This window comes from Panthera pardus, unplaced genomic scaffold, assembly GCF_024362965.1.
Source record: "Panthera pardus isolate Hobbes unplaced genomic scaffold, ASM2436296v1 HiC_scaffold_25, whole genome shotgun sequence".
NCBI classification, from domain to species: Eukaryota; Metazoa; Chordata; class Mammalia; order Carnivora; family Felidae; genus Panthera; species Panthera pardus.
Window position 1 is genome coordinate 6,852,112 of NW_026526821.1, and position 144,179 is coordinate 6,996,290.

At 45.0% G+C, this 144,179-nt stretch overlaps 1 protein-coding gene across 2 annotated transcripts; it reads left to right on the plus strand.

Moving 5' to 3' along the window:
• Positions 1-31,028: 31,028 nt before the first annotated feature.
• CBLN4 (cerebellin 4 precursor) lies at positions 31,029-94,290 on the plus strand. Of its 2 annotated transcripts, XM_019458106.2 has the most exons (4): positions 31,029-32,356; positions 35,403-35,519; positions 37,340-37,475; positions 94,183-94,290. In XM_019458106.2, the coding sequence occupies exons 1-4, from the start codon at positions 32,066-32,068 to the stop codon at positions 94,266-94,268; spliced, it is 630 nt and encodes a 209-aa protein (XP_019313651.1). In that variant the 5' UTR covers positions 31,029-32,065; the 3' UTR covers positions 94,269-94,290. The 2 variants fall into 2 exon arrangements, with proteins under 2 accessions (XP_019313651.1, XP_019313652.1); XM_019458107.2 differs by lacking the exon at positions 94,183-94,290 and having other exon boundaries at positions 31,120-32,356; positions 37,340-38,671.
• Positions 94,291-144,179: the final 49,889 nt, after the last annotated feature.

Below are 144,179 nucleotides of genomic sequence, written 5' to 3' on the forward strand. Positions count from 1 at the left end.
CACAATCAGTCAGCAAGACCATTTGTGAGACATGCCTGGTAAAGTTCCTGCGGGTAGCCGGTGCCTAAAAAAAATGATAGCGGAGAAACAAAACAAAATTGATAAACCACAGATTTAGCATTTAGGTATTTAGGTCGAATGGCCAAATCAATTTCATCATTCAGTCCCTTTGTGTCTGTTCCATATTTAACCGTGTGCAGAGTGCATGTCGCAAACGTAGGCTCGTGGACGCCGTTGTCCTCCAGAAGCGTTCTGTCCAGTGGGGGTGATGGAGGGGCGGGGGGCTTGCCCAGGAAATCGCGATGGAGTCCCACAGGCAAATCTTGCAGATACTGCTGTCGTCAAAGGCAGCTGAAGTTAGGTCCTCACGGGATTTGCATTGGTGGTTTGTTTGATGATTTGATAAATGGCACTTTCCTTTTCCTACCAGCAGGGTGCGGGAGGAGCATCTACCAGGCCTTCCGGTTCCCAGGTTCATCCTGGAATCGGGCAAAAAAGGCAGAGGCATTGTACTAGTCCCCACTGAATAAACGACGGGATGAGTGAGTGATACCCGGGGAGGGGGCCAGCGAAAGAGGTTCTGCACAGCGGTATTTAGTATTCAGGAATTTCATCCGGTGACCGGCTGCTGCTCTTGAAACACAGCACATGCTACTGAGGGTAGGAAATACATCCAATTCTTGAAACTAGCGTTGCCCGGGAACACGCCAGAGATGAGAAATGTGCTTGGAAAAGACACACTCTCAGAAGGTTGACGCACCGAAACCGTGTCACTGCCAAGTGTCTTCCGATGTACAGCTGTCTCAGGACTAAGGTGGAACTGTGGGGCAATGTGGCTGCTTGTGAGCAAACATTCCAAAAGTCACACTTGAAAGAAAGTTGTGCCCGTCGGGACAGTCTTGAGAAAATGGAGTATCTACCCTCTGCCTCCCCCGTGGAGCGGGGACTGCGTTCGGAAAATAGATGGGCTCTCGGCTCACGGTGAATTAAACTGTCGGGTGTAAGTGCATTTTCTGAGAGGATAAGGCTGTAAGTTTTCTAAATCATTAAGGGTACTTTTAAAATAGCAAGAATCACTAATTTAGAAGCTGAATATTGTCAATGGTGGAGTATTTTTTTTTTTTTCTTTGAAAGTGGATTCGATGTTTGGAAAGATCCGGAAGCCATTTGGGGGTCTGCTGACCTGCATGCCTGGTGAACACGCCCTCTCCCATGTGCAGACGGGGCTGTAGCCCTCCCAGCCGAGTTGCACCTTATCTCCGAAAAGGGGGAGCCCTATCCACCTGGTGGTTAAAGCTCAAAGCTGGAAACAGGTGGATAGAGGTTTTAAGGCTTATGTAACCGGAAGACATTTCATCTCAAAAAGTGAGCACAGGTATCTTACTTTTGCAAATATTAACAACAATATGGCCATAGGAACTTTCTGCTAGGACCCTCGCCGAAGCCTTGGGTGGGGTCCTAAGGAACCTGAAGTTTAAGCTCCCTTAAGACAGATCCACCTGTGCCGGGAGTTATCCTGGATTCTCTCTTTTCTACTCCCCACATTCAACATCTCATTCTGCCTTTTTTATTTCAAAAATACCTCTCAAATGCATGTACTTCTCTCTATAGCTCCTAGTGGGATTCCCCTCGTTCAAGTTCAGATGGTTTCTTGCCTGGCTGTCTGTAAGAGGTTCCTTCCTGGTGTCCACACACACACTGGCACATTGTTTATTGGTCCACAGAGCAGCCTGAGTGCCTGTTGGAAAATGTAAATCCAGGTTTGTCACTCCCCAGCTTAAAACACTGAAGTCATTTCCCCTCTGCATTTAAGAGATTCCCGGGGCGCCTGGGTAGCTCAGTCGGTTAAGTGTCTGACTTTGGCTCAGGTCAAGATCGGATGGTTCGTGAGTTTTGAGCCCCATGCTGGGCTGTGTGCCGACAGCTCAGAGCCTGGAGCCTGCTTCAGATTCTGTGTCTCCCTCTTTCTCTGCCCCTCCCCTGCTCACACTCTGTCTCCCTCTCTCTCAAAAATAAATAAACATTAAAAACAAAAAAAAAAGAGATTCCCATTCACTGTGATCTAATAGGAGCTTCCTCTATAATTATTCTCTACTACTGTGTCCTATTCATTTTCTTTTTTTTTTTTTTTTAATGTTTAATTTTGAGAGTGAGTGAGCAGGGGAGAGGGGCAGAGAGAGACGGAGACAGAGGATCCGAAGCAGGCTCTGTGCTGAGCTCTCAGCACAGAGCCTGATGTGGGGCTCGAACTCACGAACTTTGAGATCATGACCTGAACGGAAGTCAGACGCTTAACCGACTGAGCCACCCGGGTGCTCCTTATATTCATTTTCTTTATAGCATTTGTCACCATGTAGAATTACAGTAGTTCCCCCCACCCCCGCCTCTTAGCTGTGGTTTTTCTTTCCATGGTTTCGGCTATGTGCAGTCAACCGCCATCTGGAAGCAGATGACCCTCCTTCTGATGACGTGTCAGATACATCAGTGGTGGCCTAACGCTCTGTCACAACACCTACATCGTTCACCTCCCTTCACCTCATCACGTAGGCTCCGTATCATCTCCCGGCATCAGAGGAGTGAGTGCAGGGCAATAAAATATTTTGAGAGAAAGAGATCACATTCACATGACTTGTATTACAGTAGATTGTTGTAGTTGTTCTAGTTTATTATTCGTTATTTTTGTTCATCCCTTACTGTGCCTAATTTATGAATTAAACTTTGCCATATGTATGTACAGGAAAAGACATAGCATGTGTAGGGTTTGGTATTATCTGCAGTTTTAGGCATCCAGTGGGGGTCTTGGAACATCTCCCCTGTGGATAAGAGAGGACTGCTATATATATTTATTTTATTCGCTTGATTCTTATTTAGTGTTTGTCTCTCTACTATTCTGTAAGCGCCAAGATGCTGGGACCTTATCCGTTTTATTTGAATAAATACTCAGTGGAGCTTAGCTCTCCACACCTAGGAAGTGTTCAGTTAAATATTGAGTAAAGAAGGGATTTAACAAACTGCATGTGGCCATATTGGTCAAAAACAGGGGGTTCCTATAACACAATGAGAGGTTTGTCTGGGTGAAAGTTTGAACTGAAGGCAACCCCCCGAGTAACGTTTCAAGAATGATCTGACAAATGGTTCTGCCATTTGCAGGAAGGGCACAGCCTACCCATGTGACTGCGTGGAAGAAGAAAATAATCCAACAGACAATGCTAGTGGGGAGACCCATTTCCATGTCTCTGTGGAAATCCCAACATTCATCGTTTGATTAATTAAAAAAAATTTTTTTAACATTTATTTATTATTGAGAGACAGAGAGAGCATGAGCAGGGGAGGGGCAGAGAGAGGAGACACAGAATCGGAAGCAGGCTCCAGGCTCCCAGCTGTCAGCACAGAGCACGATGTGGGGCTTGAACCCATGAACCATGAGATCATGACCTGAGCCAAAGTTAGACGCTCAACCGACTGAGCCACCCAGGCACCCCTGTTTGACAAATTTTTAAAATGTTTTTTCACTTTTTGAGAGAGAGAGAGAGAGAGCGCAAACGGGGAAGGGGCAGAGAGAGAGGGAGACACAGAATCTGAGCTGTCAACACAGAGCCCGGTGCAGGGCTCGAACTCACAAACTGCACTATCGTGACCTGAGCCGAAGTCGGACGCTTAACCGACTGAGCCACCCAGGTGCCCCTCGACACTCATCGTTTGAAAAGGGATGTAAAACAGGAAACCTGAGATGGGACACGTGTGGTGGAACAGAAGAGGGTCTATGAGGCCTGGTGAACAGCAGCTGCCATGAGGGTAAAACGCTGGCTGTGTGGTGAGCACTGTATTAGGTGCCCTTTCTGATCTTTCCACCACCCCTGGGAAATAAGTAGTGTTTTCTCTGTTTTATAAATGAGGAAGTTGAGGCTCGGAGACCTTTAGGACTTGGTCTCAAGACCCAGCGCTTGGAAGGGGTGAAGCCAGAATGAGACCGGAAGTCACCAAGGAGACTTCACTTCCTATAAAGACATTTGCACCAGTTAGGTTTCAGAATCTGAACAAATAAAAAGCATGGTTTAGGTCAGTTCCTTTCGCTTTTTTGAAAAGTTCAGACAACTCTCTGTCTCTCTTCCTGGGGAAGATGTTACATGTGACCGATGAGCCTAATTCCTGAAGTCTGAAATTTTCCTGTTACCTTCTTGGCAACTTCTTCCTAAACAAAAATATCAGGCTCACCAAAATACTGCTGCTCTCTTATTTCCAGTGCTGTTAACAAGAAAAATTGCTGCTATTCTGAGTTTTCTTGTAATATTGTCAAGAACTGCTGCCTTCCTCTTCAATATATAATTTTCTCATTATAAACATCCTTTGCGTTTTCTTTTTCAGATGTTCTTTCTTCTGCTCTTGGAATGACACATCATCGATGCCAACGTAATGACGGCATAAGCAGGTTGTGTCATTGCTTCCAAAAAAGGACAAAAGAAGGCTAAAACTAAAGCAGATATCTCCAGTTCTACATTGGCCCCATTAACTTTGTCAGAGAACGGTCATCTTAAGTTTCTCCCAAGTGACCACGTCTGTGTTCATGCCATTGGTCCCAACGATTCTTGGGCTCTGATGCATCTCTTTTAATATTCTCTTAGATACCTGGTAGCATTATGATTTGGATATAGCTTGATTTCTTATTTGGCCATTTGAACGTAAAAACTCAAATGGCCACAAGAAAAAAAAGATAACAAATGAAAGATCTCTGATTATTCTGAAACTTCCCATTGCTAGAGTTCCCTTATCAAAAGAGAGTGAATGTATTACTTTTATTTGACTGGAATGAGTCTCATAATCAAGGAAGCCTCACCTCAGTAGGCTGATTGTAGAAAAGGCATGTCAGGTCAGTTAGCACCTCAAGAGGTTCTCTCAAGTCTTGTTTCTGTGTTTGATTTACTGAGGGCTGTGGCTAAATACTGTGTTTCAGGCCATGGGTTGTGTCTAAGGACATACCGTGAGTTCTGTAGTAAGGCTGACCACAACCTTCTTAGTCATACTAAGAATCGCGTTTGTTCTTATTAAACATTGGTTGAGTCTGTTTATGTGGGTCTATTTCTGGGTAGTCTGTTCTGTTGCATTGATCTATGTATCTGTTCTTCCACCAATACCACACTGTCTTGATTACTGTAGCTTTATAGTAAGTCTTGAAACTGGGTAGAGTTTCTTCCAGATTTGTTCTTCATCTTCAGTAGTGTGATGGTCTTACTTTGATCTTTCCATATCAACTTTAGAATCACTTTGTTTTTATTTATAGAATAGCTTGCTGTGATATTGATTAGAATTACACTGAGTCTATAGATCAGATTGAAGAGAATTAACATCTTAAGAATACTGAATCTTCCAATCCATGAATATGGAATATGTCTCCATTTATGTAGCTTTTCCTTGATTTCTTTCCTCAGAGTTTTTGTTCTTTACATATGGATCCTGCTTATATATGGTTACATTTATCCTCAAGTATTTCACTTATTTTGGGTACTTTTGTAAATGATATTGTTTCATAGTTTTAAATTCCAATTGCTGTTATATAAGACTGAAAGTGGCCATTGTCTATTAATCTTGTATCCTGAAATCTTTCTTTTTCTATACTTGCTTAGTAGTTTCAGTGTCGTTTTTTTGTTTTGTCAATCCTTTCAGATTTTCTACATAGATAATCCTGTCATTTATGAATAAAGACAGTTTTATTTCTTTCTTTCCATCTATATACTGTTTATTTCCTTTTCTTGTCTTATTGCAAGGACTTGTAGTATGGTGTTGAATGGGAGTAGCAAGAGAGGACAAATTGCTTTATTCTCAGTCTTAGGGGGGAATATCTACTTTTTCATCATTAAGTATGATGTTAGCAGTATATATATATATATATATATATACTATAGTTATGCTTTAATTTGATTGAGAAATTGAGAAATTTCCTCTCTATCCTTTCTTTGCTGAGAGTTTTTATCGTGAATGGGTGTTGGACTTTGTTAAGTGCTTTATCTATATCAGTTGATATGATTATGTGAGTTTTCTTCTTTAGCTTACTGATGTAGTGAATTACACTGATTGATTTTCAAATATTAACCAGACTTCTGTATCTGGAATAAATCTCACTCAGTTGTGGCATTCTTTTTATATTTGCATTTGATTTGCTAATATTTGTTGAGGATTTTTGCATCTTTGTGCACGAGAGATGTTGGTCTGTAGTTTTCCTTTCCTATAATTTCTTCACCTAGTTTTTGTATTAGGGAAATTCTGTTTTCATGGAATGAGTTAGTGTTCTTTCTGCTTCTCTTTTCTTGAGTAGATTGTGGAAGCTTGGTGTCATTTCTTTCTTCAGTCTTTGGTTCAATTCACCAGTGAAACCATCTGGGCTTGGTGCTTTCTTTCTTGGAAGGTTATTAGTTTTTGATTCAGTTAATAGATGTAGGTGTGTCCAGTTTATGAATGTCTCCTTCTGAAGTTTACAGTTTCTACCTTTCAAGGATTTGGTCCATTTTATCTCTGTTAGCCAATTGGTGGGCAACTAGTTGTTCATAATAGGAAATCATATTTTTACTATATTTAACTTTATGTTGATGTTCAAACACATTTTCTAGTATACATGCGTACCTTTTGTTCTTAAATTTTTAGTTCAATTAGTCATCATGAAAAGGAAGAGAACTTGAAGAATAAATGCTGATCCAGTAGTGGAGGTGAAAGAAACTACTGAGCAAAGAATTCAAAGTCCAAAGTGATGTGAGCTTGCTAAAGGGGCTCTCTATGAGGATAAAATGCTGTATTTGGAAATTAGTCTGTTTTTGCCCATAACCTTCTCTGACTCTGTTCTCAATTAGGATAGAAGAGTTTCCCTTCATTTAGAATTTTTTTAACTGTTTTTTTTTTTTTTAATTTATTTTTGAGACAGAGAGGATGAGCAGGGGAGGGGCAGAGAGAGAGGGAGACACAGAATCCGAAGCAGGATCCAGGCTCCAAGCCATCAGCACAGAGCCCAACATGGGCTTGAACGCAGGAACTGTGAGATCATGACCTGAGCTGAAGTCCGACGCTTAACTGACTGAGCCACCAAGTGCCCCGAAGAGTTTCCCTTCATTTAGAATATTTTTTAAAGTGCCTGTGCCCTGTTAGTAACCTAGTTGTTCTACAAGCTGGAAATTTAGATTAGGTTAGCTACTGTTCTGTACTAATACAGAATACCAATGAAATATGCAAATAAAGCCAAGTGCAAAAGCAGTGCATTTATTTTCAAATCCATCCAGCTTTTGTTTTTGACATCTTTGTAGCTGCACTTTGAACTCTGTCTTCCCATCTTACATAACCATTTGTGAAGTTTTTATTTTGGCATGAAATAATTGATAGAATTATCTACTCACCAAGAAATAGCTTAGGCCAGAGAGAATTTGGCTTATATTGTCAAGGCATTTATTCCCCAGTTCTGAGCACACTGTCATCTCCCCTTCATCCAGGCCCATCCCCACTCATGGGTCTACAAAGAAAGTGTTAATTTAGGCATGAGGGAGTTTATAAATAATATCAAGAAGAAATAATAGCTAGTATCTCTTGAATATGCTCCAGACGTTGTGATGTTCACTTTATGTGTTGCCTCATTTAGTACTTACAACATTGAGGTAGGGTTTATATTATTATCTATTTTATACCTGAGAAAACAAGGAGCAGGCAGGGTAATTAAATTATTTACAGTCACACAGTTAGCAAGTGGTTAAATAGGAGATAGGCTTTATAGCTGTGATAGATGATAAGGATGACTCTACAAAAATTCTCCTTTCTGTATTCATGCCCCTTGAATTTTGACTTTCCAGTCTGAATAAGGGCTTGCTTTGCCCCTTGTTTTGGCTAGTGGAATGTGATGGACGTGACTCTATGCCAGTTCAAGCTTAGGTTTCAGGAGGGATTAAATACTTCCAACCCAGTCTCTTGGATCCATGCCTCTGCCATGAGAATAAGCCCAGGCTAGCCTCCTAGAAGATAAATATCAATATAGAAGAGTCCAGTGGTTCCAGTGGAGGTCATCCTTGACTAGAAATGTGTGAGAGAGCCCAGCCAAGCAGTACCACCCACTTGATGTTCAGCTGACCTTAGCAGTATGAGTAAGCATGGCAGAGACCAGACAAACTTCTCAGCTGACCCTTAGATGCATGAGCAATAATAAATGCTTGTTCTGTTAAGCTGAGGTTTGGAGTGGTTTGTTACACAGCAGTAGCTAACTGATAACAACAATACCAATACCAATAATAATAGTGTTATCAATTAATGGGGACTAAAGGTAAGACAGATCTTGTTTTTTAAGATAATTTCATAAATCATCACAGGTAATGGTCTTATAGTGACCATATCTCTGATTTGTGCTCTGAAAAAATTTTTGACAATACACAAATCTTGTATTTTTTTTAAGTTTATTTTGTTTATTTTGAGAGAGAGAGAGAGAGAGCAGAGGAGGGGGAGAGAGGGAAAGAGAGAGAATCCCAAGCAGGCTCTTAATTGTCAGTACAGAGCCTGATGTGGGGCTCAAACTCACGAACCACGAGGTCATGACCTGAGCTGAAATCAAGAGTTGGGCACGTAACCAACTGCACCACCCATGTGCCCCTCACATCTTGTATTATATGGTCTTTAGGAAATAAACTGTATGTATGTTATTAGAGCCATGTTTTTGATGAAATAAAGCCCTTAAGTTACTTGAGTTACTTTTGAGGTTGTCTTAATATTTAGTCAGACTCTTGGTTTCATGTGCCCTTTTCAGTTCCTATCTCATGTTATACCGAACTAAAACTAAAAGGACCCTTTAAAAGAACAATGAATGTACTGTGCTCATATTTGAACTGCATTCCCAAACCATGAAGTTTGAATTCCTACTATTTCATCCAAATTACTTCCAGCCAATAGGTATAAAATTCTACAGACACTCATAGAATGTTTAGTGGCAAGGAATAGAAACCCAATGAGGTTAGTTTGTGAAAAAATGAGTATTTTAAAGGCAGGGGATACTTGCAGAAGCCAATTCTAGTCAAGAACTCAGAAAACAGGCAGTGTGTCTGTCTCTCTGATTCTCTCTCTCACTTGAGTGTATGGGCTTCTACCTTTGCCATGCTCTGCCCAGTTCTTCTGTCTGTGCCAACTTCCTTTAGGCAAGGTGGTTTGTCACCAAGGTCCCCCTTTCAAGACTGAACCATTTTCTTCTTTAGTCACTGGAAGTGTTGGTGGTGGATGGCTCTCAGTTGAGTTGCTCTCTGGGTTTCCTTTAGCTGAAGAGAGCTTCTTTGTCCCGGGGGGAAGCCTGTATCCAATGACTGTTGTCAAGGAGGGATAAAGGCTTGGCTCCCTTTTCTCAAGACGGGAAACTGAATGGGCATCATAATTTCAGAGCTTCCAGCTGTGAGTAGGGCCCAGAGCAGAAAAAGGCCCTGCAGAGATCCAGACTTCAGTGTAGTTGTCCCACTGTTTGGGTCAGATGATCTGACAGCCCATATGGCAATGGAAGTATTTGCTGTGAGGAAGGATGCAAAATGGAGTTTATGGAAAACTCCAGTAGGAAAATAATAATGCAGGGCCCTAGGTTTCTGGAGGACAGCCAGGCTATCTTCAGCAGAGCATTATTAACCATTTAAAAAAATAGCTCCTGGCATGCTACTGACCTTGGCAGAGATGAGGTTCCTGATCCTGGGATATGAAGGGACCATGTGGCCAAGGCTACCCATAATGATCTAAGATCTATAAGGCTCAGCAGAAATGCACTGTAAGATTATGCATCGAATATCTGGGATCGGGGAGGAGCGAGGCCAGAGGCAAAGCAAGTAAACTCCATGAGTAGGTGGCCCAGTCCCCCGTGTCATTCGCCAGGGTTATACCGTTGCTCACCAGCTCACACCTGGGCTACTTGGAGGTTCTCCTATGACCAGCTGATAGAGAACAAAAGGGAACAGATTTGTTTCATGGATGAGTTGGCCCATTTTTTGGGAGCAAGCTGTTGCATGCTTTGGGATGTTCCAGAAAACAGTAGTGAAGAGAAATCCTCCTAATGGCAGAGCTTTGGACAGTGCACTCCATTATGCACTTTGTGTTGAAAGGATATAATAGAGACTCTTGGATTGTGAAGATTGGTTTGGATGGTTTGGATGGTTGGTTGGGGGACTGGAAGGAGAAAGATTAGAACAATGGGATTGAGATGATTTGGGAAAATGGCATGTGGCTCAATTATGGGAGTAGGTGCAAAGTATAAAAATCCTTGTATTGCATGTTGATGCCCATCAAGGAGCAGCCACCAGGGAGGAGCACTAAATAATCAAGGAGACAGAATGACTCGGCTAGTTGATGTCAGCCAGTATTTGTCACTGGCCTTCCGTGCTGGCACAAGTGTGTGATGAAGAAGCTAAGGTGGCAGGGATGGAAAGTATGCATGGGCCCAACAACCAGGACTCTTTGATCGACAAGGCTGAACCAGCTCTTGCTACCGCTGGATGTCATATCTTCCAGCATCAGTGCACGCTGAGCCCCTGATAGAGTACCATACCATGAGGAGTCCAATCAGCCACGTGGTGGTAAAATGATTACATTAGTCCCCTTCCTACATGGAAGGCACAACATTTCATCTCGACTGGTTTCAATATCTACTTCAGGATAGCTTTCTTGTCTTTGCTCACAGGGTCTCTCCCAGAAGCGTGTCCCGAGGCTTTACAATATTTGATCCATGAGCACAGAATCTTGCATGACGTGGTGGTGGACCGCTTTCCAGTAATAGAGGTGTGACTGTGGACACATTGCTTTCTGCAGCCACTAAAGCTGCCAGACTGATCAAGGAAAGAATGGACTTTTGAAGATGGCAACTGAAGGATCTGCTCGAGATGATAACCTGAGAGGATGGGATGCCATCATCCAGGGTTCAACATACACCCTAAATCGGATCTACTATTTGATGTTGTGTCCCCAGTGGGCAGAAAACATAGGTTTTGAAAGCCAAGGGTAGAAGGATGGGTGACCCCATTTGCCACGATTCCCGGTGACACACATAGGAGATTCCACCTCCATCCCAGCTCTTCTGGGTTCTTCCTGAGACAGCGCCATATTGGATTTTGTATCCTAGGCACCTCGTTTTCCTCATCCCACCCCCAGCCCTCATTTAGGTAATCACCCAGTTCATATTTTTACTGTTAGTGAAAAGTAACAGTATGTTACTATGAAAACATACTCTGTTTTCAAGTTCTAATTCCCAAGACAGTAGACCTGAGCTGTCGTGGAACCTGGATTCGTGGAACCTGGTTCCAGTCTCAGCTTTCCCACATGCAGACCATCCCATCTTGGACTTGTTACTTAGCCCTCTGGACTGTAGCTCACATTCTCGAAAATGACAGTAATTATCATTCTAATCTTATAGGTTTGCTAAGAGGGGAGTGGGTTACATGAGGTCATGTAGGTAGCAAGCTTATCACCGTGCCAGGCACAGTAATACTCAGAAACTGGCAGGTATAATTTCATTCTGATTTTACCACTACAACAATTATTACGACTACTACTGGTACAAGTACTGTTACTTCTCAGGGTGACTGGGATGATTTGATAAGATTATGTAGGCCTGGTATTCAGTGCATGCTTGGTAAATGGTAGTTACTAAATTAAATATAAAGGCCACCAGAAAGGGCAGCACATTAGGCTTATTGACCACACTGTCTATTTTACAATGTTGCTGCATACAAGACCTTCACACCCAGATCCACTGCTGTTCCTCTGTCACTATTGTCATGATAGTTGACATTCTTTGACATATATAAGTTGTGTCAAGCTTCACGTGTGTTACCTCATTAAATCCTCTGCCAATTCTAAAGGTAGGTACTCTGATTTATCTCCGTTTTGCAGATGAGGAAACTGAGGTCAAGGTTAACACAAAAGCCGTCTTCCTCCTTGCCTATGCACTTGACCGTTGTGTTATGCTGTCTGTGATGTCCCCATTATCATTTATTAGGCATTTGCCTCAGACAAAGAGAACAGAGGACCCCTTAGCGTCGCTAAGGCAATCTGGAAAAAGGATGGATTTTAAACTAGTTCTAGAGGATGACTATGATTTATCTAAATTCTGTATCTTAACAACAGGCAATTAGCTTAGTATTGTATACAAGACCCTTGCCAAGTTTAAATTCATTATAACCTTTTCAGCCTCAATGTAGACCCTCCATCATTCTACCCTTTATACAATTTATTTAACAGCTCAGCCAAATGAACCCTTGTGCACTTTTGGGTGGTTTATTTTGTTCTGAAAGAAGAGTGTGCGATACTAAAGCCATGAAAGTTATTACCAAAAGTAATAAGAAGTAAAAGGTAATTATAAATTGATATTAAATCTCTCTGATCCATATTTTATTAGTTGTCAGGTCGCATAAATCAGAGGGGAAGTGATTACCAGGAGTGTCTCTGCCATTTTGAGGCCCAACATTTTAACTTACAGTCTGAAAAGCTTTCCAGTCCTGGAAAAATATAAACGGTCACCCCTGTGAATTGTTTCAGGGGTCAAAGATGGGTTGTATAGATAGTATGTGCCTTAATGAAGTGGCAGAAATGTGCTCTGATAGAGTTTTAGAGCATATTCGGGTTTTGAGCCGTGAATTCAACATTTAGGCCGTTTTTTGAGATACTTTAGGGAAAGTCATTCTGGTGACAAAGTGGTGTTAAGTAATGTCTAGAACTTTCTACCAAGTGCCACGTGTCTGTAATTCCAACACAGTGCGGAAGCTTCAAGGGACCCACAGACTTTGTAGGTGAAGGAATCAAGGCTTAGAAATGTGCATTGATTTTCTGAAGTCACGTAGTCACACAATCTTATTTTTAAAAATTTTTTAATATAATTTATTGTCAAATTGGCTTACATACAACACCCAGTGCTCATCCTAACAAGTGCCCTCCTTAATGCCCATCACCCACTTTCCCCTTCCCCACCCCCACCCCCCCCCACCCATCAACCCTCAGTTTGTTCTCTGTATTTAAGAGTCTCTTATGGTTTGCCTCCTTCCCTCTCTGTTTGTAACTATTTTTTCCCCCTTCCCTTCCCACTTGGTCTTCTGTTAAGTTTCTCAAGATCCACATATGAGTGAAAACATATGATATGTGTCTTTCTCTGATTGACTTATTTCACTCAGCATAATACCCTCCAGTTCCATCCACGTTGCTGCAAATGGCATGATTTCACTCTTTCTCACTGCCAAGTAGTATTCCATTGTATATATAAACCGAATCTTCTTTATCCATTCATCAGTTGATGGACATTTAGACTCTTTCCATAATTTAGCTATTGTTGAAAGTGCTGCTGTAAACATTGGGGTACCAGTGCCCCTATGCATCAGCACTCCTGTATCCCTTGGGTCAATTCCTAGCAGTGCTATTGCTGGGTCAGAGGGTAGATCTATTTTTAATTTTCTAAGGAACCTCCACACTGTTTTCCAGAGTGGCCGCACCAGTTTGCCTTCCCACCAGCAGTGCAAGAGGGTTCCCGTTTCACTACATCCTCGCCAGCATCTATAGTTTCTTGATGTGTTCATTTTAGCCACTCCGAGCAGTGTGAGGTGGTATCTCAGTGTGGTTTTGATTTGTATTTCCAGGATGATGAGTGACGTTGAGCATCTTTTCATGTGTCTGTTGGCCATCTGGATATCTTCTTTGAAAAAGTGTCTCTTCATATCTTCTGCCCATTTCTTTACTGGATTATTTGTTTTTTGAGTGTGGAGTTTGGTGAGTTCTTTATAGATTTTAGATACTAGCCCTTTATCTGATATGTCATTTGCAAATATATTTTCCCATTCCATTGGTTGCCTTTCAATTTTGTTGATTGTTTCCTTTGCAGTGCAGAATTTTTATCTTGATAAAGTCCCAATAGTTCATTTTTGCTTTTAATTCCCTTTCCAGTTGCTGTGACCGAGGTCAAAGAGGTTGTTGCCTGCTTTCTCTTCAGGGGTTTTGATGGCTTCCTGTCTCACATTTAGGTCTTTCATCCATTTTGAGTTTATTTTTGTGTCTGGTGTAAGAAAGTGGTCCAGTTTCATTCTTCTGCATATTGCTGTCCAGTTCTCCCATCACCATTTGCTAAAGAGACTGTCTTTTTTCCATTGGATACTCTTTCCTGCTTTGTTAAAGATTAGTTGGTCATACATTTGTGGGTCCAATTCTGGGTTCTGTATTCAATTCCATTGGTCTATGTGTCTGTTTTTGTGCCAATACCGTACTATCTTGATGATTACAGCTTTGTAGTAGAGGCTAAAGTCCATAATTGTGATGCCTCCCACTTTGGTTTCCTTTTTCAACATTACTTTGGCTACTGGGGGTCTTTTGTGGTTCCATACAAATTTTAGGGTTGTTTGTTCTAGCTTTGAGAAGAATGCTGGTGAAATTTTGATTGGGATTGCATTGAATGTGTAGATTGCTTTAGGTAATACTGACATTTTAACAATATTTATTCTTCCAGTCCATGAGCATGGAATGTTTTTCCATTTCTTTGTGTCTTCTTCAATTTAACTCCATAAGCTTTCTATAGTTTTCAGAATACAGATCCTTTACATCTTTGGTTAGGTTTATTGCCAGTGTTTTGTGGTTCTTGGTGCAATTGTAAATGGGATCAGTTTCTTTAATTCTCTTTCCGCTGCCTCATTATTGTCGTATAAAAATGCAACCTATTGTTGTACATTGATTTTGTACCCTGCGACTTTGCTGAATTCATGTATCAGTTCTAGCAGGCTTTTGGTGGAGTCTTTCGGGTTTTCCATGTAGAGTATCATGTCATCACAGAATCTTATTGATTGATTGATTGATTGATTGATTGATTCAGTTATTAATTCATTAACTCACAGATTCTATGTCTACTCTGTACCAGGCACTTGTAGTAGACCTCAGGGATCAATATGGAATAAGATGGACCAGACCCTTGACTTCATGGAAATTGTTGAATAGCAGGGGAAATTGAAGATAAACAAATAATCATGCTAACAACGTATGGAATTTCTAGGGCACCTGGGTGGCTCCGTCAGTTAAGCGTCTGGCTTCAGCTCAGGTCATGATCTCATTGTTTGTGGGTTCAAGCTCTGTGTCAAGCTTTGCACTTATAGCTCAGAGCCTGGAGCCTGCTTCATATTCTGCGTCTCCCTCCCTCTCTGCCCTTCCCCCATGTGTGCTCTGTCTCTCCCTCTCTCAAAAAATGAATAAACATTAAAAAAATATATACATATAAACATATGGAATTTCCGTGGTAAATCCTATGGATAAAAAGCACAGAGTTAACACGTATACCTTCCTAAAATTGGAGGGTGAGGAAAGGCAATTTGAACTGAATTCTAGAGCTGCAGTGTCCAGCCACTAGCCAGACACATGTGGCCATTTACATTTAAATTAATTAAAATGAAATAAAATTTAAAATTCAGTTCCTCCATTGCATTACACATATTTCAAGAGCTAATGGCTACCGGTTGCTGTCAGCTGCCATATCGGACATTGCAGATCTAGAACATTCCCATTATCACAGAACATTTTGTTGGACAGCGGTGCTCCGAAATGAATGTGATTTAGACAAGTGAACTTTCGTGTGTGGTTCCAGAGGTGAGGAGCGTGATCCACTTGGGGACCTGAAGGAAGGCTCTGGTATTTCAGCACAAGGATGGAAGGCGGGTGATGGAATCTGCAAAACTTTGCCATAGTGGGGTCGAGGCTTGATCTTTCTTACTCTAAACATGGGAGTATTTGGTTTTTTAAACAATCACTTTGTGTGCAGCAAAGAGAATGGATTGGAGGGAGCAAGAGTGTGCAGCAGGAACCGTACCTGATAGCTGAGAGTAAATTACAGGGTGAATGTTGACTGTCATTGAATGAAAAGCTGATCTAAAATGAATTATGTCATACCCAAACCATTCACAGTGCTGTTTTAATCAGCACTATCAATCAGATTTAATTATGATCAGTATTAATTACAACAATTAGGTAATTATGATCAGAATAATCAGTCGAATTCAATTAGTGAATCCCAGAACTCACTGTTTTCTCTCAGTACTTTGTCCAGAAACATTAGGAGCAACCAACCAATGCCATTATACTCCTTAGTTTTCCGGGAATGTTAGAAAGTGCCAGGGGCGCCTAGGTGACTCAGTCAGGTTGAGTGGCTGACTCTTGATTTCTGCTCAAGTCATGATCCCAGTGTCGTGGGTTTGAGCCCCTTGTTGGGCTTTGCGCCGAGTGTGGAGCCTGCTTGAGATTCTCTCCCTTTGCCCCCTTCCCCACTTGCATGCATGGTCTCTCTCTTTAAAAAAAAAAAAAAGTGTCATATACAGAAGCACTTAGCCCCTTGCTTCCTCTGTGGGAGATGATTGAGCATATTCAGGGCAGATATTTTGCATGTCTCTATAAACAGTTCATGCCACGGTCTGTCTTTCTCTCCTTGCTATTGGAGATAGAGTATTTAGATCTAATCATAATAGAAAGCCAATTCCAGAAACCCTGACACCAACTCAGAAAACTCATCTTTTTTTTTTTTTTTAAAGGAAAGAAATTCTTTTTTTTAATGTTCATTTATTTTTGAGAGAGAGAGAGAGAGACAGACAGACAGACAGAGCATGAGCAGGGGAGGGGCAGAGAGAGAGGGAGACACAGAATCTGAAGCAGGCTCCATCCAGGCTTTGAGCTGTCACCACAGAGCCCGATGCGGGGCTCAAACTCATGGAGGGTGAGATCATGACCTGAGCCGAAGTGGGACGATGCTTAACCAACTGAGCCACCCAGGTGCATACTCATCTTTTTTCTTTTTTTTAACTAATTTATTTTTAATTTATTTTAATTTATTTTTGAGAGAGTGCATGAGTGAGTGGTGGCGGAGGGGGGGGGGGTGGTGGGGAGAGAGAGAGAGGGACAGAGAGAGAGAGACAGTCCACAAGGTGCAGAGAGAGAATTCAGAGCCTGGAGTGGGGCTCTAGCTCACCCGATGTGGGGCTTGAACCCACGAACCGTGAGATCGTGACCTGAGCTGAAGTTGGATGCCGAACCAAGTGTGCCACCCAGGCAGCCCAGGAAACTCATCTTTAAAATTCCATTCCTCTAGAACAACTCCTGATGTGAAAAGCTCTTCTAGTCCGTGTTCTCCTGAGAAACCAAATCAATAGGAATAATGTTTTACCAGCTATCTGGGCATCCCAAAGCCCAGTCAAGTTGACACATGAAGTTAACCCCACAGTGCTCTAAAATGGAAGAGATGGGGATTTCACTTTCTGCGCGTCAAACACGATGCTCCTCCTTGTGATCGGGAGGAAACGCAGATGGGAGCAGGATGGCCTCAGAGCTCTCCGCCAGCTGGAACACCCAAGGGGTGGCTCTGACCTGAGCCAGCGTGTGCTGAGCGCAATGAACAGGTGCACGCAGGCTGCTCTTGGTCTTTGGAGGAGGAGAGATGAAGGAATCAAGAAAACCACAGAGAATGATGTGGTTCCAGCCGGATGTGGGTGGATGCACCCCCAACGCCTGCATGGCCTCAAAGCATGTTTTGGGGATTAAGTGAACACTGCCCCAGTCTGAATCCTCTTCATTGCTGGATTCAGTTCTGAATCGCTGATCGCAAGCTCTTCTCCATTCTCCGCGGGACTCGATGCGCCATCCGTTCTCCCTAAGCATCCCTGACCTCGGGTTGGAGTTCTGCCCTGTGGTCCTTCTGCTATGACCTGGATTGCCTTTGCCAAGGTCGAGTCTGCTGTCTAACTCCAGTGGGCTTCTTCTTGTCTTGATGTGGCTTCTGGAATCTTTTACTCTCGGCTCCTAAGTCCATCTGCAAAGATAACTTATGCTCCTTGTTTATTCCTGTGCCCGCTCTTCCCTGCCTTCATCTTGAGGGCAGAGGTCTGGACAGTCTTTACGTTGGGACTTAACAGATGTGTTTTGGGCAAGTAGAGGTCAGGCTCTGGGTCCTTTATTGTCAGGCACACTGTGCTATACAACACGGCAGGCTGAAACCGAGCCGTAATCCCTTAAGGGTTTTATGGCACAGGTGCCAGTTTTCAGAATCGATTAATTCACCCATTCACTTAACAAAAACTTACTGAATTCCAACTGTGCACTAGGCACCACGTGGGGTGTAGGAATTAATGATTCGGAACAAGACAGAGGTGACAGGTCTTGTAGAGTTTATAAACTATCAGAAAAGAAAACATACTGACTAATGGGAATTGTGACAATCGGCAAGAAAACCCAACCGGGTGGTTATAGGAGGTGAGGGTGTCCGAGACGGGAGTGGGGCTCCACGAGGGGGTAGCATTTAGGCAGCCTTGAGAAAAGGCAGGAGTGACTCAGTAAAAGGGCAGAGGCACGGGGAGAATCGTCTCAGGCAGAGGGACCTGCGCGCATGTAGGAGACAGGAGGGGTCAAAGTAGGCTGTGAAGGGCCACGCTCAACTTCCGTGGCTGCCCTTGGAGGGTGGAGAGCAGAGTCGAGAGAATGTGCCGAGGCAGGTGGGGGTCAGCGGACGTGGTGGGAGAGGTGAGGACTTGGGTTTTATCTGCAGGTAACGGGAAACTGATGGAACATTTTCGTCAGGGGAAAGATACGGTCAGAGTTGAGTTTTTAAAATCCCTCTGGCCTCAGAATGGAAGAGGAGAATCTCCCTGGGATCAGGGTGCCCAGTTGGAAAGCCCTTGATGCCTCAGGTAGGAGATGGTGGTGGCAAACGTCAAGTAATGATGGGGACAGTGCAGTGGGAGTGGAGGCCCATCTTCCAGAAGAAGTTCTAGGGGACCGTTAGAGAAGTGCCCATTTCCACTTCCAAACACCTGATCTTGGTTCCTGCTGACTCTTCATCTAAGAATTATAGAACAATAATAACCGATGCCTTATTTATTCTCAAGAAAGTTACAATTTCAGAACTTTCTGACTGGAAGAGACCTAGAGAAAAGGGGGCTGCAAGCACTTGAGAAGGAGGGGGTATTACGCAAGGTAGTGAAGCGAGTACTGAAAACCGGGGAAGGGAACGAGGAGGGGCGTCTGCAAGAGTGATGGACGCTTCGTGACCCTTTTCTCGTCCACGTTTCATCCGTCGAGCAGGACCCCCTCGGCACCTGACCGAAGCAAAATGACTTCTGTCGATCCCCTTTGTGAAGGTGTCGTCAACCATTTCCTTTTGAAAAAAAAGTTGCATAAATCTGCAGTCCAGGGGCCGAGCATATGCGGGCTTTTTCTAGAATATACGTGGTACGTGTGTGTCACCGCGTGTGCACGCATGCGCACACGCACGCTCACACACGCAGACTCAAGAGTTCGTACAGAACTTGAGAATAACTCCTGTGTGTGGTGTGTGTGTGTGTGTGTGTTCTGTCTGGCATGACGGTGTTTCCATAGCAATGTGAACTCAGAGTTGTCGAGAGGCTGTTCTGATGGAGCTTTGGCAAACCATGTAAAATCATTAATTGCTCTTTTTTGGCAGCAGCTTGTTATTAAGGAAGCTCCGGAGAGACTGGACATCTTTGGGTCCCACGTCCATCTGTGAGGGAAACAACACTCATCTTTTCCTTCGCTGTGTGGCGTCCACGGAACGCTATGTGCCTGTCCGTGCCAGGCCACGGGACGACTGGAGGCACACATGGCAGGTATTGGCTTCTTTAGTCCGAGATCTGAGAAGCAAAGGTTCTTGCTGGACCTGCTACTGATTACGTTTCATCATGTTAATTGTCCTTCTTAAGGACATTCCCCTCCTCCCCCCACCGGCTCACTGGGGCTGAAGTCCTCACTTTATGACCCTCAAAAGCTCCCCTGGAACCACACAGTCCCGTCTTGTCACTGCATCCAGTCAGACTGGCTTCTTTAGTAACACTTTTCTTGTAAACTTAATCACACCAGCTTCTTGGTCGGAGCTAAGAATACGAAAACGCTAGTAGGCAGATGTTCATTTCATGGTAATTTATTTGCCCCTGTATCCTTTTGCTGTTTCCTATTGAAAGCAAACTACAACCCTGTTACTCCAGGGATTTGGGTTGCCGGGAGCAGAAACCCAACTTGACCCACTTGAAATATTAATGGGATGTGGAGCAAGTGGCATCTGTTCCCTGTCACCAGGGGGAGAAGCGCCCTGCACCTTACGATCAGAGTGGCTAAGGAAAACCACAGTGCAGTCAAGGACTGGATGGAGCACGCTTTCCTTGCATAGAGAAGAGACAGCAAGATCAGCGTCGGGCAGGTCCCTGCCAGAGGGCGACACAGGGCTGTTGGCCTGTGCACAGCCCTCTTGTGTTCATCAGAAGGACCCTGTCCTCTCCCTGCAGGGGACAGAGCAGTGGGGTGGGCCACACGCCATGTGACGCACACCAGCAGAACAAAGGATGCTCACTGGGTCTGAAACAGGAAGGTATTCCTGCTCAAGGAGATGAGCCCAGCACGGGCTGTGAGGACTCTTGTGTCTCGGGAAGGAGGTGTTTTGGACCCTTGGCTGGTCCTTGTGAGGTTGAGAGGTCCAAAGACTGCACTAATGAGACTGTGCCTTTCGCAACGGGCTCCCTTTGGCCACGTCCTTGTGTATGAGTGGTATGGAGGGGCTCAGTGGGCAGAGATGTCATAAGAACGTTATCTCCATCTCTCTGTTTCTTGTCCAAGCTTCCTCATCTTGGCATCATGCTCTAACCCTGCTGTGAAAGAAAGCTGCCACTAGTTGGCCATGACTCCTGGCCGCCCAGGTGCCCAACTCTGGAGGCAAAGGCAGGGTCCCTTCTCTTCTCCTTCCACATATAAAATGCTCACGGGGTAACTCTGCTTGGTTGTGCTTGGGTGACGTGGTCATCTCTGGGTCAGGCACGCTGGCCAAGAGCATGGGGTAAGGATGATGGGCTAGGCCAGGGTCACAGATCCATTCCTGGGAACATTCCTGGCAACGATCAGCATTGCCCCTGTCAATTGCAGCATTGACGTGGAGTGGGAGCAGATTTCCCATGGAAGGACATCTGCTTGCATGTAAAAATAAGATGCCCACCATGCTGAGTGACCTCAATTTAATCCAGGTTACCTCCCCCATCTTCAGAATTGAAAGATATCTGCACCAGGTGAATTTAACATTAAACATTAAAATCATTACACATTAATCACTAATTGTCACATTAAAATTGCCAAGGAAGTTTTAAAATACAGATTTCCAGGACCCCATCCTTAGAGTATTTGATACAGTGGGTCTAGACTTACCCTTTGAATCTATAACATTTTTTAAAAGATTTTATTTTTAAGTAATCTCTACACCCAACATGGGGCTCGAACTCATGACCCCGAGATCAAGAGTCACGTGCTCTACTGACTGAGCCAGGCAGACAGGTGCCCCTGAATCTATAACATCTTTAATGCTTTCTTGATTATCCTGATAAAGATCCTACTTTGGGGAAAGTTAGTGAGTATAACCACAGCACAATGACAAAGTGTGGAATCCTAAAAGAAAGCATAAATTTAGCCAAGAGTGCTTACAGAATCCAATATATAATTTCACTGTAATTCTTCAGAAACCATAGTCCATTTTTAGCCCTTGTCTGATTCTTCCTGTGCTCATGGAAGGTGCAGGAGGGGAGTCAGGCTTGTGGGTATTTTTGGCCACCAGCATCTGAACCCATATGCCTGGGGAATTGCACATCTTACGAATCTTGGCAAAAGGAAGGATTACCCGCCCCTCCCCCCCCCCCCCCCCATTTTTGGAGCTGAAAATGCCTGGAACATACATGTCTGCCTCCCTTGCAGCTATGCTTAGATGTAGGTCCCACCATTGCACCACCCTAAGACCTCAGCTTGTGGGGTTGGGACAGTAAACAGACCTTGTTGTTAAGCTGAGACCAAGGCACCAAGTTATGGAAGCAGGGATGTCAGGAGATAACATGGGTGCCTCTCTGAGACAGAAGGCACTATCTGAGGCTGCACATTTTCCAAGGTTCAAACATTTTGATTGGTGGCTTTGACTGTGATGGTGTGAGCCATTGTGGTACTTTGACATTAGCATATGCTATTCGCATTCTCACCATCCTAGTCCTGGACAATGTTCTGCGACTTAACTGAGTTCCTGTAAAATATAGAGCTCAGAGGGGAAATAGGGAGCCTCTCCATTACGGGTATTCTGAATGCTTTGTAGAAGCAAAAAGTTCAAAGTGAAAGTAAAGAAGTTACAAACTGGCAATCCCAGAGCTCTGTGTACAGCCCACAGCCATGCTTTGGGTAACTGACAAACATTTTTGAACCGGTTGCTCACATCCAAAAGTGAGGGTTTCACCAGGATATCTGAATTTATCTTTCTGTTGAAAAAGCATTACTAGGTTCACCTTGTATAGGGTTTACTAGTGGCTGCCTGCTGGAGATGAGGCGCGGGTGCCCCAGCCTTTTCCGGTTATCTCCTGCTGGGGTCACCCATGTACGGTCCCTGGTTAGCTTCAGTATCCAGCATCTAGCTTTTCAAACAACCAACGCTGACTCGTTGACCAATTTCAGTAGGAAGGGAATTTAGTCAAATACATCGAGTGGTTCTTTCAGTAGAGGATTGGAGAGGCGGGTTGGAGGCGACACGGGCAGGAATGACCTTGGCCTGGCTCCTGCTGCAGAACTGTGAACACCCCGACAGGGTGGAGACCCCTGACTGTAGACCCCCTAGCCTGCTCCACGTCACCGCCTGCCCTGGATGGTGATGCTGATGACCGTCCCAGCACCACTGCCTCTGCTGCCACTTTCCCCGGAAGGGGTGCCATGAGGTCCCTGCTCCCTCCCACAGACTTCGAATTCAATGTCTGGGGGTATGTGTGTCTGATTTGCAGTGTGTGGGTCACAACTTGCACCCTCACTGCAGGGGAAGCTGGAAAATGAGGACCTGGCATTTTCAGGTTCTGTGCTGGGCGAGGGGCTCTGCTTCGTCAAGAAGGAAGAGTCTCTAGACGTGGGGAGGGTGTTTCTGACACCGAACAACCCAGAAGAACAGTGTGTATGCACCGCAGCCCCAGAAAGCAGGTCTGCGACCCTCGCCTTGTACACACCAAGCCCTAATTAAATGTTGGTTGAAGGGAGTATAAGACTAGGAACTTCAGGGGGAAAAATTATAGAAAGATGGTTATAGAAAAGCAGAGGAAGTGTGGAAAGGCAAAGGAGGAGAGAATAAGACACAGCCACAAAAGGGGAGAAATTTAAAGTGACTCATGCCTTAGAAAGCTTTGCTCTAAAGCACAGCCCATCTATTTCCTCACTCATTTGGCTTTTCTTATCCGGTTTTGCTTTATAAAGACTCTACAAAGCCCATGTAAAGCTCTGTGAAATTCATTTTGGGTGTGTGTGTGGTCAGGAAATATTGGACCCAGCTCAGTCAATCGCCAAAACACCAGCTGCCTAAGTGATGAGTTGGTCTATCCAAGAGGTGGTTATTTAGCCAACAGACAGATGGCCAAGAAAGTCAAGTTACTTGGTGTACTGTTTGTCATGTGGGACGCTCGCAGCCAGCTGAAATAGGCAGAAGCCAGCGGATTCAGAAGCCATGGCCCATCGCCTTGGGCGTGTTCCTGGAACCCTGCAGGTACCCAATTAGCAGGCAAAGGACAGAGCAGGGGAGAGTTTGCTTCACTGCGCCCATGACCTAGCAAAGGAGGCATCCTCACAACCCCTGTCGTAGGTAAGAAAGAGGCTGAGCTGGGAGTGCGGCCAGAAGGAAGGGACTCCTAGTCCAGCTGGGGGAGTGGGAATCAAGGAACAGCCGTGGGAACGGGCGTCCAGGAAAGGAAGGGCAACTTCATAACACTTTCTCCAGACACCTATTCCATTCCAAGTATGGAAGGAGGGCTCCCTTACACATCACTGATAATTAGTGAGAATCAGAGGGGAAACAGAAGTTGTTTTTGCAGCCCTCTAGGGTTATAATTGGCAGTCCACTCAGGGAAGGTAGCTGAAGTTACAGTCTTTATCCGGGAACTGCAGCGAACATCTAACACACCTGTGCCGTGTGCCAGGGACTGTTCTGGGGGCATCGATGACGAGAAAAGGCAGCCCACCTCTGCTCTCGTGGCGCCTCTGGTGTAGTAGGGGAAGTATATGATACTCGGAGCCCCATAACAAGACCAGTGAATGTAAAACTGTCGTTCCAGTAAGTACTCTAAACGGAAAGTACGGAAAGCTATGAGAAGGTCATAAGATGATCTAATCAGTTATATTCAGTACATATTTAGTGTGTGTGTGTGTGTGTGTGTGTGTGTGTGTGTGTGTACATATACATACATACCACCCCCCACCTTGGGTTTATGGTCAGCAGCTTTTATTAAACATTCTGTGATTTACAGCCTATCTTTTTCCTCTGCTGTAAGTTTCACTCCCACATGCCCTCTACTGACATTAATAATTCTAGGAACATAAGCAATTTCTCTTCTGAATTTGGTGTCATGCAACTGACAAAAAAATGGTTCTGAACCTACTGGAATCCCCTTGCATTTTTAAAAAACGTTGATTTATTTGAAGAGAGAGAGAGAGAGAAAGTGCAAGCAGGGGAGGGGCAGAGGATCCGAAGCAGGCTCTGTGCTGAGAGCAGAGAGCCTGATGCCGGGGCTCAAACTCACAAACCATGAGATCACGACCTGAGCCGAAGTGGGCTGCTCACCAACTGAGCCACCCAGGCACTCCATCCCCCCCTTGCATTTTTGATTCCACCTCTCTCCTGTGATGTAGGGGAAGGAGCTTCGGGCGTGAAGGCAGGTGTCCTGTGATCAAATCCAGCCCGATCATTTACTCTTGCAAAGCACCTGCTGGCAAGACCCTCTATTTCTCCATCTGTGAACTGGGGGTAATTAGATCTATCTTTCAGTTAATTGGGAGACATTATCAGCAATTGAAGTTTCTCCAAACAAAAGGAAAAAAAAAAAACAGTGGAGTCGCATTATATTCGAGTAGATTCTAAAGTTAGTGCACAAGAGAGAGACTGCTTGGAGTCCAGCTTCCCCTTGAGAGCCCTCGGGATTCTCCCCGTGGTGTCTGCGCACCAGCTCCGAGGGAGCGGACACTCCAGCTTTTCCTTCAAAGTGGAAACGGGTTGCTGTTCCTTCAGCTGAGCATCGGATAACGGGGTTGGCTGGCTTTTCGTGGCCATATTGTGGGAAAATACTTCTCCATAGACCCTAGAATCACTCTCTGTGGTGCAAGGTGTTCATATCAGAGGCGGCCGCCTCCGGAGACGCGTGTCTCGCCTCATACTCGCTCCGGCAGGTGCTTATGGTGAAGACAGTCACCTTTTGGAGTGAAACTCTCGCTCTTGCCCCCTTAAGAGAAACTCACACTCTTAAACTCAGGACAGATCAAGTCCAACTTGACCCTCCAACTGCTAGATAAATACTTGGACTGCCAGCTCCATAGGATCCCTCTGTCTGGCTCTAAGGACACCAGGGTATTTGACAACTGCAGTGTCTTTCTGATTCCTTCCTCGCTGTGATGACCATTTCAGGCCAGCTGTTCTTGACTTCCTGTACAGTTTTCCCTTTGGAGCATCTGTTTCTGCTAAATGCTTCTCGCAGATACTTCGAGTTTTGAGACCCAATAATTAAGAGAGCGAGGCAGAAAGAAATAAAAGGAAGATTGAGCTCTTTGTCCCTGGCAGGGAACTCACAAACCTGCCTAGTGCCTTAATGTCACATAAGAGCTTTAGGCATGCATTGTGGTCTCATAGCTGTAGCACTCGGGCACTTATCGTATGGCAGGGCCTGCTCTGAACATGTGGCTGTGATTCCTCTCTCTGCACAGGGTGTCTGAACCTTGAGTCTCTGTCACATGTTGGGCATGCTGTATTCTTCCCCCTTATAATGTCTGTGGGGTTGACTTCTGGCCAGTGCTCGCCAACCACTGATGGGCCTTGGTCCAGAGTGCTGCCGTGTACCTCTCCCCTTTAGTCATTAATAGATTCCGTAAATTCACGGTAGTAATCACTACATGTGATTAAATGCCTCCTGGGTTCCTGATACTGTGCTAGGTGCCCTGTGTACATTTCCCTGTTCAGTCCCCGTGGGGAGCTATGGGCTAGGCATTATTTTTATGATTGCCGTTTTCCTGGCTAAAGGAAGGTTTCTAACTTTCCCCATGGACATGAAGCTAATAGGAGACAAAGATGATTCTAAATACCCTGTTTTCAACCAAAAGGCTAATCAGCCTGACTGCAGATGGACCCTTGGTGGTTGTACCCCACCAGCAGCATCTACAAAGTCAAAGCACCATCTGCTTCACAGCCACCCGGGTGCTAGTTAATAAACGCATTCCCCAGTTCATGGGCAAAACCATCATCTCGGCACAGGGACAGAGAGTCTGCCTTGATGATAAGCCTTCCAGCAGATTCTTACAACCGGGGCCCATTGGTTCGGACTGTACATTCAGACCCTCCTTATGTATGCAGCAGAAACCGACAGTGGCCACGTACAAATCCTGCGTTGAGCTGGGGCTCTCCCTACATGTTACATAAAGAGCCCGGTTGGCTCTAAAATGTGATCAGAGCTTTACTAGTTGCAGTGTAATTTTCTTTCTTAAACATATGCTGCGAGGCCTTCTATGTATGGGCATCTGCCTAGACACTGAGTGAATGATTCCTTAGAGTTGGATCAGTATAACAAAATAAAGAAAATTGCAGTTCAACCAGTGCTGCATGTGAGAAAGAATGTCAGTTCCTTTTCTCTCCAAACTTTAATTAAATTTTAAAAAGTAAAAAAAATATATATTTTAAATGTGAACCACAATATCCTGTATGTTTGCTGTGGCCATTCCAGTAATAAACGTCTGAGCCCCGTGGATAGGGGGTTTCTTTCCTTTGTCATTCCTCCAATGCTGACAGTTTGCTGCCTAACTTTTCATGGTTTTTTTTTTTTCTCTCTGCTTATTCAAACATATCTGTATGTGTAGGGACTTCCAGACCATTAACGTGGAATCGCACAATGCAGGTGAATCCGTATCTTTTCCTTCCCATGCCACCACCTGCTACTTGTACCACTCTTGCGGGAATCGCCCCTTGACCCCTGCTCTGGCAACATACCTGCTTGCCGGGAATCAGTTGTGTGCACTCAAATTCTGCTTCCCGGGCCAAGGGGTGGGCATTTGGTATCAGATGGGGCAGTGGGTCTCTTCCCGGGGATCCTGGGGTGTCCTCTGGGTGGATGGATCTGCTGTGTGTAAAGTTGGGAGTGTCTGTTGCCGTTGTGCGTCAGGTAGGCTCCAGAGGAAGCTAGATGGCAGTGAACGAAAGAGCAACACAAATGTGTGGAGGCAGGGGAGGGAAAGATAAGGATGGAGAGATGGAGAGGAAGTGGGGAGAGAGAGGAGGAGGAGGAGGAGGAGAGGGGGAGAGGGAGGTGGACGGGGAGGGGATGGAGGAGAGGGAGAGGGAGAGGAAGGAAGAGAGAGAGGCAGGCAATGTTTTGGGTAATCTACGAGGCTTCATTTCATTCTCAAGGCTCACTTCTGCCCTTGGACTCTGACATAGGGCCCTTCCGATAAATCCCTTTTGTGCTTCATTGGCCTTCCATTCTTGGTAGTTACAGGTAGACTAAGCATTTCAAGCCTGCCACCCCCCCCCCCCCAATTTTGGAAAGAATTTTACTTTTCTTATCATACTTGTATCACAGAGAATAAGTGGCATCTTATTTCTTCTATGAGAAATGAGTGCAACGATATGTTGCTGTTTTCAATAAACTTTTTAATTTTTTCCCCATTTACGGGCTCTCTGCTAAAGCCTGGGCTCCTGAGGAGTTGACCATGCATGGAAAACACAACAAATAAATCAGCAACTTCAGAAAACTGTGAAAGATACAATGAACGACAGGAGTGTGGGGTATCATGGGAAGGCCAAAGAGAGGCATTGGAATCTGTCTGCACCTGTAACCCAGAAGCCTACTGGCTTGCTGCCACCTTAGACACGGACCTTGTCCAACGTGGCACTTGGAAGGGACTGTAGAGGTGAAGTGTCTCAAGCAATTTTTAAATCATAACATCGGTTAGAAATGGGTTTTAAGTCATCCATCTACTTTTCCCCAGAACACCCTCTTCATGCAAAGCAAGTCGGTAGTCTCCGTGTCTCCAGAGGGGGTCCTGGGGATTTACTCGGCACGGCTCTGAAACTTTCAGGGGTCACGTAGTATAGGTTGTTCACAGAGCCTTTTTATCCGCAAGCTCCTTATCCTCCCTTGAAGAGGAGTGTTTGCATGGGCTGGTCAGTATCACCGAAGAGGGCAAAGGGGAATTCGGTGTCCCAGTGGACCGCAGTCTGGTGATGTGAGTTTCTCCCACCGCGCTCGCTCCCTCCCTCCCTCCCTTCCTCCCGCTCTCTCAACTTCCCACCTTTGGCGTGACTGACCTGGGGTGCTGATGCACAGACTCTTCTTGCATTCAACCACGGGGTTATTTTTCAGATGAGGTCCTTTGAGGTCAATACCATGTGTCCATCGTTGCCTTCTTCAAGACATTTTCTTTGGAAACAAAATCGCTCATGATCCTTATTATCCTGGGCTTGTTTGGAACGTGGTTCCTCTAAGGGATGGTCACACAATGAGTCAATGACATCAGGAGTAGTCTTTCCTAGGCAAGACCAGTTCATATTCTAACATACTTTACTCATATACTTCAAGTTAGGCCAACTGCAGAGACATGAAATCATTAAAGGTCTAAGAACAAAATTCCCGGGCATCAATTATAATCTGGGAATCTCAGAGCAGGGAGACGTTTGAGTCAGAACGAGGTTTTCTAATAGTACACTTTCAAATGAAAAAAAAAAAAAAAAAAGGAAAAGAAACAGATCTGTGTAGTGGCTGAACTTGGACTTGATCCTGCTGCTTTTGTCCTGGGGATGCTGGGGCTGGAGGCGAGGGTGGGGAGCAGGTGATGCTTCCCTTCCCCACATGTGAGGACAACATTTCCCATGGGCAGGGGGTTGGATTGTCATGTCTTCTGGCAGGCGATGTGTGTCCATATGTGGTCTGATTCCTGGGATTTTGTTCTAATGAGGATTCGGGCCAGCAAGGAACAGGAGTAGGTTACTAAAATGAGCTCGCATGAAATGGGTTTTACTGCGAGGACACAGGAGGTTTTCCAGGAACGCAAAGTTAGACGAGAGTGTTGGTGGACTTCTTGTGAGCAGGAATCAGGACTGGAGATTCACTATTCATTCCCGCCCCCCCCCCCCCCCCGCCCCCTCCATCTCTCAGAAGTGCATGGTCTCCAGAACTGGCTTCTGTCTAGAAGTGTGGTCAGTCCTGTTTCTTCCAACACGCTCCTCTGTGTCGACCTGAATGTGGCTCTTCCGTGGCCAGTTCAGGAGATTACAGACCTCTCCTCTGCAGGACCCAGTGCTTACTGGAAGCCATCTCAGCGTCTCATTCAGGTCCCAAAAAGAGAAAGTTTGGTAGCCCCAACTCATGTGCTCAGTCAGGATGTACAAGTCATGGGCTTCTGGTATACAACGGATCCATAGCAGTAGAACCCACAGGCTACCCCTGTTCAGTCCGCTGTGGTGGGAAGGGAGACGGGACCTATGATTCACAATGTCATTTCACTTCTCTTAGTAGGAGTCAACGGAAAATGCAGTGTTCCTCATCTTTACAACGTCCTGAATAGTGGGATGTCTTTTATAGGGAACCAAGATTTTCATCTCCAGTTACCTAGGAGGCTTTGAATTTGAATTTTACTGAGAGAGATTCCTTTATACCAGTTTATACTATTAGGTGAATGAAGAAGAATTACATTCTATTTGGAAGCATCTAGTCATTCGTAGTCAACTGAGTCCCTGCTATGGTCAATCTGCTAGATCTGGTGGCTGTGAATAAATACTCCCGGCAAGGAAAAGAGGTAGGAGGGAAAAAGTTTCTTTCCATCTGAGTTCTTGCAGGAAGGAAGATGCCCAGAGAAGCAAAAGACGCAGAGAGGATATTGGGGTTGGTGGGGAACATAGCTTATTGAGGATTTAACAATTCTGTCGCCAACGGACCTTTTCTTCTCAAACCCTTTCCAGCCTGGAATTGAACAACCCAAGTCCCAGTTCCTAAGCAGATATCCCGGAAAAGGAAGGCACGGTGCCTATCCCTACAGGAGAGAAAGAGGAGCCAGAAACTGGATCCTGCCTCTGCTCTCAAAAGACAGCATCAAATGAGAGGAAATTGCAGCTGCTACCCCAGCCCACTGTGCTAAGAGCCTGAAGAGATTCACCCAGTGTAGCAAGGGTTTATGTGGAAAGCCATGCCAGGCTTCGGGTGGACATCAGTGCTTGGGGAAGTGGTGACATTCTTCAGAAGGCCTTTTAGGTTGGAGCTTAGATTAATACTAACAAACTGCACAGGACCTTACCTAGTGGAGTCCTGCCCTCTCAGATAGGGTAAGTGACTTGGCCAAGTCCTCACAGCCAGACCAAGACAGCCCTTCCTTCCCAGTGGTGGCTGCGGAAAGATAAATCTTGCCAATCAGAGGCCAAGACGGCAGTGGGGTGGCCCAGGAGGGAGGGCGGCGCATCAGGAGGGGAGAAAGGTGCTGTGTTCTCAGCAGTGGAGTTGGCCTTTTTGTGGGGATCCGGTTTCGGAGGACTTACTCTCCCCTTGTTAACTCTCTCACACTCTTTCTCTGGCCTGGCCTGGGGTGGATTCGCGGGGCGGGCGGGAAGGCGCGCGCCCCTACAGCTTCTAAGGCTCCTCTTCCCGGAGCCGAAGGCATCCAGCACCTCCTCCTGGCGCCCCCAGTCTTCCCCCACCCCCTCCCCGCCCCCCGGCTTGGGTCCGCCCCGAGGCTCCCCAGGGCTCGCCCGGCGCCAGGGCGCATTGGGGCCGGCTCTGGGCCAGCCGCGGTCGGGACGCCGGCGGGTCCCCGGGTCCCCGGCAGCGCGCCGCCGCGCACCCGGCTCCGCACCCCGGGCTGGCAGCCCCGCGCTCGGCTCGGAGAGCGCTCGGCGGCGGAGTGCCGCGCCGGGGAGGGGCGAGGAGAGCCGCAGCCCCCTCCGCCCGCCCAGACCGAGGAGGGGCGAGCAGGCGCGGAGCCGGGCGAGCGCGGGGCTGTGCGCGCCTCTCTCCGGGCACACACTCTCCGCGCCGCGCGCTCCCCCGGCTGGGCGGCCTCAGACCTTGGCAGACAGCGGCGGCGTGCGCCGTGCTTGCTCCGGGGTGCGTTCAGCGCCGGGCGAGAGCCGTTCGCTGGGGTCACCCGCCCCCTTCTCCCCCTTTCCCGGGAGCCCGCGGGGTGAGCTGGAGGCCGACCCGGCCGGACGCCGCGCTCCTATAAATAGCGCGCGTGTGCCCGCCTGGCGCCCTCCCGGCTGCGCGAGGACAGACAAAGTTGTGCGCAGGGACTCCGGGCGCGCGGCAGCGGCTGGGAGAGGACCCCGCCGCCGAGCCGCCCTGCGCCCTGGAGCTGATCCCGCGAATTTGTGCTCTCCGAGCCCGGGACCCCCGCTGGCTGCCGCCTACCTGCCGACGTCCGAGAGGCGCCGAGGTGCGGGGAATTTTTGACCAGGCGAAAGTGGGAGTCGCTAGGGTCCTGGTCAGGATCGCAGCCTCGCGTTCTTCTCAGTCCGGGAAACACCTTCTGCCTGTGTAATTCGTCCGTGCCGCAAGCCCGACGCGTCCAGGACCGACATCCGCATCGCTCGGCGCCCACCAACCCCCGAGGCTTTTGTTTTGTTTTGTGTTGTTTTGGAGCCTCCTTTGTTTTTCCTGCTCCGTCGCCCACCTGGGGGTGCTTGGGCTTGGGGTGAGAATTCATTACCGTTTTCCTCCTTGAGGTGTGAGTGTGGGGGGTTGGTGACTTTTAGATGTCCAGGAGCCAGGGTGGGTGCGGGGGCCCCAGGTAGGGCTGATTCTTGGGCGGAGGAGGGTGGGGTAGGGGGTTCTGCATGAGCTCCTTAAAGGACAAAGGTAACGGAGCCAGCGAGAGAGCGCGAGCGGAGCCTTTGACTCCAGACCACAGAATTGGGGGAAGTGTGCGCGCCGCCGCCGCCGCCGCCGTCCCTGCAGCGCTGTGGGTCTAGCCGCGGGCGTCTTCCCGAGCGCCGGGGTCCCGGGGTAGGAGGCGAAGCGCGCGAGCGGAGGCGCCGGCGGGCTGCGGCCGGCTCACGCGGCTCACCATGGGCTCCGGGCGCCGGGCGCTGTCCGTGGTACCGGCCGTGCTGCTCGCCCTCACCCTGCCGGGGCTGCCCGTCTGGGCGCAGAACGACACGGAGCCTATCGTGCTGGAGGGCAAGTGTCTGGTGGTGTGCGACTCGAACCCGGCCACGGACTCCAAGGGCTCCTCTTCCTCGCCTCTGGGGATCTCGGTCCGGGCGGCCAACTCCAAGGTCGCCTTCTCGGCGGTGCGGAGCACCAACCACGAGCCGTCCGAGATGAGCAACAAGACGCGCATCATTTACTTCGATCAGGTCAGACCCCGAGGGAGGCCGGGTGCCGGGTGTGTGTTTGCACGGTGGCGGAGGACGGGGCGGGGCGGGGCGGGGGGCGAGCTCCCGGCAGCCCGGACCGGGGGCTGCCTGCTCAGGCTCAAGTTGATCTGACTGGGATGTGGGAGATCGTTTCGGCACTCGGCTCTCCGGATGCGCCTGGGTCTGAAACTTCTGTCTCTCCCACCACCGCCCCCGCCCGCATTCCCTCCTGGCCTCTGGAGGAGGCGGCTGGGACAGCGGGAGAGAGGCTGGGAGCGCTGAGCCCAGCAAGGAGAGACAGAGCTCAGGACGACTTTTCACAGCAACAGGTCCATAGGAGCCGGCGGGAGCCTGGTCCCCGGACCCCGCAATCTCTTGGCCAGAGCCTGCCGCCCCCCACCCCCACCCCCACCCCCACCCCCCGACCCCCGCTCAGACTCCTCTGCAGGTGCCGCGGAGGCGGTTCCCGCGGCACCCTCGCGGTCTCCGGATGAATGATTGGTTTCCCCGCAGCTGAAGAAGCTTCTCCCCAAAGAGAGCTTCGCGGGTCCACATTCTCTGCAGGGATCTCGCACGTGGCCGGAGAGGGTGGGCAGCGCTGGCGTGGGTCAGATCTCGCCCACCTTTCCGCGGGCAGGATCCCCCCCCCCCCCCCCACACACACAGACGTTGCAGGCGCCTCTGCAGCCGAAAGCCTTCCTGTGGTACTTGGAGAAAAGTTGTGGAGGAAAGGAGAGGAAGGAAGGGCGGCTGCGGGGAGCTCCCGTTGGGAAGCGCTGGGAAACCGCTGCTCCTGCCTCTGCTCCTGTCCTTTCTGAGAATTGCAAATTCGCAGGGAAAGACAGACTGTGGGGTTGAGGGCAGGAGGTGGGGAGGAACTGATGAAATCTGTGGCTTCTGTTTAGCCACCGGGAGCTCTGGGGTTTGGCTGATGAGAACCCCCCCCCCCCCCCCCACCACCACCGGGCATCAGCCTAGGTTCCCTAAGGAATCCTAAAACTGAAAACTGACTCCGGGTTGTAATTTCAACCCTAACAGCACCCAGAGTCTTTTTAGTTCCAGAGGCACTTGTGTGGTTCACAGTTGTATGCGAAGTCGGATGTGTAGGAGCACAGGTTAAATGCTGCTGCAACATGCGTCTGGGAAGGGATGAGGTGACATTTCCATTCCTTACTTAATTGTTCCTAAGTAATGCACTCTCCAGCTGGCCAGACAGAGAATGCTTCTCTGGGGCTTACTCTCAGATAGCTATAATTTTTAAAGAATTAAGCAGTCCCTTAGGGGTTTTGGTGCAGTATTTTCCATCTTGATGGAAATAAAGTCTAGCACAGCCCTGGGTTATATTTCAATGCATTTAATTAAATGTTGGACGATTGCGGACAGGACACCGTATAATACGCTGAACGGTGCATTCTTTTCCGTGACCTTTCCATCAATTAGAAGAGGAGAATGGTTTGTTCTTCTTTTTGGAGAGCCATGCATCGTAGAGACCACAAGACACATTTAGTTATGGATCTCTATGTGCCTGGATGCTCTAATTACAACGTAGAGTCAACATCCAGCCTTATGTGTAGTCAACACTAATCAGCCATTTCCATTACTGCTGATGAATTATGCTACTTGTATCTGATTCAGGAAGTCCCCACTAAGTACCTCAAATTATTTTCAATGTGCTTGAAAAAAATCTTTGCAACATCTCTGTTGGGGAGTGTGGCACAGTGGCGATTGGTTATTGGAAGCTCATTGAGCGTCAGGTCAGAGGAAGAAATCTGATGGTTACTTGGAAGAAAGTGAAATCTCAGAATAAAATTACACACATACATGTGTTTTAAGCCAAGGGTTGAGCCTGGCGCGTCTGCTTGACCTGTTACTATATTCTGGTGCATTGCTTAGAGGGGATGGTATATTTTTCGGGAGTTATGCAGAAGGCTTAATATTGGCAGGAGTATAGCATTGCTGGTGGCCACTGATACAGTAGAAGTGTCTCTTTATAGGGACAACTTCCCAGCCCCAAACGTTCCCACTCGCTTTCCCATAGGAAGGGACTTCCTTATGTGACCTTTGCAAATTTGGTGTACAGAGGTCACTTCTTGAGATTCAGAGTTAATTTCATAACCAGTAGAAACAGGCTGCATGTCTTGGAATACAAAGTGCATTGTTGCTTTCTTAGGAAACAGCGCCTTCTGTTACTTTTCATTTTTGACCCTTGAAGTTTAAGCAGAGACCGGGTGATTGATAAGAGGATAATGGATAACACTGGCAGGAACAGAAGAAGGCCACCTATTTCACAGCCTGTCTTTATTCGTGCCCCACTTTTTGGCAGCCTGCAAAGGCTGAGTCATTGCCAAAATATTGTAATTAAGGCCTAGATGGCACAGCAATGAAAAAATGGCCATGGATCTTGGGAGAGGTTTGGCAGAGGCTCAGGGGAGGGCCAGGCATTCAGATCAGTCTGTGTGCTACTCAGTATCATGGATTCTGTCACATGGTGGAGGGAGTGCCCAGGCCTCTGTGTGATGTGCCCAGGAATGACTGCAGAGAGCCCATGGATGCCGATTGGCTGTCTTGAAAACGTCATCTCTGGACATTGCAAAGGCTTGTAGAGGATGGGAATATAAATACAGGGCAGATGCCTTTTCTCTGACTCTCAAGGTAAAGCTAATATTTATAAGCCCTCACATGTTATCTAGATGTTTCCAGAGCCATCAGGCCTCGCTGGAAATTGAGGCATGAATGCAAAGCAGTTACTTTATTTATTTATTTTTTTTCCTCTACCATTTAAAAGACAGAAGAACTTCCCATTACACAAATCTATTTTCCAAGTCACTAAAGAGGAAAGAAGTAGAACACGGTGTTTTATTCTGTATGGTTTCTTAAGCTAGTTGTGAAAGAAATAAAGAAGGAGAGAGAGAGAGAGAGAGAGAGAGAGAGAGAGGAAGAGGGAGAGAGAAAGGGAGGGAGGAAGGAAGGAAGGAAGGAAGCTTGTCTTAGTTACGGAAGAGAATATTGTAATAATTTACTGTTCTTTATTATTTTTTATTTGTAGATCCTAGTAAATGTGGGTAACTTTTTCACCCTGGAGTCTGTCTTTGTAGCACCAAGAAAAGGAATTTACAGTTTCAGCTTTCACGTAATTAAAGTCTACCAGAGCCAAACAATCCAGGTATGTGTTTTGACCTGTTCCCTCTCTTCCCCCAAGCAACAGTGTTTATTGGCAGTGGTTATGTATTTAAGCGTTTATCTCAAGATGTGTTTTCATTGTAAAAATAAACAACCATCTTTATGGTTTATTTTCAAAACAGTTAATTTCCAGTTTTCTTCTTTATAGCATCCATTAAGGCTATGACAAGAAACATATAGAAAAATAAACAATTGAATTTATTACCGTCCTAACAACCAACCACTTAAAAAACGTGGCTTGGTAAAAACTCAGTGACACAAATCACTTTATAAGATCCCGACTTCAGTTAAACCATATGCAAAAATGAATCTGAAGAAAGTTGTAAGACTAGCGGAGCCTTACAAGCATATATTACATGAAACAAATTCGCTTTTATTGTTAAACTGCATGAGATACAGTTAACCATTGAAAACAAATCTGTGAAGCAGCAAACTACTCAATATACTTTTTACAAAGGGTGTTCTCTGCGTATGTTTTAAAGAGTTTATCCTCAGTTACTCTGATGCTAGGAAATTGTTACAGATTTCACTAGCAACATATTTTGTGTTGTGCTTTCTCAGGATATAGGCTTGACCTTACACTCAAAGCCTAGCCTATGATACCCAAATATACTAACACCCAATGGCACCGATGCATGTCTGTGGAATTCTAGTATTCTTTTTATCATACACTCAATGTTTGTGTTGTATACCGTCGCCAGGTGAATGATAGATTACAAATTCTTCTCCCACTTTTACATATCCTAGTGAATGGATACATTTATCATCCACAGATTTCATTAAAGTGCTTTTTTTTTTTTTTTAACACAAAAGGAATGAATATTTAGTAAACAAATTTACTAGCGTGGAAAAGCTTTTCCCAAGCCCCAAGATTTAGAAATGTATGTAATATTTAAAACAGCATAATAAAAATTGTAGTGGGGAGAAAAGTGAACACATTTTGAGTTTATTATTTGATAATAATGATGAATTTATGAATTATTGATTCTTTGCTAATTACCCATCATTAAAATCTTCAGGGGTAGTGGTGATCACTATCGTTTTTACGTTTATTTATTTATTTTGAGAGAGAGAGCGAGAGCGAGCAGGAGAGGGGCAGAGAGAGGGAGGGAGAGAATCTCAAGCAGGCTCGCTGTTGTCAGCACAGAGCCCAACGTGGGCTTGAACTCAAGAACTGTGAGATCATGACCTGAGCCGAAATCAAGAGTCAGACGCTTAGCCGGCTGAGCCACTCGGGCTCCCCGATCACGATTTTTTAATACACATTATCAGGGCAAACAGAAAAAGAACCCCCCCCCCCCCCACACACACACACATTCCATAATTTTAAATGAACTGTGGCACTGTTCATTTACTAGCTGACTAGTAACTTGAAAGGAGGCTGGTAGAATCTTGCTGTATCTGGGTTCATCAGAGCCAAGGACACTGGGCTTCTTTTTACTAATATACTGGGAAGCCTCAGGCTTGCTTCGTTACCGGAAGGTTCTTATCGAATATGACAAGTAAATAAGACCACAAGCTTAAGTTATGTGTTGAAGGGAGGCCAGTTTCCGCGAGGCTAGGCCGCTCTCCATGGGTGGTATCCTTTTGGAGGCATCTCAGGAAATTTCTATGGGAGAAGTTAAAAGTTATTTTAATTAAAAAAAAAAAAATCAGCTCAGTGTACCTACTAAGTGCGTAGCCACCACAGCCAGGATGAATTTACTGAACATCAGCTATTTTACCAGGTCTTTCATCTTAGGTATTTTTCATTAGCCCCCTGCAGATGTTTTCAGTGATTTGGGTTTTTTTTTCTTCTCGTAGGTTAACCTGATGTTAAATGGAAAGCCGGTAATATCTGCCTTTGCTGGGGACAAAGATGTTACCCGCGAAGCTGCCACTAATGGGGTGCTCCTCTACCTGGATAAGGAGGATAAAGTTTACCTAAAACTGGAGAAAGGTAACTTGGTTGGAGGCTGGCAGTATTCCACGTTCTCTGGCTTTCTGGTGTTTCCCCTATAGGATTTGATCTCTCCGCGATGTTGATCCAGGGGAGGGGAGGCCCACCCTGAGTTGTTGGAAGATCATTTCCTCATCATCGGATTGACGTCTCTTATTGGTTTCTCATGGGTGAATATGGATTCTCTTTAAGGATCCTAGGCCTGTCCGAACTGATACACAGTCTCGCAGATGATTTGTGTGTGTGTGTGTTTCAGTATACTTGGATGGGGACTCACAGCAGACAATACCTATCTGTGCTCAAGTGTTAACAGTTTAAAAGCTGTCTGCAAGGTTCATTCTGAATTTAATTTCCTGGAATCACTGAATTCGTTGCAGATGTGGCGTTTTCTTTCTTTGTTTCTAAAAGACTGGCGAGCGGGTCTTAAGAATGAGAAAACTCTCAAGTTCTGAGTGCAATCAATGGTTAGTATGATACTGCCAAAGAATTGTATGCTGTGTTGATATTGATTACACTTGTTTTTATTCCTTTGGAACTCGTCTCTTTTGTTCTCTTAAGGTAACTGGGAATTGCTTTTTTCAGTGACTGGCTTTGTGTCTTCTCTACCAATAGGGTAACGAATGGCTTGCCCGCAAATTTACCCTGTGAGATCACCAACATGACTTCCCTTAACAAAAAAGAATGCTTCATAGTTGTATTTTAATTATATATGTGAAAGAGTCATATTTTCCAAATTATATTTTCTAATAGGAAGAATAGATCATAAATCTGACAAGGAAAAAAGTTGCTTCCCCGAGTTCTAAGTGCTCAGCCCCCAGAACCTCCACCAGATCGCCCTCCTCCCTGGGAAATCTTATACTTTCTTGCTCAGCTTGAATTACCATGATTGATAATAACCACTTTATTAAAAACCTGAGGGATTTTTTTCCCTTAGACCTGACCACTTTATTAACTGGAGATGGGATGCCCCTGTTTTTAATTATACCTATTTTTCAAGCCTTCTGTTGTGTTTGGAAGTATCATCTGGTTTTGCCTTAATTCCTTAAATTGTATATATTTATCTGTTTAGCTAATATTACATCCAAATATCCCATATCTAAACTTAGTGCAATATCTTATTTTGTCTTTTGTACAGGTCATATGAACTCACAAAATTACTTATGTCTCTGTCATAGAATAAAGGTCAATATACGTTAGCCGAATTGTTTTGTCCTTTTGGCTCGGGAAATATGTATTCTATGTGCTTTACTTCCTCTTTCTCACCAACCCTTCTTTCCTTCCCCCCATCATTTCTTTTTCTGGGAGTTTTTTTTTTTTTTTTTTTTTAACGTTTATTTATTATTGAGAGACAGAGAGACACAAAGCATGAGGAGGGGAGGGGCAGAGAGAGGGAGACACAGAATCCGAAGCAGGCTCCAGGCTCCGAGCTGTCGGCACAGAGCCCGATGCGGGGCTCGAACTCACAGACCATGAGATCATGACCTGAGCCGAAGTCAGACGCTTAACTGACTGAGCCACCCAGGCACCCTTTTCTGGGAGTTTTTAAGAAAAGCTTTCTGAATCTGGGGGGAGTGTCCTCTGAATTGGCATAGGAAATCTTTCCCGGGTTTAATCCATTCAAATCCAGGAGTTGTCAGCCTGCCAAAAGAGAATCGATGGACTTAGTAAACTCTTCTTTCGGAATGGACTTACCATTAGGTAGTCAAGTTGAGAAAATTTGCTAAAATCTCGTCAGAGTGCTCCGTGAGTGAGTGCGTGGTGAGGAGGCTGAAGACCACTCAACGGGAAGACTTGGGGGAAAGTTCCGCCCCTTTCACAACACTAAGAGACAGATGGAATATTACGGTGTCTTTTGCGGAGGGACTATTATTATAGATGTCTCATCTGGAGATCTGGCTCCATTTCCTGGTCTTTTCTCAATTAAAGCAATTAAAAGGGCCCCTTTTGTAGACGGTGGCAGCGAGGAAGGTGTCCGAGGACCCTGTGAGAGAAAACACACGGGCAGGTTTTCCAGCATAATTGTGATTAATCACCAAGTCAAAATATTCATTCATCCCGGGGAGACTCTCCTCCTTCCTCAAGAAGAATTAACTGGAGATGTTGGCATTGGATCCTCGGTGTTTTGCTTGGCAAGTTACTCTTCAGCTGGCTTCCAGTCAGAAGCTTTCCTCCTTTGTGACTGTGCTGTGTAAGAACACAATACTGCACAGGGGACTTCCATCTGGGGACGTGTGGCATCCTCTGAAATACACCTGCTCTAACGTAACCTTCCCCCTGGCTCTCTGTGTTCAGGGCTGCGTCTGTACCTTGCAACGGACTGGTTTATACTTGAATAAATATGCTATTAGTCATTGTTTTGGCAAAATGGCTCAAGGGTATTTGCATTAGTAATAGACGCCTATGATGGACCAGAGAAAAGGTGATGCTTAAACAAAATAGACCAACGTATAAGTGTCTTTATAAACATGCTTGTGGCCATCCTTTGGGGCTTGCTCTGATTTTTCTAGAGTTTTCTGAACAGAAAAGAACATCGGCAAAGGGCTTGACTGTAATTCCTAAGCTCCAGTGTAGATATTTTGGAATGCAAAATCCATTCAAAACCTCCCAGAAAAAATTAATATAAAAAGGCACACAGGGGCACCCGGGTGGCTCAGTTGGTTAAGCATCCCACTTCAGCTGAGGTCATGATCTTGAGGTTCATGGGTTCGAGCCTCGCACTGGGCTGTGTGCTAACAGCTCAGAGCCTGGAGTCTGCTTTGGATTTTGCTCTCTCTCTCTCCACCCCTCCCCCGCTTTTCACAGTCTTTCTCTCTCTCAAAAATAAGTAAACATTAAAAAAATTTAAAAAAAAAGGCACTGAAGCTGTGGCCATCAAGTGTGGGAAGGCACCTGTAACAGGCAGGAGCCCCAGTGGGGAGGTCAGACGTCTGATTAATGTGGTCAGAATGAAAGCCTTAGGTTCTTATTCCAAAGTGGGTCTAGCTAATTAGAGCTACCCAGACATCATGGCTGGAAAGGTAAGATTGAAGTGAGGGAACAGAAGGGACAGAATGATTTAGTCCGGGGAGCGTAGATTTTGGACAGACATTGGATGGAATTCTACAACTTTCACTTACCAGCTGTGTGACCTTGGGCCAGTTTCCTCACCTCTCTGAGCTTTCGTTATTTCATTTGTAAACAACACATTGTTGTGGGAATTTACTGAGACTTGTGCAGTGCCTGGTGCTCTGTAAGGAAGCTCAAGTAAGGGCTGACTGTTACTACTAACGCTTTAAGCCCTAACACAGCCAAGAAGCAAGTAGGCCAGAAGGCGGACGTTACTGTTGGCATGGTGAAGGGTCAAAGATTGAGCACGAGTGGGATGGGTCGAAGGCATCAGAAGTACTTCCAGAAATGGCACCGGATGCTTCCCTGCATATCCTATGACTTGAAAACAGTTTTCAGAAATTGCTCGGTCCACAAAAATGCTAATTGAACACAGGATTTGCATCGGCCCTGTCCACATTCATCAATGCCAGCACCGTTCCTCCCGATCTCCTTTGACTGTTCCTTGATCTATTGATCGACAAACGCAAGCAATTGTCTGCAGCCAGCGTTTTCTCCCTAACAGAATCCCAAGAAAACAAAACTGGAGGAAATAAAGAGCTAGTGTGTAGGGTCTCACTGATTCCAGCTTCTTTTCGGGTACTCCCCGTGACCACAGATTCTGTTGGGACATGATTATGTAATTAAAATCTTTCTTTCTTCCTTTCTTTCTCTGTTTTTGAAGTAAGTCTGTTTTCCCCTTTCCTTTTGGTTTCTGGAAATCAAAATAGCTGCGTTTCTTCTTTTGGCCTCTCCCTTTTAGCAAGTTCCTGCTTTGTATCTTGAAATAAATCTCTTCAACTAATGTTGAGATTATCCTTCTTTTTTTTTATTTAAAAAAATTACTTTAATGTGTATTTACTTTTGAGAGAGAGAAAGAGACAGTGCGAGCGGGGCAGGGGCAGGGACAGAGAGTGGGAGACACAGAATCGGAAGCAGGCTCCAGGCTCTGAGCTGTCAGCTCAGAGCCCGACGTGGGGCTCGAACTTACGAATCGTGAGATCATAACCTGAGCCAAAGTCGGACGCTTAACCGACTGAGGCACCCAGGTGCCCCGAAGTTATCCTTCTAATGCGTCCACGCTTTGGTAGGTGCTGGATTTGAAGTGATGACACCTGCCCTTTTCAGAGCTCCCTAAACATCAGACGCAGAATCCCCACAAGGAGCCACAGTGCTATAAACATGTGGTTCCATCTCACCTTCTGACTGAGGGCACTTGGCTTTGTCAACCCACATTTGTTAAACAACCCACTTTGTTAAACCACCTGTCCCCAGAACAATGGTAATCCACTGGTTATAGCAAGGTCCTCAAGTTGGTTGACCTAATGACCATGGCAAAGTGATGAGCAGAAGAGAAAGGTGACAGCATCTGATAACAGTTCACGTTCAGAGAGGGGGAGCTTAAGTGGAATTCTTGGGCTAAGTGGTTTTCTTTGGGGGGGGGGGCGCGGGATTTAAGAAGTTGCTTTCTAAAAGAGGTTTCTTGGGGGCACTTGGGTGGCTCAGTCGGTTAAGCGTCCGACTTCAGCTCAGGTCACGATCTCGCGGCTTGTGGGTTCGAGCCCCACGTCAGGCTCTGTGCTGCCCGTGCTGCGTCTGGAACCTGCTTTGGATTCTGTGTCTCCCTCCCTCTCTGCCCCTCCCCCACTCACACTCTGTGTGTCTCCCTCTCTATATATCTCAAAGGTAAATAGACATTAAAAAAAAAGAAAAAAAATTTAAAAAAACATTAAAAAAATTAAATAGGTTTCACTGTCCTGTCTATTGCAGGCCTACCTTTAATATGGGTTTCACATGCCTTAGAATAAAAACGATGTGGGTTTTTTTTTGCCCCTCCCCACCCCGACCTCTCCACAGACAACGCCTTTGTGAATTTGATCTTGAAGTTCTTTTAAGTCAGCTTTTCAAACTAATGTACATAAGGATCATCTGGGAATCTTGATAGAAATGTCGATTCCGACACAGTGGGTCTGGGCTGGGGCCTGAAACTGCCTTTCCAGCAAGCTCTCAGATGATGCTGATGGTCCCGGCTCGGGTACCAGACGCCGAATGGCGAGACCTTCCACGGCTGTTTCTTAAAGCCTTGTCACTCAAAGTGTGGTCTGTGGCCCAGGGGCATCCACATCACCTGGGGGCTTGTTAGAAGCCCCAGGTGGGGTTTAGACTCACCCCAGACCTCCTGAGTCGGAATGTGCATTTTTAAAAAGGTCCTTCTTGCCCTGCCCCGTGGCTTTTAGGCGCAGTAGAGTTTATGAAGCTCGATCTTGGAGGAAACCCCAGGGCCACCTGCACCAGACTCTCGTGGGCTGGGCCTCAGGCAGCTGCAGCTGAACGAAGTCCTCAGGTGATTCCCTAACTCGGTGCGTCTTGGGTGCAGGGTAGCTCCTTGCAGTGACCCGGAAGTACAAACGCTCCTGTCATCCTCCTTCTTACAACGCAGTGAGCTGAAGGCAGCTCGTCAGACGCTTTCATGCGGGTGAATATGGGACTCTTGTTCTGGGGTGGGGCAAAGGCTCCCGGGATTGCTGCCCGTTCGTGCAGAGGAAGGACCTACAGGAAGCTTTACCTGGAGCCAAGATGTGGGAGACCCTCGCGCGCAAACGAAGGTAAGTCGCCCACAGAAAGTGGCTGTCTCGTGAAGACGGAAAATCCTTAGTGACATTCCTCATTTTGTGAGCATTTGTCCTGAAATAAAGATGTAGTTACATTGTGCTTTTCGTTGTAATTGAAGTGAGCCTTCTCCAGGGATTGCAATGCCTTTATCTGAGTACAGTTGGCATTTGACTTCAGAGGACACTGCTCAGTTGAGTAAAGGGTGTGTGTATGTGTGTGTCTGTGTGTGTGTGTGTCAGAGAGAGAGAGAGAGGGAGAATGTGCTCAGAAGGCTCAACGACAACAGTAATTTCTAGTAGGCCATTCAGTACACTTAAAATGCATCCAAGGGCAGAAGTCTCCCTTAACAATTTTTAGGACCAATTGGTGGTATTGACGATGAGAAACACATTATACGAACTAAGGAAGTCTTTATTTCCCCCTGGGGTTTCCTGCAGAACATGAAGTTTGACCCTCTGACTTTCCAGGAAACCCGAGAGGGCATCGGTGTGCCTGTTCCTGGGGAAGGTTGAGGGACTCCCAAAGAAGGGCCCTGTGCTGGCAGACTAGAGGTGATAGAGGAACGCCCCACTGCTGTCGTGTTGTGGTTTGTTTTGTTTCATCGTGGTATAGTCTGTAGCCCACTGCTTTGACCGGGCAGTTATCTCATTTGGCCAAGAACGATGGCCAGTCTGCACAATTCAGCGTTCAGGATGGGGCTGGGGGGCTTTGAGCCTTTTCTGTGTTTACACAAATGGACCCAGCTCCCTTTGTAAGCTGTTTTCCTTCCAAGCTCCTTAGCTATTTAGAAATAAACAGTCACGAGTGTTTCTTCCCAAATAGCTCGGCTTTTCCTTTGAGTGTTAGCGATGTTAACATCACAGTGGAAAAAGTGTCATGCCTCCCCCCACATAAAAAAAAAAAAAATGGAACAACTGGCATAAGAAGCATTCCATCAAAGAACTAATACACTGGGATAAAAACCAATTCAATAAAAAGCTAGGAGAAAAGAATGCTAAAAGTTCATTGATATCTAACATGAATGACAGCTGAGTGAGAAGGAGTAAAGTTGGTTCCGGTTTCTGTTCAAGTTTTGTTTTGTTTCTTTTTCTTTTTTTTTAATTTTTTTTAACGTTTATTTATTTTTGAGACAGAGAGAGACAGAGCATGAACGGGGGAGGGGCAGAGAGAGAGGGAGACACAGAATCGGAAGCAGGCTCCAGACTCTGAGCCATCAGCCAGAGCCCGACGCGGGGCTCGAACTCACGGACCGCGAGATCGTGACCTGAGCCGAAGTCGGACGCTCAACCGACTGAGCCACCCGGGCGCCCCTGTTTTGTTTCTTTTTCTTGCTTTTTCTCTCTGAGTGCTGAGGTCAGTTCTCGGCAGGTAAAAGGATGCTGTCTCACCGGCAAAGATACCCGCTTCTCTTCATTAGGGTGACATTGTGATCCGCGGGCTCCGAAAGCATACTAGATTCTGCCCTTCCATTTCTTGGCCAGCCTGATTGGAAGGAAAAAGTGCTGTCGAAGGAGTCTGGTAACTTCTCTCCAGGGAGAGGAACGCCCCACATTTCAGTAATTCAGGGAAGCTGTTTCTGAGCTTGGAAGGAAGCCACATCCATCTCCCTGCCTGAGGACAGAGTCTCAGGACGGGAGGCTTCAAGATTTAGCCGCAGCACCAGAAGCGCCTGGGGTTTGTCTCTGGGGATGTAGGACTTTGCCCGTGTCCCCTCTCCCAAGAAGACAAGACAATATTTTACAAGCATCTGTACAGGGAACTGTGGAGCCCAAAAGCCATTTAAAAAGTCCTGTTTTGCAAGATTTTCTTTTCTTTGGCTGACTTGGTTGTTAAAGATTAAAGGCAAAAATATCAGGTCCTCCTTTACTGTCAGAGATTGGCACAATGTCATGAGTTGAAGTTGGCAAGAATCACAAAGTCATCCGTGACTTTCTGAGAGTGAGAGGCCCCGTCTGTTAGAAAGGAAATAAGGCAAGAACCTTCTCTCAGAGTTTGGACACCTCCATTTAAAAAAAAAAAATTTTTTTTAACATTTATTCATTTTTGAGAGTGAGAGAGAGTGCGAGAGGGGGAGGGGCAGAGCGAGTGGGGGAGGGGCAGAGAGAGAGGGAGACACAGAATCCAAAGCAGGTTCCAGGCTCTGAGCTGTCAGCACAGAGGCCAACGTGGGGCTCGAACTCCCGGCCGAGAGATCATGACCTAAGCTGAAGTCGGATGCTTAGCCAACTGAGCCACCCAAGTGCCCCTCCATTTTTTTTTAAGTTGATTAAACAATCACATACGTATTGGGTACCTACTGTGTGCCCCATATTCTGTAAACTTAGAATCTGCTCTTTCATCGTTCCTACAAGTTCCAAACCTCTTTATAAATGCTTCTTCACTTTCAGGGTGGAAATCCTGCAATCTGGAAATCAGAACGTGGTGCTAGGCTCCATAAACACTAACGATGTGTGTTTTGAAATGATCTGGGTGACCTCATTACTGCTTTCACCATAATGTACTTTCAGAGTCAAACCTTGCTTAAAATGAAGAATGATACAGAGGTGCCCTGTACAGTTGTGGGAGTTGTACACTGCACTATCTCAGGAGTGTGCCACTTCTATCCTGTTATTCTAACAAAATAAGCACATTACAACAATCTTCTGACACATGAAAATATCTTTAACGAGGAGGTCCTTTACCGAATTTGCATGAAAGTACCTGGTTAGTGGTAGCCTGGAGAGAAGGAAGCGGCTTTCTTTCCTAAATCTGTCCATCGTACCTTATTTCTAAAGACTGTCTTTGGTTCTGAGAAGTCAGGGCATCAGGCCTACAAACCACAGCGTCTGGGTTAGATGAGCCGGTACCCGTCCCTGCTTACCTGTCAGTTTGGAACTCAGGTCTCTGGTCCGCTGCAGCCCATGGGAAATCCCCACTGACACCCAGAACCAGCCTTCCTCTTGTGAGCCAATAAGCACAGCTTCCTTGAAAGTGTCGCAGGTTAAATACGAATCTGTAAATTTAGGTTTGCAAGGAAAACAAAAATCTTTGAAAATCTTCTATGACTCAACTTTATTTCTGCCTCCAAGAACTCCCCTCCCCCCAATTTTGAGTGGCTAGTAGAAAATTTCTCATTTTTTTCTTGCTCAGCTCATTGGCCGTGGATTTGGGTAATAGTCCAGGGCCTTACGGATTGTGGGTGGGGAGAGGCCTACTTGGCCCGAGGGCCGTGTTGATTTGGCTGAGGTGGCCCAGAGTCTCCTGGTCTATTTTTTTTTTTTTAATTAAAATTCTTAAAAGAATGTTTATTTTTTGAGAGAGAGAGAGTGTGCATGGGGGAGGGGCAGAGAGAAAGTGAGACACAGAATCGGACACAGGCTCCAGGCTCTGAGCTGTCAGCACAGAGCCCGACGTGGGGCTCGAACTCACGGATCGCGAAATGATGACCTGAGCTGAAGTCGGAGGCTTAACCGACAGAGCCACCCAGGCGCCCCAGTCTATTTGTTTTCTGCCACCTTCTTCTCTTAAGGAGGCGAGGAAACAGTGAACAACCTGCTTGACAGGTGCAGGAGGGAAAGAAGAGAAGAGGAGGGAAGGAGTGTGTTCACATTGTCAAAATCTTCTCCCGCCGCTGGCGTGTGCCCAGCCCGTGGAGCGAGCCTGGGTGTGCAGGCGGTCTGGACACAATTCACGTGACTGTGCGCCCATCTCTCCGACTTCCTGACCCGGTTCTGAGCTTTGGGACTCCCGCTGTGCTTCCTACTATGTGCACACGTGTCTCTTCCTCCTGCCAGAGTCTGGGCTCACAGAACAGAAATGATGAAGTGTTAGTCCCTGTGGAGAGCCCTGCTTTCCGAAATAGTTCCCGGGGTGCAACTAAAAGGCTTTCCAGGGGAACGTAACTTCTAGAAGAGTCTGGCTCATGCTGGGTTAGAGGGAATCCGCTTCCTTACCTCCCTTGGTCGGTGTCTGGTCTTCTGTCCTTTCTGTTACTGATGAAGCTGAAGAGTGCCAGGAAGGTTTTCTGGGACCTGCCTCCAGCCCATCCACGAGGAATTATTTTTCCCTGTGGCTTTGCAGGCTCTTGGAAAGAGGGATGCAGTGACCTTGGGCATGTGACCGGTCCTGTCTGCCTTGCCTACGTAAGAGGGTTAGAATGCCCTTCAGGTGTTTTTGAACCTTGTTGCAAGAGCCCCTTGGGATTCTTTTTAAAAATATTGTGATGTCTTCCCCTATCCTCAAAATTCCTGATTCATTAAGCCTTAGTGAGGAGGGCTCTGGAAATCTGCATTTTTGACCAACGCCACAGGGGATTCTGCTGCTACTTGTTTCTCTAATACCTTTTGAGTAGTTAAATGAAAATACATCCTGGGGCTTTACAAACCACAAAGCACCACGCTAATGTGAAGATTTTTCTTAAGACTGTAATTTAGAAGGTCTGACAGATCATTGCTCATTGTCTTAAAAAAATTTTTTTTAATGTTTACTTATCTTTGAGAGAGAGACAGAGCACAGAGCGTGAGCAAGGGAGGGGCAGAGAGAGAGGGAGACACAGAATCTGAAGCGGGATCCAGGCCCTGAGCTGTCAGCACCGAGCCCGACGCAGGGCTCGAACTCACAAACCGTGAGATCATGACCTGAGCTGAAGCCAGATGCTTAACTGACTGAGCCCCCCAGGCACCCCAGTCATTGTCTTTTATTTTATTATTATTATTATTTTTAATATATGAAATTTATCGTCAAATTAGTTTCCATACAACACCCAGTGCTCATCCCAAAAGATGCCCTCTTCAGTGCCCATCACCCACCCTCCCCTCCCTCCCACCCCCCATCAATCCTCAGTTTGTTCTCAGTTTTTAAGAGTCTCTTCTGCTTTGGCTCTATCCCACTCTAACCTCTTTTTTTTTTTTCCTTCCCCTGCCCCATGGGTTTCTGTTAAGTTTCTCAGGATCCACATAAACATTGTGTTTTAGATGCAGCCACTAAGTTTGCCCCAAATGGGGGAGTCTCAAAGTGAGAAGTTGCTTTTTAAATTCCCAGCCTAAAGAGTCTGCTCTCCGTCATTTTCATGGCAGCTTCATTTTCCCTCGTGTTCCCTGAATTATCCAATTAATGCCTGTTTGCTTAACAAATTTTCAGACGATGCTGCAGGTGATGGGTAAAAACAGAAAGGTCAGGGCACCTGGATGGCTCAGTCGGTTGAGCATCTGCCTCTTGATCTCGGTTCGGGTCTTGACATTAGTGTCGTGAGTTCGAGCTCCGTGTTGGGCTCCATGCTGGGCGTGGAGCCTCCTGAAAAAACAAAAAAATCAAAACCAGCCAAACAAACCCCTAAAAACCCTAGCAAACTATTCTAGGGCTTCCTGCTGACCCCACTAGCGTCTCTGATTTATTGGGGTCTGTGGGATAGGGGTTGGAGCCCACAAATCTGTCCCGTTTTTCAGTTTGTCCAGGTGACTCCAGTGACCCGTTAGATTTTAGAGATGCCCTGGAGTGACGTTTCGAATATTGCCATCATTCAGTGCCAGACAAGAACTCTACTTTCACCCATGTTTTTATTTAAAATTCATAAAAATAGGGGCGCCTGGGTGGCTCACTCGGTTAAGCATCCAACCTCCGCTCAGGTCACGTTCTCACGGTCTGTGGGTTCGAGCCCCGGGTCGGGCTCTGTGCTGACAGCTCGGAGCCTGGAGCCTGCTTCGGATTCCGTGTCTCCCTCTCTCTCTGCCCCTCCCCCCCTTATGCTCTCTCTCTCTCTCTCTCTCTCTCTCTCAAAAATATTAAATTAAAAAAAATAAAAATCATAAAAATATGTGCTCCACATTTTGGGTCAGAATCGTTACAAACTTGCCGAAGCCTCTTGGTGCTGGTGGAGTGTGATGTGTGGGCAGCAGGGTGCAAGGCTGGGGCTGCAGTCTGGGGACAGCAGCCCAATGCCTTTCTCCCCAGGCGTCTCAGGGCGAGCGGTAGGAGGGGAGGGGAAGCTTGTTAGCAGTTCTCCGCCTTCAGCCTTGGGGAACAGGCTGAAGGGAGGCCCCGAGAGAGCACCCAACCTCCTGGCTCCCCAGGCACCGGAGATTCTTGCTGAATGAGTACAAGCCTTCAATTGCTCTGAGGGGAGCCAAGAATGTCGCTCTGGGCTGCCGGGGACTAATGCTGGTGGTGCCCGCAGCATTTTACTAATTGTGAGGTTACGCGTTCAGGGGCTTCCCCTGGGGGGGTACCTGGAGCACTTCCAGATGTGGAGAGTCCCCCTCTGGCCTCCTCCCGCTGCCTGTGCGAAGCCACGAGCTCTGCGAGGCGGTTGCTGAAGAATCGAGGTGCTGGGAGAACCCAGACAAGCACCGAGAACAACCAAGCCCATCGCCTCCTGCAGCACTAGCTCTGCACGGAGGGAACACCTGCTCGTGGTAGCGAATTTCAGGTGGTTCAGAGGAACAACAAGAATTCTAGACCTAATCTTACTGCCCAGAGATGATCACTGTTAACATCGCAGACGTTTGTGCATGCATTCATTTAAAAAAAAAAAAAAATAGGGCCTTACCATTCAGCTCTGCAACTTTCTTGTTCTCTTAATATATATTTCATTAATATCTTTTCTTTTTAGTATCACCTCGAATCTTTTTTGTTCTGTTGAAGCAATAAAAATTTTAGCAAGTTGTACATACAGTGCTGAATTCTTTTTCCTGAGTCATTTGAGAGTATGCCCCCTTATCCCCAAACACGTTAGTGTTTATTTCTTACAAATGAGGAAATTCTTCTGTGTGGCTATCATAGAACCGTAAAAGTCAGGAAATTAATACCGATGCGTTACTGCCGTCCTCAGATCCTGTTCACGTGTCACCAGCGGTCCCCATAATGCCCTCTATAGCAAGAGGTTCCAGGTCAAAAGCCTGTGTTGCATTCTGTCACCGTGTCCCGTCAGACGCCGTTGGTCCCGAATGTCTCTTGAGTCTGTGGCTGGCTCTTTGCAGCCTGCACACTTTTGAGGTCGACAGGCCAATGCTTTATTCTGTCGCGTGTCCCTCACTTTGGGTTTGTCTGATGCCTCCTCACGATTGGATTCAGGTTACACATCTTCACCAGGGTTATTCCAGAAGCGTTTCTGCCCTGCATCACACGATTTAATTTCTTCTTCTCATTGATGATGTCGTTCTGATTGTCACATTACGGTCTGTCTGCCAGACTTGTCCACTGTGGTTGCTTTTTTCCGCTTTGGAAGTAAGAGGGATTTGATGGGGAGGAGCTTTGAGACCATGTAAGTATCCCACTTAGCACCGAACTGTTAGTCTCTACTTGTGTGGACTCCTGGTTTCAATCATCTTCAGTTTGGTCAGAGGGAACTCCTTCAGTTTGGTTTCAGATTCTTTTCTTTTAGAACATGTTTCTATCATTCTTTGAGTACGTTCTTGCACAAAAAGATGGTACAGACTCTTGTACTTTTTCTTCCCCACCACTTTCTCCAAGGCTCTGGTTCCTTTTAGTGGATATTGGTACTTAGAAGCCAAGATCTGGGAGCTGGGTGTGCTTACCGCTGGTGCCTGTGTTCCCACACATTCTCAATGGACAAGCTAGGGAATATGTGTGACACACACAAACACAAATCTATCCGTCCATCCATCATCTGTCCATCTGTCAAAGATGTGAGTGTATCCCAAGAATCTCTGATTCCTGTCCAACACACGGATTTCATTCAGAAATTGGAGGTTCCACATTTGAACATCACTTCTCTGAAAGCGAAGAACCCGGCTCAGGTGGTTCTTAATTTACTTGCTGATCCATCCCTCTGAATGTAACCGATCTCCGTTTTCTACCATTGTCCCTTCCCCTGCGTGGATGCTGTCGTTTCCTCCCTGGGGGATCCAGCATCTCATGCCTCCCCTCCTGGCACCAGCGTGGAAACCTTCCTCACCCCACCTGCACACCTGCCATAGGGTTGCTTCCCCTGTGTGAATTCTCTCCTCATCCACGTGGGCGTACAACATCCCAAAGCAGGTCACCCGTCCATGTGGATGTCTTTTCCACTCTGCTTGGGGATCAGTAATGCCCTGGCCCATCACACACACACACACACACACACACACAAGCACGCCTACAACCTGTCTTGTATATTTGTTTTGCAACACTGTTGTCATATGGTTTATTTGTGTGCTTTTTCTTTGCCTGTCTCCCTGTTTTGAATGTAACTACCATCATTGAGTGACTTTGTTTCTTTTGTCACTTCAAGTCTTGGCGTAGTAGGGACTCTCTATCACTGATTGACGGTATGCTAGAGGTATTTGTCCACTTTCATGGGGTCATGTTCTAATTGTCAGGTGGCCTTTGAGAATGAGGTTGGCCATTCAGCATTGGCAGTAGATTTCTTCCCTGTGGCAATCATTCTTGCCGCACAAAATATTTCTGGTTCTCCCCCCTTCCAGGCACATGGGGAGCCCACATGGTAAGTGTATGGCCAGGCGACATGCCAGTGAAACGAGAGCAGAGTGATGGTGTCACTTCCATGACGACACTTTCAAAGCCCGTGTGCAATGTGCTTTGTTCCTGTCTCTTTCCTCTGGTGACCGTGAGAAGAACATGTGGAACTGTCTTCCTCAGTCCAGGACTTCAGTCGTGATCAACACAGTCCCCCCTACTGACCTGTGTTGGGCATGGAGCTTGAGCAGCAGAAAACACCTGATGTGTACTCGTTTGAGATTCCTGTTTTGTTGCTGTTGCGTGCCCTAGACGATCCCAGCGAAGCAGTGTTTAAACAACAACGAGAAGAAAAACCCACGACGTTTTTCTTCATAATAACACGTTCCGCTTGCAAGAAATAGTTCGCAAATGAGCAGAGCAGAATCTGGATTATGGCCTTTGGAGGAGAGGGGAGCAAAGGAGCAAGCGTGAACTGACCCCCAATTTTCCGTAGCCATGGAACAAGCATGTCAACCGGCAGTGCCACCGAAGTGTCCCGAACATGCGCCAGAGACGCGTTCAGAACAGGCAGGCGATGGGCTGGGTGACCAAGCCTCTCCTTTCCTCCCCGAATTTCTGTGATTATCAAAATGGCAGAGTACAGCCGGCTCACTAAAATCCCTCTTGGAAGGCTGACCCGCGGCTCCCCACACATCTCTGTCTCCATGCTGTGTCCAAGTGAGGACTTCCTAGGTCATCCTTCACCTGCCGTGGGTCACAGGCCGCGTGGCCACACCTCATGCAAGTGGCCTGTTGGGCCAACTCTCTGGCTTTGAATCTTCTCAGGTTTCTTTGATTGATTCGCTTATTTACGTATCTGACGTTTCAAGGGCCTGGACCGGGTGGGGGTGGGGGTGGGGGGAGTACGGATGAATGCGACGAGGCCTGTGTGATGGTAGAGATGCTCCGTTTAGGTGTGAGGGCGGCAAGGTCGCAGCTGAGGGAGAAACTGCTCCGGGAACGCTCCCTCACAGCTGGGTGGTTCCGTCACCTTCATCCTCTGAGGACCCCGTGCCTTTTCTCCAAAATGAAAGATTCCCATTTCCTAACCAGTGGGGTCAGAACCCGGAGACCCCCATCCCCCTCCTCAGCCTTTCTCACCCCACACCTCAGGCAAACTCAGTCAGCAGGACTAGGTCTGCACGTGTCCCATGAGCTCAGGCAGGTGCTAGCAGCTGTGGGCAGGTTCTCTGTTAAGACAACGGCGCTCGTCACCTTCTGTGTGGTCTTCATGTGTCATCTCCTACCCCGTCGGTCCAGGGTGGAGTCTGAGGTTCCACCCTGCGGGTAAGATCTGCTAATTGACAGTTGATGTCGCTGGTCCTTAGGCGGCACTTGGAGTACAAGGCATGGGGGGCAGGGAGACAGTTCCTGCTCTGGTGGAGGTCACCATCTCGAGAAGACAAAGGGAAGCCAGAAAATAGGGGAGAGAACCACACACGCGGAGACAGAAATGGACGTAGATGCGATGCTGGGCTCGTTCACACACTATCCTGAGGGTCAGGTTTTCAGTAGGGTCTCTCACAGTGATGTCACCGCTGGGGTTCACAGGAAGTGGGTGCTGAGACAGAAAATACTGTAGAGAGGTCAACATGGAAAGGAAGGGAGAGGAAGCAGGACCGAGCAGAGGGAGAAGTCAAACTGAGGTGCGGACCCACAAAGCTTTGGGCAGGCCAGGGGGCAGCGTCGGAGCAAACGCTGCCCGTCAGAGTCCCGCACTGGGCCAAACGGCCAGGCCGTCCACACACCCACACGTCCTTGCTCGGAGGGGAAGATGTGTGTGGCCTCAGCAAGGCTACTCTCTGCAGTTGAGGCAGGGCCTGAAGGGGTTGAGAGCGGAAGTCTGTTGCCTGTGCGTCTCCTGAAGCAAACCCTTCCCCGCAGGAGGGGTCTGAATGCTGCTTTCTGAAGAGCTCAGGCAGACCTCCTCTCTCATGATGAGAAACTGAAATATTTAGGGGCTAGCTTTGTACGGCTGCTTTGGAGCTGGTGGGTATAGTGACTGACAAATGAATTTCCCAAATGGGGTTTCCCCACTAGACGTGGCCGCTCAGAACATTAGTTGTGCAGAACTCTTGGAGGACGAAGGCTTCCGCTTATTTGTAGGAAGTGGCGAAGTGATCCAGGCAGCTCGGCCACTTGGAGGTGAGGGTCCATCTGGCAGGGGGAGCCGTGGCCATTGTCACGGCTGCAGCTCCACAGCTACGAAAGGCTAGCGGCTTAAATAAAATCCAGAAAAATCAGGGTGTACCTAAGGCAGTCACAGGAAGATAGTCCAGAGATTGTCACCTTGGTTGCTTAGGGTTTCTTTTTCTTTTTGTTTAACGTTTATTCATTTTTAAGAGACAGCATGAACAAAGGAGGGGCAGAGAGAGAGGGAGACACGGAATCCGAAGCAGCCTCCGGGCTCCGAGCCGTCGGCACAGCGCCCGACGCGAGGCCCGAACCCGTGAACCGGGAGATGATGATCTGATCTGGAGTTGGACGCTTAATCGACTGAGCCACCCGGGTGTTTAGAGTGTCTTAGAGTTTCAGTAAGGTAGTCTAGGCCTGGTGAGCAGTTACCTGTGATTTGTCTCATGGGACTCAACGTCCACCTGTCAGTGGTTCAGACTCTCCACTAGTGGCTTAGAACGACGCACATACTTTATCTGACAGTTTCTGCAGGTCAGGAGGGTGAACACAGCTTCACTAGGTGCCTCTGGCTCAGAGTAGCTCAGCTGGCTGCCCGCGGGTGTCACCTGAGTCCATGGTCACATCTGAAGGCTCCACTGTGGAAGAACCCATGTCTGAACTCATTCATGTGCTTGTTGGAAGGATTCCTTTCCTCGAGGACTGGCGGGCTACAAGCCTCAGTTCCTTGCAGGCGGTTGGCGGAAGGCTGCCTTCCATTCTCTGTTGTGTAGGCCTGCCGATGAGGCAGCGTCATCAAAGTGTGCAATCTGAGATGGGAGCAGAGAGACTGTCCAGAAGAGGAGAGTCACAGGTTTTGAAATCTGATCTCAGGAGTGACATCCCATCATTTTTGCCATTCATCAAAGGCAAGTGATTGATCTGGCCCTCCCTCAAAAGATGGGATGACATGAGAGAATGCCAGCAGGTGGGGTGTTATTGGGAGATACTAATAAAGAAAAATAATTGATTCATAAAGAAAATAAATAACAATCAGCAGAGATTTTAGGAAACTGTCTGCATCCAAGGTACACGAGCAAAAGGGAATTCTGATGGATTCCAGGGTAGTGGTAACTGGCATAATAAAGCTGATCTGAGACTCCAGGTCAACAAAGGGAATCCGAAGCATCCTTACACTTTGCGGGCGTTGAGTTTGAGCATTGAAACTTAAAAGTTACCAATTGATGAAATTTCATTTACGAAATCATCACCCAGGAACAGAATCCTGGATGGTCAGAAGAAATATGTTGATAAGCCACTGGCATGAGGGGTTAGACTCACAGGGTAGTCAATGGTTCATAGCCTCTGGGTCCAGGTTACTTTGGATGAAAGCAGAAATGCAAGTTTGGGTGCAGAGTGGAATTGTTCAGGATAAGAACATGGGGGGGGGGGTCAGCGTGATTGCTTTCTGGAGGGGCAGCCATCTCAGGAGGGCTGTGCTGTGCAAAAGGGGTCTGGGGAGGAGATTTATTTCCAATATCTGTTCCTTTTATAAAATCATCAAGCAGTCTCCACTGATCGCTACAGCTTTGCGGAAGGAATCTTATGGGGGATGTAAAGAGGAGGACAAGGAGGTTGCTTCTGAGGAACGTTAGATACTCGTAAGATGGAAAGTAGAGGAAATTGAGTGTTTTGCTGCTTCTTTACTCATCTACCCTTTAGCCCAACAAATAAAATATTCACCAAACCACTGAGTCCTGGGGATAGAGAAATGAACAAAGACCAATACCGCTGTTGCCCAGGGTTGATAAAAGCGTGAATAGATTTGAGATGAAGCAAATGCCTCCAGATATTCTAAGTCATGACCAGGGGCAAGACACGTGTGCATGTTTGCGTACATGTGTGTGTGCAGATGAGTAAGCGGGAGAATTATTTGGGCTGGAAAATGGCTTATCAGGCACCTGAAGTGGCCTTTTCTGAAATCGTCGTTTGGGGGCCCATGATGAAATCATACGAGGTGTCAGGGCTGTGGAAGTCGACTCTGATCTGCCCCATTCCCTGCCAGCATTTGTGGGTGTTCGTTCCCAAGCCATGGTTGGTAGGGGAGGTAATGAGATTCCTCAGTTCACTTCTGCTGCCTGGAGTGTTTGTACAACCGAGCATTGACTTTTTGCCCCTCCTCTCCAGAAGACCAAAGTCATGCATTTTTAATTGGAGTTTTTCAGCCAAACAGTAAACTGGCGGCTGCCCAACTTGTGGGTGAAAATGTCGAGAGAGAAACCCTCACCTTCTGTCCTGTTGGCAGCAAATGAAAACAAACCACTTTTCTCTCTTTCCCAGCTGCTTTCTCTCCTCCACAGGCAAACTCTATTTAAAGCGCTGACTCTTTCCCAGTTTTAAGCCAAGGGATAGAAATCTACTGGCTTAGCCTTTGTTTTTCTGTGGCCAATTTTGGCTGGCAATGCTTAGAGTACTTACCGTCCGCTCCCCGCCCCTCCGACCCCACCCCGTTTCCCACCTCCTGTCCCTGGCAGATTCAGCTTACAAGTGTGGTGGTGGTGGTGGTGGTGGGGTGTGTGTGTGTGTGTGTGTGTGTGTGTGTGTGTGTGTGTGTGTTGTGTGTGTGGGGTTGTTAAGCCTCCCCAAAGCAATAAGTCAGCGTCACTGAAAACCACAGTTGCTAACATTTATTTCTAATTCTTCAAAGTCGTCTTTAAAAGAAAATAAAGCCTGCAACCTACACAGTACCCCCATAGGGACAATCTTTCTCTGGCTCAGTTTGGTAATTCAGTTGTGATCGGTAAAGTGGTGCAGCCGTAGCAAAAGTGAGGGGGGGGGGGGAGCAAAAATGGAGGGAGAAAAAAGCCTGCCAGCAGCTGTCATCTATCTTGTGAAAAGTAAAAAGTGCTTACCCGTGCCCAGATAGTAAATTCTACCTGCTTTATTAAATAAATGTAATATTTCACTCAGGGAAGGAGACCTTTGGAATATCTGGAAAATCTTGCAGGCTGTGAAATGGAATAAAGATTGATTTGTGTGGAGGTTCTCTTGTAGGTATGTTTTTCTTCCCCCCTGACACAAAAAAACAGTAACCGAGACACAAGATTCATTTTAAGAGACCAAGGGAAAGAGTTGGATATTGGGAATTTGGGTGTTTTTATCTTACTTAAAAAAAGAAGGATCATAGGGTTTATCAGAGAGCTAAAAGTTTTTATGGTATGGGTATTCCAGAGCTGTTTCAAGAAATGATGCCAAGGTGTGTGAAGGGCCTGGCCTAGGGGTTGTCACATAGTAGGTGTTCAAAATGGTAGCTGTTTTGTGTGATTAAGCGTTTACATCAATGTTTTTGACTTTTGTTTTGTTTTGTATACTGCCTGAACCAAAGGTGACTTAAGACTGCCCTATTAGGACCATTTGAATTCCTGGCGATAGAAATCCTAATCAAACTGGTTTAATTTAAAAAAGAAAAAAAAGGGGGAAAAAAGCTACGTTGGGGCCCTGTGTGGCTCAGCCGGTTGAGCGTCCGACTTTGGCTCAGGTTATGATCTCCAGGTTTGTGAGTTTGAGCCTCACATCGGGCTCTGCACTGAGGGCTCAGAGCCTGCTTTGAATTCTCTGTTTCCCCCCTCTTCTCTCTCTCTGTCCCTCTTCCACTTGTGCTCTCTCTTTCAAAACTAAGCCAATAAACATTTAAAGAAAAGCCAGCTCAAAAAAACTTTTAAAAATTTAAAAAGCTTAAAAAGAGAAGCTAAAAAGCTTGTGGGGTGATAGCCTCAGGTAAGGCTGGATCCAGGACTCTTTTCTCCACCTCTTGGTTCTAGCTGCATCTTCTTGCTTTTAGTGTAAGGCTCTCTTATGGTGGCCCCAGTGTTAGGTTCCATCCTCCACCTGTCTGCCACCTCTGGCTCATCTCCAGCAGGGAAAGAGAGTTTCTCTTTTAAAGAACATCCTTGGGCTTTAGGGATTCACTTCATTTGGATTAGCTGAGCTGAGGAATACAGAGTGAGCTAATCATTATGGCCAGTGGGATGGGATTATTCTGACTGGCACGAGCCACCCTTCTCCCAGCTGTGGAGGGGAGGGGTCAGCCCTGCCCGACTCCGTGGGCTGGGAGTGCGGTAGGGGTGGCTCCCCAGGGCGAAGGGGTGTGATTACCCCCAAGAGAGGGACAAAGACAACAGAGGTCAATTTCAGTGGCAGCAGTAAATTCTGGGAATGGAATTTGTTTATTTATTCAGTGACTATCTGAAAGTTCCCATGTTCATACTAGAAATATAACACACTACTTTTGAAGTGGATGTTTTTACTCCCTCAGTTATTTGCTAACTGAATACACGTTTAGAGAGTAGGGGCTCTGCACCCACATGTCCAGTGCTCACCTTTTGGGCTGAGCCCAGGATCAGGCAGGAAGGAAGAGAAGAAGGAGGGGAAAGAATCCCCCAAATTTGGCCCCCGGGGAAGAAAACAGGGATTATGTAACAAATGCCATTTGCATGCTAATTAGAAACCAGACCTGTGCTAAGCGCTTGTGTGTGCTACCTTAATCGTCACGCGGCCCTGGGAAATGGCCACTGTTACTACGCCCATTTCTCAGATGAGGAGGCTGAGGCTCGCGGAGCGTAAGTGACGCCCAGATCTCCCCAGCTGGCAAGTCATAGAGCCCAGGATACGGCTACTCCTAAAAGCCGCTCTGCTATCATTCAAGTGGCTTTTCGTTGTTCTGCTTCAATAATTCTTGCTGAACGAGCAACATTTATGAATTCAACATACATGTGTTACATTGCACCAGATACCAAAATCTGCTGGGCACAGGGACGTGGCGGTGAAAACGAGGGGCATGGTCTTGTCTACTTACTGGCCACTGCTTGTGTGTAAGCACCCAACCAGCCACTCGGGGTCCCCGGAGCAGGGCAGAGCAGTTCAAGATTGAGGGTGGGAGGAGACCCAGCACCCTCCCCTGGAGAAAGACGGCCCCAGGGAGTGACGGACTCGTCTTCGTGAAACGTTGGGCCCGCAGTGAGCCAAGGAAAGGAGGTCGTTCTTAGAGACTTCATCTGAGGGAGCGGTTTTTCCCAGCACTGCCTTGGAGCAGGGATCCTGCAAGTGGTTTGCAACGACCCTGGCTCCCTGGAGCCCAGCTCTGGGGCTGTACGGCCCAGGCGGAGTGGAGGACCCTGAACGGTGTGGCTTCTGGAAAGGAGGGGGGTTGCCGGGGTCAGATCCTAGGAGTGTGAAGAGGTTACCGAGAAGCCGGAGGTCGTCTGAGAGACGTGGTGACATAGTGTGTTCCCGAGGAAGGATGCTGCCCGCGTCGTCTGGGGCTGTCACGACAAAGTAGCACACGCTGGGTGGCTTAAACCATAGACATCGATGTTCTCACAGTCCGGAGGCTGGATGCTGAAGATGTGGGTGCCTGAGGGCTCTCTCCTTACCTTGCAGATGGCTCCCATCTTGCTGTGCCCTCGCAGGGCCTTTTCTCTGCACACGCGCCTCTCCTCCCGGCCATTTCTCTGTGCATGTGCCCCCCCACCCGACCCCCCCGGCCCCTTCCTAGTCTTATAAGGACACCAGTCTTTTTTGGATTAGAGCCCCACGCTCTGACCTCATTTGATCTTAACTACCACCTTAAAGGCCATGTATCCAAATACAGGCACCCTGGGGATATGAATTTCGGGGGAGGGACCTAATTCAGTCTATAACACAGAGCATGCTGGGTGGAGAACCCCTTGACCGGCTTCAGTGGGGTTAGGTTAAGAGGTCACCGTCACATTATGCAGCCTTGATGTTACAGCAGTGAGCAGTCCATCCCTTGCAAAGTGTGGCCCACGGAGTGCCAATCCCAGCAGAACAGACCAAGGCCAATCTGGGGTCCTGGGGCCAGGCAGGTGACACAAATATGGAAGGCAAAGCCTGGACATAAGAAAAATTGGGCTCACTCAGCCTCTTTCATTTTCTGCCCCCTGCTAGGAGCACGGCTGCAGAGAAAAATCTCTCACTATAATAAAAAGCAGCAGAACACGCACAGTGACAAAGGGAAGTGGACCTTTGACTGTGGTTAGCGATGGGGAGCGTTAGGACCGCGGTGGCCCGGCTACCTGGGCCTTCATGCCATCGAAGGGGGAGGCTGCCTTCTAGGAATGTTGAATTTCTGTTCAGATCCTCTGATTTTTCTCAAGAAGTGTTAGACATCTGGATTTATTTATTTAACTTTATTTTATTTAAAACGTTTCTTTGTTTTTGAGAGAGTGACTGCACAAGCAGGGGAGGGGCAGAGAGAGAGAGAGGGAGAGAATCCGAAGCAGGCTCCAGGCTCCGAGCCGTCAGCACAGAGCCGGAATATGGGGCTCGAACCCACAAGTAGTGAGGCGACCTGAGCTGAAGTTGGACACTCAACCAACTGAGCCACCCAGGCGCCCCTGGATTTATTGTTTGATGAAGCCTCTTGATTTGTAAATACCGGTATCCCGTTCACAAGTGTTCAAAGCTCCTGTGGACAGATTTAACACATCGCGTGCAGCTGCCGTTATGAGATTTCTGGACCAGAAACTTCTTAGCGTTCCACAGCCACATAAATTAGGGACACAACGTGTTCCTCCCCCCACCCTCGGCGGATTGACAAAATTCGCTCGCCTGTGAAATGACCTGGAAACTCACCTTTAGTCTGATGTAACTGCATCTCCTACTAAACATTTAAACCACGGGCCCCACCGTACGTCTTCAGCGTCCTATGGGACTTGGGTCGTGTGGAGCGGTGCCTATCGGTGGCCCCAGCGTCAGGCGCTAGAGGGTACATTGAAACCTGGCCTCCTCCTCCCGGTGCCTGACGCCCCCCCCCCCCCTTCCCGCTAGCGGCCCGGGATTTCCTTTGGTCTTAGTGCTGTGGGCCAGGCGTTGCTGGGATGTGGCACTGTGGCACGCGGGAGGGCAGTGCTGTCTGGGAGTGCCCGGCTGCTGAGAATGCTTTCACGTCTCCTGGTTGCAGGCTGGATGGTCAGCTGGGCCCCGCCCGCCCGCCACGCGGTGGTGAGAAGCCGGCCGGCCCGCCAGCTCCCATCACTTCTGTCCCTCGCCGGCCTCTTCGGCGTTTCCTGGTGGCGGCTCCCCCCTTGGACAGGTGTGCTGGTTTCCTCCGCATCTTCTCTCGGCCTCTCTCTGCCGGCGCCACCCTTTTTAAGGTCCACATCAAGGATCCCAGCTCTCTGCGAGGGCTGGAGGGAGTGTGCAGCAAGTGGCCAGGTGCCTGGGGCGCGCACGGAGGTGCTTTGCCTCCCAGAGCAGCCCCCTGCCCTCGCCGAGCCCCGAGGGCAAGTCTCACCTTCCCGCTGCACCCAGGTGCCTGACTCGCCTCGCTTCCCCCAGACCCACACAGTGTCTTCCCTTCTCCCATCATTGTTCTGCGTAGCCGATCGGGGAGGGCATCGGTTATCCGCAATTGTCACCTGGGTTTCAAATCCGTAACTACAAATAGCTTTTTCTGGGAGGGCAGGTAGAGCCCGGTCTTGAGAAACCAGCACGGCTTGATCTCTGGCTTCCCTTTCAGGTTTGGTTCTGTGCCGGGGGGAGGACGGCACCATAGGCTGGAAGAGTTCAGTGCGGTTAAAAAGAGGAAACAACAACAAAAAAGTTTTCCTTAAATCACAACATGTTGTGCATTTATATCCTCCTGTTCTCGTGCTGTGAGTCGCTGGTGAAATGGTTGAACACGTAGGATTTGGAGTCGCACGCTCGATTTGAATCCCAGCCCAGCCATTCATTAGCAGCGCCACTCGCATAAATGTGTCGAACTCCTGGCTCTCAGTTTCTCGGTCTGTTAACTGGTTGTATATCCGCTTCGTGGAGCTGTCGAGGGCATCAGATGGAATTCGGTGGTGTTCATAGAGCATGTCAGATACTACAGTGCCTCGAGGACAAGGCACCAACGAATGGTCGTTCAACACACAGCGCGTACTCGCTGTGTGTCCTTCCACGGCGGGCTTTGTTCCGCGCTCTTGCTTCATAGTTGGTGCAAATGTGCACATAGTCCCTGCCTCTAGTCTGATGGGGGAAGAGGGAGGATTAAGCTAACAAGACTCGGGCTGGATACGTGTTCTGTGAGGGGAAATGTGGATGTCCAGGTGGTCTCAGAAGGGTCCCCAATCTGGCCTGGGGGGTTGGGGACAGCTTCCTGGAGGAAGTGGTGTTTAATCTGCTTCCTAAAGGAAGCGTAGGTCAGCCAGCCAGGAGTAGGGACTTGGGAGGGGAGAGGCAGGAGGCGGGGACGGTCCAGGCAGAAGGGACAAGCTAGATCAGAACCTAGGTGGCAAACCGTCTTGGTTTTTGCCACTCAAATCTGTGGGGACAGAGGGACGGTTCATTTTCGTTTTACTTTAAATAAAACTGCTAATCACAGGTGATTTCCAAGTGTATCTTCTATCAGGGCCTTTTCAATAGCACTATTTGACCTGATGTTTTAGAGAAAGGGAATGACATTAGCATATCTAAGAAATTCCTTTGGGAGGGAGTTTGGAAAAGTCATTAATAGAGCAGGGAGGAAGTAAAAGACATTTCTGAGCAATTTCCAATTTCAGATCCCCATTTCTGCTAGCAGTATTTTGACCTTTCTGTTCTATTTATTTAAAAAATTAAATTTTCGGCTGAATTCAGTCCTTCACAACGGGGAACTCTATTATTGCTGACCTGACTCTAAGCAGAATTCAGTCTTTGCTCCTCATTCTTTGGAAGTTCACGTGGTGGAAACGCAGAGCCTACTTCTGTGGCCGCCGTGGCTACGCCTCAGATGCACCCATCGGCCTCCAAACACCCAAAATCCAAACTGGACAACTGCATTGGTGAGGGGTGGCTCTCCCCACTCTGAAATAACAGTAATGGCTTGAACAAGAACCAGCGTCTATTGAGTCGATAACCCGCTCTCTCGCCTCCAGTATCTTCCAGTCCATTCTCCACACAGCAGCTGGGGTCAGCTTTACAAAATCCCACCTTGGCTCACATCGTCTCCCTGCTTAAAACTTGTCCAAGCTCCCCGTCGCTTCACTGGATCAAGAATAAATTCCTCAACATGGCACAAGAGCATCTGAAGGCAACTTTCCTGTGTCACCTTCACGCATCCCTGTGTTCCAGCCACGCTTGCTCTCAATTAGTTCCTGAAATGGGACTCACTCCGTTCTGACTCAGGGGCTTTCCACCTGCCATTCTGCTGACCCGGAGCCACCAGATGTCTCAGTTTTCTGGGACCGAAGGGTTTCCCAGGCTCTGGGACCCTCAGTGCTAAAAGCAGGAAAGCCCTGGGGAAAGCAGGACAAGTGCACCATGCTTCCCCCTGCTTTCCCATCCCTCTCCACTCAGTTACCTAACTAGTCACCTCCTCCAGGAAGCCTTCTCTGACCACTTGCGCTCGATTAGAATACGCGGTCTGCCACAATGTGAGTGCTTCTCTTCAAAGTATTTATTTGACTTTTTAATCTCATGGTCACACAAATACTTGTAAAATTAAGACTGTCTCCCCCAGTAAGGGGATGCTCCAGGAACACTGGGACTGTCTACATGTGCCACGACACTGAGTGGATAAAACAGCACACTGCTTGGTACATGTGTGGTGCTTAATAAATACGAGGGCAATGAATGAGCCCCAGATGTGAGCCAGGGTCAGTGCTGTGTATCTCACATAAATTCTCTCACTCGAGCCCCATTTTATCCCTGTGAGGTGGATACAGTAATCATCCCTATTTTGTAGATGTGGCAAGTGAGGCTTAGCGAGGTTAATGATGTATTTGTGGCCACCCGATTTGGATTTGAACCGTGCGCCTCTGACTCCAGGGCCCAGAGAACACTTAACAGAAAGCCCTGTGGTTAACGTTGTAATTTAAGTTGTCTGAGAGCTCAGATCACTATGGAGAGAGGCATTATCCATGCATGTTATGTTGCTGCTGTCTACGCGCATGGAATGTGTGTGTGTGGCGGGGGGGGGGGGGGGGGGCAGAACACTCCAGCCACAGTCACTCCCCAGCTTTCATGTAGGTCTGTCAGTGACCTACCCTTAACTCTGCCTAGGAGGAACGTTTTGCAAATTGCCCCACTGATGGTGGAGAAGGCTGCACGGGCTGGGGCAGACAAGCCAGAGGGCCATCAAAGGTCCAAGGTTAATTTCAGCATCTCAGAGACAGGGGAGTTAGTCTGTGCTGGGCCCTGCTAGGTGACAGCCTGGTCTGGAATTCAGAAGGCGAATTGGCCTTAGGTCGGACGCCCAGGTCAGTGCAGGTGAGAGGAATCCTCCACACCGGTTCGAATATGGGGTGCTGTCAGAAGGGCATTGTTCATTGGTTTCTTTGTTCACGCAACGGGTACGTGCCAAGGACCTACTACGTGCAGGGCGGAAATGGTCAAAACAGACAAAAGTTTGTGCCCTCACGCGGCTTCTGTTCAGGTGGGTTGATACGGACATTAAACAAAAACAATGGTTTCCTGAGGCTAAGTGCTATGGAAACAGTGAGGAGGGGAACTGAGTGCCTGTGTGTGTGTGTGTGTGTGTGTGTGTGTGTGTGGGGACAGTCGTAGTGAGTGTGGCTGTCTCAGAAGATCAAGCATGAGCGAATGCTTGAAGGGGGTCACAGAGGGAACCGTGGGTTCTGGTAGAAGGGCTCTCCAGACAGAGGGAAGGCCCCGAGGTAGGAACACGCTTAGCATTGAAGACCAGTAATGATATCAGTATGGCCAGAGTGGAGAAGGGCAGGAGGTGGGCCAGCAGGATTGGCGGGGGAGGGCGTGGAGGGGACCGGCCACATAACCCCCGCGCAGGCCGTTGTTAGGGATGTGGCTCTAACTCTGAGTAAGGCGGGACCCACTGAAGGATGTGGGGCCCTGCAGACACCTGATCAAGTCCACACTGGAAGGCATCATGGCGAGTCTATGCAAGGGATCGCACCATGCAGCTCTAGAGTGAATACAGTGATTTGTGTATCGTGCTCCGGTTGGCTTCCTGGACTGATTCATTCATTTCTTTGAGCAAATATTTGTGTGCTGCCCTGTGAATAAGAGCTTGTGCTGCTCGCTGAGGGGGCCAAGGTAACCGAAGCCCATGAAAGCCCTGATCTCCTGGGGCTTACAGTCTGGTAGGGGAACCACATGTAAGATAAGTAGGCTATAGAAGCAGATAAACAAGGTAATTCCTTTCCTTGGTATAGGCCCCCCAAATAGCTGAAAACGGGATTCATACAAAAACTCGTACGTGAATGTTCCTAGCAGCAGTATTCGCAATAGCCAAAAGGTGGGAGCAACCCAGCCCATCAGCTGATGAATGGCTAAATAAAGCATGGTCTGTCCACACCATGGAATACCACGCTACCACGTGGGTGAACGTTGAAAACGTGATGCTGCGTGAAAGAAGCCAGACACAAAAGGGCCCATGTTGTATGACCCCATTCGTATCCAGAATAGGTAAATGCGCAGGCACATAAAGGAGACCGGGGGTTGCCAGGGGGTGGAGGGGAGAATGGGCAGCGTCTGCTTAATGGGTACAGGGCTTCCTTTTGGGGTGATGAAAATGTTTTGGAACTAGACAGAGCTACATTCACAGCACTGAATGCCCTAAATGCCACTTGTACACTTTAAAATGGCAAATTATGTGTTATGTGAACTTGACCGCAATTAAAAAAAAAAATCTAAGTAAATCATTGTGCCCTCAAGTGTAGATGTTCTTTGCCATGAAGGAAATGAAGAAGACAGAAGAAGACAGTGTGGCAAGAAGGATGGGGAAGCAGGGAGCCTACTGAAATTGGGGTGCCCGGTTTCAGGGAGATGCCTGGTCAGGGAGAAAAGCAAAGGAAGAGCTAAGAGTTAGCTGGTTCCATTTGCAAATGGATATATTCATTTGTATACAAACGGAAATTTCTGGATGAATAGACCAGAAACAACAGGGATTGTTTTGGGAAAAGGAGCTAGGGATCTGATTTGGGGTGAGAGGAGGAGGAGAGTTTACCTTCTTCTTCTATACGTCTCTTTATTTTATTTCAGGAGAATTGTTTAGTATGGAAAAATATTAAACACATGCAAAAAGGACCCTGTAATGAATCCCAATGTAGCCATCGCTCTGCCTCGGCAATATTCGTTCATTACCAATCTTGTCTCATCTCTGTTCCCGCTAAATCTCCCCCACCCATAATCTTCTGAAGCCAATTCCATTTTGTTTATACATATTCTAGGATGGCTTTCTGTAAGGTAAGGATTTGTTTGCAAAATGTAATCTTTTCAGTGTGACAATAGTACAGTTAATAATTTTACTTTTTATCATGTATGTATGTCCTACTATTTGATTAAAACTTGTTTTAGCATGATGAGCACTGAGCCATGTATGGAATTGACAAATCACTGTACTGTACACTTGAAACTAAAATAACAGTGTACATTAATTTTGCTGGAATTAAAACACTTTTTTTAAATATTTAATTGTTTTTTTTTTCTAATTTTTTTTTCAACGTTTTTTATTTATTTTTGGGACAGAGAGAGACAGAGCATGAACGGGGGAGGGGCAGAGAGAGAGGGAGACACGGAATCGGAAGCAGGCTCCAGGCTCTGAGCCATCAGCCCAGAGCCCGACGCGGGGCTCGAACTCACGGACCGCGAGATCGTGACCTGGCTGAAGTCGGACGCTTAACCGACTGCGCCACCCAGGCGCCCCAAAATATTTAATTGTTTTAAAAGGGACACGAGTGCTTGTCGTTTCTTTGGTTCTTTTTTCCGAAAGCAATTTACTAAGACATCAAATGCAGTGATCCAGCCGCCCACCTGCATGTATCCCACCGCCCTCAATACTGCGGTTAAGAACACGGGATTTGGTGTTAGATAATGCTGGGTTCAAATACCTCTCCCACTTGGTCTTGATTATCTGACCTTGGGCAAAATCTCTAACTTCTTTGATTTGTACCTTCTTCCTTCCTGTAAAATGAACAGAATGAGCATCTAACTCATGTGAAAATCAAATGGATTTTGCAGGGAAGGATATTAATCTTTATCCTGGTGGTGAGACAAAATACACGCTCTACGGAGGTTTACTTACTTTACTTTATAACTGGTTGTCCTGCAACGTTCTGGTTGCACGTTTTGGATTCTGGAGGCCCTATCTCTATGCACTAGCTGTGTCATTTTTTTAAGGGGTTAAAAGGTACCTATAATATGTTCAACTCAAAATATGGTAGCTCTAAGTATTACTGTATACTTAATATATAACAGTGTTGTATCCAGAAAGCACAGATGCCCCCTAGTTCAGGATGAAAGATCATTAAGTTCCCCAAAGATGTTGAGGTTCAATTCCCACAAATAGTACTGTCAGATTGAAAAATCAGGATGCACTTGTTCACTCTTGACTGAAATCTGTGCTTGAACTCATAGTGATATGAGAGAGGAGAGGGTCAGCCCCACTCCCACAGCATCCTAACAGGCTCCCCTTTCCTTCAGGGGGAAGGGTCAGCTCAGGCAGTAAATGGAAGAGCCTCATTCTGTGCCTTTGTTGTGCAAAGGATGGAGTGATGCCATCAGGGCTGAACGTTCTAGAATTCTATTGAACAGTAAACTTGAGGGAAAAGTTTCTTTTTCTTTCTTCAAGCATCATCCCTTTTATGTCCAAGTGTGAGGGTTGCTTGGCAATTGGGGGGTAATAACATTACCCATTAGAGGAGTGTCTTTAAGTAAAAAGATGTGTGAAAGCACTCAGCACTGTGCTTAATGTGGACTACTCATGCAGAAAGAATTAGTTGTTGTAATTGTCATTGTCATCATGGCTTGTGTATAGATAACTATAACACAAGGCAGAGGACAGCAAGCATATCATGAAAGTACAAACAAGATGGGATGGGAATTTAGAGAAGATTTCCTTCCAAATTGAACATGGACGGCAAAGGCTTTGAGGCAAGGACATTAAAAATGATTCCAAGAGGATGGGAATTTCAGATGGCCCTTGAATGCTGGGAAGTTTTGGACATGTGATGACAAGAGGAGGGAGGAAGAACCAAGTATGAACAGGGGTTTCATGGGGCCTGTGTCACAAGTTTGGCTTAGCGGGAGCGTGGATTCCATGAAGAGGGAATTGTAAGCATTAAAGTGGGGGTTACTGACCATGGCTGAGCCACGGAGCGCCTTGAATGCAAGGCTGAGAGATACGGGATTTCTGGGTCAGTGGTTCATAAACTTCTTCTGTCCTGACATAGTTGATGGATGATATTCATCTATGCAACTCTTCCCTATGGGAAGAGCCAGGCTTTTGCATGATCTGATGTGACTGCACACCTTTGTCTTCCATTCAAGGGAGCATATCGGAAGGCAAGTGAGTGAGGATGACTTTTCATAGGGATGGACCCATCTGATTTCTTTTGAGCAAATTAATCATTCCCTAACTTCGGGATTCTAATTACAACTTAGAGGTAGTAGATTATACATAGTGGTTGAGAAGATGGTCTCAGGGGCCAGAGTGCTTGGGTTTGGTTCCCAACTCCTCTGTTTACCACCTGGTGACGCTCGGTATATCACTTAGTTCCTCTGAACCTCTCTGTCCTTATCTGACAAATGTGGGGGGGACATTACCTTCATCACAAGGTTGCAGAGAGGATTAAATGAAGTATGGCACATGACATGCAGGGCATACAGTGAGTGCTATGAAAGTGTTGGCTATTACATCTTGTGAGTCCCTGACACCTCGCGGGTGGTGGAAACCATTGCTCTCAGCGGAGGGATTTTGAGCAGGACGATGGCAAGATCAAAAGTACAGAATGGGCAAGAAGCACAGAGCAGATCAAGAGTATGGGCTCTGCATCATTGCAGATCCTGTTTGGATCTGTTTGGATCCTGTTTGGATCCTGACTTCCACTCACTGGCCTTGCGACCTTGGCTGAGTAGAATAAATTCTCTAGTCCTCAGGTCCCTTCCTTATCTATACAACGAATACAGTGATAATAGCACGGGCTCCATAGTCTGCGTGTGAGGACTAATGAGATGATGCATGTGAAGCGTCTACATGGTCTGTGGTGAGTCTGTTAGCTATCTACTGCTGTGTCACAAATCACCTCAAACGTTGTAGCCTAAAACAGCTCACAGTTCTCATCTCACAGTTTCTGTAGGTACTGCCTAGCTAGGTCCTCTGCAAGGCTGCAGTCAAGGTGTCAGGCAGGACTGCATTTTCATCTGAAGGTTTGACCGGGGAAGGATACACCTACAAATTTAGGTTTCGGGTTGTTAGCAGAATTCAGCTTCTTTCTGGCCATCAGCTGGACACTAACCTCAGCTCCCGGCTAGTTGTTGACCGGAGGCCACCCTTACATAGTGCTTTGACACACGGACACCCCTGGAAATGAATGTACGCTTCATGGATGTCAGCAAGGGAGATGGTCTCTTCCCAGAATGGGCATTGCAGTCTTCAACAATGTAATTTTGTCCATGTAATCACGCCATCTTGTCACTATTGTCACATTCTCTTGGTGAAAAGCAATTCACAGATCTTGCCTGCATGCTAAGACAGGGATCACATAAGGATGTGGACGGCAGGTCTGGCTTATGGCACCCACCATAGAGTCTTACCACCACATGCGTAATAAATGCCTTGTACGTTCTTACTTTAAGAAATGAATCTGGCAATCAGAAAGCATCTGGAAGATAGGAGTTAACTCATTTTATCTTTGCACCTCAAAGCACAGTGCTTTGCATACGGGGGGTTCTCATTAACTACCATCTGGCTAAATGTCAAATGTAAATTTCCCGGAATGCTTTCTTCACCCAACAACTAGGGTTGTATGGTTCTAGATGGGGCCATATCAGTCAGATGGGGCCATATCACGCCGTATTAACAAACAACCCCAAAATCTCAGTGGCTTAAATCATACCAGTTTAATAGCTTCTTTTTTAAAAAATTTAAAAATTTCATCTGAGAGAGAAGGAGTGTGAGCAGGGGAGAGGAGCAGAGGGAAAGAGAGAGAGAGAGAATCTTAAGCAGGTCCCACGCTCAGGGTGGTGTCAGTGCAGAGCTTGGTCCCACCACCCTGGGATCATGACCTGAGCCAAAATCAAGAGTTGGATGCTCAACCGACTGAGCCACCCAGGCACCCCTGTACTGGTCTCTTTCTTATTTATTCTACATATCCATTGACGTGTGACTGGATTATCATCTTTCCTGGGGACTCCCTTCTGTGCAACAGCCATTATCTGGAATGTTGTTGGTAACTATAGCAAAGGAAAAGGAGAGTTTTGAAGGGTCTTCACCTAGTAAATAAGTAATTGGTTCCAAAGGGCCTCACGTTACTTCCATCTCTGTTCTGTGGCCAAAGAGTAATCCCTCGGGCCCACTCATATCAGGAGACAAAACAGTGCAATCATGTCATGCACTTACGAGGCAGAAAGCCAGGGATGTTTGGTAACTATCGCTACTGACCACTTCAGATGAATAACGTACAGATAAATCAAAGAACAATGGTTCTATTAGAACTATACATAAATGGCTTGGATATTCTCCGACATTCCAGATTAATCCCCCCCTTCTCCTTTGGCCCTGTGCCCCAGGATGATAACCTCCGCAGAATCCATCACCTGGACTCCCTTTAAGCTCTGGCTTCTGGGTGGGTACGGCTAAAAGATATGCTTGTAGGAGATTGGGGGGTCAAAAAGAAAAGAAAAATGGGACTGTTTCTTTGTTTTCTTTCTCTTCCATCTTTTCATCTTTTTCTTCCAGCTTCTGTCAGGTGGCCTTTCCCCCCACAACTAAAGGTTTTGGTGGGTCTGCTGACAGCTTCCTTTATTTGCACCGTAAGGTGGTACAGCCCCACCCCCCCGGGCCAGCGCCTGCGTGCGATCACTATCTTTTGTCGTTTCTGAAAACTCTGCCCACGGTTTTGTAAATAGCCTCCCTCCTGTTCTGTCTTCCATTACTCCCTTGAATGGGCTGTTCTCTGCTAGAATCCTGATAACTCAGACTTGTTGCTTTCTGGCAACAGCAGAAAGATAACAGACGCTGTGTTTTCTGTGGTTGGATTTCAGGCATGCGATTTGCTGTAAAGTTATACAGAGCTACCAGCAAACGATCACACGATAGACATCCCGGAAAACTGGCTGGAAACCACGGCCCACTCAGTCTCACATCTAGTTTTTCTTGCCGGAAGATTGCTGTTGAGCAACCTCTCACCCGGGAGCTTCTCCGATTGTTTTTAGGAGGCACTATTGCCTTGACAGTAAACTCTAAAATGTTAATATCTGGATTATACGTCTAACTTGTCTGAGCTTGGAGTCAAGTGGAGAGAACTGAGAAGGTTAAGCTGCTGTGGCCAGTTGCACGAAGGGCTCCAATGCTTCATTTCACCCCTGTATTCATGCATTTTGCAACAACCTCACCATCCTTTTCTCTAAAAGGGATAAAATACATTTCTCTGTCCCTGGGCCTTGGGTTGGTTTGTGTTATCTGCTTTGGCTAATAGTGGTCACGGCGTGATCAAAGTCCTAAGAAATGCTTGACTGGCCATTTTGTGCCTCAGCCATCAGCATGAACTTGATGTCCCTGGGCTGGCCTGCTGGTCCAGGTGGAGGAGGAGGCGCATTAGAAGGGAGCCAAGCTGGTCATCGATTCCAATTCATCGATTCCAGTTTTGTTCTGCTGGTTGTACATGTGTGAGTGAGCTCAGCTGAGGTCAGCAGTTGGCAGAGTCACCTTGCAGAGCCCTGACCCACAACCCTGTGAGAATAAATGGTCAGTGGTTTGTTATGCAGAATTGCTGTGGCTGTAGTAAACTGGTCTAAGTGGGAATAAGAGACTAACTGGTATTTCATACTCTATTCTCCTGTTCACTCCACTGATAGGTATTAAATACATGCTCTGTGGAAGGCACTGGGGAGAGAGTCGTGAATTAGTCAAGTCATGGTCCCCAAACCTCCGGTCTGTCCCCTCCGCAGCTGGCTCGCTGCCACTCACATGGAAGAGTTTCACACAGCTGTGGATAAGACCCAGTTTTGTGTTATATGATCTCATTGTTATCCTGCACCATCTCCTGTGGCTCTGTTTAATCAGGGTGGCTTTTTGTTGTTGCTGTTTTGTTTTGTTTTTTTTTTTGTAGAGAGAGAGCTCTAGTAGGGGGGCTGAGAGAGAGAGAGAGAGAGAATCTCAAGCAGGTTCCATGCTCAGTGTGGAGCCCCATGTGGGGCTTGATCTCATGACCTTGAGATCAGGACCTGAGCTGAAATCAAGTGTGGGATGCTCAACCAACTGAGCCACCCAGGCTCCCCAATCAGGGTATGTTTTTATTGCAAGTTCAAGAAACCCAATCAAATTGACTTCAGCAAAAAGAAGGAAAGAAAGAAGGAAAGGAAGGAAAGGAAGGAAGGAAGGAGTGAAGGAATGAAGGAAAGAAAGAAAACAGAAAGAAAGAAGGGAAGACAGAAAGAAAGAGAAAGAAGGGAAGAAAAGAAAGGAAGGAAAGAAAGAAGGAAAGAACAAAAGAAAGAAAGGAAGGAAGAAAGAAAGGAAAGGAAAAAGAAAGAAGAGAAAGAAAAGAAAAGAAAGATGTCTTCTTGACCCACCCAACTGAGGAGATAAGGGAGCATGACAGGCACAGCTGGATTCAGGTGTCGCAAAGGCTCCATCTATGTCCAGTGTCCCAGCTTCTTTCTTCTAGATGTTTATCAGCCTCAGCCTGGTCCAGATTTCAGAGAGGCCTTGAGTGGAGCAGCTCTGCTCCAGTGGTTCCCACAATAGTCTTGTCACTGGACGGACATGTGCCACCTGCTCATTTGGGAACTGACCACAGAGGCTCATGGCAACGCCTAGAATGTGTGTGTCACCCAAGAGCCTGGGCAGGGTGGGCTCAGCCTACCACACCACGTCACCTATGAGGGGGTGGACAGAAGAGGAAGTGCTGCTTTAGCAAAGAGAGAATGGCCACTAGAGATGCAAAACCAGCGGAAATCCAGAGAGCAGAACATTGCAGATTAATTGTGTAACAATTTACGTATTTCCCTTCATTATGATTGTCCCCTCCCACCCCCCCCCCCCCAATAGACCACAGGCTCCAGGAAGGGCAGAACGTGCACCTGTTTTGCTCACCTCTAGATTTCTGGAGTCCTATACCAGCTGGGACATACTAGGAGACAAATAAACATTTCTTGAATGACTACATGAAGCTTCTAGACTGTTGGGACAAAACTAAGGTAGAACATAGTTAAACTCAGTGAGTTAACTCAGGTTCTGAATGGCAAGCAAGGCAGAAAATTATGTTTATGATGATAAAGGTTAGAGCACTATACTAGGATGGGGTTTATATATGGCCATTCAAGAATCTTTTAGCTTTGGCAGGAAGTAGAGCTGTAACCCCCACCCCCACCCCCCACCCCCCACACCTCTGTCTTCATCTTGGTATTACAGTTTTTTTTTTTAAGTTTATTTATTTCTTTTGAGAGACAGAGTGCACACAAGTGGGGAGGGGCAGAGAGAGAGAGAGAGAGAGAGAGGGAGGGAGAGACAGAGAATCCCAAGCAAGCTCCCCACTGTCAGTGAGGAGCCCGATGAGGGGCTTGACCTCACCATGGCTTGAGCCAAAAATAAGAATCGGATGCTTAACCAACTGAGTCACCTAGGCACCCCGGCATGACAGGTCCCAAGACACGCAAAGTGTATGTCCTGAAACCACTGGGATTCGTGGATCTATGCATACACGCTCAGCTATGCCCAAGAAGACACGAGTGATGTGGAGGCTTTTTATAGAACCACCTGGGGGCAAAAAACAGAGTTAGTTGTTCATCTGTTCCTTTCAGCCTGGTCTTGTTTTTTGTTTTGTTTGTTTTTGAGTTTTTTATTCATTTAAGTAATCTCTACACCCCACGTGGGGTTTGAACTCACAACCCTGAGATCCCGACCGAGCCAGCCAGGCGACCCAGCCTGACTCTCGTTTACTATGTCCATTGTGATGTGCGCATACTATACGTTTTAGGAAGAGGGGGCAGCCATTGTAAACAGCACAAAAGCTGGACGGTCATTGTAGTCCTGGAGACCTGATGGGCTCAAGGGCATGGAGAAGGAAAGGTGGCGAAAAGAGCTGGGATTTGGAGGAAAAGTCTGCTCTTGGCACCAGAAAGATTTTGGTGTGGGAAAATCTGAGTTCTTGTCCAAGGGATGTTGAGAGAGACGTCTCCATCAGAGGACCTGGACCGATCATCTCCCAAATAAAAAAATGACAACAAAGCATTGATACCTTCTCCCGTCTTTGCTCCTTGTTGTGTTCTTGATAGAATAAACCAGTTTCAAGGCAGAAGACAAACCATTTTTAAATGGATTTACTAGAGATAATTCCTTAAAAAGAAATTGTAGAGACTGATTTGTGCCCTTGAAAATAACATTGTCTTGAAAGTAGATTTTTTCCTGCTTGGAGATGCGGAATACCGTACCATGCCTGTCCCTCACCAGTACCATGTATGTGCTCAACAATAAGCTGTCCAGACTGAACTCTTTACATCAGAAAGTGGGAGGGGGAACATTAAGAGGGCAGGTTCTGGAGTTAGAGTTGAATCCTGGTCTCCCTCTTACTCAATGCATGATCTTGTGCCTCAGTGCTCTTATCTGCAAAATGGGAATAATAATAATGCATATGTCATAGAATCATCATAAGGATTGAATCAGATAATAAAAATAAAGCACTTATGGGGTTGGAAACGTGGAGTGGACCAGTAACAAACCACCAACACCGTAGAAGAGCCCTTGGATCTCATCAGGCCCAGCCTGGATGAGCGAATTTATGTGAAAATGAGAAATGACAGAGCGTTTCGAGGCAGATTCCATGCTTATGATCACTGTTTAAATATGATACTGGGAGACGTGGAAGAAACTGTGACTACTAGAGAAATTGATGAGGAAACATATGAAGAGATATATAAATCAACAAAATGGAATATTCCAATGCTCTCTGTGGAGATGGTCATACTAGCCGCGCCCCATGAAGAGTTGGCTGAAACAAAGAATTTATCGTGGATGGAAGGTAGGAGACTTTGGTTGCCTCTTCAAATGCAGAAGACACAGAAGAGAACCCTGCATACATTTTGACATTAAGAAATGATCCAGGATTCTTCCACTCCTGAAATGAGTTGATTCGCAGATAACTCAACAATTCTTAAGCTAAAAGGCATTTTCATTTTTTTCCAACTGTTTCAACAAATGTGATCATCAAGATGTAAAAAAAAACCACTCACAATAGCACTAGACACACAGAGAACACTATTGCATAATGGCCGTTGTTATCATATCAATACATGTGATAAGAGGAAACGTGTTTAGACTTTTCCATTTTTCACTTTGGATCAGACTTGGCCATCTCTTCAAATGCAAGATGAGATGGGAAAGGGGGTCAAAGTGAGGCAGGAGCGAATGGAAGGCACAGGCGAACATTATGTGCATGAGAAATGAGTGAGTTTCTCTCTTTCCGGGTCTCTACCTTTATGGTTTGGCCAGTTACCTCTCTCCCAGTTTAGGGCAGTGGCCACCCGGCCGAGTCTCCCCGCGTCCAGTCTTACCCTCTGCTGACATCTCTTAACTTTCTCTTATAACTTTGTTTATCAAACAATGCAACTGACTATGTTGCTCCATTGCATTGAAAACCTTCAAAGTTTCCCCAGTGCCCATTGGTTGAAATTCAGACTCTGTCGCCTGGCATTCAATGATCTTTGCAAGATGCTCCCTGCCACTCTTTCTGATCCTGTCTCCAGCCATCCTTCTCCATGATTCACATGCCCTTGCCACGCTAGAAATACTAGCCATTTCCTGCAGTGCACAAATTTTCATTCTTCTCTCTCTCTGCTCTTGCTGTTTCTTTTGCTTCGAATGCCATTTCCAACCAAAACAAACAAAAACCAACCCAAAAACCAAACAACGACCCCCAAACCCCTATCCTTGTAAATTATAATTCTTTTGAGATTAGTCTCAGTCATTCTATCTTTACTCTGCTCTTACCCAAAAGAATCCTGTTTGGAAAAAATTACATATACCCATATCTAAATAGAGCGAGAGCTGCTAACTGTGATGAGAAATTGGTTCCTATTTAAGCCAGGAAAATAATTCAAACGTATAATGATGACAAAAACAATAGTTTCCCCCGAAATCTTCCTATATGCCAGAAACTGTACCAAGCGTTTCTCATGAATAATCTCACAGCCTCATGAGACAGCTGTGGTTTGGTCTCCTCGTATTAACAGTTAGCCTTCCAGAATTCAACTATGAGCTCTCCTTGGGGGCGGGTGGTGAGAGGAGGGGAGAGAGAGATAGACATAGCAAGAGAGAGAGAGAGAGAGAGAGAAACGATTTAAATCGCGCAGCTGATATAGCCAGAAATTCTAACGAATGCATTTCTGCCTGGAATCAGCATGCAATGGAAGAACTTCATCTCCTTTGCTCCCAGTCTGTTTTATCATCTTCAAGTATCTCATACAATCATTCTAGAACTTAATACTCTATGTATTTCATACAGCCTGGCCACTGAATGCGAGCTGCTACGTTATCCGGGGCTCAACTAAAGAAACAGTAACTTACTCCAAGGCTGGAGGGAAACTCTGCACTGGACTTGATGAGACATGTCCTTTGTATGTGGGGAACCATGTTATTTTCTGTGTGCAAACTGTGGGCAGGGAAAGAGGATACTTTTCACGATTAGGTAGGGGCAAAAGGCATGAAGTTGGACGGTCCCAGTCAGACTGGGGCTTCTCTCTCTGCCCCCTGCCATGTGAAGACACAATGAGAAGATGATTGTCTACTAACCCAGAAGAGGGTCTTGGCTAAGGGCCGAATCTGCGGGCACATTGCTCAGGGACTTTCTCTCGGGATTTTGAGAAATCAGTGTCTCGTTTAAGCCACTTTGTGGGTTTTTTTTGTTGTTGTTATAGCAGCCTGAACGGACTAAAGTACTTGGGAAGCTCTTCCCCAGGGAGGATCAAGTGTGTGGCAGCATGAAAAGATCGCCCTCCTCCCTTGCTTACTACCCCCGTGGCTTCGTATGACCCACTGCACACAGCAGAGTGCTGCAGGATCCTTCCCAGAAGTTGCAAGGGCCACCGAGATCTGCCTCTGTTCCAGTGTCTCTCCTCTCCATGCGTATTTCTGGCCCTGCTGGATTTCTCTCTGTTCTTCCAACAGATCAAGGTTTTTCCCACTTAAGCACCTTTGCTCCTCTGTATGTCCGGGATCGCCTCCCTCACCCCACTTTCTCAAGAATGCGTCATCAGTGTAGCCTTTCCTGTATCAAGTGGGTGCCCCCCTCCGTGCCTCCCTGCTTTCTGCAACCCACACATGCTGCTTCTCTTCTAGCCTTTAACAGTGTCTATCATTTACAATTTCTGCTTGTTTACACTTCCCCCACGTGCTGGCCTACAGGTGTCATGAGAGCAGTGTTCAGGTTTTTACTCATCCCCTGGCAGAGAACTTTGTTTGTAGTAAATATTCAGAATGTGTTTGTCGAATGAATGTTCAAGATCAGGTCAGGATTCCTGGTGTGTCGTGTAGAAACAAAACCACACAAGTTAAAAAAAAATTTTTTTTTTTTTTTTTTACTTAATATCCGATCATCAAAGAACAACACGTTTCTTCAAAGCCGGTCTGCAGCAGCCAGCTAGGTCTCATACGTCCTAAAAGGAAAGTACCTGGGTCTTATTTAGAGTTCTTGATGAAGGAAATATGACTGGTCCACTTAGCTCCTCTGCCTCTTTGTTCTACCGTGGGGCATGCTGCCTCAGGACCTTTGCACCTGCTGTTCCTTCTGCCTATAACACTCTTCCCTCAGATATCAGAATGACTTGCTTCCTCATCCATGTCCGATATAGTTTCAAAAGGTTTTCCTGACCACCTGTAAGCGCTGTGATGCCAGGTGCTAGCTATGTGCTGCATAAAAGAAGACGCCTGAGGGAGGTTGGACTCCAGCCTGCACTCTGCCTTTCGTGCACTTCTGTATGTCCGGAGGGGGAGGGAGGGACATCTTTTTCTAATTGATTCACCCAGAGCGGGGCACCTTCGTGTAATTCACAGATGTGTGCTGGCTGCAGCCTGTGGCTTTATCTAAATACTGACATGCTGTCCTTGTTAGTTGCGTATCGGCTTTTCCTGCAGCGCGTAAGCTTCAGGATATCAGCGATTTGTGTCCGTTTTGTCCACTGCTCTACCCTCAGTATTATGAGTTGTATCTGACACATAGTAGGTGCGCCCAAAATATTTGTGGAGTGAATAAATGGGCTTCCGTGTTTTAAAAAGCAACAAAATCAAAGCGAAGCTTTAGCTCCTGGGTTTATAGACGTCTTTCTCATTATTTAGTTTAGTTCATATTTGTAGTTTTGCTCAACTCGAGAGATCAATTCAATCAGGATCCCTGGGAATTATTTGCAGCTTATGGTTTTCATCCCACATCACTTTCGTTTAGAGATATGAAAATTACCTGTGTTTTCTTCAGTTCTTGTGAGGCTTCTCTTTTTCCCTGCATCAGATTTCATGGAAACCTTAGTAATGGGATGAAAATATCGCCAGGTTATATTATGAAGCCATAAGCAACAGAAAAGCCCCACAGCCCCACATAACTAAGTTAAACCTGAAATTCCATCTTAGTCTGTCACATGGAAAATCGCTTCTTCTCTGAGGCTTTCCAGGGGCTCCCTTAAAAAAACAAACAAAAAAACCCCCAAAAAACCAAAAAACAAAAAAAAAACTGTGCCGGTTGAGAATGACTATTTTCCAAGCAGCTTTTTGCTGGTGTCTGGGTTGACGCATTACTTGTAAAAAACCAGTTTCTTTGAATAGATGTTCTTGCAACATACTCAACGTGGCCTCAGCACTTTCTTTCTGTATAATTTATAGCAACTGACACGTGTAAATATCCCCGCGTATGCTGGGGCTGGGGAGCTGGATGGCCCTTTAATTACTGAGATTCCACCTCCCAAAGACTGATAAAACTATTAAGACTGAAATTCAGTGCCGCCCGCAACGATGCTGCTAACGTTGGAAGATAATTCCCCAGTCTGCCAGCCTTCCTGTCACTACTAAATTTCCTCCCAGTGAAAAGAGGTGTAATTCTCAAACCCAGCTGACTGGAGACTTACAATTGCCTTGCAAAACCAGATCTGGAGCCCATGTGGCCTAAATCCCCCTAAAATGATTACCTTGGTTGGAGTCTTTTAAGGTTTTGGCACTAACTTAATCCACTGCTGTGTGCAACCCCAGGAAAGGGAGTGAGAATCCATTCAAATCCTCCCTGTTAAATAAACCCTCCAGCAAATTACTGGCAGCAGAGGCGACTACAGAGCAAAGAACGCCAGCAAAGACCGCATTCAAAGTGTTTGCACCCCATTCCCCTGATAAAATGAGCACTTTTTAGCTTCCCCATCGGGTAACCCAGTTATCATGTTTGGCCATAAAATGCTCACAGCGATTTTTATATGTTTTATTTCAAAACCATGTTTCGCGGCCGGCAGATCTGTAATGCGTTCATATGTGGCTGCCTTATTGGACTCAATCAATGCCATCGATTTCCCTTTAAATGCAAAGATTGCACAGTTCAGCTTTAATTGCAAATTCGGTTGCCAGGGCCATCTCTTGGAAGCTGGTTGTTGTCTCTCTCTCTCTCTCTCTTTTTTTTTTTTCTAATAAATCACCTTTCATTGATGAACATCGGCTGGGTTGGGCCTGCCTTTGTTAGCATCTCCCCCGTAACATCGGGCACAGAAATCCGTGAACCTGCCAGGGACAGCGTGCACGCAAGTGGCGGACTGAGGGAGGCATTTCTGCGAGGCTTTAATATCTAGGTTTGGTGTTTTATTATGTGTTAATAAAGGAGTTGAAGAGAAGGTTCAGCTGAAGTGCCCTGGGGAATAATTTCAATTTTTTAAAAGTGTGTAACCATGTTCGAGGTTGTTATATAAAACCAGCTGTCCTAAGGGAGGGGTGCACCGGGGCCATTAATGTTTCCCTCCCCGCTCAGGGTTGGCCTGGCAGTTTCCCGATGTGCTGCTTTCTTTGGGTCTGTTCATTCACTGACTTACTGGCATATGGATCTAAAGCCAGAACCGAGTGAGCTTAAACACTGGCTTTGAGACTTGTCTGCCGTGTGATCTTAGACAAGTCTTTCTTTGCTATTCCTCACTTACTAGTTCGAAATGGCAATAACTACCCGCTGAGGCTTATCAGGCTTAACTAAAATAATGCATGTAAAGGGCTTAGGGCCATGTCTGGCTAATAGGGAGGACATACTAGAGATTAGCTGTAATTATTACACGGTGTCATGGGAGAGGGGACAGGTGACCCGTGGCGGTTCCATCCCCAAGTCGCCATGCGTGGTGGTTCCTGTGTCTCAGGCACGATTCTATGTGTTTTACAAATAAGCACTCCTTCACCCCTGTTATCACTCCCATGAGGGAGGTACAATAATAATTCTTATCATCCCATTTTATAGATGAGGAAACTGAGGCTCTGAATGTAGAGACCCGCCCAAGCTGTCATGCCTGGTGAGAGGGAACCTCGGCGTTCATGCTTTTTACCGTTCTGCTATGAAACGCCCTGCTGGGATCGCCGGTATTTGGGGTGGCAGTTTCCGGGTGTCAGTCGTCAGTTAAACATGGTGACTGGGGAGCCTTGCTCCGTCAGTCCTATGTGTTCTACGCATAAGGGAGACCTTGAGGCATGGGGCCCTTTGGAGGTCCTCACACGGTTGTTTGTTCACTCACTGACCCGAGTAGGGTCAGCTGTACGTGGCTGGTGGTCAAAGGCTCGCGCCCAGAGATGAGGGACCCTGGTGGAACGGTGGCCGTGATCTCGCGTCGCCCCCCACGCCCCTGCCCTGCGTTGTGTGTTTCTCTCCTGGTGCTTCTTTCCCCGTTTCATCTTGCACGGATGCCTTTTCGTTTTCCCTCCTGCTGAGTGTCATGCTCAGAGAAGTGGCCCGAGTCTATTTGCTTCCCTCCCTTTCTTCCTTTCCCTTTTCCCTCCTTCCTTCCAAATGTATTTAGGGAGTTTCTATTTTGTGCCACACAGTTTTCTCAATATTAGGGATGCAGCTCTGAACAAAACAGTCCCTCATTCATCTGACTGTCTGACTCCCTGTGAAGTTGCAAGCTGCGTTCTGAGCCTTCAGCATACCTACTGGGTGAGCCCTGCCCCCAGCCTCCATCTACGGGGCTGCAAATATTATGTGGGTGGACAGTAGGTGGGACTTAACAGGAGTGGTGATAAGTGGGGCAAAGCAAAATAAGGGCCAGTCAGGGGCCAGCGATGGGGGTGGCTCCCTTTAGATGGCCTGGTCAGGGACGCCTCTCTAAAGGAAGGGCATTTTAGCAGGACCGTTACGCCATTCCTTGTGGGATATTGCAGGTGGAGGGAACAGCTGATACAGAGACCCAAGGTGTGAGCCCCAAGGACCTTGACGCTTCGCAAAACAGCACGGCAGTCGGTGTGGCTGGAGCCATGGAATTTGTGCCATGAAGGGACCTTGGGGGTTACGCCCTGTCACCGTGAACCGGGGTCTTGGAGGCCGCCCTCTAAACCTCACTCAGGAAGGTCACGGATTGCGGGTGTCTATCTCTTCACCTCTCCACCAGCCCTGGGTACTGCCAGTATTATGCAGCAATGTTCAAGATTTTAAAATTAGAAAAATTTAATTGTTAAATTTCCAACTTGATAGGAAAAAAAAGAAGGCACCTGGCGGCTGACTTTGTGATCGCTGTGATGTTGAGCATACGTTGGTGTGTTGGCCGGCCATCTGTATTCCTTTCAAGTCCGATCTCTGTGCCCGTCAGTCTTTCTGCCTGTCTCTGGCTACAGGTGCCCCGAGATGGGCTAGTCACAGGCCTTTGACTCCAGATACACCGTCATCACGGGGCCACACATGTCCTTGTTTTTCCTCCCTCCCTCCCGCCTTGCTCATTTTCTCATTTGTGTAACACAAGCCTCTCTAATCCCCGCGTTGGGGGTCTGTTCTCCTTCCTGCGTACCAAGTGAGGTAGAGTGGTGCTGACCCTCTGCGGTGCATTATGATTGCAGGAACCCTTGCAAAAATTCAATGTCAATTTAATTCTGATCTCTAGGGGGAGAGGGAGGGGCTCAGGTCTTGTTTGTTTGTTTATTTATTCGTTGCTCATTTGATTACACTGTGCAGCCAAGGTTGGGAGGCACAGCATTATGCCAGCTCGATGCCATCCAGGCGTGAAAGTGAATCTTGTCAGCGCCATAGATTAGGTCCTGCCTCCCTGACCAGCAGCTCTGGGCCTCCCTTCAAACTTGCATCCACGCACTGAGAGACATTTGCCTACTCCACCAACAGATACACAGTAAAACCTTGGTTTGCGAGCATAATTCGTTCCAGAAACACGCTTGTAAACCAAAGCCTTTGTATCTCAAAACGAATTTCCCCGTAAAGGGATAATGGAAACTCAGATGATTCGTTCCACAGCCCAAAACTATTCATATAAAAATGATTACAATGCTGTAATATAATGCAAAATAATTTAACAAATACAACATATAAAGAAAAATAAACAAATTAACCTGCGCCTCCCTTTGAAAACCTTCATGGCTGGTGCGAGGGAGACAAGAGAGAGGAGGGTTATTGTGTAGGACGATTTTCACGATCACTAACGGAGTCACTGCTGTCCATTGGCTCGATGGAACCTTTTTCTGCATGGGGGCCACTGTATACACTCACACGGATGTTGACTATAGTACAGTATTATTAATAAACTCTTGTCATGTACTGTATTTCATGTGACTGGCAATAAGGCAGCAGAGGAAAGGGTCTAGGTCTGTAGGCAGCCTGACCCGGCATGAAGCAAAGCATTCCTAGGCTCACTCTTGTCTGGAAAAGCAGAGGACAGTTCACAGGTGCTTGGAAGTGACAAAAAATACCTTAGTGACAGTTGTGGGCACCTTCCAAAGTTCTGAAAAATCACTGATTTCTGCCAAACATCATGACCTGAGACTGAACATCCGAGCATGGGAGATGGTCACCCACAATCCCGCAGTGAGAGAGAGAGAGTGGGGGGGGGGGGGGAGAGGGAGGGAGAGGGAGGAACCATTGGCTCAGTTGTGATCATGTGACATTCAGCATCACGTACTACTCGTATTGCCAGACATCACTCGTTTATCAAGTTGAAATTTTTTTTTTTTTTTAATTTTATTTTTGGGACAGAGAGAGACAGAGCATGAACGGGGGAGGGGCAGAGAGAGAGGGAGACACAGAATCGGAAACAGGCTCCAGGCTCCGAGCCATCAGCCCAGAGCCTGACGCGGGGCTCGAACTCACGGACCGCGAGATCGTGACCTGGCTGAAGTCGGACGCTTAACCGACTGCGCCACCCAGGCGCCCCTATCAAGTTGAAATTTATTACAACTGTTCGCTCGTCTTGCAGAAGCCTCACAGAACGAGTTACTTGCAATCCAAGGTTTTACTGTATATTGAATCCAGACGGTGTTCTAGGCACCGGGAAAATGTCCACACACAGGTAGGGCTCTTGCCTCCTGCAGATCTTCTATTTTAGTGAAAAGAGACAGAAAAATCAGCCAGATGAAGAGAGGAACAAGACAATTGGGCCTGATGATCGTTGCCGAGAAGGAAATAGAGTATTTTGATGGAATGCAGTTGGGCGGTGGGGGAGGTCAGAAAGGGTGGTGAGAAAAGGCCTTTCTGGAGGGGCGATGTGTGCAAGCAGGAAAGCGGGAGGCGTGTGCAGTCGCCACGAGGCAGAACTGGAGTGAGTCGGGGCTGCGCACGAGGAGGCGGCGGTGCCGGAGGCGAGCTCTGGCCTGACCTCACGGTGGCAGGGAGAGGCCTGCACTCAGCCTGGATGCCACCCTGGGGCTCCTGCAGAGCAGTGACGCTGGTGGGACACAGGATCCAGCACCACACTCTGCCTGAGTCCTGAGGAGGGTGGGCTTCTGTAGATGGTGAAAAGGGAGTGGGATGAGAAGTCTGCTCTGATAAAGAAAATTCTAGGCGGTGGGGCGCCTGAGTGACTCAGTCGGTTAAGCGTCCTACTCTTGATTTCTGCTCAGATCATGATCTCACGGTTTGTGGGATTGAGTCCCATGTTGGGCTCTGCACTGTCAGCGTGGAGCCTGCTTGGAATTCTCTCTCTGCCCCTCCTGTGCTCTCTTTCTCTCAAAATAAATAAACGTTTAAAACTAAAGGAAAATTCTAGGCAGAGGGAATATTATCTGCAAATGTACAGAGCTGGGGGAGGACCTGGAATACTCCAGGAGAGGGGGAAAGATTGGGGTGTTGGGGACCAGCTTTGTTATTTGTGAAAGTAACTCAGCTAGAAAGGGCACCTGAAGAAAGTTTGGGTTTACCAGGGGTCAGTAAACTTCTTTTATAAAGGATCAGACAGCAAATACTTTAGGCTTTGCGGGCCATCTGGTTCCTGCTTCGACTACTCACTTCTGCCATTGTAGCACAAAAGCGGCCATAGCCGATGATAAATGAGTGAGTGTGCTGTGTTCCAATAAATCTTTATGAAAACTGGCAGTGGGCTGGATCTCATCAGTGCACTGTAGTTTGGCAGCCCCTGGCATCCCAGTAGAATATTTAAGCATGGTAATTAATTACGACAATTAGATTGGTCTGAAATAAACAAATACAGGATACAAAAGATTTTGAGTTTTTCTTTATTCTTTACTCTTACTAAAGATGCATTCGTAAACTGAGTGTTGGAACCGATCACGACTTTGAATTAAATAATAATATTTGGCAGGGTTGGCTTTTGACAAAACTGCCAAGAATTGGAAGACTTTCTGTCACTTCTCATTCTCTGCTCCTTCTCTCCTGATTGCTGGGCCTTTAGCAGTCTCAACTTTCTCCCAGTTTGGGGTAGCTGAGTTACGTGAAATGGTGGCCCTATGAGTTTCTACGTGAGAGGGACTTAGGAAGCTTGCCTGAAAAAGGACTTGAGGTAACTTGGCCTGAACCTTATCTAGATAGCAAGCATATCATTTTATTTATATTATAAATGTGAGGAGAGGCTGACAGAGATGCCCCTGAAAGCCAGCTTCCAACTGATAAAGAAACATGAATGATACAGCAGGTGTTAAGGACTTTACAGTTTACAGATGTTGTTGAAGACACAAGAGTCCTGGGTCAGAGACAAAGGACCATTTACTACTCACAGCAATGGCAGTAGCCAGAGTCTCAGGATTTGTGCTTGCTCTCCGAGTGTAAGTTCCCACAGGGTACCACAAAGAGGGTCAGGTGATGCCTGCACGTGCCATGGATTATGGGCTGGGTTACAAGGGAGAAATCTTAAGTTTAGGAAACCCAAATCTTTGCCCCAGAGAGATCCATTAGCTTTATTGTTTTGAACAGCACACGTGCCCATTGCTCTACAAGGAGACACCATCCCTCTCTTCCAAGGCTGTTGGCTGGACACAATTCTTGAAAGAATAGCCTATTACAACAGCAGTCACAAGACATGAATAAATGCAAGAGACTCATGGGGCGTTGTCTCTCAACAGCAGCCTTCAGATTCTGCATTTTAATTAGGATCAAAGCAGAGAGCTAACAGAACTCTCATGGGGCTGTAATGGTGGGATTTCCAGCAGCAGTGAGCAACTAGGCAACGTGCTTCTTTGAAGAACAAGATCATCCCTGGAGCCCTGGCGTAAGCCCCGCTTCTTCATGTTCACTTTGTCTGCTTTGACCTATAGCTGACTGTCCAGAGTCTCTGTCTGCTTGCTTTGGTGGTTAGAATTATTTTTATTGTGTTAGGGGCTGTTTCCCCACATCCTAAGTGTTGAGAGAGACCTTTGTTGTAAACACACTTGATAAATGATCCCCAAACATGCCAAAGAGTTCCAACCAAGAATGAATCACTTTTGAAGAATGCTTCTGTAAATGGTTCCAGGAAAATAGCCTTTCTTTTCAGACCTGGATGTTAAGCCATTACAGAGTTATCATGAGTTATTGGAACCTTTGACTGGACATAAGGTAGCTGTGCTGTTGCTAGGTCACCATGATTTCTATGGTCCGGTGACATGGGCTGGAGTGCTTTCTCATGAGCCATTAACAAATCATGATTTCTGGGTGAGTACAAAAGATAAAACTCAATGAAATCATTTATTTTTTTTTTTTTCCTTTTTGAAAGGTGAGATTCTCTTCCAATCAGGGGAATTCTTTTCTTGGCTCCTACATTGGAAGTAGTCTAGGTTTGGAATACTTTAGAAGGAGTAGAATGAACTTAATTATTTTTATATGTTCATTGTCTATGCCAGGCATAGGTATATTGGAAGGTATGTTGAAGGTACTCAATAAATGGTCAATGCAGTAGATGAGTTCTTTTTGGGCAATAGACAAATAGCTTTTCAGTTCCCACCAAGTGCAAGCCACCATAATTGTGGGATTTGGGGACATTTTTCTGATGTGCATTAATTGGAGTTACTGATTGGTCTAGTTAGGAGTTTCTAGTGAGCCCTTCTTTACTCTTTCCCTGGCATGTCCTATGCACTTTAATTTCATGGGGTCCTACAGTCCTCATAAGAACCCTGTGAGGGTGGTACTGATATTTTACAGAGGGGAAAAATCAGAACTAGAGGGGTTAACTGTTGATCAAGTTGCCACAACCAGTTGTTTGTGAAGGTTGGATTGAAACCATGCAGGCCACCTCCAGAGCTATGCTGCCTCCCTCACAAGCTTTTACTTTAGTACTAATGCGTGGTGTTGAAGAATGCACCGGACATTCTTTATCTCCTGTGAGAATGGGACAATAGTAAACTAAGTAAATGTCATCGTGCTCGACCCTGATGCTGTTCAAGGTTATCAGAATTGTCCCAGTTAATGGCAGCTGAAGGCATACACTTCCTTCCTGAGAGTCTTGTCTTAAAATATAGTGTACTAATAGAAAATTTGAGATGGAGTCGAGACCAACAGATGGGGACACGACTACCCTTGAAAAGATAGTTTGTTACTCACAGTCCCCAGGAGGAGGGAGCCACACTGGAAAACACTGAGGCTGGTCAGACGCGGAAGGAGAAAGGGGGAAGTGTGGCAAGAGCCTTTCCTGTGGTTTCTGAGGGAACGAACAGGCCAGGCAGGATAAATGTGTTAGGACTGGCTGGTTTGAATGATCTAGGTGGGCCCTGGGGAATGGGGTTGTTTGGTACTGGCCCTGGGATGATCAGGGCAGGTGGATACTGGTCCGGAGTATGAGAGCCTAATGAGCACGGGGGTAAGAGACTCTAGGTTGGTTGGCTTGCATTTGAAAAGCACCCTAGTTGATGGAGGGCAGCTGGAGGCCAAGGCAAGGTAGCTCGGACATATTCTAGAGTTTTCTAGAGCAAGGTGTATCCTCACTCTATTTGCATGAAGGGCAGATAGATGATAGAGCATGAAGTTTACCGAAGCTGAAAATACAGTTAATAGAAACCCTAAGAAGATATGCATAGTGTAGTAAAAGTGTGGGGTGGGGTGTTGAATGAGACAATATAGAACAGGGTCAAGGGCTTGGCTCTCCTCCTGGCTTATCGGTAGGATTATAGACAAGCCCTTTTATTTTGCCTTACCAAGATTCACGCTATTTGTGAAGTTGGGGCATTTACTCAATTGGTATTTCCCAAGTCGTGAGACATATCACCAATGTTATATTAGGTGACTTGGAGCAGAAAAGAGATGTGGCACCAAATAATACCAAATCACAGATTTGCTTTTCAGATTCTTTCAGTCTTTCCAGTTGCCCCAAGGAGAAAGTCAAATTTGGTGCTGTTCTACTACAACTACTCTTTAACTGTTGCTCCTTTTGTTTTAGCAAGAAATGGATCCCAGGCTTATACACTTTGGAAGTGGTTGCAAAACACTTTCCTTGGTTGCAAACAACAAAAGCCACTTCCAAAAATAAATTGGGTGACTCCCAGAAGGTGAGGGCCCAAAGGCCAGAAAAATGCTAATTATCAACAGGATGAATATATGTTTTCATCCAAGGCATAGTTCAGATATATGGAAATCCATATAATCGGAAGACACATCCCCAAACCCAGTGTGTTAGTTTCCCAGGCCTGCCGTAAACTTGGTGGCTTAAAACAGCAGAGATTTATTCTCTTAGAGTTCTGGATGCCAGAAATCTGAAATCAAGGTGACAGCAGGGTCACACTCCCTCCAAAGCCCTTAGGGAGAACAATTTCTTGCCTCGTCCAGCTTCTAGTGGCTTCTGACGTTCCTTAGCTTTGTCAACACATCAGTCTTTGCCACTACCTTCCCGTTGTCTTCTCTGCGTGTCTCTGGGTGTCCTCTCTCTTATAGAGATGACAAGCATTGGATTTAGAGCCCACCCCAAACCCAGGATTTCCTCTAATGACCTTTAGGCAAATTCACCTGCAAGGTCATGTTCGCAAATAACAAAACATTCTGAGGTTCTGAGTGGACATGATTTTTTGGGGGTGACACTTTCCAACTCACCATCTCTGCAACCAAAGGAAGTCCAAGAAATCTGAGAAATTAAGGAAGAAAACACAATGGAAATGGGCTACACGGGCATGTGGGTGATATTTGCACTGAACCTTGCACCCTTGTTTGGATCCCTCAGTGTGAATTCATTATGACTATCCCTTCGTCCTTGATTCCTTCCTTTGAAGTTTCAAGGTCATGAGCGAGAGCATCTGACTGGCTAAGTCTAAGTCACTTGCCTGGGGATGGGGAGAGGACGCTGTGAGCTTCTTCAGCACCCATTTTGGAAGTCAAGGCCCTATAGTTTGGACTTCCCCATAAAGGAAGAACTTTCAGAGGCCATGTATGCAAAAAATGGCAAATGCCCACCACAACGGTTAGCAAGCAGCTGAATCAAATGTCTTCCTTCCCATTAGTTCTATTTTTACAATTGTATTCTATTAATAAAAAATGATGCTATTTTTTTCACTCACAGTAGTACTGCTTTGTAAATTAAATTTATTTAGGTAAAAAAAAAATCCACTACTGATTTACAAAAAGATGAAAAATTAGTAACAGTAAACAGGTGCTCTGTTGCTATGGATAGATATATAGCAGTAGCCAGATATGGTAAGAATCATATAGGTAGGAGGCAGATGCCCCAAACTCAGACTGAACTGGAAGATTTCCTATACATTTCTTGACCCTTTGAATCTTTGCACTCATAGCTATTTGTTTAGAAAGACCTGGGTGTCACAAGCCTTGGGGGCTATATATCTATAATTCAGGGCATCGCAAAGAACCGAGAACAATTTGCAAGCTTCAGAGGCTTCAGCCAAGCACTGCAGTGTCTGTGTGTTTTAGGTGAGTTTTTCAGCCTGTGTTGTTTTAACAAATCCCAGGCACTCTGTTTGGACCTGGCTCCTATATCTCTAATAATATACTGGACATTTTCACCTGTATATCCTGCTGTTACCTCAAATTTAGCAGGTGGAGAAACAAATTCACCACTCTGCTCCCCAAACCTCGTATCTCCTCTTGACTTCCCTGACATACACTCAGCCTGCCAAGCCCGCAGCCTTGGAGAATTTCTGACTCGCTCGTCTCCGTCATCTCCAAAATGCATCCAGTCACTGCGTCTTCTTGAATTCCCCCCTGGAAGGCATCCTGGATCTTCCTTCTCCTTTCCAATGTTCCCACCCTATTCCAGGCCTTCACCTGTTCTTGTCTTGTCCTCTGCCTGGGGTCTCCAGCCCTCCCTTCGCACTACTCCAGTGGGCATCCTCAGTTTGGTTACACCTGTCTCTTGTCTCTTCATCAGTGGTAGTGCCATGAGGTGGCTGGAGGGAAATTCAGTCCCTTCTGTAATTTCCCACAGTCCCGCCAGCCTAAAGAAGCAAGTGGTCTGAGTCACAGCCGTGCGCTTTCCATGCAGATACGGCTGACGTCCGTTCCTCTTGTACACCCTTCCAACCAAATTGCCACTTTTCCTGTATGGACATTTTGGAGCCGACTTTGCCCCTTACTGTCTTTTGAGCACACCAAATGTAGAGCTTTCTCCCTCAATCCAAGCTTTCTCCCTCTCTTCATTTGGAATACGCCTTGATTTCTTGATCTGTATTCTTATTAATCACATGAGGGCCTAGTATGGAAAGAATTTTAGCTGTGGACTCAGAAGAGATAGACGACGTTTGAACTTTGCTCCCTCCCCCATTGGTTCCTGGAATTATTATTAAGAGAAATAGTTGATTGGTGAAACATGTGCATTTCTTATTTGCTTATGTTTTCCCATTCCTTCCAAGTTACTTTGCATCAGGATCCATCTGTTAGGCAAGACCTTGGATCTCGGACCAGTCACAGCCCTAGGTGAACGAGGTGGGGAAGATGGAGAACATGTGTTTGCCTCTAGCTGGGAAGATTCCTGAGGTTTAGTGTAGGGTCTTCGCTGTCTTGCCAAGTCCCAACTCGTCACTGCTTATGGAAAGAGGCCAATGATCCAAAACTGGCTAGAGCTGGCAGGGGCAAGATGAGAGAGGAGAACCCTCCAGACAAAAGGCAGAGATGGCAGCCGACTGTTTCTCAGGAGAGGGTTTCCTTCCCTCTCTTCAGCCTCAAGAAAATAGGGGCGCCTGGGCAGTTCAGTTTGGTTGAGTGTCCGACTTCAGCTTAGGTCATGATCTCACAGTTTGTGGGTTCAAACCCTGCGTCGGGCTCTGTGCTGACAGCTCAGAGCCTGGAACCTGCTTTGGATTCTGTGTGTGTGTGTCTCTCTCTCTCTCTCTGCCCCTCCCCTGCTTGTGCTCTGTTTCTCTCTATCTCAAAAATAAATAAACGCTAAAAAATTAAAAAAAAAAATAATACAATTGAGTCAGCCACTGGGTTGGGGAGCAGGGGACCATGCAGGCATGGTGGGTGGCGGGGAGGGACTTGGGAGTTTGGGAGAGCTAAAGAAGTCTTAGACAGCATTCTAGTTCTGCGTTGACTTGGGAAGTTGCCAGAACTCCACGGTACGGGAGATACCGGAGAGAGAATAAAATGTCTTGCTATTTGGTAGGCGAAGGGGCTCTTTATTTTTTACATTACTCCAGGACCATCAGGCTATAGCTCTAGGTGGTTTTGAGTAGTTCCCACTAATTCTGACCTGTCTTAGGTTGGTATAAATTCAGCCTCCTCCATAAAACTGTTCCTCAGTACCCCAGAGCTCATTATTTCTCACCTCTCCAACTTTTGTGACTTTACCCCTTTTATTTGTGAGTATAGTGTTTGTATGTCCTGCTCTGCCAGAAGTTCCTCTGGCCAGCTCCACATGACTAAAAGCATAAAATTTAAGACTTAATTGAATATTCAAGCATCTGCTGGCTTATGTTGTTGGCTTCACCTTTTCACTGTGTAGATTCCGTCTCGTCAATAGAATACACCATACTTAAGGGCAGAGATGAGGCTTTTAACTCTACGCCTTTTATAAAGTACTTCCTCCCCCCTGCCCCCCGTCAAAGTGTTGAACACATAGCCCCAGACTCCATAAATGGGTTTCTGAGTCATTTATTCCACAAACTATTATTTGCATCTCAACTCTGGGTCAGGTTGGCAGTGGGTCTACGGCCATAAATAAGCTAGAGAAGATTCCTGCTCTTGTGGGAGCGATGGATAATGAGGAAATAAACACGAGGGTAGTGTAAATAAAGTTTGTGACTGGTGGTACGAAGGAAACAAAGTGGTTTTTCCAACAGGTGGAGCCTAGTTTAAAGGGTGTGGTTGTGGGGCACCTGGGGGGCTCAGTCAGTTGCGTGTCTGACTTCGGCTCAGGTCATGATCTCGCGGTCCGTGGGTTCAAGCCCCGCGTTGGGCTCTGTGCTGACAGCTCAGAGCCTGGAGCCTGCTTCGGATTCTGTGTCTCCCTCTCTCTCTGTTCCTCCCCCCGCTCACGCGCTGTCTCTCTCTCTCAAAAATAAAGATTAACAAAATTAAAAAAAAATTATAAAGGGCATTGTGGAAGGCTCTATGTGGAGGTGATAGGGAAGGGCAAAAAAGAACCAGGGATGTAAAAATCCAGGGAAAGAGATTGTTTCGAGAACATTATAGATTACAGTGTGCTGACGTCAGGGACCAGGATGTATGTTGCGGTCTGGGATTTATACAGGCTCTCGTCCTGCTGCCTCCAGTGAGGAGCTGGGGTTTTAAGGTAGGTGTAGTGGGAAGTCTTCGAGGAGATTAGAAGCAGAGGAGTGATACTGTGTTTTGTTCTGTTTTTTCTTTTCGCTTGAAGATCTAATTGGCTGTATTAAACGATTCATGAATCAGGTAGCATCCCATCTAGCAAGTAGAGGGGAGCTCCTGAGGAGTGACATCGTATGAAAGAGGGGGGCAAGGATGAATGGGAAGAAGGTGGGGAGGGATGGCCCTAGACCAGGTGAGAGGCAGTGGTGGCTCACTCCCTCCTGGTGATAGTGCAGAAGAAGGAAAGCAGATTGATTTGAGAGACACTTTGGAGGTCAACCCAGTAGGGCCTGTGAATGTGGGCGATACATAGGGGACACCGTGAAGTCAGAGATGACTCTCACCTTTTAGATGTTGGGGCCACTTACTAAGATAAGGGAAACAAGGAGAGATTTAGGAGAGAGAAAAATCACAGTTCACACTCTGAACGTGTTAAGTTTGAGATACACACGTATCATCCAAGTAAAGGTGCCAAAGAAGCCATGGGCATATGAACGGAAGACTCAGGAAAGGGGATTTGGACTAAAGAAATACATTTGTGCAGCCAAAACATGGTATCCAAAGCCAGTAGAATGGGCAGAGTCAGGCAAGGGGAGAGAATAAACTGCCATGTGGGTTTGGAGCCCCTTCTACAAACTGGCCCATGTGATTTGGGGCTCCAGAAGCAGGGTTTATGAGAGTAGAAACTCATATACTGCACAGCAGGGGTATGTGCGGGGCAGCTAAGAGCAAGTTGCTTGGGGTGCGCTGGGGGAATCTGCACTTGTTCACGTGGGGTAAGTCCTGCAGAATCGTATTTTGGATTCAGTGCTCTGTCTTATAAGGATATTTCCTCCATTAATGTCACTCTTCAAGGACTTCATGCAGACTATAGATTTAAACTGGGTTAAAGTATTGTATGGAAAACAACAGAACTCATCAGTGTCATTGTGAAAAAATTTTTTTCGAGAGAAAAGAAAGTTGATGATAATTTCCCAACAATATGCAACGATTGTGCCAAACCTGTTTTTCACGTGGTGAGATCATTCCACTGAGTGATGATATTTTGAGGAAAGATAATTGCACTGTGTATATGGGACACAGCCAGCTCAAAGCAACAACAACAACAATAATAATAAAATAAAATGAAAATTTTAAAGCGAAAAGAATTCAGTCAATCAGCTTGTTTCTCACCCTTTTGTTTTTGATCTCAGCAAGTGGTTGGATGTGTCTTTTTCCTATTTATTCTTAGTTATTTTAGAGCTGTGTAGATCAAGGAGGTGATCTTTAGCTAGAAACAACCTGAGGTTACTTTCCACCTCCTCAAGTGTTTCCTTGTTGTTAATTTTTAGTTGCCTCAGTAATTCACGGTCAGATTTTCTTTGTTAAGAATTAAAATATAGTAGATAGGACTGGCTTCTTTTTTTTTGACCCTTGCACTCAATTTAGTACTTGAAACATTGGTGTTGTGCGTGTTCTTGCAAACCTTTCTTCAAGTGCATTTCCGTGTATATTCTTTGGAAGGAGACAGGCATGTCTTTTGCAAATCTGTGTTGCTTATTCTTTTGTGCATATACTTGTCACTATTTTTTTCTTGCTCAAAAATATGTCTTCTAGATCTTGCTGTGTCAGGGTGTACTGCATTGCCTAACGTTTTTTAAATTTTGTTTTTAAGTTTATTCATTTTTGAGAGAGAGAGAGAGAGAGAGACAGAGCATGAGCAAGGGAGGGGCAGAGAGAGAGGGAGAGAGAGAGAGAGAGAGAGAGAGAGAGACAGAATCTGAAGCAGGCTCCAGGCTCTGAGCTGCCAGCACAGAGCCTGATGTGGGGCTCGAACTTACAATCACAACATCACGACCCAAGCCGAAGTCAGATGCTTAACCAACTGAGCCACCCAGGCACCCCTGCATTGCCTAACTTTTTATTTAGTTGCTTGGTAGAATTCTGTAGCATGGGAGTGTGCTTACTTTGCTGTGTCTGTCTATGGGCAGATCTTTTGATCACTTCTGATTTTTTGCTGATGCCAACAGGCCACCTAGAATATTCTTGACACACTTCTAGTGTGTATCACATGAGGTCTTCCAGGAAGAACTTTCCAGTCAACACTTTTTTCATCTCAGGTGTTTGATTCATGCCCACAGATTCCAAGTTAACAAGCATTGCTAGACTCTTCCTTTGTATCGGGGCTTGGTGTCAGATATGTTTATATCCACCATCATCTTTAAAACTGCAGGAGCTAGTGAGGTGGGGAATGTTGTCATGGTAATACCAGGGATGAGGGATGAGAGATTCCAAAAGGCTAAATAGTTGTCCCGGGCGGGGGCTGGTGGTAAGTAAGCAAATGGCTGAGCAAATGATTGGGGCATGGCATGAAACTTTGTTGTTCACTTCATCTCTTACAGCTTTGGCTTCCTCATCTGGAAAGTGGAGCTCCAAATACTACCGTGGTCAGAGGATGTGTGTCTTATGGGTTATTGTACAGAGCTGACGACAGGAATGAGCTCTGAAAGGTAAGAAATGGAATGTGTGAAACTTTATACTATGACGGCATAAATGAACAAAGTACCCGTCCTCGAGGAGATTAAATTCTGTACTAGCAATGGCTAGGCTGACATTGCCAGGACAGAATGGCCTCTAGATCACCAGGCATCTGACCAAAGGCCAAGATCCTTTGTTGCTTGTAATCTACTCCCCTCTCCCCAGATTACTGCTACTCTAAACACCTTTGGGCCTTTCTATTATTTCAAAGAGGTGATCTAAATTAGGAGCATTTGTTTGATTTTGAACCACATCAGAAACTAGGAAATGGATCCCCTTTCCGTGGACCTCTGCTATTTCAATCTGGAAAATAAACATGGCTTTAGAATTGGGCTGAGTATCGGAGCCTTCAGTGGTAAGAAGTAGTTTTATGTGCCGTCTAATCTATCACAAACTATGTTAAAGCTTTGCTTAAAGTACCAGAACTCTGCAGGCTACGAGTTCCAAAAGCCTTGCTTCGACTTTCATGAGCACAGAAGTTAATTTATTGGTTTATGAAACACAGAGTTTCAGTATATTCTAGCTTCAGGTATGGTTGGATCCAGAAACTCTGTCATAAGAACCCAATCTTCCTCCTTTCAGGGCCTCGGTCTGGGTTCCTCTGGTTGGCCTCCTTAATCGGGCGTTCCTCTGGTTGACTTCCTTAACTGAGGTTTCCTCTTGTGGTGGTGATGTGGCTGCTGTCTGTTCTGATCTGGTGTCCAATTCTTTTAGTAATTTAGACTGAACATTCCTCTTTTGCTGAAAAGTAAAATAAGGTAACTTAAGTTGGGCCTTATTTGGCTCAATTGGTCTGGATCGGGTGACGTGTGCACCCTCAAACTGACTCATTGTGGCCAAGTTGAGGTCAAATGTCTGTCTTTGAAGCCTGAGATGGGGAGTCAGTCCCCATTCAAATTATTCAGGCTGAGAGAAGAAGAAAAGTGAATTTGGTAAGAGAAAATCAAGGGAAGTAGGAAGGGTGTTGGGTTTGCAAAACTCTCAGATGCCCTCATAGAAATGAGGTATCACATTTAAGTCACCCACTAATTCCTAGAGTAGTACTGATCATCTCTTGTTAGATGGAGAGGAGGACGCTTGGACCATTTTATTCTAACTGTTCCTGTTCTAGCGTTCCCATCCCACCCTCCTTCTTAAACCTTCCCCCATGCACAGAGGGTGATCGTACTAACAACAGCTGCTCCAAGACTCATCAAATCACATTAGCATTGCTCGTGCCTGGTTTCTCTGAATGTCACAGCCAGCGGTGGAGCAAAGGCTGGTCAGCTTACAGTCACATTAAGGGAAATCTTTACTAAACCAATCCATGGAGCCTGCAAAACCATTGGTCTTTCCAACTTCCCATCAAGTGGCCCGTGCTCAAGGGTAAACCAAGGGGTTATAAATCACAGGAAAGGTTCCCCTTGACACATTTCCACAGCTGGAAGATGAACAAAGTGTTGTTTACTTTGTTTAACACCACAATTAGTGAAAATCAAAATGTCTCCAGATGCACTCACTGTAGTAAATTATTAGGTAATTAACCTTAATGCTCCCTGCTCTGAATCACCAACTTCCTTTTGCACTGGAGCCCTTGAGAATATTTCTCAGGCATCGTAATATATGACTGCACCACGGCTTAATGTTAAGCACAGCAAAGTTTGAATATAGTGGAAGGGATTTAGGATTGGAGCAAATTCCAAAAGCAGTGGGGGAGGGGGGAGGGGTGGGGGGGGTAGGTGGGTAGCTTTGTGTACCGTTGGAGGAAAAATACAAACTTGCAACATAAAGACTGAATGGACAAAATACGGAGGAAAGGTGCTCTTTTTACGTAATCTCAAACTCATCCTTTCTTTCTGCCAGCAAGTTTAAGCCCTTATCACGTCATGCTTGGGCTACTTTAATAGAGGACTTCCAAATGGTCTCTTTCTGTGTCTCTTCTCCAATCCGTTGTACCAGGTTAATCTTCCTGAAGCACAGGATTTATAATACCACCTGATTCATAAGCCTTTCGTGGCTTCACTTTGCTAATAAACAACATCCAAACACCTTAGTGTAGCTCTTTTTTTTTTTTTTTTTTTTTGCTCTTTCTCAATCTAGCTTCCAAATCGTCTCTTTTACTGTGGCTCAACGTGACGCATCTGACCTCTGCCCCGCACGCCTGTCCTGCGGGTTCCTGCCTTAGCTTCTGCTTCTTCTTGGGACCGGCACAGTGCGAAATGGTGATGGTCAAGGGCAAAGACGCTGGAGTGAGATTGCGTGGATTTGAAAGCCTACTTTGCTAGTTAACAGATCCTGTCACCTTGTGATCAGTTTCCTCCTCTGCAAAGCGGCGGTGCTAATAGGAATGACTCAAGAGGTCGTCGTCAAGATTAAGTGGGATAATGCATGAAAATAAATACCTAGAAAAGGAACTCCGTGCTTTTTAGGTTTTAGCAAATCACCGTTGCTCACATTTTGGTCTCGCCATGTGCATGGTGTTGTTAGAACCACATACCCTCCCCTTGGGTTAATGGCTTCCGGAAGCTTTGCGGGGTTGGGTACTGGGATCCTGGGGGTGTGTGTAGACAGACAGGGGTGGGCAGAGAGGGCGAGCGGGAGCTGGCATGAGTCGGTGGGATAGAAATGAGAGACACTCGGCAGAGCAAGAGGCTTGGGAGGAGTGAGTAAGCCGGAGGGAAAGATCAGAGAGGCTCTGGGAAGGCTGAGCACAGATAGGGGCTTTGTATGGGGCAGCTCTGTCTTTGCCTATTGATAGCAGGGCTTCTGATAATGCAGCTGAACCAGAGAGGCCTGTGTGATCATCTCCCATTGACTGCTTTTTAAAGTTTGTTTATTTGTTTGTTTGTTTGTTTGTTTGTTTATTTATTTGGGGGGGGGGGAGGGAGGCAGAGAATCCCAAGCACTGACCGTGCGGAGCCAGATGTGGGGCTCAGGCTCACGAAACGTGAGATCAAGACCTGAGCTGGAACCAAGAGTTGGACGCTTAACCTACTGAGCCACCCAGGTGCCCGCCATTTACTGCTCTTTCAAAAGTGATTTTAATTGCCTAAGGAAGACAAATGTTCTCTATATAACAAATAAAACATGACATATAAAGCTTGTCTCCTTTGACCCACTCTCCCCCTCCTTAAGAGGTAACTGTTGTTAAGAATACACCTCTAGATGTTATCTGTGTACATATACGTTACATAGAAAATTATATAGAATTAAAAATTTTTGTGTTTATATATATGTCATCATGCCATTCATGTCCTAGAACTTATGTTCTATTCCCCCACTCAATTATAGACCGAGGAAAAGTAATAATATATGTGTATATGTGAGTTACGTCTTCTGTATGGTCTATTATTATGTAGACCTACTATACATCTCCCATTTCTTTAAACAGCTCCACAGTCTATACCGTGAGCAATGCCACAGTTTCTGTAGTCATTGCCGTACCAATGGGCATTAGAGTTGACCCATGTTCTTTCTATGTCTTAGCTCTGAAACCAAAGCTTCCATTTGGATTCCTACTACATTCACTCATTTGTTGTATATGTAGTTTTTGAACACCTGTTAGGTGCCAGGCACTATGATAGCTGTTGGGGGCATACTACCACCCTGCTATCACCAACTCATCACTCTCATGGGCAACGGATTCAGGGAGCAAGCGTCCTGTCTCAGGACAGGACTAGTGGTGTTTCCCCTTCCACTGGGTGGGTTGTGAAGCCATTAAGCATAAGTGGCAAAAAATCATGTAATATCAGACTCGTCCTTGAAAATTTCTTGCATTGTTCGTAAAGTGGAGTTGTTCAAGGTTTCTGTATGCGGTCCTCTATGATAAAAGATGAAGGGAGACATGGCCTTTTTATTCCAGAAGGATTTGAACCCATGATTTTCTCCTTTCCTAATATACCAGTGGCTGAAAAGAGAAGACCTGTTCTCTCAAGATGTATGGTGAGGAAGTTAGGGCTTCTGTGAGTAGATGATTTAGGAGGTCAACAATTTACACTTCGAGAGAACACCAAGATGCGGACGTGTTAGGGCAAGGGAGGAGGACGTAATCCCCAGACTAAAGGTTCTGAGAGTTGTAAGTGGAGGGCTGGCTAAAAGAGGAAGTTGGAACAACAACAGCATAATGTCTATAAAGTCACAGCAGGTCTCGAACAGGAGGATTTGTCATTGAGTCATGTTTAAGCAGTGAGTCTCAAGGTTACTACACATGGCTGGTCTCTGTCCCTTAGCCAACTCCCATCTCCTTTTGAGTATTATGTGGTTGTTGAGTACCATGCAGAAGGGCATGGTGTGCAAGCATCTAGGTGGGACAAAATCGATGTGATTGCCATCAGGGCATGGTCAGCCAGGGAAGGCACTTATAAAATTTAAGCTTCTTTTTAAAAAATACACTGAAAAACATGTCTCTGTAATTGGTGTTCTACGTGGACTCTCATGGTGTGGTGGTGGCCATCTGAGCCGTCAGCACCAAGATGGGGAGGAAGAAGCCAAGGGCAGGCCAAGGGCAGTAACGAGAGCGTTCTCAGGCTGGTGGCCAAAATCTGGTGCGCAGACTGGAACTGGAGTCACGGTACCGCTGGGAGATGAGAGACTGAGTCAGTAGCAGAAAAGACGCCAAGTTGAAGAAGCCAAATGAGGAAATAAGAGTCAGAGAGCAGATCATCAAATCACCAGCTCCGGAGTTTGGTGAGAAAGCCTGGCAAGAAGTTGGGAAAGGTGCCGGGGGGTTTGGACAAATTCGTGTGGATGAAGCTCCCCAGTGCAGTGGGGAGAGAAGAGTCAGAGATTTCAAAATAGCTTTTGGGAATCTGAAGTCTCCCTGCCCTCACTGGCCTTAAAAACCCAGATCTCTGCATTAAGCAAACAAAATTACCGCTGTCTTAATTTCGCATCATGTCTCTGTAGACCTGAAGCCACTTTGTAATTTATGTCTTCTCTTCTGAGCCTCCTACGCATAGTCTAGGATTTGGCACACTTTTCTGTAAAGGGCCAGGTAATAAACATCTTAGGCTTTGTGAGCCAGATGGGCTGTCCCTCAGCTATTCAGGTCTGCCCTCAGACGGAGAAAGCTGTCCTGGGCAATACGTAAGGGAATGAACGTGGCTGTGTTACAATAAAGTTTTATTTAAAATATAAAGGTAAATAGTTGGTGGGCCAGATTCAGACCATGGGCTGTGGTTGTCTGACCCCTGGTCTGATTTGTTAAGTGTAGATAACAATAGTACCGATCTCTGTTGGTTTAAAGGTAGAGTGAGAGCACACAGGTAAAACAACTTAGTCCGTGGCTTGGAGGATAGCTTTGTTTTTTTTCTATTTTCTTAATTTTGATGTTTAATAAATGTAAATCAATTTTGCTCTGATCCCTGAAATTATTCTTTATGAACCTATTTAATATGTCTGCTCACGGAAATGGTGGTTGGGTTTGATTCCTTGTCATGAACTCTGTGTAGGTCACTCATTCTTAGGGATTTCTGAACACGTAGAATCTGCTCCTGCCCACCGAAGCGGTCAAGCGATCTTCATAGAGACTGAACATATCCCTTAAAGCAGACCAATGATTCTCCTTGATAAAAGAAGTGGCAAAGAACTGAGTTTGCTAATTGTTCTTGGCCGAGGACATTACCTGGCATTTGATCTTTACACATCTTTGTGCAGCAAATGGATTTCAAATTCAATTGGGAAGCCCAGTGATCTCATGGAAGCATAATAAAGACATCGCTTGCCCAGAACCCCCGAGGTTAGAGTGTCCTAGAACTGATTAAAAGCTATTGCACTGAGTGTTATTCTTCAAAGCGAATGAATATTCTGATGAGTATGGCTGCTTGAACTGAACTATTTTTAAGTGGTAGCTTGATTTGCTGTTTTGATAAGTCTGATGAAGTGTGTTTGAACACGAGTAGAGATTTAGCAGGCATTCCAACTTGTTTGTACAATCTTCCCCAAATTGTAGGAATTATCCTCTCATTAATACTGTTGTTTGCTGTTTGGGCTAAGGCATGTAATGCTGCTTTGTAATTAGGATAAACTGGAAACAAATGAACAGATTAGTTAATTGTTACAAGAAAACTTGCTCTAGAGTCATTTTACACCACATCAACATGTGGGGAAGCAGTTGAGGGTGACTGGGTGCCCCGCATATATTTAATTACATTTCAGTTTGGTAATTTATTGTGACTACTCTACATTGGCAATATTTGCTGTCTAACGAGAACACAACAGAACGTCATGCCACTGGCCCCGAAGAAGGGGGGCTGAGAATCACACGAAAGGAGATCGTCGTCTGTTGAAAACAAATCTCGAAATCTTTTTAAGTTCAAAGTGAAAACTTAGGAAAAATCACCACCACCACCCCCCTCTTTGTATTTCTTCTCTGGAACAAAAGATTCAATGCCTAATCGGCATGCTGGTCAAGAGCTCACGTTTTAGAGAAGCTTTGGAGGGGGTTCAGGCTACACAGGCCCAGAATGTCCCACTTTGGCATGTGGATTTCTCAGAGCTCAAGACAATCAAGGCCAGGCCGACTCAGACTTCCCCCTTACTGCCTAAAAGAATTGACACAGGGGGACCTGTACCAGGAAGTGAGCTATCACCAAAACGAACTTTTCATACCAGGAAGGCTTCTCTGCAGGGCCTGGCAAACATTTGTTTACCAAATATCTGCTCTTCTCATCTTCTTGTGAAATGTCTTCCCTTCCCCCTGAGCCTCCAGACCCCTGCCCCCTCCTCCTTAGTTCAGGATAGTGTATAAGCCTCAATTACCTGACCTTCAGGGAACCTCTCATGTCTTCGTGGGGCTTCCCTACATACAAAATTAAATGTGTTTTTTTTTTTTTTTTCCTGTTAGTCTATTGTGTGTCAATTTAACTATTAGGCCAGCCACAGAACCTAGAAAGGGAATACTGGGAATTTGCTTTAAAATTCTCTGGTTAAAAGCATAAGAGACTGTTAAAAACTGAGAACAAACTGAGGGTTGATGGGGGGTGGGAGGGAGGGGAGGGTGGGTGATGGGTATTGAGGAGGGCACCTTTTGGGATGAGCACTGGGTGTTGTATGGAAACCAATTTGACAATAAATTTCATATATTGAAAAAAAAATTCTCTGGTTAAAAAATAAATAAATAAATGCAGAGGATGGAGGTTATAGACCGAGTTGGCAAATAGCTATAATTTCTGAAGCTAAGTGATGATTTATGGAAGCTCACTGTTTTATTTCTTCTACTTTTCATATGTTCAAATAGCAAAAAGTTAGGGTTAGAGGTGGTGATGGAGAGATGCTACCATGATCAGATCTGCATGTAGAGAATTTCTCTGGCCCATGTTGTAAAGCATATGTTGGCTGATTGACAGGAGTCAAATCAAATGCCTAGATTTGACTGAATGACGGGAGTCCTCATTCTAGGACAAGGAATAGATGAGCAGACATGGAAGTTCCTTCATCTAATTAAGATGCAGGGCCAGAGTAGAGAAGGGGGACAAAGTCTGGTCAGTTGGTTGTTCATCCAGAGAGCATTAGGCATCCAGTCATCTCTTCCTGTTACATCTGGAAGCAACAGCTCAGTTTTCCTTCAGGAATCTCACCCCCTATATATTAGTAAGTTCATGACCATATAAATGCATGACTCCCCCTTAGCTCCAGATTTGGCCAATCAGAGTACAGCATTGCCCTGATTACTGCAGAGATTGGTCCAGGGAAGGGACTTACTTCCTTTGAACCAGTGAGATTAAGACCTGAGACTTTTGCTGAAACTCTTGGGGAAGAAGCCTTCATCTTCCAATGGGCTTCTTCCGCTTTGAGGATGTGAGTCTAGTGCTGCTGGCAGCCTTTTTCCACCATGTGGAGAGTGCGTGGCCGAGAGAAAAGTGACTGCAGAGGGATGCTGGGTTGAGGGCTGCACGGAGCAAGAAGTTAAACCCTAATGATATTATTTCAGACTCTGGATCTAGGCAGTCCTGGGGTGAAGTTATACTTAAACTTTTTGACCTTATGAATCAATGAATCTCTTCCCCTCTCCCTCCCTTACTGTAGGTCATCTCCTCCTTGCCTCCCCCCTCCTCCTTTCTGTCTCTATCTCTGTTTCTCTGTCTCTCACACTCTCTCTTTCCTTTGGCCAGTTGGGTATGTTTCTTTCACTTGCAAATGGGCGAGTTCTCAGTGATACACAATTCTAGAAAGTTTGTAGCTTTGCCATTTTCACGGCTATGTGCCCCCAACCCCATAAGTAGTTCATAACTTGTATTAGGGCTTTCTCAATTTCCGCTAGTGGCTAAATTTCTATTAGATGATCAGCCAGTAATCTCCCTCTCCTCACTATAAATCTTAGACAATTTCAAACTCATATGTTCACAAACTGCTTTTTAATGGCAACCCAGCTATTCTATTGAAATCACTGTATATGGTAATTAGTAATCTGCAAGATAATTTTAGTTAATTTTAAATTTGAAATCCATCATGCAAAACGAGTTGGATCGGAGAGGAACTACCAACAAAAGAAATGAATCAGAGTGTGAGAGAAGCTGCCTGCGATCCTGGAAATAAAAATGTGCAAATTTCTCAGGGAATAATCATTGTCTTGATTTTTACTTGTAATTATAATTTAATTATGAACCTACTTTTGCAACATTTTAAAAGTACATAGTTAGCACTTAAGTACTTTCTATATAATTATCTGTTATTGAACCTGATCATTATGTGGCGGTTGCTGCATAAATTACTGTGCTTTGTGTAAAAATATTTTTCACTTCAGTATGACTTGAAATAAATAAGACAGATGATTTGAATGGCATTTAGGCCCCCCCCCCCCAATACTGCATAGCCGCTTGGAACCTGACCATCTTAAAGAATGGAGTGTGGATGAACTCTGCCTTGTTTTGCTAATATTGGTGAAGATTATTTCCAGAAACCCAAAAGATGTTCGTTCTTTCTTTTCTTTTTTCTTTCTTTCTTTCTTTCTTTCTTTCTTTCTTTCTTTCTTTCTTTCTTTCTCTCTTTCCTTCTTTCCTTCATTTTTCCTTCCTTCCTTCCTTCCTTCCTTCCTTCCTTCCTTCCTTCCTTCCTAAGAATTCATTTCTTTCTTTATTGCTCCTCTTGAGACATTTCTAGAGAGATACGAAAATCCTGCTTCAGATAGTGCCCCCGACCCTTCATCATCAGGGAAAGAGAGGCTGTGAATATGTGATTGAGAGTCGACTGTGTCATTGTAAGGCTTGTTCTAGGCTCTGATGGAATTTGGGTGGGGAAAAGAGGAAGTGCTAACATTTGAGCACTGTCCTTACACACTGTTGTCTAGTTCGATCCCCCTGTCAACGCTGAAGGAATGTAATAACAAAGTCTATTGTGGTGTGCTGTTTATTGGTTATGCGCTGTGGTTATTGCTGTTTATTGTTATTGGTTCAGGTCATAACCTTACGGTTTGCAAGTTCAAGCCCTGCATTGAGCTCTGCGTGGTCAGTGCAGAGCCTGCTTGGGATTCTTGCTTTTTCCTCTTTCTCTGCCCCACCCCAGCTTGTGCTTTTTATCTCTCTCAAAATGAATAAACTTAAAGTATATTCTGAAACTGCCCCATTTTGCAGGTAAGGAAATTGAGGCACAGAGAGGTTGGTAGCTTGTACAAAGTTGCCTGGCTGGGCGAAGCCAAACCAGAATCTGGACCTATGCAGTGTGACTTCAGGGGCCACACATCTGCCCAGCTGTACTTCATTGGCCAAAGGGTCACCACAGGGGCCATGGCAGGGGAGCAGAAGGCACTGAGTGTCATAGAGAGAGAAGTACTCCACCTTGGCACGTGAATGGCTCTTTAGTTACCTATATTCCAAAAGGGACTGTGGTCAGGCAGGGGAGGAGAATGTTAAAGAATATCCAGGCCCTGGGGTCCTGGGTCTCCTGCTCTCCTGGGAAATCAGGCAGGAGGCGGGCTGCGTTTTGTAAACCCGAAATGCTGTAGGAGAACGTGGGGGGCAATGGTGTCGGTGCTGGCCGCGTTTGTATGTACGTTTGTTTGTCGATTGTATGAATCGACAGTATGCCCAAGTATAGAATACACACTGGGGCTCAATTTGCTTTGATTGTTAAGCTTCATTTATTTGTGTCCACAGATCATTAAGATTAAATGCTGCCACAACATCTAAATATTATCCTGTAAAAAGTGATCGTGTCTTGAGTTCTAAAAGAAAGGGATACTATTTTCAATATGTTCAGGCCCATGTAGTCTCTGTAGCTTCTTGGTGCTGGGTTTCAAAGCCATGGAAACAGAGGCACCTGGGTGGCTCAGTTGGCTAAGTGTCCGATGGGCTCAGGTCACGATCTCACGGTTCGTGGTTTGGGGCCCTATGTCAGGCTCTGTGCTGACAGCTCAGAGCCTGGAGCCTGCTTCAGACTCTGTCTGTCTCTTTCTGCCCCTCCCCTGTGCATGCTCTGTCTCTCTCTCTCTCTCTCAAAAACAAAAAAGCAAATACAACAAACAAACAAACAAACAAACAAACAAACGAAAAACACTGAAAAAGATAACCCCATAAAAGCTATGGAAGCTTAATAGGAACTAAGCACTAACATTTATCAAGTGCCTGCTGTATGCCAGCCTCATGAGGGGTGTTTACCTAAGATGATCTGGTTTAGAACAGGTATCCAGGGATTAAATTTTATTTCCATTTTTCATGTGAGAACACTGAGCCTTAACTAACTTGCCCAACTCATTGATGGAGCTGGGATCCTGGGCCAGGATGTCTGCCTCCAGAGCATGCTTCCTAGGCAGTACTGGAGAAGTAGAGGGTGCGAGGGCTTTGATTAGGGTGGCCCCCTGGGTCCCCTCCTCTCTGAGATGTGAGGGCTGCCTCCTTCTTGCCCACCGAGGACCCAGGTGAGGCTATGCCCAAACAAAGGAACACCCGGGCTGTTCAATTCTGGGACAGTTACAAGAGAAGGGTTAAGGTCTGGTGAGCATGGCAGCCTTCTACGTCCAGATAGATCAAAGAGGAGACACGTCGTGAGAGCCAGAAGACTTGGTGGTGATGGGTAGGAGGGGACAGACACCAAAGGGGACACAGGACAAAAGCAAGACTATGAGCCATGGGGAAGGAGTCCTAGATCCAGACTAAGGCTGGTGGGGATGAGGTGAGGCCTGTGCTCTTCAACACGAGGGCTCCCAACCCTCTTCCTTCCACAGATGTGAGGGCTCTGCAGGAGCCAATTCAAAGTGCTCCTCCTCTCTGAAGGCTCTTCTCCCTTTCTTTATTCTCCCTACTGCCTTCTCCCAAAGATTGCAGCTCAGACGCTTATTCTAGCCCTCAGCACAACCTGCTGTCTGGGAGGAGAAAAGTCTTCCCTGCTCTCGTGGTTCTTTTGGCTGGTCTAGTGATTAAATTCGCACAAAGACTCACAGGAGAAAAAGTAACACAAATTTAATTTTGCACGCATGGAAGGCTCATAGATACGGAGCCTAAGAAGTAACCAAAGCAGGCTGTTTTAGACAAAGAAATAAGTTTGTGAAGAACTGATAAGACAGAGACACTTAGGCTTAGGTACTAATTAGTGCAGAAACTGAGCAGGGTTTCTTTAGATAGCCTTCTTGGCCCTGAATTCTCTACCTCTGGCAATAAGGATGTCCCTTTACCCCCTGGTGCAAGGAGGGTACCTCTCACATGGGAGATTTATTTCCTGTTTTTAGGGGGACAGAGAGGAGGGTCAGCGTGTCCTTCTTCCACCAGCTGTTTCTCAAGTAACCTTAATTTAAAATAATCAATGTGCAGGGTATCTGAGTGTCTCAGTTGGATGAGTGTCAAATTCTTTCTTCTTCTTTTTTAAATGTTTATTTATTTTGTGGCGGGGGGAGACAGAGGATCGAAATTGGGCTCTGTGCTGACAGCAGAGAGCCTGATGCGGGTCTCAAACTCACAAACCGTGAGATCATGACCTGAGCCGAAATCAAGAGTAAGATGCTTAACCAGCTGAGCCTCCCAGGTACCTCGAGCGTGGGATCTTGATCTCGGGGTCATTGGTTCAGGCTCTGGGTTAGGCTCCATGCTCGGTGGGAAGCCTACTTAAAAAAGAAAAAGAATTTAAAATAACCAATATGCTACCTTGTCATAGTTTGTGGTGGCCTGCCCTAAGCCTCTTCACTCCCATAATTGTGTGTGAGCTTCCCCTGGGGAAACGTGAGTGTAGGAAATGTACATTCTGTTTCTTCTCCATTCACGTCTACACAGCCTGGGCGAGGTGCCTGCATGTGGTAGATCTTCAACAGCAGGTCGAATCAATGAGTTTCCATCTTGCCCTGTTTGCTCAGGCATGTTTCCTCCTGCTGGGATGGAATATCTGAGAGCAAAGGCTAGGTTTTGTTTTATTATCATCGTATTTCCAGGATCTAATGCAGAGCGCTAAAACTGGCATGTATTAGGTGCTTAATAATACATGTTGAATCAAAGAATCAATTTTTCCTTTACTTCAGACAGAGGTCAGGCTGGGAAGTTTTAATTTGTTTATACCTCGAAGGGGCTCGGTCCACGCGATCACGTCAGGGGACAAACTCACCAATAAGAACCAAAGGGAAATGGATATGACCCAGACGTCCATCGACTGATGAACGGATAAGCAATATGGTCTGTCCAGACAGCAGAGAACAATTCAGCTGCAAAAGGGGAATGACGTACTGATACCTGCTACCACGTGGGTGAAGCTTGAACACCTTATGCTAAATGAAAGAAGCCGCACACAGAAGACTGCCTATTGTATGTTTCCATTTATGTGAAATGTCCAGAACTGGAAAATCTATAGAGACAGAAAATAGACTTGTGGCTTCCAAGGGCTGGAGGGAGAGGAGCACGGGGATATGATTGCTAACGCGTATGAGGTTTCTTTGTGGGGTGATAAAAATGTTCTGGAATTAGATCGTGGTGATAGATGCACGGCCTTGTGGATGTACTAAAAACTGCTCAGCTGTATATTTTAAAAGGATGAATTTTATGATATGTGAATTACATCTCAATAAAGCTATTATTTAGGAAAAAATAAAAGGAGAACCAAAGGGAAGATCACGGTTGATCTGAGCCTGTGAAATTTTCTTTTTGTTTCCCGCATTCCGGGACTCTTCATTCTCGGTCCTAGAGAGACCCATGCAAGTGCTCTGTGAACGCATGCGTGCCCTGGACACAAGCTGCCCTGTAGTTGCAGAACTGACAGTGAGAACAGTTGCTATGACTGAGGGAAAGGGCCGATGAGGAATGGGGCAGGTTAGAGGAAGACGGCTCTTGATTACGTCTTGGAGAATGATTCTAGAACTTAAAAAAAATAGAACTTGATTACAGAGTTGCTTTTGTTTATTTTTGATACTTATTTATTTTGGGGAGAGCACAAGTGGGGAGGGTCAAACAGAGGGGGACAGAAGATCCGAAGCAGGCTCTGTGCTGACAGCGAGAGGATGTGGGGCTGGAACTCACAAACCCTGAGATCGTGCCCTGAGCTGAGGTCCAGCGCTCAACCCACTGAGCCACTCAGGTGCCCCTACTCTTTGTTTATTTTTGAAAACATGGTGTTAAACAAAACGCATCCTGTTAATTCCACCATATTCTATCTTTCTGTGTTCCGTCCAGTTCTAACTCAGAAGTCTTCAACCAGGGCAGTTTTGCCCACCAGAGGATATTCAGCAACATCTGGAGACATTTTAGGTTCTCACCCCCGTGGGGAGGTGCTATAATAGGTGGGAACCAGGAAAAAGAATCCGTTGTCCACAAGATGAGTGCATGCGTTGAGAATTTGAGCCAAACTGCCTCTCAAATTGGAAAAGATTTAAGATTGGCAGGATACAGGACAGTTAGTTCCCTACAACGACAGCATTCTGGCTCAAAATGTCAACGTGCCAAGGTTGAGAAGCCCGACTGTAAACCCACTACCAACTTCCTGGCCCAAACTAATCGCATCTCCAGCCAAGCCACTTCAGTAGTCCCCGAGCAGTCTCTCTGCTTTCACAAATCTGATCATCTGCTGTAACAACTCACTACAAACGTTGTGGCTTTAAAAAACGGAAACGTATGATTTGCTAGTTATCCGCCCGCAATCCAGAGCATTCAGAAGACAACAACATATGATGCCAGGAAACACAGATTGTTTATGGCCGGTAGACTCACCTCCTCATTCTCAGATACCGGTAAAGTAGACGTAAGCCATGTTCAAGTGGTTCTCCCACACCACCATTTAAATGGTGATAGTTACCGGTGAAATCTACTAATGCTACATTGGACATATTGGATGTCTTTGCATTTATTTTCAGTGGTGTAGGTTTTAAATCCGTAAGTCCTAACATTAACTATAGTTTCCAACTTTGCAGCCAAGCCAGGTTTTGCAGGTTTCACAGGGATCTGTCTCCACTGGAGGTACGAGCACAAGGCTGAGATTTTCTCTCTCTCCCCTCCCATTATTCTAAGAAGGAGAAAAGTTTTAGGCAAAGATAAATGGAAATTATCCAGTAACTTCAAATATATTACTCCCCAGATCTCTTGTCTGGGTAAATCAGAGATACTCACAACTATAGATAATGAGGTAATTAAAAACTAGTAAATATAAATGTGAGGTGCCTTCTAGCATTAGGCCCAGGAAATGTATCTGATTCTGGAACACCGACTGTATTTTGAAATGTCATATCAATTATAGGAGACACTTTTACAGATCTCCCTGAGAAATATTTACATAAAACTATATTTTTATATACTATGTAAAGTACCAAAGTATAGGTTTAATCAAAACTGTAAATAAGACTAAAGGTATGCTGTAAGTGTGAAATATGCAAACATAAAAAATGTTAGCAAAAATTTAAATCAGTTTTACTTTGAATTATATCGGCGTCCCTATTACTTGCAAATCCCTGAGCCCCCACCCCCACTTCCCCTCCTTCAACTTAATACTCTTTCATGGAGAGAAGACATTTGGGGGGTACAAAAATCACAGTGGTTTTATGTTTCTGTCTTTGTTGAGAAACGGATGTAAATTCAGAGAGAGTTATTCCTACCTACATTCCGAATTAGGTTTTTTAGTCCTCCCTGCTTCCGGGAGACCGCGGGGTAACGGTGGGAAGCTAGGCTTTGGTGCTGGGCTGGGACTTGGGTGGAATCCTGCCTCTGATCCCAGCTTTGTGCCCTGGACAGGGGATTTCATCTGCCCGGGTCTGAGTTTCCTTATTGGTAAAATGGGAGTAATGGTACCCACCCGCTGGGGGTGGTAAAGGAGGAGACGAGAGGATGCGGGGCAGTCCCGTGGCACATACTATGCAGCAGTTACTTCTCCCAGAGTCCTGCAGTACCCGTCTCGCCTCTCCACGGTTCTTGGGACGGCTGCAGTACTGACTTCTTTCCCAACATTATGGCTGCATCGAACGGGTTGCGTGTGAGGGACATCCAATAACAAGCATCGCCATTGTGTCCTAGTGATTTCACTGGGACGGCCAGTTGTTTCTGAGTCAGAAGGAGCTCTTTGCGGAGTGCTTCGTTGCTGTATTCTCTTCGGCTCGGAATGTTTCCTAGAGCTTGATTTCCCTGGGTTCTCCCTTTGAGTGATGTTTTTGCCCTGACTCACCAAATCATGCCACTCCAGTTGGCAGAGGTCAGATGGAACGTGGGAAGGAGAAGGGAGGCCAGAACATTGGGTTTATGGAAAACACTGTGGTTGAGTGACTGACTTCAGGTTTGGGTGGGACTGTCCTGGTTTTAGCTGCACAGCCCGTGACCCTGGGAATCCATCAGTCCTGGGTAAACCAGGGCAGGTCACCCTACGCTATACTAGGCAATTCTAATTCTGAGACAGGCAGTCAGAGACTGATTCTGGTTACACAGGGAATGGGGAGTGACTGTTAAACCGGCACACGGTTTCTTTTCAGGGTGACGGAAATGCCCTAAAAGGAGGTCGTGGTGATGGCTGACAACTCTAAGCGTACTAAAATTCACCAACTTGGACTCGTGAAACAGGTGACTTTTGTGCTATGTAAATTATATCACCATAGACCTTTTTAAAACCAAATGTGAAATTATATTTCATAATAAAGCATTTGATTATTTTGATGGAAAAATATACTTTCTCCATATGATGAATGCGTGCATGAAAAATTTGAGCGGAGGGGCGCCAGGCTGGCTCAGTGGGTTAAGCTTCCAACTTCGGCTCAGGTCATGATCTCACGGTTTGTGGGTTTGAGCCCCGCTTCGGGCTCTGTGCTGACAGCTCAGAGCCCGGAGCCTGCTTCGGATTCTGTATCTCCCTCTGTCTCTGCCCCTCCCCTGCTTGTGCTCTCTCCCCCTCTTTTTCAAAAATCAATAAATAAACATAAAAAAAAGAATTTGAACTAGATCGCCCATCAAACTGGAAAGGATTTAAGATGGGCAAAACAAGATTTGACAAGGATATGGGGGAAATAGTCTCATGTTCAACTGGTTAAAAGTAGGAGTTAGTCAAGTGTTTGAATAGAAGGGTTTAGTAGTATGGATCACTTTGTAAAGGTACATCCTCTTGGACTCACCAACTTCATTTCCAGAAATTAATCCCAAACAGATCATTGTCAAGGATGCAAAGATAGATGTGTAAGGATGTTCATCACAGATGGTTTATAATAGAAACAATGGCTTATAATTAGAAACAATCTAAATCTCCATTAGCGACGCACTGTTTAGATGAGTCATGGCAAATCCATGAGATGAAACGCTTTATTATGCCGACGTGGAGATGATACTATAAATCCACCCACTCATCTAGGGTGACTGACTGTCCCACTTTACCTGGGATAGTCCCTGTTTTTGTACCGAACGCCCTGTCGCGTCCAGGGAAACCTCTCAGTCCCAGGTGAATACAGATGGCTGGTTGTTAACAAATCCATATCGAAAACCAGCTAACAAGACGGTCACCAAAAAATTAATTAACAATAGTTGCCTGGGGATGGTAGATTTCAAGGCAGCTCAACTTTCTTTGTTACGGATTTTGTTAGGATTTTCGAAGTATTATTTGCATTTTATTAAATAATTTTACATTTGAGAAAAAACATTTTCATTAAAAAGGAATCTCTGCTGACACATTCACGAAAATGTAGGCATGTTAAACACATCATTCATTTCTCATATGTGATTTGGTTGCCATCTGTGGGAGATGGGTCTGTTTGCCTGTCTATTCGAGTAGTGGGAGGGGACACATGCACACATCCGCTCTGACACATGAATTCTGAAGGCCATGTCCCCTTGTTTTCTAGCATGGTGCTTGGCACACAAGCTGAATACATACATACGCGCTTGTTAAAATGTGACAAAAATAATCCATCACAACTGGAATGAAATGTCAAAGGAATACCTTTAAAATATTTGGTCAAATCAGTGAGCGGCCCATTATCTCTAAATGATGCCCATTGATTTGGCTGCTTTAATTTTCCCCCATGATGAATTGGCTAACAGTTTGATTGGATTGACTGATTTCTCCCGTAAGGGGTTTCTTCACATTTACTTACCCCCTTATTATAACACAATCATGCTCATTATCTAAAACTCAGAAACTGTCGTCAAGCAAAAAATTAAAGAATAAAAAGCCTCTCTAGAGATAGCCGCCGTTAATTCCCTTGTCACACCCCACCTCCCAGTGCTTTTCTACACATGCAAGGAGTACGTATATACGCGTATATTTATATTGTGCAAAACGTCTAGCAAAAGTGAAATCATTACGTATTATCATCTTTTTTTATTCAGCCACTGTGGCAGCTTCTGTGCACATCAGCCTACATACAGCTTTCACATTATTTTCAAAATGGCTCCAAGGTATACCATTGCATAGACAGCTCACACTTGAACTAGGTTGGTTTACTTTATAACTGTTACATTTTTGCTGAACATTGTCCAGTTGGGAGCTCCTTCAGAAGCCTTTTGTTTGGTTTCACATGTAACATGTTCAGCTGAGTGCCTGGCGTACAGTAGGTGCTCAATAGATGCACATCCCTGTTTTTAGGAGACAGTAGTTTTCAGGAGTTGAAAATATTATGGTAGGTAAAAGTTGTATGATGATAATTTTCTGCGAGCCACAGTCCGAGGTCCCCAGGTGAACTGCACCTGTTCAAAAAGAGTTCTCTTGGTCCAGGTAGGGAACTAAAACACTTCCCCTCACGGCTGCAGCCAGACCATCAGCAAAACCCATGGTCACCACTTGAAGAATTTTCTAGAACCTATCCTGGAGTCTCTCTTCTCCCTGAATCTAAGCCACCCATGTCACTGGCCAGTCCTGCCCACTACAAAGGACTTGGTCTTTGTCTCTTTTGTATCTCTCATACTAAGTGCTCAGCAAAACTAAAGATGTTTACCTCTATGCAAGTTAATATTATATTAGCTGCTTTCTAACATAATATTAACCTGCTATAGTGGCAAAAATCTGTTTGTGGTTTCTCTATTTACTCAACGTATATTAAATGTATTGCTATAAAGTGTGCCAAAGAGAAAAGGAATTTTAGAAAATAATTTACACATATTTCCAATTTTCTATATAATCTCTATAGATACAGTTTAATAGAATTAGATCATAGATATTTATTTGTGCATAATTTTCAAATGTAGTTAAAACTCATCACTATATTCGCTTGACATGTTTTGTTTTGAGGCAACTTTTTCACAATTTGCTGAGTTTCTGTATTTCTCTTGTGCAATTTTGTAACCTGTTCCTGGATATTAAGGAATTGGGGATCTATAGTTTTGAGAATGGTCTTATCAGAAACGCCGAATGAGTATTCCTCGACTCATTTATTCATTTATATGCCATGCATTTAGTCATTGAGCACCTACTGTGAGCCGAGTAGTGTTCTAGGCCACAGCACTACAACAGTGATGCATATTTTGTTTTATGTAGCATATAGTCTGCTATAACAGAGTTTATTTTATTTTATTTTTTTAATGTTTAATGTTTTATTTTTGAAAGAGAGAGAGAGAGACAGAGCACGAGCAGGGAAAGGGCAGAGGGAAAGGGAGACACAGAATCTGAAGCAGGCTCCAGGACCTGAGCTGTCAGCACAGAGCCCTACGTGGGCTCATGAGATCATGAGATCATGATCGTGGGCTCATGAGATCATGAGATCATGATCTAAGCCGAAGTCCGACGCCCAACTGACTGAGCCACCCAGACCCTGACGGAACAGATTTTAAGTATTACTCTTCTTAAAACATTAATGGATTTTGTAAGGCAGTTTTAGGGTTACAAAAAAAATTGAGCAGAAAGTGAGTTCCATATATTGCCTCTCCCTGCCTCAGTTTCCCTTTTATTATTAGCCTCTTGCATTAATGTGGTGCATTTGTTAAAACCAGTGAGCCAATATCGATCCATCACTATTAACTCAAGCCCATAGCTTACATTAGGGTTCACTTTTAGAGTTGTACATTCTATTTTGACAAATGTATAATGACATCTATCCACCATTACAGTATCACAGAATACTTTCACTGCCCTAAAAATCCTCTGAGCTGTGCTCATTATCCCTCTCTTTTTCCCTTCTCCTCTAACCACTGGCAACCAACGATCTTTGCACTGGCTCTACAGTTTTGCTTTTCTCAAATGCCATAGACTTGGAATCATATAGCACTCTGACTTCCTTACCTAGAAATATGCATTTAAGCTTCCTCCATGTGTTTCCATGGCTTTACCTCATTCCTTTTTTTGTGTCTGAATAATACTGCATTGTGCGGCTATATCACGGTTTGTGCCTCCATTCGCCTACTGAAGGACTTCTTGGTTGCTTCCAAGTTTTGACCATGATGGATAAAGTTGCAGTAAACATTTATGTGCAGAATTTTGTAGGGAGCTAGCTTTTCAGCTCATCTGGGTAAGTACCAAGAAACACAACTGCCGCACCCCGTGATGAGACTGTGGTGAGCTCCGTATCAAACTGCCAACTGTCTTCCAAAGCGGCTGCCATTTTGCATTCCCACCAGCCCACCAAGAGTTCCTGTTTGCTCAGCTTCACCAGCCTTTAGTGGTGTCACTGCTTTGGATTTTGGCTGTTCTAATAGGTGTGTGGTGGTATCTCGTTGATTTCATATGCAATTCCCTGATGGCATCTGCTGTGGAGTGGCTTTTCATATGTGTATTTGCCATCTGTACATCTTCTTTGATGAGGTGAATCTTCCATGCTTTGCACGCACGTGGCTGAAAGAAAAGATTTCACTGGGTTTGGAGAAAAGAATTCATTCAAAAACAACTGGTGCACGCTCCCCCTCTCTGTCTGTGGTGGACACGTGGGTTTGTCTGCCTGGAAGCTAGATCTCCTTCTCCTGGTAACTGCCTCTCTGTCTTTCTCTGCCACCGACGCGTTCTTGGTGGTACTGTCACTTAACATGCATGTTACCCAAACCCAGCCAATCAGTGTCTCTCCGGAATTTGAATCTTAAGCAAGTGAAGGCAAGGACCGGGACAGAAGTTGAGTTTGGCATCCTCCAGATGAGTGGCCATTGGTTCCTGCTCTCAGAGTCCCAAGGTTTCTCTGTTTTCCCTCCTGTCTGAGGTCTGGTTGTTAAGCTTTTGCTTTCGTTTAGCTCCTGCTTTATCCTCCTAATAGAATCTTTCTCTTGCTTGTCACCCACAGTGGATTTACGAGGATTACATCCCAACAATCCACACTGTGGACTTGTGAGCATATTTTAAGATGAAGGCCATGTCTTATTGTTCCCGTTTTCCCAATGCCGAGCACAGTGTCTGAAATCTGGCAAGCTCTCATTGAACATTTTCTGGGCTCTAGGCACTTTATAAACTTTGTTTTACTAAATACTCCAAAGCAACCCTTTGAGGCTGGCATTATTACCCTCACTTTCTATGAAACAAAGAACCAGAGGATAAGTATCCTGCCCTAAAGTTGTGATAGTAAGTGGTGCAGTCCAGTTTGTTTGAGACCGGAATCTTCCATGAAGCCACATAACACCTATAACATGAAATCAATGAAAGCTAGGAAGACCAGAATCAAAGAGATTTTTAAAATTAAATCAAAATATTATGGTGGTTTATAATGGTCAGCTTCTACCAATTTAACGTTTATTCCAAATTCAGTCCATTAGTATGGCCATCTTTTGGGAATATTTGTTAAAAGTGTAGGTTCGAGGATTTCACTTCAGATCTAACCAACAAAATCCTATGGGGGAGGAGCCCCAGGAATCTATTTTTGATGTTGTGCCTGGTTGATTCTGGTGTAGTCCATAGGTGGGAACCATAGTGGTTGTATGTTTGTGGGTAGGGAAGGCTTGCAGTGACCTAGGATATGGTTTTTATAACTGACCTTGTGCATGGCAACCTCATCTGGAAAGTGGATGCACACAGTTAATTTTCACTTGGAGGGTGCATTTTCTCCCTGTGGCTCTCAGAGTGTTTTGTGTTGGGACCACCATTTCCTGAAGGGTCCCCAAGACGTCCCAATACTGCCTGCCCTGTGTCACCTTCTAGATTACCCCTTCACCCCCTCCCCATCCAATGAACCCAAAGTTATTCTTCCTCTTGCATTAGGAACAGAACCTTCTAGATTATGAGCTTCTCAAAGGCAAAGATTTGTCCTATATATTTATCCACAGCAGTTAGCATAGAGCTGGTTATTATCATCAGGGAAACAGCAATTCATAGCTTCCTTTAGTTTGGTGAATATTTCTCCAGAAACCATAAAACTCTAGACTCCTAGATAGGGCAGGCAGAGATCCCCTGGGGACTCTCTTTGACGGAGAGGCAATGTAGTAGGGCAAGATACTCAGAGATTTGCTCAAACATGCAAAAATGGGTTCAAATCCTGGCTCTGCATCTTGCTTATTGAATGCCCTTGAACAGATCTCTAAACCTCTCGAACCCTTTTTTTTTTTCCTTATCTCTTAAATTGAGAACATAATACCTGGCTTCTGGGGGTGTTTTGCAGATTCCATGATATAGCCATACATACAAAGCTCTCAGAAAGTACCTGCCACAGTTCTTACCGGCTAAATTATTTTCCTTATCATCCTTCTTACATTCCATTTTGTCTGGGAAACTAAAAACTTATTTGAAGACATCAAAATCATTATCATCGATGCGTGTTTTAATACACATAAACCCATCAGCAGGTGATATGACACGTAAGAATGAAATTTGCTTTACTTTTGCTTATTTCTTTTATTTTTTTCAATAGCCCGACTCACCTGGGTAGAGACAGGCATGATAAAAAAGTCTTTAAATACCTTCTGTCTGTGAAACCCTCCCAGTCTTCACACAAAGGAAACCTGTATTAATAAAATATGACTCTAGTGCCTTAGAAATCTACATCAAAAAAAGGCTCTGTGATTATATATAAATAGTCTCCGCCTAGCTGTTCTTTTGGCCCAAAGCAAACATGGAGCTCAGTTACAGAATCGGGGTGCTAAGGCATCGAAATTACATGTTTGGTGCCTGCCGCTCACAGGGCAAAATTATCAACTGTTCAAAGCTTCCCCATGGTTCGCACGTTTTCTATTGTCTTAGAGGTTGGCCCGCTCTCAGTTTAGGGCTCTGTGACTGCCATGCCTCATCCAAGAGCTTGTATTTCCAGACGAGTCAGCAATCATTTCTTAAGAGCTTTATTTATTTTTATTAAGCTTTCCAAATGTAAACAACAGTCACAGTTGGAGGAGAAAAGTGCTCTTAACAGTAATTTCATGCGTCCACCCCTCCTATGTCCTTCCGTCTATCCTTCCATCCAGCCAGCAATATTTATTGTGCCTCAACCATGTGATTCTTCCATTCATTAAGCCAGTGTTTATTAAGCGCCTATTAGGATGTTGTATTTGCCAGGTGCTGGCGATATAATGGTGAGATTGTTCCTAATCTCATAGGGCTCATGTTTGAGCAGGAGAAAGACACTGACAAAGTGGTCATATATGTGAATATACATATTAATGTGATAATGACAAATTTGATAAATGCAGTGAAGGAAAGGCCACGGAGTCACGAGAGCTTATAATGGTAATGGTGAAAGGTAATTTAATCAGCAGGGTCATAGACATTCTTCCCAAGGGAATGGAGATTGCGCTGAGGTCTAAAGAATAAGTAAGAGTTAATTAGGAAAGAAGGGAGGTGTGTGTGTTCAGGGAAAAGGGGACAGCGTGCTCTGCCCTGTGATGGGGGAGCAATGGTGGGGAGGTGACACTGAGCACTTTGAGTGTGACTGGAGCAGAGAGAAGGTAGGAGAGGGTGGGGAGGGCAAGTGGAGAGCTAGCCAGAGGCCAGACCCTGTAGAGCTTTGCAGATCACTCTCAGGACTTTGGCTACGACTCTCAGAGCATTCAAAATGCACCAAAGGGTTTTCAGTGGGGGCGTCTGTCAGCTGTGGGGGAGCACAGGGTAAAGGGGCAGGATGGAGAGGGTATGGAGACTTCAGTCCAGAGGCGTTATCAGCAACCCAAATGAGAGATGCTGCAGGCTTGCGGTGAACATTGTGTTGAAACTGTGAAGATTGATGGAGAAATGTTTTATTCTAGGATCCTGTAAGGTAGCTGGGGACAGAACAGACAGACTGGCATGTAAACAACAGAAGATGGTTTCAACAGAATGTAGAAGACTTTTGAAATAGGAGTTAGGAGCAGATCAGGATGGCTTGTGGAGGTTGGGACTTCATTTGGGCCATGAAAAAGGTAAGAAAGGAGAAATGCACAGGACATTTCAGGTTGGTGGGAGAAAGTAAACAAAGTCATCGGGAAGGGAATTTGCATAGTATAGAGGAAGCAGAGGCGGCAAAATAACAACAAAAAAATGCTGAGAGTACACAGCAGCTGTGATAGTCTTTCCAGACAAAGTGATTAGTCATGACTCTTGATTTCATGGCAGAAAACCAGCTCAAACTGGCCCAATGCAAAAAGTAAATTTACTTGCTGATGTAAATGAAAATTACACGTGTGAATAGCTTCAGGTAAAGCCGGATCCAGGTGCCCAAATAATAGTGCCAAGACCTTTTCTCCTTCTAGCTCTTGACTCTGCCTTTTTTTTTTTTAATTGGTTTCATTCCCAAAAATGCTTCTTCCTGGAGGAAGGGTGATACCAGCTGATCTAGACTTACCTGCCAATTAGAAACCTAGATAGTAGAACAAACAGTTTTAGCAAAGGTTGGAGATATCTGTCTTATTGGCCTAACTGATGTCACATACTCATCCTTGAACCAATCACTGAGGCCAGGACATCCAATGCTCTGATTGTGGATTTTATATATGTATTTTTTTCTTTTTCCTTTTTTTTTTTTTTTTTTAACTGGGGATGGGTCCACTGTCCCCTCCCCCAAGCCAAACGATTGAGAGAAAGGAGGAAATTTTCTCCACTGGAAAGGAGAATGCTGTTATGAGAAGAAGACAAAACATACACCCAAAAGCTGAATTACCAAACAAATAATACACATGTTTGCTATATCACGTGCTAAAATGAGTAATTTGGTGAGCCTGGGAGGAGTCCCTTCATTTTAAGAGATGCCCTCTTGATTCAAAAGAAACGAGTTGTGATGTCACCTTGGGACATATGCCAGTTTCATTTTAAAGACATGAAGGGACTCTTCTGTTTGGAACAACCCATCTGCATTTTTATCCTTGAGATTGGTGGTGTTTCCTAAAAGCTAGAGAATCTTCAAATGTTTGACTCTTCCTAAGATTGGAGTGAAGAGAGCTGTGCTCTCTGTTTCTAAGTTGACATTCATTTGTTCTGGTGTTCTATAAAAACAGCATGAAAATTGTCATAGAATTGGGAATTGAGTCATACCTGGAAGGTAGATGAGAACTCGAGTCATTCTTTCCTATTTTTCTAGTGGAGGGAGATTGATATGGGTTTTTGATCATAATTCAAGTAAGACATGTCCTTGACAATGTTTCAAGAGAGGTATCTAATTTAGAGCCCTTAGTCTCCCATAAATTATTTTTTTTTCGTGTTCTTCTCTGAATTCCTTCATCTTTTAGAGGATTTTTTTTTTAAATTTAATTTTATGTTCGTTTCATTTTATCTTGATTAAGCTTTGAAAGGCCTTCCTGAGGATCTTATTTTGGCTGATAATTAATTTTAAGGTATTCTTTCCTGGTTCGTAATAGCTTTTGTTATTGTATAATTAAAAATGAAATTAGAATATCTCTGCCCCCTCACTTTTGTGAAGCCTGTAATCCAACTCCTGGTGACAACTGGGATGTCACAATCAAATGCAGAGCATGGAGACTTCACTACCTGTTGCAACTAAATTCAAACCCCAGTAAGAGGAAACGAATATTAAATCGTGTTACAAGAATGATGAAATTTGATTATATGTAAATTCCCCTCCCCATTCAACACCTTTAGTCTTTTCAGGATTCCCGGACAAATGGGTGTCAGGATTAAATTTTCTTTACCAGGGTGCCTGGGTGGTTCAGTGGGTTGAGTGTCCCAACTCTTGATTTCGGCTCAGGTCATGATCTTATGGTCATGAGATTGAGCCCTGGGTTGGGCCCTGTGCTGAGTGTGGAGCCTGCTTGGGATTCTCTCTCTCTCCCTCTGTCCCTCCCCTCCACTTGGGCGCTCTGTTTCTCTCTAAAATAAAAAATACAAAAATAAGTTGTCTTTACCAGGCACAGCACTCACTCCCTTCTTGTGGCCTGCAGGTCCCCACAGAAGTGAAACAGGCAGGTCCCCAGCCTCAAGCAAGGGATGGCATAAAAGAAAACTATGAAATCCCAGGGCCTTCTTCTGGGCCCCGCTCTCCACTTTATAGAGGGCTGTGGAAGGCAGAATTCCAAAGATGCTTCCGGAGTCGATGTCCAGGTTCTCTGGTCAAGTATGAATCTAGATGCTGCTGTGAAGAGATTTTGCAGATGGAATTAAGGTCCCAAGTCAGCTGCCCTGCAGATAATGAGATTGTTTGGGTAGGTCTGGCCAATCAGGTGTGTTCTCTAAAATTAGAGTGTTTTCACTGGCTGATAGCGGAAGTCAGAGATACTCAAGAGTCTCCAAGAGGACTCAAGGCACCACCACAACCCTGTTTTGGAGATGGAGGGACCACATGTAATGACCAGAAAGCACCAGCTGGAAGCTGAGAACAGCTCCTGGTCAACACTTAGCCCTTGCTAACTGTTTGATGGAATCTCAGGTCCTTAAACCACAAGGAACTGAGCGCCACCAACCACCTGAATGAGCCAAAAGCGCATTCTCCCCCAGAGCCTCCAGCTGGGAGCACAACCCAGGCAGTCAATACCTGGAACTCAGCCTGGTAAGACCCTAAGCAGAGAACCCAGTGGAACTTGCCCAGGCTTCGGACTCATGCACCTACAAAGCCACAAGATAATAAGTGGGTGTTGTTTTAATCAGCTGAGTTTGTGGCAATTTGTTATACAGGATAGAAAACAAATTCAGGAGTTTAAAAGACAGATACATCAGGCCACACAGAAGTAATTGGACACCAAGACTCAGACATAGATCTCTGATTTTGAGATCAGTCTTAAATGTACACAAAACCGGAATGCAATTGACATCACATATGTCTGGGTACTTGTGCCGCAATAGTTTTTCAAATGTATTTTTTTCAATGAGGAGGTGAAAGAAAAATCAAAACCTAATAGTACTCTGTTCAAGGAGGCTATCCGTCTCACCTATCTCTAAATATTTTGGTGACACTATATCTACGAGCTCAGTGGCTGAGTTGCGGGGAAAAGAAAATGCAAACTCTTGGATGTGAGTTCTACGACGGTGGGATGTATCCATGTAATTCCTCTTATATCCTCAGTGAAAAGCGTTCACCGAATGAATGAGCAAAAGAGGGGGGGGACGCATGTCAATGTCTAGAGCCACTGTTGGTTGCCACAACGGAGGGGGGTGCTCCTCGTGTCTGGCAGGTAGAGGCCAGGGATGCTGCTGAACACCCCACAACGCACAGTACACCCACCCTCTCAACACACACAGCCAAGGATTATCTGGTGGAAAAAGTCAGTGGTGCTGAAGGGAAGAGCTTCTAAGTTAGAGGATCTTTACTTCTGAGTGGGATGGACTTTTCTCCTACTTCCCTATCATGATCCTTCTCGTTTCCATGGCTACCAAGTTCTTGATGACAGTTTTCTAAAATATTTAATCATCTGCCTCCAATTTCAATCTTCGGAATCCATCTGAATGTTTGGGCCTTTTAACTCTTTCACTCCCAACCTGGCTCTGGATGTTGCTGACAGCCGGCAGGAATGAGCACTGACCCCACGCCAGGACCTGGACGGAACGACCCACGTCACTGCCTCATTGTGTTGTCATGGCGATTCTGCAACACAAATTCTGTCATCCTGTTCCATAGATGGGGGAACTTGAAGGCCCAGTAGAGGTGATATGCCTGAGATCATAAAGCCGTGAACGTTCCCGCTGTGTCCTGCCTCCAAACCCCACAGCCTACTATCAGTGCTTTATGCCTTGTTTGCCTGTTGTGACCATTCTTGTTTCAATTTTTTGTCTTGGAAAATGCCAGGGTTTTTTTTTTTTTGCCAGTTCTGACCTTCGTCAATACTACCTGTCTTCTCATACTCATGACTTTTATTCCATTATTTCCAACATGCTGTCTTGCTCTGAAGTATCTGATTATTTTCCACCTCCTTGCCCAATATACCGCAGGGCTGGCCAGGCAAAGTAAAATGGAAAACTGGAGAAATGCACCACTTCATAGCGCGACCAGAACCATCTTTTTCAAACATACATTTCATCAAGGCTCGCCATCTTGGATAAAACTCTTCAGTGACTCCTCATTTCTTAGGGGATCTGACATCTTAAATGTGACCCACAAAGCCCTGCATGATCTTGTCCACAGCCTTCTCTCTTGCAGTGTAGGCTGGGCAGAAGAAATAAATCGATTCAAAAATATATAATGGTTCAAACACAAAAGAAATGTGTTTCTCACTTACACAGAAGCCCAAGCAAACATTACAGGGTGGTTCATGGTTTTCCTAGAGGACCCAAGGTAGGCTCCTTGTTCCTGTGGGGCTTCTTCATCATCTTCATCCCTCAGGTCAGTTGAGAGAAAAAATGTGGAAGAAGGACAGTAGCTCCTTTAGGGTTAGGGGTACCTCATTGCCTTCACATCCCATTGGCCACACCCAACTGCAAGGGAAGCTGGAGAATGTAGTCTGGCTGTGTGCCTCCAGAACAGGAAGATGTGGACCTTGGTGTGTCTTACTAGATCAACCCATCATGACTTTATCTTCTCTCTATGTGCCATGGCCATGCTGCCCCACCGTATCTTTAAAGGCACCGTTATTTCTCCACAGGGCCTTTGCATGGACTTCCTGTGGACAGAGAGATGGAACCCTCTCCTGACCTAGTCACCACTTCTTTTCAGCCTTCAGCCCGTGTGTGATTTCCCCAGGGGAGACTTCCCTGACAATCCCCCCAGATACACTGCCATTGACAAGACTCTTCTTTGTTATATGCATTTACAGAACCGTGTTCATTTCCTTTACACGACTTATTTCCATTAAAAAAAAAAATGCCCTCACGTGTGCCATAGTTTTCATAAATTCTACTTACCCCGTAGACCACAAGTTCCAAAACACCGATGGGGAAATGCCTGCTTTGCTCATATCGAATTCCTAGTACCCACCTCGATTCCTGTAGCCACTCAATTATTTGTCAAATAAAAAAAAAATGCGTTAGCATCCCATCAACGGATTCACACGATGCTTCACCCATCACGTTCTTACCCTGAGAGTGCTGTTATGAATGAAGTCACTGAGTTATTCAGGAACCAATTGGGAAGTAGAGTCCTAACACCTAAACCAAATTTCTTTTTTGTAGGTCTCTCTCATTTTGCTCCTTTGCTCCCGTTCTACGTATTTATTCATCAAACATACCTCGAGTCTACATCAGCCATTGTATTGGGTCCTGAGCATGTGCAAATAAAGGAGCCATATTTTCTGTCCTCACGGAATTCTAGATAGCAAAGGAAATTGACACATATTCAAAAAACTAGACAATGGTATTATTCTCGTTGTAATAGAGGCATGAATGAAAGGTGATGTTTTGAGCCAGGATGGCAGAAAATGATTGTGTCCCTAGAACAAATACTTTACATTATCTTTGCCGACAGGCTCTAAGTGCAAAAAAATGATGTTAGTTATCTTATGTTAGCTTAGAGCTCTGTATTTTGTACTGTGCTTTTAGATATGTTACTTCATTTCATACTCCAGGGCCCGGTAGGCCAAGTATTACTGGAGACATTTCACTGATGAATGAAAAGAAATGTGGGGAAGTTATGAGTTTTGCTAAGAACTTACAGTTGCTGAATCATGGGGAGTTTAGGAGGAGTGGTTCCTGAAGAAGGGCCAGGATGGCCTGGCTGGCAGGGGAAACTTTGTGTTCAGAGCAATGGTTACTTATCAACTGGCCTAGATATATCCCGCCCCCCCACCCCCCACTCCTTTGAAAGTTTATTTGTTTATTTTGAAAGAGCAAGAGAGTGTGAGCTGAGGAGGGGCAGAGAGAGGGGGGAGAGAGAATGTTAAGCAGGCTCTGTGCTGTCAGCACAGAGCCTGATACAGGGCTCCATTTCACAAACCGTGAGGTCATGACGAGCCGAAATCAAGAGTTGATGCTCAACTGACTGAGCCACCCAGGCGCCCCTAGATATATTTCAACACTTAAATAACTGTCGTGGCCATCCTGGCCATCCCAGCTGCCCAACTTTCAAACCAGGTGATGTTACTAAACTCTGCTGCCTCATTCCATAAATTGTATTTTCTTTTTTAAAAATACCTTTCTATGTTCAAAAATTGTATATACATATGGTGAAAAAAAACCCAACAGTGTGAAAGAATATAAAAGGGAAGTGAATTTTTCTCTATTTCCCCAGAAAGCCAGTCCCTCAGTCCCCTCCCTAGAGACAATCACAGCTTCTTCTGTATCATTTGCAAAACATCGCATGAAACAAATAAATTGTTAAATACAAATGGGACCGTACTATTCTCATGAGTCTGCCACTTGCCTTTTCTCCTTAATTGATGTTTGCGATTTTCTATACCACAGTACATAGCTTTCCTCATTCTTTCCCACAGCTACGGAGTGTTATTGTGTAGGGATAATTTACTTATTTAATCATATATGTATATTATATAATAAATATGTGATGTGGCACATATACATAACATCTCTATACAACATAATATATTTTGTATACTTAAACAATTCCAGAATATCTTTTCAGAAATAAATGCACACGTAATCTATATATTTGTATCCATAGATCCATAAACAAATATAGATGATTTATTGATTTATAAATAAATCCATAAAATACAGATAATTTATTTACCTACAAATCCATTAAGTCAGGAATAGGAAAACTATGGCCCCAGGGCCAAATTCAGTCTCCTACCTAGTTTTGTGAATAAAGTTTTATTTGCACACAGACACATCTATTTGTTCACGTGATGGCAGAGTGGAGTAGTTGTGACAGAGCCTATGTTGCATGAAAAGCCTAAAATATTTACTCCCGGACCTTTTGCAGCAACTTTTTTGACAACCCTTATATGGCGTATGGTTTATTCATTTAATTATTTAACCTTTGTCTGCGTGGATTAAATAAGTAAACTTTACATGGATTGTTTTTGTTTTAACTGTTTTCTTACCAGGAGGCATTTAGATTGTTCACAGTCTTTTATAATCAGTGCCACAAATAAGCATCCTTGTACATAAGTGTTTTGGCCAAAAAAGGGGCTGTGTCTATAGGATAAATATGCAGCAGAAGGATTTCTGGAACCATCAGTAAATGCATTCGATATTTTTATCAATGTTGCCAAAAGTTTCCCTCCAGAGAGATTGCCCTGATCTTCACTCATGCAATAGGCTTTGAAAATGTCTGCTAATTTGGTATGCTCCCCAGGGAGCATGTATTGATCGTTTCTATTATCTTTAAAGTTACGAATGTGGGTATCTTTATATGTGTTCAAAAGTCATATTGTCCCCCACATAAACAACAGTTTACTGCTTTGTCTCCCTTTTGTACATTGGGCTGATGAATTAAGTTGTGTTCTTTTTATAGTAGGGAAACTAATATTTTGTCATATGGATTTTAAACACTTCTACTCTGTTGGTCATTTGCTTTTTGATAATACAGGAAAGAAATTAAATAGTCACATCTAAACCCACTTATTAGGGAGAGTGTCCTTATTTCAAGACTAGAAAGATCTTGCTTAGAAACTAAAATTCATTTCTTAAACTCCTGTGTTTTCTTCTAGCGCTTTTAAGATTTTATTTCTTACTGTTCATATCCCTGAGATGACTTTTGATAAAAGAAATGATGTCGAGATTCAGTTTTATTTTATTTTATATTTAGAAAACTTTGCAAGAATCCTAAATCTGTTCATCGAATAATTCATCTTCCCCCACTGATTTAAAATGCAAACTTTATGGTAAACTAAATCTCCATCTGTATTTGTTTCTTTTTTTTCATTCAATTTTGTTCCATTAATCTTTCTCTCCATTCTTGTGTCAGGCATTGTGTTAAGCAATTTGCATTCATTATCTCATTAAACTACTCTAACTTTATAATGTTTCGTCTTTTGAGTCTTATACTGCCAACCTACTTTCTCTGCGTTTCAGGGCTTTTCTGGTTATTTTTGTATCATTTTTCCCTGAGACCTTGTTCCCTTCCTTAAAAAAACCTCAAACAGCTCAGTGAAATAGACTTCTTGGGATTCTAATAGAGACCACATTACTTTCATACTTTAATTTAGGGAGATTTCACTTTTTTTTAAATTTTTATTTATTTTTTATTTTTTTTGGGACAGAGAGAGACAGAGCATGAATGGGGGAGGGGCAGAGAGAGAGGGAGACACAGAATCGGAAACAGGCTCCAGGCTCCGAGCCATCAGCCCAGAGCCTGACGCGGGGCTCGAACTCACGGACCGCGAGATCTTGACCTGGCTGAAGTCGGACGCTTAACCGACTGCGCCACCCAGACGCCCCTGAGATTTCACTTTTTAAAATAAGATTGAACTATTTTAGAAAAGAGTAGCAAATATCTTTCTATTTATTAGTACCTTCTATATTAATACCTTCTATATTCTATAAAGATCCTATATATTTCTTATTAAATTTATTTGCTGGTATTTAAAAATCTTTTCTTTCTTTTTTTTTTTTTGCTTTTAAAATGAAGTCTATTTTTCCTTTATACTTTCTAGATGTTTTTATTATATCTACATTACATATCTCTATTAAGTGTCCACTGTTCCTAAAACAATGAATAAATATGGAACTCACATATCTTTTTTTTAATGTTTATTTATTTATTTTGAAAGAGAGAGCAAGTAGGGGAGGGGCAGAGAGAGAGGGATTGAGAGAGAATCCCAAGCAGGCTCCGTGCTGTCAGCACAGAGCCCCATGTGGGGCTCAGTCTCAGACCATGAGATCATGACCTGAGCCAAAACCAAGAGTTGGTTGCTTAACCACTGAGGCACCCAGGTGCTCCTCAAATATCTTTTTATAATGTTTAGAATATCATAGGTTTTGTGGCCACCGACCACCTAATGGGGTAATGAAATAGGTTATGATCTCACTTGAGCATAGTGAGACATTCTTCCAATAGGTAATTTTGTCTTTGTAGTTAAAATTACATTTAAAACTTCGGCATTAATATTTATATGTCAGATCAATTGGTTGTTTTATTGTGCTTTGTCAAAGGTAGGTATCAATGATGTCAAGGCCTCACAAAATGATTTGAATGTGTAGTTTTTTCCCCTTCTGTACATTCTAGAACAATTTAAATAGGTTTGGAGTTATCTGTTCATTGAGGTGTATTGAATTCATTTGTGAAACTCTCTGGCCTGTGTGGCCCCATTTGGTGGGGGGAATGGGGACATCTTGGGTTGTATTCCTTAGAAGCAGAGCCTGAGACAAGGATTCTCATGAAAGGCTTTTTGAGGGAGTGTTCAAAGGAGAAGGGGAACAAGGGAAGCAGGATGGAGCAGGGGAAGGATTTCCCCTGCTGGTCACAACTGGACTGGAGCCTCGACCTGATCCCAGCTTGGAGGATGAACCACATCACAGGCTTAGTCTTCTTGAGACTAAGCGGCTGGACATTCAAACCCCCATGTCACTCAAGCATTGGCTGCTCTCTGCTGCTTTAAGCAGCATCTACTCTTTCAGGGACTGGGATATGGGTATAAAAATAACCTCCTTGGAAAGGCAGGAGGCTCCCCCTGGGCAGGGAGCAATTCTCCGGAAAAGGGAATAACTATAATTTAGCAGCCAACACTCTAAGCCTCTGGAGGTTAGGTGTCCAGGCCCAGTGGAGGGACTCTGGATCAGTGACACCGACTGCAGGGGTAAAAACCCTTTGACACCTGGACTACTGAGATTCACTGTCTTCCTGAAGACAGTTTTTCCCATGACAGAATTTGGAGCATATTCGATTAAATCCCTCCCAACAAATTCTTATTCTCTATACTGCTGATTACCATCAATTATTCTACTTTATTTAAAAAGTGACACTAAAACATAGGAATATGTTTTAAATGTTTATCTATTTATTTTGAGAGAGGGAGAGAGCAAGAGAACTGGGAGGGGCAGAGAGGGGGTGCGGAGAGAGAATCTCAAGCAGGCTTCAAGCTGACAGCGCAGAGCCCGATGTGGCGTCTGATCCCACGAACCGTGAGATCATGACCTGAGCTGAAATCAAAAGTTGGGTGCTCAACCGACTGAGCCACCTGGGCACCCCAAAATCATAGGAATATTTTTTATGAGAAAGGAGGCTCAAAAAAAAGGGTTCAGAGTAAAATGTTAAAATCTCTCTTTACCTCCTTGTTCTTCACCATCCTGTGTCTCTCTCTTCTCCAAATCCCGCCGTCTTGGAAATAATCACCGTGGCCAAATACATATATTTGCTAGGCATTTGCACAAATACTTATTTTTAGGAAGGCTGGGAAGTCCATTTAAAGAGATAACAGAGGTGGCACAATCATCGTCACATTCGTCAACGTGGACTTTGATGATCGCCTCCAGGGTCGAAGGATAACCTTTGTGGCTGAGGTTCACGGTCTAAGAAGGGGGAGAACAAGCGTTTGGATGTTTGAAAAGAAAATGTGAATTGACACCAGGTTCTGTGAAGCTTAGGACACTGGGTGTGGGTGTGGAAATGATGGGATGATGTTGTACAGCAAATCTCCCACGTCTCAGTGGCTAGAATGGTCTCTTGTAAACTTTAGAAAAGTCATGTTTCTGGGTTCTATTCTTTGTGGTTCTCACTGTACTTTACACTTGACCCTTGAACAATGCAAGGGTTGGGGCACCAACCCCCCGTGCCATTGAAAACCCCAGTAAAACTTTTGACTCCCCCAAAACTTTACTACTAATAGCCTAGTGTTGACTGGAAGCCTTACCGATAACATAAATAGTCAATTGACACATATTTTGTATGCTATGTGTATTATATATTTCTTATGATAAAGCAAGCTAGAGAAAAGAAAATGTTACTAAGAAAATAAAGAGAAAAAACATTTCAGTACTACACTGTATCTATGCAAAAAAATCCACATATAAGTGGATCTGTGCAGTTCAAACCCATGTTGTTTAAGGGTCAACTGTATTAATCTGGGGAGTATTTTCTCTTTGGCTTAAAAATTAGAGGACCTTGGGGCGCCTGGTTGGCTCAGTCGGTTAAGTGGCCGATTTCGGCTCAGGTCACGATCTCGCGGTCCGTGAGTTCGAGCCCCGCGTCGGGCTCTGTGCTGTCAGCTCAGAGCCTGGAGCCTGTTTCAGATTCTGTGTCTCCCTCTCTCTCTGCACCTCCCCTGTTCATGCTCTGTCTCTCTCTGTCTCAAAAATAAATAAACGTTAAAAAAAATTAAAAAAAAAAAAATTAGAGGACCTTGGGGCACCTGGGTGGCTCAGTCGGTTAAGTGTCCGATCGGCTCAGGTCGTGATCTTGCAGTCTGTGAGTTTGAGCCCCGCGTCAGGCTCTGTGCTGACAGCTCAGAGCCTGGGGCCTGCTTCGGATTCTGTGTCTCCCTCTTTCTCTGCCCCTCTCCCACTTGTGCTCTGTCTCTCTTTCAAAAGTAAATAAACATTTAAAAATTTTTTTTAAAAATTAGATGACTGCTTTCTTTGCATATTCTTGGTGTCACCTTATAGGTAGGTTGCTTAATATCTTTTAAGCCCAGCTTCTTCACCCGTCATTTGGGAATAATAGGCACCTTACAGAGTTTCTGCAGTATAAAAGAGATGATGACTCACTTAATGAGTTATTAGAATTAAGTGAGTTATTATTGATTTATGACATGTGTATTTTCCTACCCTCCCAACTGCTTAAGGATAGCATTATACTTCACCCAAGATTTATGTCTTGTATGTTAAGGAAGGCTACCTAGTTTATATGAACAAATACTAACTCACCCTGCCCAAGAATAAGAGAAAAAAGGTACTATCTGCTGTAACTCAAGTGCCCCACGCAGTATCGTGCTGGCAGATCATCCACATTTTAGTGAAGCCACTTCTTCTTGTAAAGGAATAACCCAGAATGGTCCGGCGAGTGTCTTGAGCTGTTCCTGCCTTTTGGATAGGCAAAAGATCAGTATAAATGGAGAAATTGCATGCCAAATGGCAAATAAAATCTCCACAAATTGGAGGCCAGCCGGTTCCTTGATTAAAAAAACAAAGAAGCAAACAAAACCTTTAAAGAAGCTAAAAGGCATTGAAGTGGTTTCCTCTTTGTCCACGGAATCCTCTCTCTTTGTTGGGGGGAGTTAGGTGGGGAGCCGGGAGCTCAGGGGTTAATTTTCTTTGCAGCCTGTCCTCTCCATGGGCTCCTTGGAGTCAGGTGGCATGTTTGCAGGAGAAGGAACCATTTGTGGAACAAGTGCCCCTGGCACCCAGTTCCAGCTTCTGCTCATAAGCATTTCCATCTCTGATCCTCTTGAGGATGAGGCCTTTGAAGTGAGGGTTTTCTCAAGACTGTTAATTGTGTGTGCCCTCCTTGGGGAGATGCCAGCAGACAGGATTCTCCTGCTGCTTCTCAGGGTAGGAGGAAACCCTAAAGGAAGTGGAGAATGAGGGGAAACCTGTTTGGGTTTGGGGGTAAGTGAAATACGTTCCCTCCTCCTGGTTGCTGTGAAGGGAAAGTCCACAGAAGTGCCTTTGGTACCTCCTGGCGGCTGTGTCATTTGGAGAGACCACAAAATGCTCCCGAGGAGTGTTCCAGTTGCCACTCACAAAAGCTTTGCATAGAGCTGGTGGTCTTGACTTGAATTACAATCGTGCCTCTGGTCTGTGTCTGGCTCCTAAACCTCCCAGCGGGTCTTTTGATGTGTGTGCTTTTTCCCAGCTTGGAGATTTGCTGGCAAACTGCGTGGTTGGCGGAAGGGAGGCACAGCGCCGGCCCTCTGCAGAGCTGGCAGGGAATAGGGTAATGTACCCAGCCCCTGCAGGGCCCAAAGTCACTTGAAAGAGACAGTGATGGTCTCTGGATGAAGTTGGCAAGAACAGAGAGAGGACGTAGGGCCTCAGTCTTGGCCATGTTGCTTGGTTTCCACTGATGATCCCAACGAACATTTAATCAGATTTCATTCTTAGAGATGAGTATGTCTTTCCAGCCCACGCGGAGGGAGGAATGGAAAGACACGGGGAGGGGCCACGAGGACGGAAGAAGAACAGAGGATGTACACTTCCAGACTGCAACTGTCTGAATGTCTGCCTCCCCCAGTTCTTATGTTGAAATCCTAACCCCCGGTCTGAGGGTATTTGCGGTTGGAGCCTCTGGGAGGTGCTTAGGTCATGAGAGCGGAGCCCTCGTGCACAGGCTTGGAGCTCCCTGGGTCCTTCCACCACACCAGGACACCGTGAGAAGGCACTGGCTGTGAGCTGAGAAGAGGACCTTCACTGGACCCTGGCTGGTACCCTGATCGGGGACTCCAGCCTTCACAACCGTGAGAAATAAATTTCTGTTATTTACAAGCCACCCAGTCTGGGATATTTCGTTCAAGCTGCCCAAGACACAGACTTTCAGCAGTCCTATTTTCAAATCTCCTGCTTACCGCAGGAATTCCCAGTTTGTAACCCTAAGAGCACAGTACCCGTGGCTTGAGTACTTTTAGTGATCCCAAGCTTAGTCTTTGCGACGCCACGTCCAGTTGTGAGCCAGTCACCGGTTGTGTTCAGCAACATTCACTGAGCTTCTCTTTCTTGCAAATACTCTTTTCCCCTGTAGGGGTTTCCCCTGACTTGCAGCCAGGACCATAATCTTCTGGAGAAGACACTGCACGCCAATGAGTACTTCCCTCATGGGTCTGGCACTACGCCTCCCCTCTACTGGGGTTTATGAATGCCTCAATACATGAGTGTTTCTTAAAAGAGAAAGCCGCATTATTTTTTTCTTAATTCTGTGTGACTAGCATAAGGCTGGATGTATTCACTGATCGATATAGTAGAGGTAGCTAATGGTTACAAACTCTTATTGTTGTGCTAAGCACTCTGTATAGGTTACCTAAATTACCCTCAAAACGACTCTAAGTGGTAAATAGTCTGCTCATTCCCAATTTACACATGAAGACACTGAGGCCAATAAAGATTAAGAAATGTGTTCAAGAACACATATGTAAGTAAATAGGGATCTCATGTGACCCCGGACCCTTCTACTTTGAGTCATTGCAACAAAATTTAGTTGTTCAGAATCTGCTTAAAAAAATACAGCGTGTCCAGGATTCTCTCAGAACTTAACCCCATAGTAGCAATTCTTATATTTGGGGTTGGCTGTACAATTTCAATTATTTTTAACTTCTTTTTTTTTTTAAGTTTATTTATTATTTTGAGAGAGAGGGAGTGTGCACACGAGCAAATGGGGGGGTGGCAAATGGAGGGAGAGAAAGAGAGAGAGAGAGAGAGCGTGGGCCAGGGAGTTGCAGAGTGAGGGAGAGAAAGAGAATCCCAAGCAGGCCCCCTACTGTCAGCACAGAATCCAATGTGGGGCTTGAACTCACGAACCGTGAGATCATGACCTGAGCCAAAACCGAGTCAGAAGCTCAACTGACTGAGCCACTAGGCACCCTGATCGTGATGCTTTTGAAATGTGCTGACAAGCTATTTGTAGAATGTCCCTCAACTTGGGACATTCTGACATTTCCTCATGATGGCTCAGGTTATGCGTTTTTGGAAAAACAACATAAATCATCTTATGGCTCAAGAGCTTTGAATCAGGAGGTACATGGCATCACTTCTTCCCATTACTGGTCATATGCACTTTGATTACTCAGTTAAGATAGTTTCCTGTAGGTTTCTCCACTGTTGTTACTAATTTTCTTTTGCAAATGATCATCTTGTGGTGAGATCCTATGAAGTCTCCTGTAAGTATCCTGCTCCTGATCATTCTTTGTCCACTAATTATTATTATTATTATCATTTTATTGACCTATAATCCACACACCATGAAACTCACCCTTTGACATGGACGGTTCAGTGGTTTTTCTGGTATTTACAAGGTTGTGCAATCATCACCACCAACTGATTCCAGAACATTTCATCACCCCAGAAAGATGCCTCACACCATCAGCAGCCACTCTAGTACATGGGTCTTGCACATGGAAAGATTTGTAAGGGACCTATTCTTTGTTTCTCAGACTGAATAGAAATTGTTGCTAATCTGAAAATACTCTTACATAATTGAGAAGCAGAGTGCTTTTTGCATTTCCAAATGATCTTTTATTTTTTATTTGTGCATGACATTAAGGTAGTGTCTCTCTTACTTCTCTACTTTCAGCAAACTATACCTTACTCTACACCATCCAGATGACCCACCAAATTTGTTTCTATGTCATAGATTTCTTTGCAGTTGCATGAATAAACCTTCAATTGTTGCAAAGGTGTGTTGTACCTAGTGAATAAAATTCCGTGTGCTTTGATGGCTCATGGACCACACTACTTTTTTGCTCTGTTGAAATCTACAGATGTGCAGGAACGCACCAGTGATGCATTATATTCAACCATGCTCCCTGCCTCCCCTGTTGGTCTATAAGGATGCTTAAGATTTCTTCCTGTGAATCATTGCTAAGCTGAATTTCTACATCTTATACTGGTATAGATAATTTTTGAACACTATTCAAGGAATTTACATTTATTTCTAGTAAGCTTGACCCTTTTTGGTGTGGCCAATATTTCCAAATCTTAGAGAGATATTTAGCTCGAGTTCTAGGCTTGGTGCATTCTGTAAGTTAGGTGACCGGAGTGATGCTTGGATAAGTGACTATGTATTAAGCGTTTATGGTATGCTGAGAGTCATGTTAGCTTTTCTTCGTAAGTTATTCCATTAATATACAGTTTCTTATCCCTGTTATCTTTTACAGTATTATATAACAATGACTGGATGAATTTGCATAAGATTTGGCAGTCAGAATGGCTAGAATCAAACAGACTAGAAGTAACAAGTGTTGGTGACGATGTAGAGAAAAAGGAATTCTTGTACACTGTTGGTGGGAATGCAAATTGGCGCAGCAACTGGGCAAAACAGTTTGGAGTTTCCTCAAAAAATTAAAAATACAATTACCATACGATCCAGCAATTCTACTACTGGGTATTTACTCAAAGAAAATAAACACTAATTCAAAAAGATATATGGTATGCATCCCTATGTTTATTGAAGAATTATTTATAATAACCAAGGTATGGAAGCAACCCAAATGTTCACTGAGAGATGAATGGATAAGGAAGGTGTGACACACACACACACACACACACACACACAGTGAAATATTACTCAGCCATAAAAAGGATGAGATCTTGCCATTTGCAATAACTTGGGTGGATCTAGAGGGTGTTATGCTAAGTGAAATAAGTCAGTCAGAGAAAGACAAATACTTTATGATTTCACTCACAGAGGGAATTTAAGAATCAAAGCAAATGAGCAAAGATAAAAAGAAACAAGAACACTTAAAAAAAATTTTTTTTTGCATTTATTTATTTTTGAGAGACAGAGAGAGACAGAGTGAGCAGGGGAGGGGCAGAGAGAGAGGGAGACACAGAATCAGACACGGGCTCCAGGCTCGGAGCTATCAGCACAGAGCCCGACGCGGGGCTCGAACCCATGAACCGTGAGATCTGAGCTGAAGTTGGACACTTAACCGACTGAGAAGCCCAGGTGCCCCGAAACAAAAACACTCTTAAATACAGAGGACAAACCGGTGTTGTTAGAGGGGAGGGCAGTGGGGGGATGAGTGAAATAGATAAAGAACATTAAGAATACACTTACCTTGATGAGCCCTGAGTAATATATAGAATTGTTGAATCATTATATTGTACACCTGAAACTGATATAACCTATATGTTAGCTGATATAACACTATACTTTAACTTAAAAAGAAAAGAAATTTGGAAGTGTCTTAGGGATGGTTGTACTTTTATTATAGGCTGTCTGTCATGGGCTGGGCGATCACTTCCACAGGACTCTGGGAGATAAGACCAGGACAAGGGCAGTTACCCTTCAGAACAATGCAAGGATTGGTTTACAACAGAGAAACTTTACATAAGACCACGTAGAACTCTGTGTATGTCCAGGGTAAGAAACAGCACATAGATTCACTTGTTACTATCCTGAACAATGCTAGGGAGGCCAGTTAAATAAAATAGGATGATAAAATATTCTTTAATGTTTAAAATCCTTACTGCAATACTAGGACTTGGTATTGTTTTATCCAGAGTTTATGGTTAAGGAAATTGAGTCTTAGAATGGGTAAGCAAGATGGTCAAGGTCACATACTTATACTATGGCCTTGCTGGGATCTAATCTGAGATCAGGGTCCAAAATCCTTGCTTTCAACCTCCAATCTCTATGGCTGAGGGTGTTAGAATTACAGTGACCATATAGTTTGTTTGCCCAGGCCAGTCCTAGTGTCCCATGACACTTGCCATTTGTTTCAGACGATGTCATTTTGTTTGAAAATGACTGGTCATTCTAGTCATTACCTGGATTGTATTTCACCACTTCCGTGGCCCCGTGTGGGTCTTGCTGAGAAAAAAGATTTGTAGGGGACCTGTTCAGCCCAATTTTTTCATATTCTTTGCCCATATTTGCTAGCTCAGAAATGGGATGCAAGCACATACATGATGTTACTCACAGCTGGGGCTGGACTCAGGAGGACTGGCAGGGGTTCAAGGACCTGGAGAGCTGTAGAGTGGTATCTGCATTGGAAGCAGTTCACCAGGACCATTGGATCCAGGCTTAGGGAAGAAGCAGGTAAGTCATAACTGGGAGAGGGACCAGAACACCTGGCAAGTTTTCAAGGTTCTAGATATCAAGATGTGTTTAAGGAACAGTGCCAGGGGCTCCTGGATCGCTCAGTTAGCTGAGCGTCTGACTCTTGATTTCGGCTCAGATCATGATCTCATGGTTTGTGAGATCAAGCCAGGAGCTCTGCACTGATAACATGGAACCTGCTTGGGATTCTCTCTCTCCCCCCACCCCCTCTTAAAATAAATAAATCAACATTAGGGCAGCTGCATGACTCAGTTGGTTAAGCATCCGACTTCAGTTCAGGTTATGATTTTGTGTTCACAAGTTCAAGCCCCACATCGGGCTCTGTGCTGACAGCTCAGAGCCTGGAGCCTGCTTCAGATTCAGTGTCTTCCCTCTCTTTCTGCCCCTGCCTTGCTCGCATTCTGTCTGTCTGTCTGTCTCTCTCTTTGTCTCTCTCAAAAGATAAACATTTAAAATAAATCCACATTAAAAAAAAAGAACAGTGCCAATAGATATGAATGAATGAGATGGGGGAAAGATGGGTACTTGTGGACAGAATTATTTCAAATATTAGGTCTCAGAGTTTGGGCAGTTTGCAACATACAATATGGCTTAACGTGTGGTCTTTGGAGGCACATACAACTAGATTGGTATTTTGGACTCGGTGTGACTTTTGCAAATGGAGATAATAATCATAACTCCTTATGTAGTATAACACTTTACTCTAGCTCTCCGTGATACATCATCTCCCATGTTGTTCAGGAAGCATGTTTGTGATTTGCGTTTCATTTGAACTACAACTATGTGGTTGGAGATCATTGGCCTGGGTTACAGCTTTTAAGGAGCCAAGTTATGCTGAACTCAGCAAGGCTCCTCTTGCTGTCTTGGGAGCCCTGCCTATTCACACTGTGTCAGCAAACTCCAGTTGAGGAATACAGTAATTCAAACACCCCAAAAAGCATGTAACTCACTTAACACCTTCCCAGTGGGAACACGGGACCAACTCACGCATACTAGATGGATAGGCAGTACAGAAAGCCGAATGGGCTTAGAAATAGTGTAATTTATGCAACAAAACCTTTTTTATGTTCAAAGATAAAGTCATAAATCTCTTTTAGTTATTCATATGCAAATGTTGAAAGGCTCACATAGTCCTATAATGGATGAGAGTCCATAATGACTTGTGTCCTGTTCAAATTTAATGGAGGAGAAACACACACACACACACACACACCCAGAATTTCTTCGGGGTTGGTCACAGTACACAGAGGTAAAAAGTGTTGGTGGAAGACACGCATCTTTTAGAGTATATGCACCAAACATAGTCTAAAGGTTTAATAGCAAAATAATTATTTATAGTCAACAATTCTCAATTATTGAAGGACCTCGCCTTGCTGACTCTTGCACTCAATTTCACTACTTGCTTTCATTAGAGAGTGGACCGGGAAAATAGCCGACAATAATAATCTCAGTTTGCTCCTTTGTTTCTGTATAGTGTGATTATACGTTTCAAATTGTTCTCAGAGACTTTATATAATTATTCCTCTTAACAGCCTTGATAGTAAATTAGTTTTTATGTAATTGCCAACACTAAGTGGCTTACTCCACAGCAAGTAAGTTAAAGAAAAAGGACCCAAAACTGGTCATGTAATTCCTAGTACTAGTTCCTACTAGTATTTTTATATATACGAGTCTATATAAGGTATGCATTTTATATACTCAAACTTTTATTTGAGTATAGTTGACAATGTTACATTAGTTTCATGTGTGCACCAGTCATTCAACTTCTATTTACTTATGCTCTACTCACCATAAGTGTAGCTTCCATCTGTCATTGTACAACACTATTACAATATCGTTGATGGTGTTCCCTATGCTGTGCCTCTTATTCCTGTGACTTGTTTATTCTATAATTGGAAGCCTGTATCTCCCACTCTGCTTCACCTGTTTTGCTCATCCCCGACCCCCTTTTCTCGGGCAACCATCATTTTGTTCTCTGTATTTATCTGATTCTGCTTTTTGTTGTTTATGTATTCACTGATTTTGATTTTTAGATTTTACACATGAGTGAAATCATATGGTGTTTTTACCTTTCTCAGTCTATGCATTTCACTTAGTATAATACCCTCTTGCTCCATCCATGTTGTTGCAAATGATAAGATCTCATCCTTTTTATGGCTGCATAATATTTCATTGAGTATATGTACAGCCCCTGTGAGAAACCATATAGAGGATCCTCAAAAAATTAGAGAGAATTCTGGTAAGGCAAATCACAATTGCCCACTATGCTAGATCAGTGGGTAGGAGATAAGGGTATGAAATTATCATCTGAACAAAAGCTATGGGGGTGGGGGGCCAGGATAATCACCTGGGCCAAAAATAACTAACTCTGTATGTCCCAAAGATTCCCTCTGGGTACCCTCTGTATTAATTTCCCTATAGTCCCAATGGTTTTAAAGAAAATTTTCAAAACACATTGAATTTCTTAAGTAATAGTTGATTTTCCTATTTTTGTTAATTGTTTACTGACTCGTATAATTTGGACCACACGGAGTGGCTATAACGTAACCCAAACCAGACAACCAGTGCAAGATGTGACTTCTATTTAAAGTTCCTAAAAGAATTTTTAAAATATTGAAGGCAGTTCCTGTAACCCAATGATCTCTTAGGTATCTGGAGCCCATGCTTGACATGCCTGGTCTAGATAACTTGTATGTTTTGGGGCCTTTCTGTTGTAGCTGCTGACCCCCCAGGCTCTTGTAATTCTATTCTTCCATTGTTCTGACAAAAGGTGACAAGAAAAGGAGGTTGTGGATACCACTTGAGGACCTGACTTGATTTTACTGATCCAAGCTTTCTCTTTCCTTTTTATAAGTAATCTAGTAGGTTGTTTAAATGGATCCTGAAAGTGAGTCTCCCAGCCTGGGGTGTAGGATTACAGAAAGTGATAAAGAAAAAGGCAAAACTGTGAGTGAGACTTCTCTCTGGATAACTTTCATTCTTAACAGGTGTCAGAAAACTCTGTCCGCCCCCCTCCCCTTTGAAAATAGATTCTAGTGTCAACCATCAACTCTTGGATGGAAGTCCAAGGGACCTTAACGTCTTGCCTAAATTATTGCAGTAATTTCCTGACTGTCTCATGGTCCCTTCACTCGTCCCCTTTACAATCTCTTCTCGACCTTATAAATGGAATGATCTTTGTAAGACACACCTAGAGACCCACCGTTCTGCATTGCCCCTGTCCAAGCCATCATCATCTCTCATTTGCATTATGAAAGTAGCCCCCTAACTGGCCGACTTGCTTCTGCCCTTGCCCCCTGCAGTCCAGTCTCCTCCAACATGCCAGATGTGCCCTTGCCTCAGGGAATTTTCACTTCCTGACTCTCCGCCTGGAATGCTTTCTGCTCAGACCTCTGCATGACTCTCCCTACCCTCCTTAGATCTTCTTCCAAAGGTCAACTTTTCAGTGAAGCCACCCATGGCCACCGTGTTACTTTCCTCTTCTGCCCTAGAAAATCGCCACTAAATTAGTGTTTTGTGACCTAAAACTACACAAGTGTATTATCTTCCCTTTCTGGAGGTCAAAGTGCAAAATGGTTTTCACTGGGCTCAAGTCAAAGTGTCAGCAGATCTTTGTTTCCTCCGGAGGCTCTGGTGGAGAATTAGTTGCCTTGCCTTTTTCCAGCTTCTAGAGACTGTTCACATTCCTTTGTCACGGTTCCTTCCCGCGATCACATCAGCTCAACATCCTGCCTCTCCACGTCTTCTTTGGACGTCTGTGATTACGTTAGGTCAGCCCAGATCATCCAGGATAATCTCCTCAGCCGCCAGATCCTTAACGAATCACACCTGCAAAGTTTCTTTTACTGTTATCAGGTCACATACTCACAGATTTCTGGGATTAGGATGTGAGCCGTTTCTGGGAGACCAGTATTCTGCCCACCACAGCCACCCTATGTAAATTAGCATGCTTCTGAGAACACACTCAGTCCCTTCCATCTGTCATGCGTTTCTTTTTTGTTTATTATTATTATTTTACTTATTTGCTTATCGACTGTCGAGTAGCTTAGAAAGTACGCAACTTGAGGCCTGGGATTTTATCTGCTACATCTCTGGGGCCTGGAACAGAACCTCACAGGTATTAAGCATTCAATATATTTTTTTGAATATATTTTTTTTTAAAGTAATTTTGTTCATCAGTATGTCATCCCCCCCAAACATAAGCAGCATCAAAGATGATTTCACAGTATTTCTATTTGGGGCTTCTGTAAATGCTGACAAAGACCAAAACTTCAAAGGCCATTATTCACCCAATACTTGGCTTTTCTGCTTAATATAGACAACAGGGAGGAGAGAGCTGGGTGTCACATACCTGTGAGTGTCACTGCCGCAGCCATGCTGTGCACAGTTGGACCTGAAGCTTCAACATAGACCATCTGACACTTGTCTCATTATACCCTCCATCTGTGATATGATTCCTGTACCTGGGAGAAAAAAAAATCAATTTTAAAAGAGCAGCTTATTATTAGTCTTGGAAATAAAACTAGGGCTTTGTACTTCATGATTTTAATTAACGCTTGCCTTAAGTTCTTTTTTAGTTGTTATATTTGCTCTAGGGAAAACAACCTATAATAGGATTTTTGAATTTGGCCATTTAAGGGTGTTATGTGTTTGCAATCCTAGTAGCCCCTAATGAAAAATGGAGAAGTCCTTCTGAACTTTTCAATACAAATTATGTAAAACAATTAAAACATTATTACTTCGAAATTTTGAAATATGTAATAATTTTAATTTTTGAATAAGTAATACATGCACATAGTACATCATTTAAAAGGTCAAAGAGTATACTGTAGGCTCTTGCCCAGTACTGTTTAATAGAACTTTCCAGAGTGATGGAAATGTTCTATTTCGGTGCTGTTTAATACAGTCACCACGAGCCACAGGAGACAACCGAACATTCGGAATGTGGTTAGTACAACTAAAGAACTGAATTCTTAATTTTAATTAATTTTAATTTTAAAACTTCCTGTAGCTGTGATATTGGACAACACAATTCTTGCCGTTAAGACTTTCTTTTGCCAAGCTAGTTCTGTTTCCAGGTTTTATATATTCTCGCATGGGTACTCTACACGCTTGTACACATGTATGCTTATTTTATGAAAATTGTTTTCCTTTGCCCTCCCCCCCCCCCCCCCATGGTGTGATCCTGATGCATGGAAGCTAAGTCAATATGGGTCTGCTGGGGAGGATCCTGCCTCTCTGATTGAGCCCACAAACTTAGGCTTGTAGAGAATCATGGACACACAGTAAGGGCCATGGATTCCTGGGGGGTGGCCAACTCCCTCACTGTCCCAGACCAGGCAATGCCAGCCTCCTTGGTCAGTCTTTTCCCTCTAATGCCTTCCTGGATCTATCCTAAGAAATTTATTCAACAAAATCCAAAGCAGAAAGGCTCTCTGGGGACGTTTCATCATCACGTGAATGGCAATGAATGACTTCACATGCATGAATATAACATACAGCCGTTTCACCTGGATGTCAGTCCAGGCAGTGGATTTTTCCTACATCACAGAATTGCATGTCAGGTTATCCCTTGTGAATTCCCTTTGTGAGTAAGCTGTTTAGTGATAGGGCGCAGTTTGATAAGAAGCCAAAGAGGAACTGATCTCTCTTCATTTTTCTTGTTTAAGTTGTCCCAGCTATCTAGTAGCAGAGATTTTCTAAGAGGTCATTTGAAATGGGTAATAAATGTTTCTTTATTACATGGGAGTCTCTGAGACACTCTTCAAAAGACAGTTGTATGGCAGCAAAGGAATGGTGAAACAATTTCTTTTGTGCCCCAATGAGCAGGGAGATCACTCCTTTGTATCTTTCACCTTTGGAAGAGGTCTCTAAAGATAAATTGCTCCTGATGTTCTTTTCTTCCTAATCTCTTTCTCCAGTAAGACTTCAGCCTCATCTACTGAATATTTAGATAAATGTTTAAACCTGTCTGGTGCATATTGATTTTTTACATACGGCTTAATAGTTTCTATAAGATGGCATATAGAGAAAAATACAAAGTGGTGAGTGATAAGCACTGGAAATATCATTGCATGAAAATAACAGTTGTTTTCATTAACATCCTTCCATTTAGCTCATGTGCACACAGACATGTAGAGAAACATGCAGGGAACTCGTGTATGTGAAATTATAGATTATATGTGGTTCTGCAAATGATTTTTTAAACAAAATTCAGCAATATCATGGATATATTTCTAGCTCAAAATATTATGAAAAGAACAAACATCTATTAAGTATTCATTCATTCATGTGATAAATATTTTTGAGCAACTATCAGGCTTATGACAAGCTTTTTAAGTGCATTATCTCCTGTAATTTCTACAACAACTCTGAGATGATTACTTCTGGAGAGGTGAACTTGTTCAAGGTAATGCAGCTGCTAAATAGTAGGATGGGGACTTGAACCCTGGTTTATCTGATACCATTGTCTGTGACCTTAAACATTATGTTTTACTGTCTACATGATGATTTTTAAAGACTGGTTTACAATCCGTTGTGTTATGTCTCATAATTTATTTAGCATGGCTGGTAAAATCTTTATCACATTCAATTATCTAACTCTGGAGACAGGATACCATCCAGAAAGACGACTGGTCTACCCCTTCGAGTCCAATTCCTCTGCTTCATTTCAGAATGGCCAGGCTTTAAACTTTCTTTTTTTTCTCCCTCCCTAAGAATTTTATAGAAATACTCTTATGATGATATGAAAGAGAATGAAAGCGATTTCTCCATGACGCTGGCATTAGTCTTTCCCATCTATCGAAGGAAAATTACTAGTAGCAATAACAACACCTGACATACAAACTTGCGGTTCTCCTCGCTGCTCCTTCCAGAGCATTCAGAACAAAGTTCCCAAATAAGGAATTGTCAACTCATCTTTAAGAGATGAGCAGATCTTCTTTGTCTCCAGATGAAGTTGTTAATCACCCATTTTTCATTCTCCAAAAGCCCCCAGTTGTTTCATTAGCTGACAGGAGCAAATGCCAGCTCATTTTCTATTAAAATACAGGGCCAGTGTGAAATTCCATCTTTTCTCAGAGAGTATGTTGGTCTTTGATGGATAATGTTTTAGATGAAGACAAAATCTCTGCCGTCACTATCTGTCTCCCCCAGACCTGGTAAATAACAAGAAAAAAATATCCCATGGTGAGCTATTAAATAACCAAAGACTTCACATTTGTTTAGTATGTAGGGAAGATTTTGAAGATATCTGAACTATTGAATACTTGTCAAGACATCATCCAAACACCACCATAAAATAATTCCACTTTTAACTTGTTACTTTGTCTAATATCCATAATGATATCTAAAAATACTTTGTGTGTATTTTTACCTGTGTCTTACAATTGAAGGAGGAGTTACTGCATTTCACCTAAATTGAGCCCCCCAAAACTATACGCATTATGAGAGAATAAAAAGTATGTAACTGAATTACAAAGTAGGTCACGCACTCCCATTGGCAAAACTTTAACATAATCCAAGTTCGTAAGAATGAGAATAGTGGGAGTTTATTTGTGTGTCTGCATCTTAGTTAGGAAATAAATTGACCTCAATATAAATATAATGGGTCTTGATTAAAGCCTGAAGCCTGAGCTGCCCTCCCCTTTCCACGAAGAGAGAACCAATGCCTTTTCTTTGAGATGAGTTCTTACTCATCTTAGGACACCTTAGCTAGAGGTTCAAAGGCTATTTTGATATCAACAACACATTTACTGCAATGGCTAAAGATAAAAATGACTTGAAATAAGGTTCTAAGGTTAGATTTGGATAATCACAATTGGTAATTACCTTGGTGTTTTCTCACTTTGCTTTTCTTGCTCCTTGAAGCCTCATCTCTGGACATTTCTCCTTTCTCTAGAGATTGGTTAGGAGATTAAAAATAGACACCCCCTCCCCCCCCCCCCAAAAAAACACAGATACAAATGTGAATAACCTAGACTTTTTTTTAAACCTAAAATTCTCCAGGGCCTGAACCATCACTTCTTTGTCACTTGAAATCTGAAATGTTACCCATTGTAGAAAGGCAGGAAGGCAGTCAACAGGCAGAAGTCATGGAAAACTCTAGAGAACCTAGTCTTGTTGTTTGTTGATGTGCTTGTTGCTACTTTTTATTTTGATACAAATGTAAACTTGCTTTTGTCTTGTAAGAGCTGATGTTTGGTAAACCAACGCTCGACTCCTGAAGTTCAGCTCTATTGCCTTAATGATATCTAATTTTTATTAAACCTAGGACTTTATGAAATGATAAAAAAATGTTTTGAGAAGAAACAAAGGATGTGTTGCCATAGGCAATGTGCTCTATATCATTTACTACCCGTTTACTCCCGATTTACTACCAAGTTGCTTATTTACTTCCACATACACACATATGTAGACCCACATACAGATTCACACATTCACTTCAATGTGTGAATATCTGTATGTTGATGAATATTGTATACCTAGCTGCATCTAAGTAAGGAGATAGTGCACGCTGATTCAATTCTAAAAATACATGTGTCTGTGGATCTATCTATCTATCTATCTATATCTATCATATAGATGTCAGACATTGGATCTTGTTCCTCATTATTTCAGTAGAACTTAGAAAAGTAACTGGTACCTGGTAGGCATAACATAAATATTTGTTGACTATATACCGGAATGACTAGAGTTTAGTTTTGTTCTAAATTATCAGCT

Bases quoted from the DNA above. Each gene is read 5' to 3' on its own strand.
- CBLN4 (XM_019458106.2), top strand. From the start codon at position 32,066: ATGGGCTCCGGGCGCCGGGCGCTGTCCGTGGTACCGGCCGTGCTGCTC. The intron at 32,357-35,402 runs GTCAGACCCCGA...TTTTATTTGTAG, and splicing joins GCATCATTTACTTCGATCAG to ATCCTAGTAAATGTGGGTAA. The intron at 35,520-37,339 runs GTATGTGTTTTG...TTCTTCTCGTAG, and splicing joins ACCAGAGCCAAACAATCCAG to GTTAACCTGATGTTAAATGG.